The sequence below is a fragment of the Phragmites australis genome, chromosome 18 (assembly GCF_958298935.1).
Source record: "Phragmites australis chromosome 18, lpPhrAust1.1, whole genome shotgun sequence".
In the NCBI taxonomy this organism is placed as follows: Eukaryota; Viridiplantae; Streptophyta; class Magnoliopsida; order Poales; family Poaceae; genus Phragmites; species Phragmites australis.
The window spans coordinates 8,384,639-8,528,817 of NC_084938.1; the positions used below are offsets into that span (position 1 = coordinate 8,384,639).

General features: G+C 45.5%; 4 protein-coding genes, 1 long non-coding RNA gene and 1 pseudogene across 8 annotated transcripts; 4 read left to right on the top strand and 2 right to left on the bottom strand.

Moving 5' to 3' along the window:
* Window positions 1-31,694: 31,694 nt before the first annotated feature.
* LOC133898339 (CMP-sialic acid transporter 2-like) lies at window positions 31,695-38,338 on the bottom strand. 2 transcript variants are annotated; one of them, XM_062339005.1, is made up of 15 exons: window positions 38,154-38,338; window positions 36,374-36,443; window positions 36,230-36,290; window positions 36,031-36,142; window positions 35,790-35,869; window positions 35,255-35,330; window positions 35,065-35,165; window positions 34,657-34,728; window positions 34,479-34,527; window positions 34,346-34,387; window positions 34,126-34,247; window positions 33,977-34,036; window positions 33,846-33,894; window positions 33,010-33,104; window positions 31,695-32,921 (listed from the first exon to the last, which is right to left on the bottom strand). In XM_062339005.1, the coding sequence occupies exons 1-15, from the start codon at window positions 38,178-38,180 to the stop codon at window positions 32,864-32,866; spliced, it is 1,074 nt and encodes a 357-aa protein (XP_062194989.1). In that variant the 5' UTR covers window positions 38,181-38,338; the 3' UTR covers window positions 31,695-32,863. The 2 variants fall into 2 exon arrangements, with proteins under 2 accessions (XP_062194989.1, XP_062194988.1); XM_062339004.1 differs by having other exon boundaries at window positions 36,230-36,296; window positions 38,154-38,336.
* Window positions 38,339-39,874: 1,536 nt separating this feature from the next.
* LOC133899381 (uncharacterized) lies at window positions 39,875-41,194 on the top strand. Its single transcript, XR_009906358.1, has 3 exons — window positions 39,875-40,104; window positions 40,229-40,663; window positions 40,978-41,194. It is a non-coding gene; the product is annotated as an uncharacterized LOC133899381 (long non-coding RNA).
* Window positions 41,195-41,938: 744 nt separating this feature from the next.
* LOC133898414 (sister chromatid cohesion 1 protein 3-like) lies at window positions 41,939-47,598 on the top strand. Of its 2 annotated transcripts, none has more exons than XM_062339100.1 (11): window positions 41,939-42,226; window positions 43,614-43,875; window positions 43,959-44,005; window positions 44,150-44,184; window positions 44,270-44,337; window positions 44,404-44,768; window positions 44,921-45,053; window positions 45,909-46,051; window positions 46,175-46,766; window positions 46,846-46,978; window positions 47,105-47,598. In XM_062339100.1, exons 1-11 carry the CDS (start codon window positions 42,103-42,105, stop codon window positions 47,201-47,203), a joined length of 2,001 nt encoding a protein of 666 aa, XP_062195084.1. In that variant the 5' UTR covers window positions 41,939-42,102; the 3' UTR covers window positions 47,204-47,598. The 2 variants fall into 2 exon arrangements, with proteins under 2 accessions (XP_062195084.1, XP_062195085.1); XM_062339101.1 differs by lacking the exon at window positions 41,939-42,226 and adding an exon at window positions 42,484-42,517.
* A 15,415-nt stretch (window positions 47,599-63,013) lies between these two features.
* On the bottom strand, window positions 63,014-66,150 carry LOC133898328 (aspartyl protease family protein At5g10770-like). 2 transcript variants are annotated; one of them, XM_062338986.1, is made up of 2 exons: window positions 65,544-66,150; window positions 63,014-64,663 (listed from the first exon to the last, which is right to left on the bottom strand). In XM_062338986.1, exons 1-2 carry the CDS (start codon window positions 65,755-65,757, stop codon window positions 63,327-63,329), a joined length of 1,551 nt encoding a protein of 516 aa, XP_062194970.1. In that variant the 5' UTR covers window positions 65,758-66,150; the 3' UTR covers window positions 63,014-63,326. The 2 variants fall into 2 exon arrangements, with proteins under 2 accessions (XP_062194970.1, XP_062194971.1); XM_062338987.1 differs by having other exon boundaries at window positions 63,015-64,663; window positions 65,565-66,150.
* A 5,086-nt stretch (window positions 66,151-71,236) lies between these two features.
* LOC133898378 (uncharacterized) lies at window positions 71,237-73,124 on the top strand. The gene is made up of 2 exons (XM_062339055.1): window positions 71,237-72,146; window positions 72,238-73,124. Exons 1-2 carry the CDS (start codon window positions 72,114-72,116, stop codon window positions 73,030-73,032), a joined length of 828 nt encoding a protein of 275 aa, XP_062195039.1. The 5' UTR covers window positions 71,237-72,113; the 3' UTR covers window positions 73,033-73,124.
* A 69,694-nt stretch (window positions 73,125-142,818) lies between these two features.
* LOC133898523 (uncharacterized) overlaps window positions 142,819-144,179 on the top strand; it is a 4,428-nt pseudogene continuing 3,067 nt past the window's right edge.

Sequence of the window (144,179 nt, forward strand, 5' to 3'; positions counted from 1 at the left end):
TTATTTCTATAACCGGGAAGAAGGCAAAGTGTTTGTCGCCCGGAATGGTGTCTTTCTTGAGAAAGAGTTTCTCGCGAAGAGAGTTAGTGGGTTTAGTGGGAGCACGGTGCAACTCGAAGAAATTCGGGAACCACTTGAAAGTGTTTCAGCTCCTATTGAACCCCAACTCGGTATGCAAGATGTTGCAGAACCTATTGTCGAGACACCAGCCCCACGTCGGTCGGAAAGGTTCAGTTGTGCACCCGAGCGATTTATGTTCCTAACCACGGGGCAGCGCGACATATTATTGTTGGACAATGATGAACCTAAGACTTACTCGGAAGCAATGGTGGGACCAGACTCCGAAAAATGGCTTGGAGCCATGAGATCCGAGTTAGAATCCATGCGAGAAAACCAAGTTTGGAACTTGGTCGATCCACCTGATGGTGTGAAAACTGTCGAGTGTAAATGGGTTTTTAAGAAAAAGATAGACGTTGATGGAAATGTTCACATCTATAAGGCACGATTGGTGACGAAAGGTTTCAGGCAAATTCAAGGTGTTGATTATGATGAAACGTTTTCGCCCGTCGCAATGCTAAAGTCTATTCGGATTCTCCTAGCAATTGCTGCATATTTCGACTACGAGATATGGCAAATGGATGTCAAAACGGCTTTCCTTAATGGAAACCTAAGTGAGGATGTGTACATGACACAGCCTGAAGGTTTTGTCAATCCGAAAAATGCTGGGAAGATTTGCAAGCTGCAAAAGTCCATCTATGGACTAAAGCAAGCTTCTCGGAGTTGGAATCTTCGTTTTGATGAAGTGATCAAAGGGTTTGGTTTCATCAAGAATGAAGAAGAGCCTTGTGTTTACAAAAGGACTAGTGGGAGCGCACTTGTGTTTCTGGTCTTATATGTGGATGACATATTATTGATCGGAAATAATATTCCAATGCTCGATGCTGTCAAATCTTCATTGCAAAAGAGTTTTTCAATGAAAGATTTAGGAGAGGCAGCATACATATTGGGCATAAAGATCTATAGAGATAGATCGAAAAGACTAATCGGATTAAGCCAGAGCACATACATTGACAAGGTATTGAATCGATTCAATATGCAGGATTCCAAAAAAGGTTTCTTGCCAATGTCACATGGCATCACTCTCAGCAAGAATCAATGTGCTAAGACATCTGATGAGCTCGAGAGGATGAGTGCGATCCCGTATGCTTCTGCTATCGGGTCCATCATGTATGCTATGTTTTGTACACGCCCAAATATCTCCTATGCTCTAAGTGTTACGAACAGATATCAATCGAACCCAGGTGAATGTCACTGGGCTATAGTAAAGAGTATCCTCAAGTACATGAGAAGAACTAAGGATATGTTCCTAGTCTATGGAGGTGAGGAGGAGCTCGTTGTAAATGGTTGCACCAATGCTAGCTTCCAAACCGACAAGGACGACTTGAGATCGCAGTCTGGTTTTGTGTTTTGCCTTAATGGAGGTGCGGTGAGTTGGAAGAGTTCCAAGCAAGAAACGGTTGCTGATTCCACGATGGAGGCCGAGTATATCGCAGCTTCGGAAGCTGCAAAAGAGGCTGTTTGGATCAAAAAATTTGTTTCTGAGTTGGGTGTGGTCCCTAGTGCGTCCAGTCCAATGGACCTCTATTGTGACAATAGTGGTGCCATTGCACAAGCCAAGGAGCCTAGGTCGCACCAGAAGTCCAAGCACATACTTCGGCGCTATCACCTCATTCGAGAGATTATTGATAGAGGTGATGTAAAAATATGCAAGGTGCACACGGATTCGAATATTGCTGATCCGTTGACGAAGCCTCTCTCACAGCCCAAGCATGAGGCACACTTGAGCTCTATGGGTATTAGATACTTGCGGGATAGACTCTAGTGCATGTGAGAGAATGTGTTCTGTCTATGCTAATGTACTTTTGGATAATTGTTATCTGGTTCCATGAATAATTATCATTTACATTGATCAGCAAGTATGTGACTTGTTTGTGAAACTCTTTGTTTTTATGATGTTATTCTAAATAGTCCCTAATCTCATATCATTGTGTGGGACAATAATGATTTATAGATTAGCACATTTGACTGAATGATGATCATGTTTCACGGATCATAGATATGGAGATATCAAATCAGTAATGTGGACACATGTTAGAGAATATGATGTTGGATAGACCCACCCTGAGATACTGCTGGGATTGTTATTTTTAATGTGCCATCAGTTGTTATCTCAAATGGTGTACCTACAGAATCCTTTTGACCTGAGATCATCATTGATTCCAGAATGTGTAGTAACACACTTATGGGCTTCCAAACGCTATTCCGTAACTGGGTAGTTATAAAGGTTGCTTTCGGGTATGTTATGAAACATGTCGTGGGATGTGAGTGATCAGGATGGAATTTACCCCTCCTAAATAATGGGAGAGATATCTCTGGGCCCCTCGAGGTAGTTGGATTGGAAAGTGCATGGCCATGCCAATGTGATTAAAGAGTTAATCATGGTGAATCCACTACTTGATCGAGTGAATGGTCGAGCTATCACAAGGGTGGCACGAATCTCGCCTTGAGCTTGACTGGTATCGTGTGGTAAAGGGATTGGTGCATGAGTATATCAAGGTTCAGCCGATATGATCTTTGTGTGCATTCGGGAGTCAATATGTCCTGCTAGGTACCGCTATTGACTTGCAATTCGGAAAAGGGTTTCCGGATAGCGGCCGTTTACACATGAACCTAACGGGTCACACACTTAAGGGGATGGAATATAAAACTTGTGCTAACTCTAGTGCAAGTGGGAGATTGTTGGTAATATGCCCTAGAGGCGATCGAGTTTGCGGATTGGATCTGCTAATGGGCTTTAATGTTGATTAAAGGACCATTAGGGTTTAGAGTCATAATGGGCTTTAATGTTGATTAAAGGCCCATTAGCGTGCTCTATATAAGAATAGGCAGGGGCCAAGGCGCATTGAGTTTTTTTCAGAAACCCTGGCCGCCTCCTATTCCCGAACTCCCTTCGAAACCCTAGCCGGGCGCGCGGTGCTAGCACACCGGCGCACGGCGATTCCATCCTTGTACGTGTGGATACCGTAGAGGCGCTGCTACTATTGCGGTACTGATCTGCTCGGGAGTACTCGGGACGTACCCGCGAGCACTCGGAAGGTGCTCGGGACGTGCTCGGGATGAGGTTGACGATCGACTACTTGACGCGCACGACGTTGGATTGGTCTGCTCCAACTCTTCTTCCGCTGCACTGCTCGTCAAGTGGTAACAATTCATGATCCCCTACTCGCATGGCTTCCTGGTTGAATGCGGTAGAGAAAATTTATTTTGTGCTAGCGTAGCCTACCTGCAACCCTTCAGCTGAAGCCCTAAGACTTGTCGTGCGGGGCTGTCACTCTTCTGGTCTTCGACGAGCCGTCCGAGACCGCCCTTCTCCACGGCCCGCCGCATCCGCCGGAGTATATCCTCCAACATGTGCTGCAGATTGACCCGCGAGACGAACGCGGTCTCGAGCTTCTCCTTGGCAGCCCGCAGCTGCGCCTCAAGTCCCTGGTCCCCGGCCAGGCCAGAAGAACCGCCGACGGTTGCGGAGCTGGCAGCTTGCTTCGCCTGCGCCACCAGCTCGGACAAGGAGCGCTCACGGGCGGTTAATTCCACCTCGTGCTTTGCGTTCTCCTCCGCCCTGGTGGCGGCGGCCGCTGCCGCCGCGGCAGCCTCGCCCTCTCGATGACTCAGCTCGCCCTCCCGACGGGCCAGCACGTCCTCCTGTTGGGACACCGAGTCCTCCCGGGCACCTAGATCCGCCGCTGTGATCTCATTGTCCACCTCCTGAAGGGAGATGTCCTCCTCCCAACGACGGATGTCTTCTCTGATCTTCCGGAGGTCGTCTTCCCAGTGTTGGAGGTCGGCGCGCATCTGCTCGGCCTCGCCCTCCCGACGGGTCAGCTCAGCCCGCAGCTCCTCCGCCGCCTTCTCGCGGACTGCGACCGCTGCCTCCTTCTCCTGCGCCTGCCCCATCCTGGCAAGGGCCTCGGCAGCCTGCTGCCTCGACGCCTCAGCCAGGCGGGCGGCGTCTTCTCGCTCCCGCGCGGCTTCCGCCCGCGCGGCCTTCAAAATTTCTTGTTCCCGCGCGACCTCCGCGCGGGTATCTTCCAGGAGTTTCTGCTCCCGTGCGGCCGCCGCGCGGGCCTCCTCCTGGGCGCTCACGAGCTGCGCCCTCTCCGAAGCCAGGCGGGCGCGCTCAGCTTCGAGCTGCTCCTCCTTTGCGCCCACTGCCGCGCCCAGCCGCCCGACCGCCACCTGGACGCCTTCGATCGCGGCCAGGAGGGGGTCGGCGGGCTGGCCGGGCGCCGGTGGAGCGTCGGCCTCCCCGCAGATCGCCTCGGGGGGGTCCGAGGTCTCCATGGGATACCACACCACCATCCGCCCCGGGCTCTGCCTGCCCGGGGTAGGTTCCGCCGGTGCCGAAGACTCGGAGGCGGCCGCATTCCCGCATCGACCGCCGCGTCCGCTGGCCCCGGCAAGGCCACTGCCTCCACCATCATCCGCCCCGGGCTCTGCATACCCGGGGCAGGTTCCGCCGGTGCCGAGGGCTCGGACAATTCCTCCGTCCTCCTCTCGGCCGCCGCTTCCGCCGTCCTCCCGGTGGCTGCCACGACTGTTGGCGCCCCCGCCGTCGCTGCGTCCGCCTGCGTCGACGCAGTCGGCGGGCTCGGCTCTGGCCTCGGCGCCCGGGCCCCTTCAATCGCGGTGGCGCCCGCGGTCGGCCTGCGGGAGATAGGCGGAGATCAAAATTGAAGCTCAGTTCGGGCAAGGAGCGTCCAAGAAAGAGCAAAGAAGGAAACTTACCCGGTCGTCGTCCCCCGATACTGCCATTTGGCCGCCGGAAGCCTGAAGTCCGGGTCCGGTGGCGCCGGCCCGGAGTCCTCCCGTCGCCTCTTCCGCTGGGGGCTCGGCGGGGCCGCCGCGCGGCTCTCAGGCGCCGGCCCAGGCCCCATCCGCAAGAGTCGCGGCTCCAGGACCGGGAATGCCGCCGCTGCCGACGGCGACGGCGGAGAATCTGGCACCGAGATGAGGACTCGGGGACGCTTCCCCCGATCCCCCGGCACCACCACCACTGCAGTGTCGGAGGTGCCCTCCTTTCTAGCGCTGCGGCTGCTGCCCGCAGCGGCCCCGTCGCCAGCCCGCGCCGAGCTGTTCGTAGCCTCCTCGCTGAGCAGCTCGTCCAACCCAACGAGCTCGGAGGCCTCGGGGCTCCGGCTCCTCGGCCGGTCCACGAGCCCCTGGGCATCGAACTCCGGCAGCTGCGCCATGATTGCCACCCGATCAGGATTGGCGCAGAGCGCCATCTCCGGCCACGGGAGTTCCGCCCAGCTCATGTCTTCTACTCCGGTGATCACCCGAGTCATGCCCCTCAGCTCCGGCGGGCCCAAGTCCCAGCTTGCGCCGATTTGGGTCCGGGTGATTTCCTCCGGCCCGGTGTAGAACCAACACGGCCGGGCCCGCTCCCGCAGGGGCGCCAGACGACGGCGCAGGAAGTCCACCACCACCATGACTGAGGTCAGCCCGGAGTCGCGCAGGAGCCGGATGCGCTCAAACACCGGCTCCAACCTCGCGTCCTCTGGTGGCGGCACCTCCCACGTCGACCTCCGAGGTACCACCGCCGCTTCTGGTAGATCGAGACGCTCGTGGGGGTCAACGTCGACGAAGAACCAGTCCCGTTGCCATTCCTCCCACTTGCTGCGCAGTACCTGGGGGATGTAGTGTTCCCCCAGGCCGTCTCGTAGCCGAAGGTTGCAGCACCCCGCGACATCCGCTGTGGAGTGCCCTCTCTTCTTCCCCACCGGTCGCAAGACGAAGAAGTGTCGTAGCAGCGTCGCCGAAGGCGCCACCCCCACTAACATCTCGCAGAGGTGCGCGAAGACCGCCAACACCACGACGGAGTTGGGGCTCAGGTGCACCGGTTGGATGCCGTAGGTCTCGAGCACTTGAAGGAAGAAAGTGGAGAATGGCGGCGCCAACCCCGCCGCCACGAAAGAAGTGAAGAGAACGATCCGCCCGGGAACGGTCATCGCCGGCGTCAGGCTCGCCGGCGTCACCACCACAGCTCCCTCTTGCCCCTCGGGCACCAACAACTTCCTGATCTTAGCCACCGCCTCTTCGTTCCTCAGACGAGACTCCGGCAGAATGCTATCCGGAGCATTGTCCCGACGGCCTCCTCCGACCCTCGGCATCTCGGCAAGAGTGGAGGTGCTTTGGTGATGGAGAAAGGGAAGGAGAAGTGCTCCGGTCGCCTGAAAATTTCCTAAGGGCTTCGGAGCACGAAGAAGGCAAGAGCAGGAGTGCAAGAAGGCGTAAAGAGGGGGATGGACCGATCCCCTCCCCCTTTTATATCTCAAAGTTCAAATGTTGCCGCCCAACGGTTCGCTCGGTGAAACGCCCCCTCGATCGGCGCAACCGCCAGGCGAATCTCCCGCCGATCGTGCGGCGTCAGTGGCTGCCAGGCGTATTTTCCTCGATCTGTGCGGCGGCCGCGCGTGCCTCCCGTACGGTCGTCATACCCTTCGGGAGTTGTGTGGACACGCGTCTACCCGTCTCCCCGACGGGTCGTACCTGAGGCCCGGGTCTAGAAAGGCCACCTCTCGAAAGCCTGCCATGTGGCGTCCACACCAGCCTCGGCCTCGGCCGCGACGAAGGGCCCATCCGCAGTCTCCGTGCCATCGCCTACCAATGGGCCCAGGGGCTATTATCGGTGTATCAGGAACCGGGGGTCCCTGAGTCCCGAGACTAGGCCGGCCGTCCACCACGTGTCACCATCCCACGAGGTCTCCCCTGCAGGATGAGGAAAATCTAAGTTCCGGGAGAAGGTGCTCGGGGCCACAGCCTCTGGTTCCCGAGCACCCCAGTTCCCCGATGACCCGCAGAGTCCAAGTACCGGGAAGAAAGTGCTCGGAAGGGTGCCCGCTCGCCCCCGAGTACCATAGTCCCCCGATGGGCCAAACAGCCAAGTGCTCGGGAGAGAGTGCTCGGGGCTGCACGTGGCGGCCCCCGAGCGCTCGGTTCCCCGAAGGATCTACTCAAGTGCTCGGGAGAGAGTGCTCGGGGCTGCACATGGTAGCCCCTGAGGACTCGATTCCCCGAAGGATCTGCTCAAGTGCTCGGGAGAGAGTGCTCGGGGCTGCACGTGGCAGCCCCCGAGCACTCGGTTCCCTGAAGGTTCGCGCAAGATCACCCGACGCCCCGACGACCCGAAGGGACCCGTTGGCGAGGTGTCAGCGAGTCAAAGGTCCAATGCCGCATTTAATGGGCATGCGCGGCCTGACATCCTGACATTCTCAACTTCCCACATCGTAGTGTCAGTCCCTGCCATGCTTTGGCAGGGGGGCATGGGTCCATTAATTGCACGGGTCCCGTCCCGTATCATCCGGGGTACCTCGGGATAACGTTGCCAGTATCAAAGCGTTCCACCTGCCACCCTGCCCTGACAGAAGAAGAAGACAGGGTGGGCACGCCGGGTGCCTCTGTGGCCGCCCGGTGGGCCCTCTCAATGGCGCCGGGACGTCCACAGTGGCGGGTGGTCGGATGCGCGCCGCATTTTTCCACCGCCCCAGTCACCTCGCCCGGACGGAATGATGACGCCTTTCTCCGTGGCGTCTTGGCACTCGCGCCCCCTCTTTCCCATTCGGGGTAAGTCGAGGTCGGCGTGTATATAAAAGGAAGGGATGGATAACACAGGAAAGCAGACCTAGTTTTTTGATCCAAGATCAAGTAACCTGAGACGAAGAACACCACAAGCAAACTTGAGTAGAGCTAGAGCAAGAGAGCCTCAAGCTCTCTGTTAGACAATACACCCTTGTAACCAGACACATCCTTGAAGAATTCCCTTCAAGGAAGGATATTGCATCCACACAGGAGTAGGGTATTACGCCCCCGTGTGGCCCGAACCTGTCTAAACCTCGGTGCATTTATTTCTTTTTTGACTAGGTCGATCATCCCCCACCACCGGCCGTTGCATTTATATTCGTTTCCATTTATTTCCCCGACGAACTCGTTCAGGATCATCCCCCTGGCCGAATCTTTAAAAAGGGGTCTCTCGGGATCCCTGCGACAGGAGTTCATCCTCCAACACACCGCGACTCATGAACGTTTTCTGCCTCGCGACCTCTCAAACAAATAGACCGGAGATGCGCACAAACAGAAATGCAACCAAGAGTCCCCATGGTTCGGTGGTGTTCGGGCCGGGACTAACAAGGCCGAGCACCGACAGCCCACCCCCGGGGACTAGGCGGTCCCGATCACTCATGCTCGAGCGGTAGAACCACCCGAGAACCCCAGAGGCTCGGTAGTGCTCGGGGTATTGTCACAGCAGCCGGGCACCACAGCCTACCATAAGGACTTAGGTCAGCGATCGTCGCCAGTGCTGTACATCGACTATCATTTGTTTTTATCGTTCCAGAAAAGCAAATACGAGAGCGGGGTTTTTCACGCGAGGAGATCGCTTCACCGAGCAGATTAGCACAAGAGGGTCCCAAGAATAACTCGAGAACAGCGCGACCTCCTTCGTGGGGATGGAGGCGTCAGCGATGAGTCAGGATTTGGATGAAGAGGAGCCCGGACCCCACGGGTGTCCTTCGACCTCGGCGCGGGCGGAGGCCAAAGCCGAGTGCAGCTGCTCAGCGTAGGAGACGATGCTGTCGGTTTTGGCGGGAACGGAGATGGGACCAGCCGGGCCCAGCATCTTCACGGTGAGGTAGGCATAATGTGTCATCGCCATAAACCTGGTGAGAGCCAGGCGCCCAAGGATTGCATTGTAGGGGAGAGGGACCTCCGCAACGTTGAAGACCACGTTCTCTGTCCGGAAGTTGTACCGGCTCGCGAAGGTGACGGGCAACTCGACCTGCCCGAGGGGGAGAGTGTGCCTCGGAGTCACCCCACAGAAAGGGAGGGATGGCTTGAAGCGCTTCGGAGACACCTGTAGCTTCTTGAACGCCCCTTGGGACAGGAGGTTCAAGCATGCACCCCCGTCGATCAGCACTCGGCTGACCTTCACATTGCGGATGGTAGGGGATACCACCAGAGGTAGTCGCCCCACCCCCGTAGTGCTCGGGGGGGTGGTCTACCTGACTAAAGGTGATCGGGGTCTCCGACCACTTGAGGGGCCTTGTGGCCGCTGCGCTCGGGGTTGCCAAGCACACCTCACGCCGCATTGTTTTGGCACAACGGTGAGAGGAGGGCTTGTACGTGCCCCCGTCGATGAAGGTAACGGTGTGCTCGGGCTCTTGAAACCCGAGGTCTTCGTTTTCGGGGGCGCCTTTGTCGTTGTCACTCTTGCAGCACTCCTCACGCTCCTTCTAGCACCGCTCTGTGAGACCCTTCACCGACCGACACTCGGTGAGGTCGTGCCAGTCGGTTTGGTGGATTTCGCACCACTTCCCTACCACTGGCGCCACCCGAAGATGCTCCGACTTTAGTTGTACCGTGGAGGGAGGTGGTACGGGAACTCTTGGCAAGTACTTGCCGATGAGCCATGCCCACCAAGTCGGCTACCTCCCGTAGCCAACGGCCCTCTGGCGTTTCTCCCGCTGCCTAGACAGGCGGGTGCCTAAGGAGTGATTGCGCCGCAAGCAAGGCACTCCCAGGGCTGGCGTCACAAAAGTTGAGTTTGCGCCATATCGGTGCTCGCGTTGTCGGGTTCGGCGGTCGCGGCCCTAATGGGCCCAGCGCCATTGTCCCTGACGCGAGGAGGAGCCGTATGAGCTGACTGTTTACGCCGCTGAGGACGAGGCGGAGCTGGGGCCCCTCCTTCGGCCCCGTTTTCCATTTCCTCGTTCAAGTCCGAATCAGGGCGCTGAAGACGATGTCCACCAGCCATTTTTTCTGCAAAAAATGAGATGGATTCAGGGATATGACTCCCCTACCTGGTGCGCCAGCTGTCGGTGGATGAACACCGCGAGCAGGGATCCTGAGGGATCCCCTTCGAGATTTGGCCGGGGGCTGTGCCTGGAACTACCTCGTACGTGGGGTTAATTCATGTAGGACTTAGGCAGGATGGATCGTCGTCAGCTGGTAGAAATAAATGCACCAAGGGTTTAGACAGATTCAGGCCGCACGGAGGTCTAATACCCTACTCCTGTGTGTCTAGTATGTTATCAATGCTCTTCTAATGTCTTTCTCTGGATCTCTATCGATCTCCGGATCCTTTTTTCTATCTCTAGCTTCAGTTGTTCTATCGGCTGTCATTTACAAGGTGCTCCCTCTCCCCTTTTTATCTATCGGGGGGGAGGCCCTTCAGGAAGTGCCGAGAACGAGGGCACAAGTTCCCGTAAAAAATAAATGGAAAGTGACCATCATTGGTCTACAGTTGATGCTACAGAGGTTTGAAAAAATATCCCTCGGACGGTTCCATTGGTCTTCGCGTTCCAGCTTTAGCAGGCGCAAGGGCACCCACCGGCCAGCCTCTGAGTACTCTCTCATGCCTGTTTGGGTAGAGAAGGTCTGCTGCGGTCTGATGTGACAGGGTGATAAGCCTCGTGCCCATCAAAGATATCTTCAAACCAACTTCCTTCATGGGCCCCGTGAGGGGATATGCGATGGGACCCACCGCATTAATTGTGCCCACGCCTTCCTGCCAGGCGGCAGCAAGGACTTGCGTATTTAGTACGGCAGGCGTGGGGGGAAAGCGGCTGCATGTGACCGTCCACGCTCCCCATTAAATGCGGCATCGGGCCTCCCACTGGCCAACACCTCATCGTGGAGTCCCTGCAGGGTCCACTGTCATGGGGCTTGACGGGTGCTCGGGGCACTCTGGGTGCTCGGGGACCAACTGTTCTTGGCCCCGAGCGCCCACTCCCGGACCTGGCTTCCCTTGGGTCCCCGGGGCACTCTGGGTACTCGGGGACCAACTGTTCTTGGCCCCGAGCGCCCGCTACCGGACCTGGCTTCCCTCGGGTCCTCGGGGCACCCTGGGTACTCGGAGACCTAATGTTCTTGGGCCTGAGCGCCCGCTCCCAGACCAGGCTTCCCTCGGGTCCTCAGGGCACTCTGGGTACTCGGGGACCAACTGTTGTTGGCCCCGAGCGTCCGCTCCCGGACCTTGCTTCCCTCGGGTCCTCGGGGCACTCTGGGTACTCGAGGAACAATTGTTCTTGGCCCCGAGCACCCGCTCCCGGACTTGGCTTTCCTCGGGCCCTCGGGGAGATGGTCCCCGACGGAAGGCGCCATGTGGCACTGTGCTGTCCTGGCCTCGGGACTCGGGAACCCCTGGATCCCATATCACCGACAGATGTGAAGAGTGCATTCTTAAATGGCTTAATCAATGAACTTGTTTATGTTGAATAACCCCCCCCCCCCCCCGGTTTGAAGATCCTAAATATCCTAATCATATCTATAGGTTGCACAAGGTTCTTTATGAACTCAAGCAAGCCCTAAGAGCACGGTACGAATGCTTACGTGACATCCTCATCAACCAAGGATTCAAGATCGGAAGGGTGAACACCACATTTTTTACAAAGATTATCGATAATGAGCTTTTCTTGTGTCAAATTTATATTGATGATATAATATTTGGTTCAATTAACAAAGAGTTTTGCAAGTAATTTGGTGACATGGTGTGTCGGTGACACAGGAACCAGGGGTACCCGAGTCCCGAGGCCAGAACAGTAGAGTGCCACGTGGCACCCTCCCTCGGGGATTACCTCCTCGAGGTTCGAGAAGACCAAGTCCCGGGAGAGGGTGCTTGGGGCCATAAATAGTGGAACCCGAGTAACCGATTTCCCCGATGACCCGAGAAGACCAAGTGACAGGAAAAGAGTGCTCGGGGCTGCGAACAGTGGCCCCTGAGCACTCAAGTCCCCCGACAATAAGAAAAGCCAAGTACCGGGAAGAGGGTGCTCGGGGCTGCGAACAGTGGCCCCTGAGCACCCAAGGGAAGTCAGTTCTGGGAGAGAGTGCTCGGGGCCATAAACAGTGGCCCCCGAGCACTCGGTTCCCCGAGGACCCAAACAGTCAGTTCCAGGAGAGAGTGCTCGGGGCCGTGAACAGTGGCCCCCGAGCACTCGGTTTCCCGAGGACCAGGAAAAGGCGTATCCGGGAGAGAGTGCTCGGGGCTGTGAACAGTGGCCCCCGAGCACTCGGTTCCTCGAGGGCCTGAGAAGTCCTTCGCCGGTGGTCCCCACAGAGGTCTAGCGGTGAGGTGTCAGCTGGTGAGAGGCCCGATGTTGCATTTAAGAGGGTGCGTGGCCTGTCACTTCCAACTACTCCCCCCATGCTTGCTGCCAGTCCCTGCCACGGCCTGGCAAGGAGGCGTGGGGACATTTAATGCATGGGTCCCATCGCGCGTCATCCGGCGCGCCTTGGGATAATGTCGCAGAGCACGAGGCACCCTGCCTACCTCCCAACTGTGTCAGGCCTGCTCTGACCGGGAGGGCACACCAGGCTGCTCGGTGGCTGCCCAGTGGGCCCTCCCCGCGGCGCCTGTTTAAGAACGGCATGATGGAGAACAAGATCGGACGGGGGCGCATTTTCAACCCTCCCTGTCACCTCGCGCAGCAGCCCATGATGGTTGCTTTCCATTTATGGCACCTTGGAACTCGCGCCATCTTTTCTGGGCACGCTACCGCCCCGGCGGGTATTTAAGCTGGGCGGGCTCCCCGGAGAAAGACAGGCAAGACTGAGTCAGGTTCAGACAACGAAGGTTCAGTTCGGTTCAAGTCTTGAAGCCGGACGAGCACCGAAGAACAAGAAGCACGAAGCTCTAGACTTAGACAAATATCCTTGTAACTCAGCAGATACTCAGGGAGACATTCTCAGAGCATTTATAGCATACACACAGGAGTAGGGTGTTAGGCTCAGTGCGGCCCGAACCTGTCTAAAAATCCTCTGAGCATTTACTAGTTCCTGCATCCGATCATTCCATTCCACCTGCATCTCATTTACGCCCATTTATTTCACCTACAAAGCGGATTCAGAATCATCCCCCCGGCCGAATCTCAAAGGGGGTCCCTCCGGATCCTCGCTTGAGGAGTTCACCCTCCGACAGCTAGCACGCCAGGTAGGGAGGTTGCATCCCTGAATTTGTTTTGTTCTCTGCAGAAAAAAATGGCAGGTGGACATCGTCTCCGACGCTCCGGCTCCAGCAACAGTGAATAAATGGATCCCCTAGCTCAGGACACCCGCATAGATCAAATTGTAGATGCCACTACGGGGTGCGATCTTTTTTGTTTTGTAGATGCAAATTCTGGTTATCACCAAATTCGCATGGCCAGAATAGACGAGAAAAAAACTTCTTTTACCACTCCGGTGGGGACTTATTGTTATGTGTCAATGCGGGGTGTGGGATGTCCTTCGGCAGGTGCGGGGCTCCGTGGAGGCGGCCGGGCTCGAGTCCGTGTCTGTGGTTCCCCAGGGCTGGATACGCTAGGCCATCTTGCCCTTGGGTTCTCAGAGATCGCCCAGCGCCTCGAGGCTCTCCCCTCCGCTGTCCAGGAACTGGCGACCCGAGAGGGGCGTGCGCTAGCCCATGGTGTGGCCGAGCACATTCTCGCCTGCTATCGCAGCCGAGACCCCGCCTTCCCGCTTGAGCCAGCCCGGCAGGGCGTGGTTGAGGCGAAGGAAGCCGCCGCTCGGGCAACCATCTGCGATGTCGCCACCAAGGTGGCAAAATTTTTTGTGCGGGAGTCGGGCCTAGGCAGTGATAGCAGCGACAATGCGTTACCTCCTCCTTAGCCTGTAATAAGTTAAGGGTTTTCTCTCTTCTTTTTTAAAGTTGTAATTATGGGAGTGATTCCCTGCTAATTGGATCCTTTCAGTATATTAGAAGCCGTCCTTGGAATGGAACTCCGTTTTGTACTTCTTCTTCCTTGAGTTTGTTTCTACTGATGTCCCGAGAGGCATTGACCAAGTCGAGCACCGGCAGTTTACCCCCGAGAACAAGGTTGCCCCAGCCACTCGTGCTCGAGCAGTAGGACCAACCGAGATCCTTGGGTTTCGGTAGTGCTCGGGGCACTCGGCTCCCGAGCATCCAGCCCCCGAGCCCGCGCGTAGGATCCCGTGCTCGGGGCGCGCAGCCCCCGGGCGCTTGCGAGTACGCGGCTGCTGAGTCAAATAGACACAGATAGACAAAAATTCTTTTGCTCAGGAAGTGAAACCACCTAGCACTGTACCCACCGCGACTCATGAACGTTTTCTGCCTCGCGACCTCTCAAACAAATAGACCGGAGATGCGCACAAACAGAAATGCAACCAAGAGTCCCCATGGTTCGGTGGTGTTCAGGCCGGGACTAACAAGGCCGAGCACCGACAGCCCACCCCCGGGGACTAGGCGGTCCCGATCACTCATGCTCGAGTGGTAGAACCACCCGAGAACCCCAGAGGCTCGGTAGTGCTCGGGGTATTGCCACAGCAGCCGGGCACCACAGCCTACCATAAGGACTTAGGTCAGCGATCGTCGCCAGTGCTGTACATCGACTATCGTTTGTTTTTGTCATTCCAGAAAAGCAAATACGAGAGCGGGGTTTTTCCACAGCAGCTGGGCACCACAACATACCACAACGGACTTAGGTCGGTGATCGCCGTCTGTGCCCATACCGACTGGCATCCGTTTTTGTCAGCGGGAAAATGGGAGAGAACAAATTTTTCGCGCACGAGTCGAGCATCTCACCAAGCAGATTAACACATGGGTTCCAGAGGAAAAACTCGGAACAAGAGCAATATTGGCGTATATTAACAATTTATACTGATGTGATGAATTCTAAATAGCAAGTGATAAGCACAGACATGCTTACCTATGGATAAAATTTACGAAGATGCTCGATGTTCCACGCATTCGGGAGAGGCTGCCCGTCCTTTGTGGCCAATCGAAATGAGCCTTGTCGTGGGGTACTGGTCACGATGAAGGGGCCTTCCCACATGGGGGAGAGCTTCTTACATCCTTCGCGCGTCTAAGCGCGTTAGAGAACCAAATCCCCAACCTCGAGTGACCGAGCCTGGACACGGCACTGATGGTAGCGCCTCAGGCTTTGCTGATATCTAGCGGCTCAGACGGCAGCTCGTCGCTGACGCTTTCCAAGTACTCGACATCGTCGCGCCTTCGCTGTTCTTGCTCACCCTCCGAGTATGCATTCACCCGAGGCGAGCTCCCCGGTGGCTCGGCTTGGCGTGGTCCGGTTAGCCCATAACACAGCGGGTAGCTCATCGATCCAGCCTTTCCCATGCTTTGCGAGCACGTCGTAGGTCCGGGTCTTGAGCCACTTCAGAATCTCGTCATTCGCGCGCTCCACTTGTCTGTTGCTATGGGGATGAGCAACAGAGGCAAAGCAAAGCTTGATGCCGAGGTCCTCGCAGTATCCCCTGAACAAGGCACTTGTGAACTGGGTGCCATTGTCAGTGATGATCCTTTTTGGGACGCCGAAGCGACTTGTGATGGCGCGAATGAATTGGACTGCCGTGTTCTTGGTGACCTTGATTACTGGGACCATCTCCGGCCACTTGGTGAACTTATCGATGGCGACGTACAGGTACTCATAGCCCCCGACTGCTCGGGGGAATGGACCCAAGATGTCCAACCCCCAGACCGCGAAGGGCCAAGACAGGGGGATGGAATGAAGAGCTTGAGCTGGCTGGTGAATCTGCTTTGAGTGGAACTGGCACAACCTGCAGCGCCGAACCAACTTGGAAGCGTCCAGGAGGGCTGTTGGCCAGTAGAAACCTTGTCGAAAGGCCTTCCCGACCAGCGTACGGAACGATGCATGGCCACCACACTCGCCCTTATGGATCTCACTGAGGAGCTCACCGCCTTCTTCCCGGGTGATGCATTTCAGGAGGACATCGTCCGTGCTGCGCCGGTAGAGATCCCTGTCTACTAAGGCATAGCGTTTGGACTATCGTGCAATCCTCACTGCAGAGGCATCATCCTCGGGAAGCATGTTTTCTTTCAAGTACCCTCGAATCTCGTCGATCCACGAGGGTTCTTGAATACCGGTCAGTGCAGCTCACTCGCCAGCGGGACCTCCCACTGAAGGTGCGGCCTGGGTCCCCTCGACTGAGCTAGAGGGTTCCCCTTCATCCTGGTCAGCAAACAGGACAGATGGCCATGTGAGCCTTTCTTCAAAGGTTCCGGCTGGGATGAGCACTCGGGCGGAAGCCAGGCGGGAGAGGTCATCGGCCATGATGTTGTCATGGCGGGGTATGTGCCGCAGCTCCAGGCCATCGAAGTGTCGCTCTAGCCTCCTGACTTTTGCCACGTACGCCGCCATCTGCGGGTCCGAGCACTGGTATTCTTTTGATACTTGGTTGACCACCAGTTAGGAGTCACCTTTGACGAACAGCCGCCGGATCCCGAGATGCACCGCTGCTCGGAGTCCAGCGATGAGGCCTTCGTATTCCGCCATATTGTTTGTTGCTCAGTAATGCAGCTCCACGACATACTGGAGTACTTCACCCGTCGGGGAGGTGAGCACCACTCTAGCCCCCGCGCCTTTCAGCGTGAGCGAGCCGTCAAAGTGCATGACCCAATACTCAGGTCCGTCTTGCCCGGGGTACGCGAACAATTCTTCGTTGTCGACCTTAGGGACCCGCGTCCACTCCGCCACAAAGTCGGACAGGGCCTGGCTTTTGATCGCGTGGCTGCATATGAAGTGCCGGTCAAATTCCGCGAGCTCGACCGCCCACTTGACGATATGCCCGGTACCTTCTCGGTTTCGCAGGATCGGTCCTAGTGGGTATGTGGTCACCACTGAGACCTTGTGCTCCTGGAAGTAGTGTCGCAGCTTCCGGGGAGCGATAATCGCTGCATAGAGCATCTTCTGTGCTTGAGGGTATCTCGTCTTGGCATCCCGGAGGACTTCACTAACGAAGTACATCGGTCACTGTACCCGACGGCCCATGACCGTGGCCTCGCCTGAGGCCTTGCCACAGCCCTCGAGCTCAAGGCAGAGTTCAGAGCCTGCCGAGGTCTCGAGCTCGACTCCCTGGTCGGGACCGGTCCCGCTTCCTGAAGGCTGCTCGGGGCGGCCGGGAGCTCGGACCCAGCACCTTGCCCCAAGCACTCATCACGCTCCACCACCAGCACCATGCTCATGACCTTAGGAGTGGCCGATACGTAGAGCAATAGAGGTTCGGCCTCGCCAGGGGCCACCAGTACGAGCGGCGAGGTCAGATACTTATTTAAGTCTTGGAAGGCTTGCTCGACCTCCAATGGCCAGTCGAAACGACCGGTGTTCTTCAGCAATTTGAAGAGTGGGAGGCCCCACTCCCCGAGCTTGGAGATGAAGCGCCCCAAGGTTGCCATGCAACCAACGAGATGCTGTACTTCTTTGAGCCAAGCTAGGGGACACATCTACTCGATGGCCTAGATTTTCTCGGGATTGGCCTCGATTCCACGACTAGAGACCAGGAAGCCGAGGAGCTTGCCCGCTGGTACCCTGAATACGCACTTCTCGAGGTTGAGCTTCAGGCACATGCTGCGGAGACTGTTGAACGTCTCGGCCAAGTCTTCCAGTAGGGTGGCCCGTTCTCGGGACTTCACCACGATGTCGTCGACATAAGCTTCGATGTTGCGACCAACCTGCGTGTTAAGGGTAATGTCTACGGCCCGCTGGAACTAAGATCCAGCGTTGCGCAAGCCAAAAGGCATGGACACATAGCAATAAGTTCCCACCGGGGAAATAAAAGATATTTTTTCTTCATCTAGCTTGGCCATGCGGATTTGGTGGTAGCCCGAATTTGCATTAAGAAAGCTCAAAAGATCGCACCCCGTAGTTGACTCGACAATCTGGTCTATGCGAGGTAGAGGGAAAGGATCTTCTGGGCATGCCTTATTTAGGTCGGTGTAGTCGATGCACATCCTCAGCTTGCCGTTGGCCTTTGGGACGACGACGGGGTTTGCCAGCCACTCCGAGTGGAGGACTTTTGGGATGAAGCCGACATCAAGGAGCTTGTTGACTTGCTCCTGAATGAACTCCTGGCGCTCAGGTGCCTGTTGGCAAACCTTCTGCCTCACGGGCCATGCGTTTGGGTGCACGGCAAGGTGGTGCTCGATCACCTCCCTAGGGATCCTGGGCATATCCGACAGCTACCATGCAAACACGTCAGCGTTAGCCCAGAGGAAGGCGACGAGCGTGCTTTCCTATTTGGCGTCCAGGTCACCACTGATTTTGGTGACCTTAGACGGGTCTTCGCCCAGCGTGACCTCCTTTGTGGGGATGGAGGCGTCGACGGTGAGTCAGGATTTGGATGAAGAGGAGCCCGGACCCCCCGGGTGTCCTTCGACCTCGGCGCAGGCGGAGGCCAAGGCCGAGTGCAGCTGCTCGACGCAGGAGACAGCGCTGTCGATTTTGGCGGGCACGAAGATGGGGCCGGCCGGGCCCGGCATCTTCACGGTGAGGTAGACGTAGTGTGTCATCGCCATAAACCTGGCGAGAGCCGGGCGCCCGAGGATTGCATTGTAGGGGAGAGGGACCTCCGCAACGTCGAAGACCACGTTCTCCGTTCGAAAGTTGTCCCAACTCGCGAAGGTGACGGGCAACTCGACCTGCCCGAGGGGGAGAGTGTGCCCCGGAGTCACCCCACAAAAATGGAGGGACGGCTTCAAGCGCTTCGGAGACACCTGTAGCTTCTTGAATGCCCCTTGGGACAGGAGGTTCAAGCCTGCACCCGCGTCGATCAGCACTCGACTGACCTTCACATTGCAGATGGTGGGGGATACCACCAGTGGCAGTCGCCCACCCTCGCAGTGCTCGGGGGGTGGTCTGCCTGACTAAAGGTGATTCGGGTCTCCAACCACTTGAGGGGCCTTGTGGCCGCTGCGCTCAGGGTTGCCGAGCACACCTCACGCCACATTGTTTTGACACAACGGTGAGAGGAGGGCGTGTACGCGCCCCCATCGATGAAGGCAACGGTGTGCTCGGGCTCTTGAAACCCAAGCTCTTCGTTTTCAGGGGTGCCTTTGTCGTCATCACTCTTGCGGCGCTCCTCACGCTCCTTCTAGCGCCGCTCTGTGAGACCCTTCACCGACCGACACTCGGTGAGGTCGTGCCAGTCGGTATGGTGGATTTCGCACAACTTCCCTACCACTGGCTTCATGGGAGCGGACTTTTTCTCGACGGCCGCTCGGCATGCCGGCCTACGTGCAGCGCCTTCCGTCGGCAGGACAGGGGCGGCGTCGCACTTTTTCCTCTTTTTCTTTTCCCACTTATCAGAGCGGGAAGGACATGTTTTGTTGGCTGCGGGTTTTTCAGGGCATGGACCGTGCCATGCCCGAGCTTCCGCCGCCTTGGCGCACTTGTCGGCCAGCGCGAAAAGCTTCACGGTGGTCTCGACCTCGTGCGTGCCTAGCTTCTCGAGCATCCGCTCATCGCGGACGCCCTGCCGGAAGGCGATGATGATAGCGTGGGGGGGTGATGCGCGGGATGGTATTGTGGATCTGGCTGAAGCGCTATATGAAATGCCTCAGCATCTCTCCCTCCCGCTGCTTGACGGCATGGAGGTCGCACTCCAAGCCGGGGCGCACAAAGGTGCCCTGAAAGTTTGCCACAAATTGGTGGCACAGATCATCCCAGGAGCAAATAGAGCCTGGGGGTAAATTCATGAGCCAAGAGCGGGCAGAGCCCCTCAGGGCCACGTCAAAATAATTTGCCATCACCTTTTTGTTCCCGCCCGCCGCTTGGACAGCGGTGGTGTAGATCTGGAGGAACTCGACGGGGTCGATGGAACCATCGTACTTCTCTGGTAGTTCAGTCCGGAACTTTGTGGGCCAGTTGACCTGGCGGAGCTCACCGGTAAACGCTCAGTAGCCCGTGCTGTATACCTCGGTGACGGCCGTGCCCCTAGGGGGTGAATGTCGGTGCGCCGAGGAACCCTGGCGGTCGCGGGCTGGCATAGAGGAAGCTTGGTCTTCCATCGCCTTAGCCTCGTGACGGGACTCCCAGCGGCGCTCGAGGGTGACACGCGCATCCTCGATGGCCCTTCGCTCATTGATGTGCAAGCGGAGGTCTTGAGCTCCCGTCGTGATCAGGGGGCAGAACTTCGTTTGGAGCCCCCCCCCCCCCCCCGGCCGACTCTGCCGCCACCCGAAGATGCTTCGGCATTAGTTGTACCGTGGAGGGAGGTGGTACGGGAACTCTGGGCAAGTACTTGCCGATGAGCCATGGCCACCAAGTCGGCTACCTCCCGTAGCCAACGGCCCTCTGGCGTTTCTCCCGCTGCCTAGACAGGCAGGTGCCTAAGGAGTGCTTGCGCTGCAAGCAAGGCACTCCCAGGGCTAGCGTCACCAAAGTTGAGTTTGCGCCGTATCGGTGCTCGGCGCTGTCGGGTTCAACTAACAAAGAGTTTTGCAAGGAATTTGGTGACATGGTGTCTAGGGAGTTCAAGATGTCGATGATTGGCGATCTCAACTACTTCTTTGGATTTCAAATTACGCAATTGAAGGAAGGGACATTCATCTATCAAGAAAAGTACATGAGGGACATCCTCAAGAAGTTTAAGATGGATGATTGCAAGCCAATCAAGACTCCAATGCCTACAAATGGACATCTCGATTTGGATGAAACGGGTAAACTGGTTGACCAAAAGCTTTATCGTTACATAATGGGTCACTTCTTTACCTTTCCACATCTAGGCCTGATATTATGTTTAGTGTATGCATGTGCGCTCGCTTTCAAGCTAATCCTAAGGAATCACATCTTAGCATGGTTAAGAGAAACCTAGAATATCTAAAGCATACACCTAGCATAGGCTTGTGGTACCTGAAAGGTGCTAGTTTCCTAGTCTTGGGTTACTTGGATTCATACTTTGTCGGATGTTGTGTGGATCGTAAGAGTACTTCGGGTGGGTGCCACCTGCTAGGGCGATCCCTAGTTTCTTGGTTGTCTAAAAAGCAAAACTCGGTAGTCTTGTCCATCGTAGAAGCCGAATACATTGTTGTCGGTGCATGTTGCGCTCAAATCCTTTATATGAAGGAAACCTTGTTAGACTTTGGTGTTCGTCTAAAGAAGGTTCCACTCCTTTGTGACAACAAAAGTGCTATAAAAATTGCAAACAATCCTATTCAATATTCTCGCACAAAGCACATTGATATCCATCATCACTTCCTTAGAGATCATGTGACTAAAAATGATATTTCTCTTGATAGTGTAAGGTCGGAAGATCAATTAGTAGATATCTTCATAAAACCTCTAGATGAAACCATATTTTGAAGGTTACACAATGAGTTGAACATAATAGATGCTTCAAACGTCATGTGATGCCTTGTCATATAGACGCATTCATGATAGGTGCTTGTTTAACCTTCTCAATATAGTGGTGAATATGAGTTTTGCTTGAGATGGTAGTCCCCTAGTTTCTCTCAAGGTATGTTGACGGGTTCACCATGACAAATCTTGAGAAAGGAAGTAATATGACAAGATAGATTTATTTTATGCTATGCATTCACATGTCATATAGCTTGCACTCATATTTTCTTTGATGCACTTATTATGTATTGCATGTGCATTGGCGGTAGAGAGATCACAAAGGAGAATATCACTCTTTCAGATTGTTGTTTGCTCTTGATGTGAACATACACCTCTAAAAGTGTGATTAAATAGACGTAAGTGCTTAATACCTATTGAGTCATATCCTAGCAAATTTAAAGTTTTAAGCTTTAAATTCATCAGCAATATAGCTCATACAATCCTTTGGAATTTTTTCCATTCTTTTTATTTGGTTCTTATTGCCTATTGAAAAATTATGTATGCTACAGCTGCTTTAGCACATATTTGCATATGACTGTTTGAGAGCGTAAGGTCTTCACACAAACTAGTCCAAATATGTGTTTATGCTATTTGTTTGTTCGAATTTTGGATTTGTTAGAGATTTTAGTTCTGCATAATATTTCTCTTCTCACCCGATTGTCCGGTGTTCCTTTCTTTGTTCCCACCGGATCATCCGGTGTTCTATTATCCCGCCAGTCAGCTCAGTTCATCCCTAGAAAAGGTCTGGTGCATGTGTCCGGTGATCAGTTTAGAATCAGCGGTTAATCCGGTGTTCAGATTTGAAAATTCTCTAAGAGGTTGTCTGGTGGGTTTGTCTGGTGTTCAATATATTATCACCGGAGCATCCAGTGCATAAGTTTGGTTTCAGCTTAAGGATGTCATGCTTTACGCAAATATTTGTCTGGTGCCTTGTCCGATGCTATACCTAAGCTTCACCGGACCTTCCGATGTTCAAAATTTTAGCGGGACCCACCTATCATATAAGCATTCATTCTCGGCTGACTCTCTCTGTTTCGATCCGCGTCACCGTCTGTACCCCTCTCGCCTCTGCCTGCCTCGCGCCATTGATGAGCTCTGCCGCCTAGCTCCACCGGTCGCTTCCCTGCTCCACCGCTCCACCGCAGGAGCCGTGCTGCCCTGAGCCACTGCAGACTCACCCTGCACCATCGTTGCTGCGCCTGGAGCCGTCTCTATCGCTATCCAGCGCTGCCGGCCATTGAGCTCCTCCCTCACTGCCATATTCTCTCTTTATTTTCGCAATGGTGAGCACAAATTCGGCTGGTTCCTCAATTTTTGCAAACCCTAGAACAATTCTCTAGCAAATTTGCTTCAAATTTCATCAATTTTTTGCTTAGTTCAGTGCAAATTTGCTACAATGTGTTGCAATTCCTTCCTATTGTCATAAATTGAGTGTATGATCATCAATTTTGTGCTTCAATTGCTAAATTTGTTAATTTCACTTAAATTTTGCCTCAAATTCATGTGAAATTTGATCAATTCATTCAAATTCAAGTCAATTCTCTGAAATTGATCAATGCCTTCTGTCACAAACTTGAATATGTAGCATGTTAATCCTTTTTTTCATATCAACTCATGCTTAGGGTTCAATCTGGGTCTTTTTCTTGTCAATATCTGAAACTCAATGCTCTAGCTCATCCATATGTTATATGTCTATCTGTCAGATGTGTCGTGATCACAGTGACAAGGGGAAGGACAATGCAGTTGAGCAGCTGAAGAAGACGAAGTCAAAGGCTTAGAAAGAGATGGATCGTGCTATTGGCACCACAGATGCAGCAGAGTCTCAGAGGGGTTTTGAGATCAGAGACATCACTACTCCAGCGCGTCGGTCCACCCGCACTCGACGCTTTCTGGCCAGTCAAGTAGGCAAAAGAGGGCTCGTCAGGAGCCAGTGACAGAGGAGGAGGAGGAGCAGCTGCAGTCAGAGTAGCCTTAGCCTTAGGGAGAGATTCGATTGCATGACTTGACCTCTTACAAGTCACCAAAGATCAAGAAAATGAGGTTTGTGATGATGTATGAGTGGTTTCCCCCAGTCAGAGATGAGGGGGTAGATCACAGGTTCTACACCATTCTGCAGGAGAGCTTCTTGCACTCTTATCTCAGGAAGAGGGTCAAGTTGAGCCAGCATAGGATGCTCAACTGGCAGTATATGTAGTTGGCTGCAGGGGGAGTGAACGTAAGGCAGCACTTTGATACCATCCTGGGTCTTACAGCTCTGCTCACAGGTGTAGACAGATATGTTGTGGAGTGGGTCAGAGTCTTCTACGCCATAGTATGGATTGCACCAGAGAGGAACTTCATCGAGTTCATGTTCCAGGGAGAGTAGATCAGATTATACAGGAATAGGATACTTTAGGCTCTGGGGGTTCGGGCGAGTTCCAGGTTTCTTCATGAGGTCATCCATCCGAACGATGAGCCCCCTCGATGTCCTTTAGCTGGTGGTGTCTTTCCCACTGATGAGGAGATCAGACCACTGTTTAGGCAGCCGTTTGCTCCAGGATTGCCGAGAGTTCCTGAGGCGAAGGCCATCCACTTGGACCTGAGACACAGTTTGCTGCCAAGGATCTTCGATGAAGAGGCTATCACCAATTTGCAGTAGTGGTTGATCCTCTCCATCCTCACTTACTAGCGTTTTGATATCATGGACCTTATTCTTTGTGAGATTGAGGATGCCATAGCAGAAGGGATGTCTCTGGCTAGACAGCAGCCAAATACTCACTTTATTTCATATTTTCTTGCTCACGTGACCAGGTATCCCGAGTTTCTTGAGACCTACGAGGACTCCCTTACTCAGTTCCAGGAGTATATCCCTAGTGCTCCCACAGACAGACATCATGGTCAGCATGCCATGGTTCACGCTCAAGAGCAGATCCTAGTTGGGGAAAGGGAGAGAGCAACAGCTGAGGACCAGACCCTAGCAGAGGCCAAGGTAGAACTAGCACAGTACATCTTTGATGTGGAAAGCGACAACGACAATGACTCAGAGGACGTCGAGTACTTCCCTCTGGTCGGTAGGTCTCACAACGCCAAGGCAGGAGGTTCTTCTCAGGCTGCAGCACATACTACAGTTCCACTCTCTTCAGCACCTGAGATGACTCCTTCAGTGACTCCTGCTGCACCACCGTCAGAGATGACACTCCTTTTTCAGCAGATGTAGCAGCAGCAAATGGTAGCCTAGGCAAAGATGTAGGCGAAGCTTCAGGCTGATATGCTTCACCAACAGGAGAAGTAGATTGTGCTCATGCAGTCACTCTAGCAGAAGCAGCAGGCCATGTTGCAACATTGCAGACAGACAGGGAGAACAACACTCGGATGTTCTCATTCCTACTTCAACATAAGGTCTTCAGTTGCCAGCTGCACCTCCAGCACCAGTTCCAGCCCTGAGTCCTCTCCCAGGCAGCATTGGTGGTCTCTTGAGTACTCTGGTGTAAGTCTTTCCTCTTTCAGCACTTTTCACCACCGAAATCTGCTCTCTACCTGCCAGAACTTCTCAGAGGCCAGTGCTTCCTTTATTCTTGTCACCTTTTGACCACTAGACCTCTCAGCTTGGAGGACTCTCCATAGCCGATCGTCCCTGATCTGCACCACTCAGTTGAGCCATCTTCTATTGTATAATCAGCTTTTGATGAGCTTGAGGCTACTCTTCAGCAGACAGCAGCTCAGGGTGTTCATACTTCCAGCTCCGACCCTCATCCCGACGCAGTGTCGATAGAGATTCTTGCTCCTTCTGCATCTGTTCAGCCTTCAGCAGGATCCCTCTCACCTGTCATTGATGACATTTTAGCTGTTCATGGTGTGACCTTCTTCGACAGCGTCAGCTCCTTCGTCTCCTCAGGCCCCAGATGCTTAGTAGGGTTCTCTTTTTGGTGCTTAGATGCCAAATGGGGAGAGGGAGTCTAGTGATAGGGGGAGTTGGGAGAAAGAGTCTTAGCATGAGTGTCTAAAGAGCTTTTGTTTCAGGGAGAGTTTGGGTAGTTAGGTTCGGCTTATTAGATCTTATGGTTTTTGATGTAATAATAGGCCATTTGGTTCTCTCTCTTGCTATGTTTCGCTTGTCATCACATTGTGTTTATTTTTCATGCTTGTTTAATTCTTATTCTTCTAGCATGACATATTGTTATAGTGTTAGGTTTTATCTTGCTCAATTGATATATGTTGTCAATTGTCTAGTATGATAGGGTGTACTTCGACTCTTATCTCTTTGTTATCTTTTGTGTTGCCATCAATCACTAAAAAGGGAAGATTGTAGCATCTAGGCCCCTAGGTAAGTGGTTAATGATAACAGTATCATTGTGACTAACAAGTGTGTTTTGAAGGGTATCAAAAAATTTAGTTCACAATTATGATTGGGTATTCTTGGTTCCTAAGTTGATTATATGGACAACCAAAGGATTTGTGCATCAAGATTAAGGATCTTCTAGTTCTAAGTGTCACAAAGGAGATGAAGGACACTTAGAGTAGTATAGGTCTTCTTTCTTAGTCATTTTATCGTACTATAAAGAGAGGCTAAGAGTAGTAGCTTGATCTAGTAAGTCTAGACTTGGTTTGATGCACACTTATGAATTTCTAGCACTAAGTAGCTCATAGAAGTCCTTGGTTGAGTCGTCAAGAAGTTAGAGCTCAAAGAGGGTTGAATTGTACGAGCTCAGCAACAAATATACCTTGCCGGATAGTCCGGTGACTTGAAAAGAATTCTCACCAGAGTTTTTCTTCTGGTTCAGAACAGAAGAGAACTTAGTGCATCAGATGATTCAGTGCCTAACTAGTGAAATCAATGGAAGCTTTTTTTTCAGTGACACGTGTTCAATAGTTTTTGAAGTGTTTCACCAGATGGTCCGGTGTTGGAGTGGTGAGTGAATCAGACTATTTTCAGCAGAAGCAAAATTTCCAAGAGAAACTAAATTTTAGCTCACCAGATTATTCGGTGATGGAAAGAGAGGATCACTAGAATATTTCTTGCAGAGGCAAATTCCAAGTGCAGAAAAATGAAACTCTACTCACCAGATAGTCTGATGTTTATGTTGTGCTCACCGGACAACTCCACTGGAGCAATGTTGTAGAGAGGTTTCACTCACCGGATGGTCCGGTGTAGGCAAAGATGATATCACTAGACTAATTCTTGTAGAGAGGTTTTCTACGAGTGTTTTGGCCTGGTTCTTCTGATCGAATTGACGGGTATTACTTTAGTGGTCACCGAATGATTACACCGGAGGATCAACGGCTAATGACACCTATCACATGTATCTCTGGAGTTTCTAAGCACTGGATTGTCCAGTGTGCGTGAGATGGTACTCACCAGATCATCCGGTGATAATAGAAAAAGTGGGTTGTTAGGCAATGGCTAATTTTTGGATCTCTAGCTGATAAATACCCCCTCACTTGGTTTCATTTCTCTCTCTGATGACCCAGAAAAGTTCATACACCGTGTGTGTTATCAAGAAGCAAGAGAGAGCACTTGAATTTATTACCAAGTCCCTAATTGAAGATTAAGGACATCATTAGTGTTTGGATAGTAGCAAGTGTGCATCTAGCTATAGTCTATGGTCGATTTTGGTCAAGTGAAGTTATTGGCTTGTTACTCTTGGTGGTTGGCAACACCTAGCTGGTCTTTGGTGATTGAAGGTGTCTCAGTGAGCTCTTGGAGTTCTTGTGGGTGCCCCGAGATGAGCTATGTACTTGGTTTGATGCTTGCAAATCCGGAGATGGAGAAGTAGCAATTATGAGGGAGCACTTGAGTCTTGGTGACTCAAGGGGGAGTGATATCCTTGGTGGATGCTCCAATGAGGACTAGGGGAGTGCCAACTCCTCGATACCTCGGCAAAAAAATTTGATGTTCTCTTGTCCATCTCTTTACTATTTTGCAATTTAATTTGAGCATCTACATTCTTGCTAACTTACAATTTTGCATTTTTTTTTATTGTCTTTGCTTGCTTGTTTTGTGACCTTCTCCTAGCTTGATCGTGTAATCGCATTTCCTTTCTTCTAGGCTATGATTGCTATTTGTTCTAGATTACGGTAGAAGTTTTAATTGCCCAATTCACCCACCCTGCCCCCCTCTTGGGCCATTCGATCCTTTTACCATTTACAATAATTTACATCAAAAGGGAGCTAGGAGGATAAAGAACATATCACCTCCTAACCATCCTAGAAACTACATAGTGGAATATTATCACCTATCAACACCAAAGCTATGTGAAGCAATATACCCTTAGGCTCCATCTAAAAGTATGCCACACGAGTAGTTTGCACTACTCATTCCCACCACCTACATCGGTGGGCGTGAAATAACCAAACATGAGTTCCTTCTCACCGGTAGTACCTGAAAGAGCAGTGTGAGTATGAACGTACTCGCAAGACTTAATCCATAATGGGTACATATAATAACCCAACTCTAAGGATTATGCAATTGAGTCATTAGGAAGGAGCAGCTAGGCTTGGTCTGACCGCGGATTGGAACTGGCAGTTAGACCAAGGAAATGACGGTTAGACCAAAATCTATACATAGAGTTTTGGGCTCTATCGGTCGGATAGACGTTATGCCAGCAGTCAGACCATCGACCAACGGTCAGACAGCGAGTCTTGGGTGGTCAAACCACCCAGGAACAGAGAGTTTTGGGTTCCAAACTCCTCTGGCGATTAGACTAGCAGATCAACAGCGGTCAGACCGCTAGGAGTATGTTCTCCCAGTTTGAAAGGTTTCAAAGTGTAATCCTTTGGGATCAAACTTTCCATTTAACATGGTGATGTTTATAGACATGTGAGACGCTCCAATTATGCAAAATTACAATGACATTTATACGTTCTAAAAAAGTTTGGGATATTCGGAGTAGATTTTATCCTCACGCTCCCAAGTTGTTTCATCCTCGGTGTGGTTGCTCCATTGGACTTTGATGAACTTAATAGAGTGCTATCGAGTCTTGCGTTCCGCTTCATCTAAGATTCAAATTGGTCACTCGCAATATGAGAGATCTGGTTGCAATTCTTGATTTGCAACTTCAATGACTTCGGTTGGAACTCGAAGGCATTTCTTCAGTTGCGAGATGTGGAACACATTGTGAATAGTGGAGAGGGATGGAGGTAGGTTCAATTGATAGGACACCTCTCCACGCTGAGCAATGATTTTGAAAGGCCCTACATAACGAGGTGCCAACTTCCCTCGGACTTGAAAGCGTCGAACCCCTTTGACAGGGAATACCTTGAGATATACAAAGTCTCCAATATCAAACACAAGTTCTTGTCAGCAGTGATCCGCATAGTTCTTCTATCAAGACTGAGCTGCGAGGAGACACTTGCGAATAGCCAGAACATGTTCTTCTACCTTTTTGACCAAATCCGGGCCTAGAAAAGCCCTTTCGCCGGATTCGGACCAATTCAACGGTGTTTGGCATCTTTGGCCATAGAGAGCTTCAAACGATGACATTTCAATGCTCAACTGATAACTGTTGTTGTAGGAGAACTCGATGAATGGCAAGCAAATTTCCCTCTTCTTCCTATATGTGAGAGCACAAGCTTGCAACATATTTTCTAGAACCTAATTCACCCTCTCGGTTTGACCATCGGTTTGTTGGTGGTAAGCGGTACTATGAAAGAGCTCGGTTCCCATAGCTTCATGAATGATCCTCCAGAAATGTGAGATAAACTGAGTGCCTCAACTGGAGATGATCTTCTTCAGAATCCCATGTGGGCAAACAATCTGAGTGAGGAACCACTCCGCATATTGCTTAACTGAATACGTGGTCTTGATAGGAAAGAAATGAGTGGACTTTGTCAATCGGTCCACAATGACCCAAATTGAGTCATATCCATGAGAGGTCTTCAGAATCCGGTAATGACGTCAATTCCAATCTCCTCCCACTTCCAGGAGGGAATAGGAAATGGTTGGAGTATACCGTCTGGTTTGAGGTGCTCGCCCTTTACTCTCTAGCATACGTCACACTCGGCAACATATCGAGCGGTTTCTCGCTTCATGCGAGTCCACCAGAATCATGGCTTGAGGTCTTGGTACATCTTGGTACTTATAGGATGAATAGACAACTAAGAATCATGGGCTTCATCCAGAATTTTCCTTCTCAATGCCTTAACCTTTAGAACCACTAATCTCCTCTCAAACCATAGAATACCTTAATCATTCTCAGAAAAAACAGGTAGCCTTGCCTTCCTTCATTTTCTCTCAAATTTGGGCCATGTCCTTGTCATCCTTTTAAGTTTTTTTTATTTGAACTAGGAGGGTGGATTTGATCTCCAAGTTTGCAAGAAATGCCTCTGGGACCATTTCGAGTCCAAGCCTTCAGAATTCATCAAAAAGTGTGGCATTTCCGGGCTTGACCATAAGACGATTGCATCGAGCCTTTCGACTCAGTGCATCGGCGATCACATTCGCCTTATCGGGATGATAATGCACTTCTAGCTCATAGTCTTTGATTAACTCGAGCCATCTTCTCTGTCTCGTATTCAGATCGGCTTGAGTAAAAATGTATTTGAGACTTTTGTGATTTGTATAGATACGGCACAGATTTTCTAGCAAATAGTGGCGCTAAATCTTCATAGCGTGCACAACTGTCGCAAGCTCTAAGTCATGGTTTGGGTAGTTAGCCTCATAGTGCTTCAACTGGCATGAGACATAAGTAACAATCTGACCTTCTTGCATGAGGACACATCTGAGGCCTATGCGGGAAGCATCGCAATAGACATCAAAACCCTTGTCCACTTCGGGTTGAGCAAGAATGGAAATAGTCACGAGTAGTTTCTACGAAGTTTGGAAAGCTGATTCACATTCACTCGACCACTCGAATACACTTCCTTGCTTCAATAGCCCAGTCATTGGCTTGGCAATCTTGGAGAAGTTCTCGATGAACTGGCGGTAATAACACGCGAGCGTGGGTTTCTAGATGTCGATGACATTCTTGGGTTAAACCCAATTAAGGACTTCTTGCACTTTGCTCGGATCAATGACAGCACTATTATTGGATAAAACATGCCCCAAAAAAGCAACTTTTTTGAGTCAGAACTCGCACTTGCTGAACTTGGCATATAATTTTCCAATTTATCATCAGGATGATCATTTGCTTAATCACGACCACGATGATTAACCAGAATACCATCCTGATAGTCCTGGCACATGTTTTGTGCTCAAGATCGGAACACATGCCTTTCCAATATATAGCATCACAACACAGCTTAAGAAATAGTGAGTAATTAAATTATATTAAAAGTTCTTAAGTATTTAACCATTTACAACAATTTACATCAAAAGGGAGCTAGGAGGATAAAAAACAGATCACCTCCTAATCAAACTAAAAACTACACAACGGAAGATTATCACCTATCAACACCAAAGCTATGTGAAGCCATTTGCCCTTAGGCTCGACCCAAAAGCATGCAACACGGGTAGTTTGCACTACCCATTTCCGCCACCTACATCAGCGGGCGTGAAGTAGCCAAACACGAGCTCCTCCTCGCGGTAAAACCTAAAAGAGCAGCGTGAGTACAAAGGTACTCGCAAGACTTAATTCATAATAGATACATATAATAACCCAACTCCAAGGATTATGCAATTGAGTCATTAGCAAGGCATAGGCCACAAGGTTAGTAAATTCATATGCGTAAGCAACCTGACACTTATGTGTGAGCACCTATACTTAATCATATATATTTTTCTACCTTGTAATCACCAACTTGCATATAAATGTAAATGCAACCATCACATGAACATAACTGTAAGTTGAACCATCTCAAACCCATACCAACATACCACACCATATCATCCCACATTTGTAACTCTACAACCGATGTAAATGGATAGAAGCATGCTCATGACCGAGAGCGCGATAATTCAAATTATTTTTACACCCTGCAGGGGGTACTCCTTTACCTACACAACTCAAGGACCATTCGGCTCACGTGTCCACACAGGCCCACGTAAGGGGGTACTTGTGTCAACCTTTCCTAATAAACCCCAACCATTTGATCATACGCCGATAGGTGCTGGGGTCATCCAAAACTACTCCCAGAGCAAATTGGATACCCTTACAAGCTTATTATGCCCACGACACTCGACTCGCACGCCAAAAGGCCACAGCTACAAATGTATTCGGCTTATAATTCTCATATGCGACATGTAGTAAGTGTAAAAAGTGCTAAAGCCAACTACACTGATGAGTGGTGCTTAAACGATACAAGTGGTCTATGACATCTGAGTTCCTCTCCCGAACTTCGTGATATATTTAGAGCATTGCGTAACATCCTACAAGAAACATTTTCTAGATTATTATCCTTTGCAAAAAACTGAAACATAACAGTCGCTGATTTCCTAAAGAGGCAATGGGATACAGGAACAGTTTCATATACCCTAGAACAAGGTCATCAGGAATTCCTTCAATTGCAAAATCTGATTCAAGGAGTTACATTACAAGAAGGGAGTGCAGATAAGTGGCATTACATATGGGGTACAGAGGCTTATTCATACAAGAAATTCTACAATCTGCCCTACAAAAATTGGAAGATCTTCTGTTGGCTTCTCCTAATGGATAAACTAAATACAAGAAACATACTCAGAAGGAAGAAATCTAAAGCTACAAATAATGTCTTTGTGTGCTGTGCTCCGAAACAGCCAGAGGAAACCGCTTTCCATCTCTTCTTTGGATATCAATTTAGCAAAAACTGATGGCAGCTCTTGAATATTCATTAGAACCAAAGTCTGTCTTTCTACACTATGATGGAGTATGCCAAGGCCAGCTTTCAATACCCTCTTCATGAAGGTTTTCATCATAGCTGCTGGGCAATTATGGAAACAAAGAAATGGTCTTATTTTTGAAAGAAGAAATCGTAGTACTGCTTATTGGAAGCAGGAATTCATCAATGAAGCAAGACTCCAATCTCATAGACTTAATAAGGGAAAAAGACTTCTCTTCCTTAACAGGCTAGATTCCTTTTCTTAGCTCTCTTCTTTTCTTTTCCCTCTGGGGATTTTTTTAATAGTGCTCTTTGTTGCTGTTTTCTCTTTGGGCTAAGGCCCTTGTACAGCTTTCCCCTTTTTTTTCTTAATAAAGCAGGCAGTGGGGGCCTCCCCCACTGTATTTCCTTCAACAACAAAAACTCGAAGGAATATTTAGCCCTGACAAGCAATCCCTTGTCTGGCGTCCAACACTACGCAAGAAACAATCGATGGCCCATATGCTCGGTGGCTGAACGACAGCTATATAGATTAAACTGAAATAGCAATCTGTTCATTACAGTATATTTGCTACCTGCTATTTCAAAACACTATGCATGATATGGTTAGCAAACTAGATAGAAGGAAACAACACTATGACCGGTAATACTAGAACCGCTCCACAAAAACATGGATCCGCCATCGAGATTGTGTTAGTGTGATGCTCTTTTCAAATCTACCTTTTACCCAAGGATGTAGTTGTCTACGCATAAAGAGTAATAAGGTCTACTTGCTTCTGCGTGAACACTATATGATTGGTTAGCTATGCAATCAAATCCCATCTCCACTGAGCCATTGCTACAAGGCAGCCAGATTCCACGTGCAGCAATCCTTTCCCTGACTGACAGTGTAAAATTGTCCACTGAAGAGCCATCAGATGACCAAATAAAGCTTATTTCTGTGGTTGAGGTTTTCCAACAGAGTGCAGGTACACCGAAACGGACACAACCCTGAAAGTTGAGCAGATTGCATTACTCTATCATAAGTTTGAAGGTTCTGATTAACAGGAGCTGCAATTACATTTTTGTTAACACTTACGTCGATCCAAGGAAGAATGCGAGGGATAAATGGAAGCGAAACAAAAAGACAGATACAACTGCTGTCAGAAGCATTGCAACTGAAGTTGAATAAACCTGTGAATCCACATTGTCACAGAAAACTGCTGTAAGGTATATCATTAACTAAGTCAATGAGTGCTACAGTAGATTAACTTTGTTACACAAGAGCACACTAGGAAGACCAAAATGAAGTTACATCCATCTAAAAGTTAATGAACAGAAACTTGCATGTTTGAGACAACAGAAAAGCAGTAAATATATGCATCAACAATTTACCTATTGACTACTGTGCCATTAAGGATAATGCATATAAAGGAGTTCACTGTTACTAGTTACTTCCTTGAAACGCCCTTATCCACCCCTCGACCTGTAACGACCCTCAGACAATAACGGGGTAAACACAACATAGAGGACCAGACAGACAGCGACGGCTGAAGTGGAGGATTGTTAGCACTATAGCAGAGTGATGAAACCATAGACTGGAGAGTGGAGACTTCTTTTCATCTTTCTACTTGCTTAATAAAAATAATGACAGTGGCCTCACATAGAGGTGCTAGGGGCTAGGGCCTAACTCAGAAACTATCTAAAACGAAACCTAAATGATAGATACTAACCAAAACAAAAGATCTAATATGGAAAGTAATCAGCTATCCTAGCTAATGTTGCTACCATACTCGCTACAAAATAGCCATGTGGGTACCATTCAAGTTACAATACCACATATGAACAGTACCATGTGAGGCCCTAAGGGACTGCACATGAATACATGATACAACCTAATCAACTTCTGTGGAATTAAAACCTGGCAGCACATACCTTGACTATGTTATCAGCATATTTCATCACCATTGAAACAGCAATTCCACTACACAGTAAATGAAACCATTGTAAGCTGCTTGATTAGGTGACAACAAAGTAAAAACTGTTAGTAGCTGGTACTGTGGTACCTCAGTGCATGGTTAAGAATCATCAGAACTGTGATGAATGAATACCCATGGAAAAAGCCTCTGCGTCAGATAACATAAAGTCAAACTGTTAAAACCATGAATTATGCTATAAAGAACATAAGAGTCTTGTAGTTTCCATGTGCACTAACTTATTCATGACTGCATCATAATCCTGAACACAAATTGCAACTAGATTGAATATCACTCCAAAAATATAAAGCCAAAAGTTCTGCACGTTGATGTTTCTCGATGGGCGTTTTTTTATGATAGCCTGCAATGTCCAAAGATAAATAAAAACCTCTCCAAATGTTTTACACCAAATGAATTCACTTACAGTAAGATATTTAAGAAAAGAGGAACAAGACATACTTCAGTATATACCCCAGCAAAACCACTTAAAAGAGCCATCACCTGCAAGAGAATGACCAATTTAGCAAGATGACTGAAAATACTTCCTACAGTAATCTAAATGAAACTGAATATATCTTCTATTAAAACTCACAATTGCCATCATCCAACCTTCAATAGGAGTTTGAAGAACATGGTCAGACCTGAAAAAGGACAAAGAACGTTTGAACTTAGTCAAAACTCATGTTTCATTAAATAACCAGATGATGACTAGATAATGCAGAAAAAAAAAGGAGAGAAAATTCATAAGTGGTATACTGTCTAGTCCTTACGAAGGATTAAGTTGAGCTGTTGTGCAGCCAGCACACAGAAGAACAAATGCTGCCCACTGAATTTCACTTAACCTGAAAGGACAGGGGAGACACTGAGCATATATGTGCGAAAGACTACAAACAGGGAACAAGTACTGGTGAAGCAAAGACAGTGACAAGTTCCAGCGAGAAGGGGATGAAGAAAACAAAAACTTGTGATCAGCTAGAAGAGCAATCACACAGAGCTGTAGCTCTTTTCTGTCAGCTCTGGTATCTGTTATAGACCTAAGATTTTAAATTCTAATTCAGTTTCTATTCCAAACCGTAAAGAAATGAGTAAAATAAACGGCAATCATGCTCCTTATAGTTCCTGTTCCTAGGGTAAAGCATGACTGTAACAAAACTCCCAATTGCTCAGAGGATACTAACTTTTTCTTCAAAATGATGCGGTACAAGACACCTGTGCTGATGATATTCAGGTTCTTTAAGATTTGGTAAGCTGGTGCGTCAACATAAGCGAAGATATAGTACTGGCAGATAGCAGCAAATGGAAGGGTATGTTAACATGCATAAACATCATGAAATTAAATTGGCTGTATCACAGAAGTACTACACATACCTGCAACAAGTTCTTTACCATGTAAAGAACAGCGGGAATCGGATAAACACTAACTTCATCAACAGATGTGGTTAACCTGAAAATAATAAAATCAAATGGCAGCTGAACAGAGAGAGTTAAACAGAAGCAACAGATTGCAGACTGCAACTACAAGTCTCAGGTGAGGTTTGTGTTTCCCATATTTGGAGTGAAAGTTCGCCAGACCTTGTAAATTTCTTTGGAACATAAGGAAATGTCATGTTAATCAACTTCAATTTGGTAACATACTAATAATAATCTATTCTAGCCTAATGTAGAAATGTATATATGTCCAAGAAATTTGATTTTGCAACGAAAGAGCAATATATACATAAATTTCAGGGCCATCTTTTATTGTACATGATACAGCAGCTCTGTTCATTAAAAAAAATGGAAGGAAGTGTGTGTCTTGGGGGGAGGGTAGACTCACACTTCAAGAACCATGGTAATTATACACCCATGTTAGAGGTGTAGGAACTGAATATGGGTAGCACAGTTGCCAAAATGCAGTCCTCACCTATTATCATCTGTAACACCATGGCGGTTCCATGTCCTAAAAAGGGTAGCTAGTGATAGAAGGCATTTTAAAGCCTCCACCTAGACATATACAAACAAAAAAAATATGAATATAAGATTGTATTAAAAGAACAAAAGGGAAAATCTGACATTACAGTATACACACTAGTTCATGTTCATGCAAACTGTTGGGCAATCTAAAATATAACTAGAATGTATGTCTGGCATCATAATTTTCTCACCGAAAAATTGGCTGTTGTGACACTATATTCATACTTTCCGGCTCTTTTTGACCACACAATTAATATTGCCTGAGAACTTGTTAGCAGCGTCAATGCAAGAGTAACAACAGACCTGTCACAAGATAAAGAAAAGAGGTCAGATAATTTTCAAGAAATTATGTAATTGTAGAAGGAAGGCTGAGAGGGAATTAACACTTACTTTAGCTTCCAACTATAATTGCCTTTTGCACCTACTGCAGAGCTGAGACCACCAGCTGTTGCTGCAGCTGTAGCTGACAAATCAATAATGACTCCACACTGTTAAATAATAAAAGAGCATTTCCATAATGTATCAATAGCTTACCGTTGGCGCTAGACAGTGACCTCCCACTGAGGTTTTCTATATCCTTCTGAGATAAATCGTCACAACTCTCCTTTAGGTGCAAAAATTACATTAGAGATGAAATACAGGGTCGGCGTAGTGAATAAAAACAAAACAAAAAAAGCACCGCTGGACTAGTTACTGCTAGTTTTTTTTTTTTTTCATGTGGGCAGCTAGGAACTGGATCAAAAGTGGTCAAATCTAGTTAAAACCCTACAAATGGTGATTGGTACATGCTGGTCCAGTCTATTTCAACCTGTAAGTAACAGATACCACCAGTTTGTGAACCATCAGTTCAGTCTTCAGCTTATGTATTAAGTAGCTCACTGACACGCTCTCGTAGACCAACACACAAAAGAACAGATACCAGTGCAAAATGGAAAAACATTATTTGGGGTATGCTATATTTACACATACACGGAAAAAGTGTAGCAAATATTCCGAGCACAAATAGCAGGCTAGAATTCCAGGTTCGACCAATCATTGACATCCTCAGGTAGTCGAGCCTAGATCAAAAAATGAGCTGAATCACATGGTTTTAGGTTTGGATTGAGGTGGACAGTTTTGACTTTGCAAGCAACAAGCCAATTATCAGGTAGCGAATTATGTTATACTCCATACAACGTCTGGGTGGGGAACACAAAGCTGAACTTGGTTGCACCGGAAAGAACTAAGAAAAAGCAAACCCTAGGCCTGATACATTACTCTAGCAAGCTATTTAACAGCGCACGCACAATCGCAATTCTCTGTAATTCAATCCTGTCACCCAAATTAACCAATACCGCAGAATGGGCTCACTGCAAATATAAATCTTGTGTTCTCGAGTTAATCCATATCAGAGCTAATCTTGTTGAGTGCATGGCCAATTTGTGAGAACAATGCAATCTTGAACTCCAAAGGCATTGCTGATAACAAATAGCCAGCACATAGGACACGTCCAAACTTCACAAACAAACACATGGTTTTAGGTTTGGATTGAGTCTGGACAGTTTTGATTTTGCAAGAAACAGGCCAATTATCAGGTAGCAAATTATGTTTTACTCCCTACAACGTCTGGGTGGGAAACACAAAGCTGAACTTCGCTGCATCGGAAAGAACTAAGAAAAAGCACACCCTAGGCCCGATACATTACCCTAGCAAGCTATTTAACAGCGCACGCACAATCGCATTTCTCTGTAATTCAATCCTGTCACCCAAAGTAATCTATACCGCAGGCTGGGCTCACTGCAAATATAAATCTTGTGTTCTCAAGTTAACTCATATCAGAGCTGATGTTGTTGAGTGCATGGCCAATTTGTGAGAACAATACAATCTTGAAAGGCATCGCTGATAACAAATAGCCAGCACATAGGACACGTCCATACTTCACAAAAAAAATTTGCAAGCATGCCAATCTCATGCACATTCCCCGAATACACCACACACCTACCTCATTACGACCAATGGATTAGTAACCCTAGTCACTTAACAGCTACAAGAACAACCGGAGCAGGAACCCAACGTACCACAACCAATTCCCAAATCGCACACACTAATCAAGAACCACTGGATCGCCACCCTAGTCAAGACAATTCCCTGAGAACCCCTGAAAGAAAAAGCGAACCTAAAAAGGAAGAAATTACGGCTACTAGATCGAAGCGGCAGCAGACGAAACCTAATCGGAGGACGGCGGAGGGGCGCATTGAATCTGATGAGGAAATTCCTCTCTTTTTCCGTAAGTGTCGAGGGATTCTGCGGTTGTTAATCTAGACAAGCGATTTACCTGATCCTTCACTCTCCTGTACTCCATTGCCGCCCCTCCTCTCCGCTCCGCTTCGGAATCGCTGGACCGCGTGGGGTTGAGCTGCAGTCGTGAAGTCTGGAGCAGCGCGTCACGGCGGTGAGCGGTGGCCGATGGGAGTGTCGAGTATTACTGTGGGGAGTGGCAAAACTGCAATTTCCAGGCTTTAATGATCCTTTTCCTTGTTGCCAACTATAAAATGTAACGATGTGATATAAAAAAGGGAAGTGGCATGCTATTTCTGATGATGATCTTCTCCGATGGTTTACTTAGTATTTAGAGAAAAAAATTTAATTTTTTAGTTCTATCATCGCACCATTTAGAGAGATACTTAGGGGCAGGTTGGTTGATAGTGGTAACATGACGATGAGGAGGCAAGAGGTGCCATCAGTTTTTGTGGCGGAGGACTGCCGATGGGTAGTGGTGGTGGCGGAAGAGGCAAATGCCGTGGGGTGATGGTAACAGCTAGCGAAGCTGCTAGTGGGGAGCCACTAGAGATGGAGCAGGCAAGTGGTGCGAGAGAGCTTGTTGCACTGGTATGCGTTGAAGAGAGAAGAGAGCATTGGTTCGGAGGTTGAAGAAAAATAATGGATACATGGCTTTGAATCTAACAGTTACAAACATCGATTAAGATCACTTCTAAATTCAATCATCAGACTAATAGCACCTCCCTATAAATAGAAGCAAGAGTGAAAAATACTATCCAGATTTATATCCAGGTCTATCTAAAATTCATAGAAAACAAAAAAAAATCTTTGTTATTAATTCAACCTACCGTTACTCTAACTCTCACCAAGTGGTCATGTTACGGTCTTTCTCGTTGTCATCGAGTCATCTCCCTATCTTACCTCTGACTCCCTCAAATTCACCAGCAACCACCCCTCTCCGCACAACACTCTCACATGCAAACTGCAAACTTGAGCAAATTTAGCCAGACATGACGCTAAAAAAGCCTACCTGAGAGGCTCCATAATGCTTACTGGGCAAGCTTGGACATAGAGTGGAGAAGGTCTAAAACTCTTTGAGCCTAGGTAGAGCTTAATATGAATTCTTTACATGTATAAATGATCAGTGGTCCGATCCAGTTCAAGATCAGCCTAACAAATTGGCACGATAACTACCCCATGACGGGCATGAGTGCATATTTTTAGCTTAGAAAAACCAAGCTTGTTGCCAGCCTGGCTAGACGCATAGTTTGCTCGGATCTAGTATCTAGAACTTCAATGTCTCTCTTAACCTCACCTGTTCACTTTTCAATGAACCCTCTTCCAGAGCAACACTCAATGATCTTTTGGTTTAGCATTTTAGCGCGCCTTTCAAAAATTAAAGTGCCACACACATAATGCCACTGCTTGGCTGTTGACAAACTCGCTCATCACCCATGCTCCCGTGCCCTGCGTTAGTTTATTTTCTCACCAATTTGAAAGCAAAATATTGATATAAAAATCCTTGGTCAAAAAGTTGGTTTACCGAGTTTTAGCAAAGCTAAGACCCTATTTAATTAGACTTATTTTTAACTTTTACCTGAAACCGAAAGTCTAACTAAACATGATATTTTTCAAAACAACTTCTTACATGCTAGACTCTTTAAAACCATTCTGAGCTAGACCGAGAAACACGGTTCGACAGGCTTCTGTAGCTTTTGCGGGAGAAGGTTACTAGAGTCCCCTTAAACGTTAAGAGTATTTACCCGTCTATGCCATTCTATTAATAGTGACTCGCCTCTCATTTTCCAGCTCGAACCGATCCTCGCCTGCGACTCCTGGGAGGCGACCTCGCGAGGGCGATTAGGGTTTTCGCCGCTACCGACCTGCCGCCGCTGCCCGTCGTCATGCGGAGAATACGATGCGAAGCTCCGAGATCCTTCTCTCTCTCAAGATCGAGTCTAGGTAGCCACGATGAGCTGATCGAGGCAGCCTCCGGACCTCAAGAAGTAAGTATCCGTATCCATGTGTCTTTGCTCTTCATTAGATCTTGCTTTGTTGCGTTCTCCACTCGCGATTTTCCAGATTTTTGGATGCTGATTTGGGCTCTCTCTGATTTTTCTTTGTGCGCAGCAGGTACATGGACAAGAAGCTTCAGAGTAAAGTCAAAATTTCTGAGGAAATCTTTGTAGTTGTAGCTCCAGGATGACTATGCCTACACTGTCAATAAGCAATCGATATTATTCGATCTTACTCCTATTTTGAGGTCTGTAAAAATAAGATATTAGAAACAGAAAAAGATAAGCAATCGATATTATTCCTACGATAGTAAGTTTAGCTTAAACAATTTATCCCGAGTGATCAAATTTTTTGGGGCTGCAATGCCGGAGTATATTGATCTTGCGACATAAAAACCTTTTGATTGGTCATTGCTTACATTATGCACAAAGATGTATTAGCTTGTTGGGATCTTGCCAATGATCATAATTTTGGTGGATTTCGAGTCATTTGCAGAGGGACGTGAGCATGGCGATCTCCGGTTTTTGTTCTGTTGTTAGACTTCACAAGGTGCATTGTTGATTTAGATGATTCATATGCTGCATTGTCTATTAATTTCTGTTTTCCTCTTGCATTCTGTTTGACTGCGTGAGTGGTGTGGTTGCAGTTACTTTGTGTCTAGAGTTTTCATTTACAGACTGCATGTCATGGATATACAACTTGATTAGTAAATATTAGTGCATGATTTAGGCATGTCTGTGTTAGTGACTAATATAACTATGAAAGTGCCTGTGATATCTGTGATATTTGTTAAGCTCTGAATATTTGTTGCCTCCTTCCCTGCTTATGACTCTTTTTGTGTGTGCCTGTGATATTTGTTGCAGATCTTGGTGATTGTTCTTGAAAGCACTTCACTGGAAGCTCTCCAGAGTTCGACAGTCATACACTGTGTCCAAGTTCAGAAAAACTGCAACTTGAAGGATAGCTGCAAGTTGAATTATTTGCTCTACGAATCTGCTGTATTGTGACGAATGTCCATTTCAAACATTGAATTGTAGTTGTTATGACCGGATGAACAGCTAAAAAAGTTTATGCGCACATCTTTTCTGTGGTATTTTGGCATAAATTGAGTTACTTGGCTACTGCATTTGTTGTTTTGATGAGATGGTTGAAAGTTGTTGCAGCTTCGATGATTTCAGAGTACTGTCTTGTCTATTCTATGCTATCTGGACCCCTTAAGCCAGCATGAAAGAATTTATGTGCATGTACAAAATCACAAGAAAGAATACACGTGGTGAAGCAATCAAATACACATGATTATGGATGGCCAACTATTTATATTTCTAATAATATTAGTTACATGTATATACACCATATATATATATTAGTTTTTCTCCCTAATATCAGTCAGTAAAACAGTTTATAGAAATAAATATGTTCACTTCAAACAGTCAGAAGCATTATAGACATTGAACAATCTATTCAGCTCAAAAGCTATCAACTAAATAAAATTACCAAACGAGCTATCAACTTCTCTAGAACCATAAGCCATAAGAAACTTTTCAAGATTATCACAGAAACAGCTTTAAAAGAAAAAACTCAGTCCACCGTACCGACTCTAACCCCGGCTAATCCAGACGTGCCCTCAGTCCTCAACAGCACTTCAGTGTCTCTACTCGCTACCAATCCAATCCCCCTCCCCTCGCACGGAAATCACCTCACCATCTCACGTAACCGCACTCTCCTGGCCCACCTGTCAGTGACCCCTCCCCTCCCGCCCACGGCGCCCCTGAAAACCGCGCGCCAAAAGCCGTCTTTAATGACGCGCCCTCGCGCCTCGGCCTCCCATCCGAAAGCTTCCCCCCAAAACTGTTTCCAATCTCAACCCGTCTCCTCCCCAATCCCCATATCCCTCTCCCTCCCGTGCGCCGCCGCCGCGGCAGACAAAGCCCTACCTGAAACCCCGAAGACAGCCTCTGCCGCCGGTGAGCAACGGACGAGCGGCGAGAATGTTCTACTCGCACACGATCCTCGCGCGGAAGAGCCCGCTGGGCACGGTGTGGATCGCCGCCCACCTCGAGCGCAAGATCAAGAAGCCGCAGATCGACGGCATCGACATCCCCTCCTACGCAGGTCGGTCCGGCCCGCCCCTCGCCCGCTCAAAGACACGGGCTTTCTTCCCCGTCTGTCGCCCGCCGGTAGAAAGACGGGATTTTTTTCTCCTTATCCTCTTCGTTCTTTGGTTTCCCCGGAGAGAGGGACGGGCGCGCCTCTGGTAGAGGTGAATGACATAGTACCCTTTGTGTTCATCTGGGAAAATGGTGGACCATTGCGGTGTAAGCAGTAAATTCTTAGTTTTGTGGTCGAATCATCTGCGTGGATGCATTGTGCGAAGATTTTGTCCCCAGCCGGCATTATGCAAATGTAAGGGAAACGAAGACTTTGGTTCGGTTTTAGGAAAGTGCTCTTGTGTAGATTCTTTTCTCCCATTAGTTTTGTTACCGACATTTCGGTAACTGGTTGAAATTGTGCGTAAAGATTTTTTCTTGTCGTATGGTTTATGCAGAAAAGGAAAATAAAATATTCGGTACTTTACTAAGGAGCGATATTGGTTATATGCTCCAGAAATTGGGGGCATACCTTGTTGCAATTCTACAGTGTAGGCTGTTTACACAGTTGTTGGGGCCAAGATACGAACTTTCGAAGCAAGTATGTACTTGTGGTATTATTGAGTAAACTTAGTGTGTCTGTTGGCTCTTCTATTAAACCTGGAAAACATCAAGTGAAATAATTTAGTATTTCAAGTAGTTCATGTTTGTTCGGAAGTGCCCTTTGTTCCACGCAGTTGGCCCAAATACTAACAGAACATACCCATCAATTGACTTAAAACAAAGCTTAGAGAGAGCCCTCAGGCGGCGATCGGACAGGCGATGGGCGGTGCCAGCGGCGGGGAGGCAACGAAACGGCTGGCAGCGCTGGGTTAGCGCTCGGCGGGAAGCGGGAGAGCTGCCAGAGACGGAGGAGGCTGGCTGGGTGGGGGAGTGAGACGACGGCGGTGCAAGGAGGAAGAGGAATAGCGCAGGCGGACGGAGGTACAAGAAAGGAGGAGAGCGATCGGATGGGGATCGTAGGGCTCACGGCTGTCGACTGTAACGCGACGGAATTTCATTCGCCTGCGCTGTAGTAGGTCCCTAACAAAAATCCTTGAGATTTGGTTGCACAACGATTGTGGCTGGGCATGGGGAAGAATGGAAGATGACTGAGTTATTTGTTTCTTGTGGTCACTCGCAAGTTAGCAACCCCCATTACCTTTTGGGTTTATGTTGTAATGACCATCTCCAGATATCGTAACAAACCAGTTGTTATTATCATTTTGTTGGAAAAATACTTTTCTTTAAAGGTTTTATATTGATCGGTACTTGATTCTATCCCACATTCAAGAATTTTTGCTGTTATTTCCCTGTAATTTATTCTGTAAATCTTTGCCTAGTCTTCTAATGCACGCATTTTACCTTTCCAGAGAGTATAATGTTCCCTGAGGTTCCAATTGCTCTAAGATTATCAGGGCATCTTCTTCTAGGCCTAGTTCGCATTTATTCGTGGAAGGTAAACTACCTGTTTCAAGATTGCAATCGAATGGTAACTACAATCAGAACTGCATTCTCTTCTGTGCAAGTCGATCTTCCATTTGAGTCAGACCATGTCCGGTCTGAGGCCATCACATTGCCACCTACGTTTAATCTTGACGACTTAAACCTGGACGATGCAATTTGTCAGATAAAGTAATCATTTTCTGTTCTTTACATCATTGATTCGTGTCATGCAACCTCAATGTAATACTCATATTTTGTTGAAATTTCCGCAGTACACCAGATAATCATCGGAAGACTCCTGATGAGATTACTTTGGCCGGTAAGGGACGTTCAATATGGTCAATACCTATTGACATTGCATTTTTTTTTGAAGCAATCGGGAGGGGAGACCCCGACATATGTTTTGAATAAAAAAACAGACCTGAATTGCAATCAAGTTTTAACTATCTCATTGGTGTTTCAGATGAAGGAGAATATGTGATGATAGACCTTGATGAGGTATTCATTGCTATCCTGCCCCTTTTTAATCATACGTTCCTTTTCAGTTCTCAAACCAATACCTTTTTACTTCACAAATGTACAGGATGTTAGAATAGAGCCATCAGCACCTGGTCTATCATCACTCATGGCGCCTAAGCCTATTGAGGACGAGTATGTTTCTTGAATATTTTCTCTTTCTTACTCGTGAATTAATGCCTCCTTTTCAATCATGTGCAGGACGTTCCCTCCGTTTGGTGATGGTTTCGGTGATGGGTTTGGAGAAAATGACAATCCCAATGATGAAATTCCTCCCCCAGGCAATTTGGCAGCGAACTCCAACACTGAAGGTCAGGCAGATGGAGCACAAGATTCACCGGAGAAAATGCGTGAAGCTGCACAGGAGGGACCTGGCCTGAACTTAACAGAGTCAATAATTGGAAATGATGACCCCATGGAGGTGAACAATGATTCTTCACCGTTTGTGCAAAACAAGGTTATCACCCCTCCAATTATTGGCGAAATTTCCTCCACTGGTCGACAAATACCTGGGGGATCCATACCCAATATACGAACACCATCCACATATGGTGATTTTGATCATGGTACACCACTAAATTTTAGCTAGTATTTGTCTACTGACACATACCAGAAGTATTTGTTTTTCTGTCTTATGTTTTAATATAATTGAAATTACCTTAGTGATAAAACATTTCCTGATCCAACTTTCCTTTTTTTTTTCCTTTTCTGAATTTAGACAACCAGTTACCTGAATGGAGGATGAACCCATCTCCACCTCAAGCTAGAAATAGAAGACCAAAAGCACAAGATAACAAGAGAAAGAGAAAGAGAAGGGTGAAATTTGATGGTGCAATAGTGCTCTCCAATGAGTAAGTTTCAATTGACCCTCAACTTTGGCATGAAGCATTCTTACCCGTTTACTTGAGCAATATTATAGTGTGGGATAACTTGGAACAATGATTTGCTTTTCTTATCTGAATTTTGAAAGAAATAAACCGCTTCTCAGAAGTTGATGTTTTTTAATAGATTAATATGTTGGTTCAAAAAATGTTGTGTACCAAAAGATGTACCACTAGTCTCGGAAGTCTGAAGTCTGCATACTAATTTCCAATGCGTATCGTATACCTGATACTTCATGATACACGGCGATACCTTCGTGGCATTTTCCTATTTTTTATATTATGTCATTTCTATGAATTTAAGGAACAAAGTTCTATTTTTATGTTGTTTTATGATCTATAGAACATGTACTCTAGCGTTATTCGACACCTGCGTGTAGGATATTTGACATGGTCTAGCAGCTCGTCTCTATTTAGGAGACCCGGCTTCTAAGGTATTTTGGGACGCACAAAGTAATATTCTACACCTATGTGTAGGTGTAGGGTAGTATATCTAATCATGTAGTTACACATTTTGCTATATTGGTTCTGCTTGGTTCTTTAGTATATATGGAGCTGTATCGCCGTATCTATGTTTTTTGGGAAAATTCTGTTTAGGTGCTACACTGCCTCCTTGAGCATTTGCTTGCTAAACAGCTTATTCAAAATAACTCGATACCCATCGTTGTTATTTGGTTGCAAAGTCAAAAGTTCCTCTAGAACTTGGGATAGACGCTGTACCATCCTTTTACCAAAATGCAGTCGCCCGTATAGTTTTACCATCCCAACGCTGCATTGCTTGGAGGTACTATTCTGTACCAGTGACAATTTCATCTTCTCGCGTAGCTATATGAAGAATCAAATTAATGGCGCTGAACTAGATGAGTTTATCCGCAAGAGGAGAAGGCTACCCCAAACGGCCCTGAATATGTGGAGATTCAGCAGGACTAACAGAAACGACAGCTTCTTCCTTGAACATTTGCTGCATGGTAAGCAAATAAGCTCTTTGATTTCTCAGAGGTGTATTAGTTTCTTCCCTCTTCTTAAGAAAACCGTGTTTCAGGGATTTCTCAAACGTTGCATTGGTTAACCCCAAAACTTCTCCCTTTCAGGGATGTGCACTAACCTACATGCAACTTATGGGAGAAACTTCCCCCGCATGAGTGATCCTGAGTCTGCCGCTGGCGAACCCACGGCTGGTGAAGCAAATGGTGGTAGTCAGGATCCACCGCCTGAAAGACAGCTCACCCCAAAGTCTCATGGAAATGAGGACGCACTGCCTGAACGTCAGATCACTTCAAGCCCAAAGCCTCCAGGAAATTCGTATGCACACCCTGAACCTCTGCCCACCCAAAAGTCACCAGGAGAAGCAGATGCAGCACCATATGAAGATATGTTGCCCGAGTTCCCTCGATTCTCCCCAGTAGATATGCCATCTCCAGCAGATGATACTCCTTTCAAAACTCCCAGTAGAACTCCACAGTCTGGACTGGGAGGAACTGGTGTTACTGAAATACCACCATCTGACCGGAGTTATTTATTACGTGGACAAAATACTCATGACTCTGATATGGCATCCCTGTTTCCGATCAGTGAAGATGGAGATGATCAGCCAGAGATTCCTGGGCTCATAAGTACTCCTGGAGTTATATCTAGTGCAGGTACTGGCGTCACAGGATTAGGAAGCATGTCTGCTAGAACAAGGTAATGAGATATGTTTGGACCACATATAGCATTTAGTATTTGAGAGCATGTTGTGACTTTTTATGTCATTGCATTGTAGGGCTGTTGCACAGTTCTTCAAAGATCATATGCCTTCGACCTCATCAGATGAGCAACCTGGAAAATTCGGTTTGAACCGAATCTTGGAAGGGAAAACAAGAAAGCAAGCTGCACGGATGTTCTTCGAAACAACGGTAATATTCAGAATTACAGCCAGTGTTCTTTTTAACATACACTTGCAATATTTACTTTGTGCAGCTGTAGGCAATTTCCTTCTGGTGCTTATTGGATTTTATTTTCATTTTATTTTTTTCCAATAGGTTCTGAAGAGTTATGACTATATTGATGTCCAACAAGACGAACCATATGGTGATATTGAAATCTCAGTTAAACCCTCACTCTCAGCAGCCAAACTTTGACGAAGTTAATTCGAATCATGGATGAATGGATCCCTCATTCCCTCGTTTCATCTGCGAGAAATACTACAGTAGGATTCTGCAGTGGTTCCCTCAACAATGGATGCCTTGAAGTGATGTGCTGGAAACATAATACAGTTACTGCCATCTGTTTTTGCGTAGCCACATGGTCCCGTATAGAATTGAGATTGTTTTCTCAGCCCAAGCTGTCAACATCAAGCAAAGTGATGAAGGGGGTCAAATGGACTTCAGTTTTAACCTATAAATGATATGGTAGCTATCTGTTAACCCCATCCAAAATGTTCAGTGGCTGGGGACTAAGTTAGCTTAGAGAATCAGTGTGTAGATAGTGCGATATCATATATATTTCTCTCTTAATACAATGTTTATTGTGTTTACTTGCGGTCTATTAAGAGTTTTTATAATACACTATATTTTATACTCCATTATCGTCAATTCTGTTTAGAGTCATCTGAATGTGAGTCAAAACTGTGGAGTTAATGGGACTCAAACCATGGCAGTTAGCCACAAGACACATGTAACAACCTGGATTTCAACAAATCCTGATGCTACTAACTCCGGTCTAAGCACCAAATCAGGTTGGAAAATATTACAAATTTTGGTAGAATTTTTTTAAAATTGCTGTCAGAGAAGAGATCGTCTTGCCTCACCAAGTACGGCGAGAGTTTCTTTTAAGAAGGAGATTTAAGTTTAGAAACGAAGTTTGAGAGTAAGTAACACCATAAATGTATTGATAGTAGAAAAAATGTATCAGTCGAGGGGAGTATCACAGCGTGACTTTGTGTTTGTGCACCTCTGTGTCCTGTGTGTTGCTCTCTTCTCTCACAGATCCTATTTATATGGTTGTACGTAGCTTAGCGTACAAGTTGTCGCTATGTGCAAAATATTCAGGACCCGAACGAGTTACATGGTTTTATCCCGGATAACTATTTTTTTTACCTTACATAGAAGATAAATATTTATCATGATAACTATTGTGGTGCATGTTCTCTGAGGGGTGAGCCGATCGCTAATTGCGACCTGTCGCCACGCTGCTAGGGGTGTCAGGATAACCTCCATTGTACTGGGATGTCAGGACGGTATCCACTAGCCTAGATACTTAATACCAGTCACTTCCTTGCGAGCAAAGGATGACCGACGTTTCCCTTCTGGCAGATTTTTCTTGAGGCTTGATAACTCACCCTGTAGACTTTGAGAAACCTGCCTGAGCTCTGGAGACGGGGGCTCCACAGGGGCATGGCTCCGGGAGGTGGAGACTTCAGGAGGCATGGCTCCGGGAGATGGAGGATTCGGGAGGTATGGCTCCGGGAGATGGAGGCTTCGGGAGACATGACTCCGCGAGATAGTTACTTTGAAGCCCGGAAGTCCGAAAGCGGCCTTCGGGAGGTGTGAGTCCATGGGCATGGGTTAGCTGAGCCAAGGGGTAAGGATGTCAACGGGGCCCCGATCCCCATTCCCCGACGGGGAATTCCCCTATTAGGGGACGGGTATGGGAGCATTTTTTTTCCCCACGGGGAGTGTAACGGGGAAAAAATCTCCCCCGTCGGGTATGGCGGGGCGGGGATGGTTACCCAGCCCCCGTCCCTGTTTCCCCGCGGGCCCCTGTATTTATCTGGGCTGTAGCTGATCTTTAGGCCTACTGATCCTCCACTCCTGTCAACCGGCCCACTCCAGTCTCCACTCGGGCCACTGGCCGCATGTTCAAGCCACCGCGACGGACCAAGCCTCTGGGCTTCCAGCTTCTGGCCACTGACCGGGCACCGGCTGCCTCACGGCCTCACGCCACGGGCTCACCAAACAGCACAGCAGACACGAGACACCAGCAGGGCAGCACCGCAGCAGTCCAGTCCAGCACGGGCTCACGGCAGCACAGTCAGACAGTCTGCAGTTCTCTGTTCTCTCCTCAATCGGTCACCTTATCCTCTCACCCACTCCCACTCTCGGACTCTCCCAGGCTCCCAGCGACCCAGCCGCCAGGTGCCAGGCCAGCCGCCGCCAGCCCCCAGCCGCCCAGCGGCACGCCTGCCGGCCTGCGCCTGACAACCCGAGCCCTGAGCGCCCGGCGCCCCACTGCCCCAGCACTCCAACAGACAGCGGCTGACTGGCTGAGCGGCACCAGCGCCTGGCGACCCAGCCCTGCGCGGGCAGCGCGGCTGCGCCCCAGCGGGCAGCGGCACGCCACGCACGGCATGCGCCCCACGGCCCCAGCCGGCCAGCCCCCAGCGTCGCGCTCGCTGCTAGCCGTCCTGCCGTCAAGCTCGCGCACGGCAGCAAGCAGATCGAGGCACAGGTGGCCGCCGTCCGATCCGTCCCGCCGTCAAGCTCCCGCACGGCACACGCACGGCAGCAAGCAGATCGAGGCACACCTGGCCGCTGTCCGACCCGTTCCGCTGCAGATGGAGCAGATCGACTCCGTCATGGCTTCGCCCTCCTCGCCGTTGAGCTCCGACGGCGACGACGCAAGGTGAGAAGCGAGCTCCCCTTCCCAATCCTCCTCCTACCTTTGTATTCGAGTTCGAGTCGTGTCGCTGCGCCGTTGTGTAACTAACCAACGTCGGGCGGTCCACGCGAAGGAACGCTAGCAAGGACTGGCCACCACCTGCTCCAACCGACACAGCACTCGACGAGGCGACCGCTGTTGTACCCCTCGATGCGCAAGGTGCTGCACCTGCACGTGTCATCATGCGCAAGGTGCTTCGAAATCCGGCTGGGAAATGTGCCGCCGTGAGGAAGAAAAGCCGCCTTGCGATTGCAGGAGCCCCAAGTTCCCCAGAAGCTACCTCCTCCGACGTGCATTTGTTGAAATCCATGGGGTTCGATTTCGAAGCTCGCTAACCCTCTTTTCAGTAACAAATTAGCATATGGTTGTTATTGATTCTTGAATTCTATGGTCGATCTGTATTGCAATTTGTATTGATGTTTTGTAGCTTATTTCTGTATTGCAATATGTATGTATGGTTAATCTGAATGGATGCTATGTCGATCTGTATTGCAATTTGATTCCTGATGCTTATTTCTTTTATTGATGTATGGTCAATCTGAATGGATGCTATGTCGATCTGTATTGCAATTTGATTCCTGATGCTTATTTCTTTTATTTGTCAGATTCACCATGTCAAGTCCATGTACTGAGAGTAGCAGCCAACAAGAATCACATTCTGTTAATGACTCAGAGCCAATACAAATTGATGATGATGATAATGAGAATGTGGCTGAAGATGTGAACTTTGGCACAAAGAGAAAGCTTACTTCTGTTGTTTGGAAGGAGTTCAAGAAGGTGAAAGTCTTGGGTGAAATTAAAGCTCAATGCCTTCATTGCCACAAGCAGCTTGGAGGAAAAAGCAGGAATGGAACGAAGCATCTTCATGATCATTTGAAGATATGTACATTGAGAAGAATCAAACTGAAGGGAGAGAACAAGACACTAGCACAATCAGCTTTGAGGTTTAATTCTCAAGAGGGAGGGAAAATATCTGTGGAAAATTACACATTTAATCCAGAACTAGCTAGAAAAGAGCTTGCTGCCATGATTATACTACATGAGTATCCTTTATGTATTGTTGACCATACCGGCTTTCGGAGGTTTGTGAGTGCACTTCAGCCATTATTCAAGATGGTGACTAGGAACACTATTAGGTAAGAGTAGTACTTTTATGTATCTATGACAACATATAAGGATATTGTCTAAGTTTCTATGATGTAATTTTAGGAAGGACATTATCGATGCATATAACGAAGAAAAGAAAAAGGCCCTACAGTACATGGCAGGAGCTAAGTCAAGAGTGTCTATTACTACAGACATGTGGACCTCTGAAAACCAAAGAAGAGGGTACATGGCTATTACAGCTCATTTTATTGATGACTCTTGGACGCTTAGAAACATTATCATGAGGTAATTTCTTATTGCCATTACCTTCATTGAATTGTAATTTAGATTCTTGATTGAATTCTTTGCTACCATCAACTTTAATTCATAAATTTGATTGCATTTCTTGCTGTCATCATGTAGGTTCATATATGTTCCTGCTCCACATACAGCTGAAGTTATTTGTGAGGAGTTGTATGAAGCTTTGGTTGAATGGAATATTGATGAGAAGATCTCGACGGTGACTCTTGATAATTGCACCACAAATGATGCGATAATTCCTGAACTTGTCAAGAAGATTGGTAAAACAAAACTCATGTTGGAGGGGAAACTATTACATATGCGTTGTGCTGCCCACATTCTTAACTTGATTGTGAAGGATGGTTTAGAGGTGATACAACCTGCAATTGCAAAAGTTCGTGAAAGTGTAGCCTTTTGGACAGCCACACCTAAAAGAGTAGAAAAATTTGAAGAAATTGCTAAGTATGTCAAAGTCCCAATTGAACACAAGTTAGGTCTTGATTGCAAAACTCGGTGGAATTCTACATACAAGATGCTTAGTATTGCTTTACCTTATGTGGCGGTTTTTAACCGTGCAACACGTGTTGAGAAACTATATGATTGTGCTCCAAGTAAAGAAGAATGGACTTTTGCTAGAGAGGTGGTTGAGAGGCTCAAGATGTTCAATGACATAACTGCTGTGTTTTCTGGAACTAATTATGTCACTGCCAATATTCAGCTCCTTAAAATTTGTGAGGCCAAAATGCAAATTAGGCAATGGGCTGCTTGTGCAAATCCTATTATAGAAAAAATGTCAAGTAAGATGATTGACAAATTTGATAAATATTGGAAGGACATTAAAGGACCAATGGGAATAGCCACTATTCTTGATCCTCGATTTAAGACCGACTATCTCCTTGGGTTTTTTGAGACCCTATTAGTTCAGACCAATGAAGTGTGTATTGAGAAAGTTAATGAAGTTAGAGACTCTCTATGTAATTTGATGAAGGAGTACCAAGTGGAAGAGGATGAGGATAACACAGAATCATCAGCTCCTCCACTTGACAATTCGGGTTTATTATCTACAATCAGTGCACGTGTTGCAAGTAGAAGACCAACAATCACAAGAGTCAAATCTGAACTAGATAGGTACTTGGAGGATGAGTTGGTTCCAATTGCAACAGAGAACTTTCAGATTCTAGATTGGTGGAAGGTGGCTGGGACACGTTATCCTACATTGAGGAAGATAGCACGTGACATATTTGCTATTCCAGTCAGCACTGTTGCATCTGAATCTGCATTTAGCACTAGTGGGAGGGTTCTTAGTGAGCACCGTAGCCGCCTCACTCTAGAGATCTTGGAGGCGCTAATGTGTTCACAAGATTGGATACGCAACAAGTACAAAGGTATATATGTTGTACAATTCCTATTCATTCAATTTTCAATGTCATGGTTGCAATGTAATTGTTGTCATCTTGTGATTGTGTTTTGTAGATGATGATAATAATGATAAGCCTGAAACCTTTTGGAGTTGCCTTCAAGAGATCCCAGAAAAGATGGAGGTGATGTTCATGTTTTGTTATAGTAGCAAAATGTATGTTTACTCATTTCCTTGTTATATATTTAACTACTTTGCTGCATGTAGGGACTTGCACTTTGTTGAGAGCCTCAGGAGGATAAGAAGTCAAGAATGCATGTGCTTTTGTGCTTTTGTTGCCTTGTTGCTTCCTAGCTGTTATGAGGACAAGAAGTCAAGACTCAAGAATGCATGTGCTTTTGTGCTTTTGTTGCCTTGTTGCTTCCTAGCTGTTCTGAGGACAAGAAGTCACGACTCAAGAATGCATGTGCTTTTGTTGCCTTGTTGCTTCCTACATGAACAATTGCCTTGTTGCTTTGTTGGTGTAGCTCTCTCAATCTCTCTAGAACTATATGTGTGAATTGTGATGTTATTATGATGTTATGAACTTATGATGAACTGATGCTCTTGTTAATTGTTATCTTGTTTTTTTTCTTGTGTGAATTTTGGATGTTGAGGTCTTGTTTTGATCACCTACTTGCAAGATCAATTGATGATATCTATTTCTGGGTAGCGGGGACGGGGACCCCATCGGGTACCCATTCCCCACGCGGGGGCGGGGATGGGACAATTTTCCCCCCCTGTGGGCGGGGACGGGGACGGGGACGGGGACGGGGACGGGGAAATTTCTCTCAAACGGGGACGGGGATGGTTACCCATTCCCCGCGGGAATTTTCCCCATTGACATGCCTACCAAGGGGTCGTCGTGGGTCCTTAACAACGACCCACAACAGTAGCCCCTCGCGAGGGCGGCCAGCGGAGCGGTCGGGCCCACGGTTCTTTCTGAGTAAGGCCTCCGGCGGTCCCTAGCTTTGCTGTTTGATGGCTTATGGTCTCTAGTATCGCTTGGCTTGCCTTGGAAGATTCGATCCACTTGATCTGAACTGTCCGTTCGATGACGTTGGTGACAAGGGGCATTGAATGCACCCTGTGAAAAGGCACGATCACGCCTTGTCAGACGGACGTGGGACGTGTGGCATCTTGTGGTTGGGGGGTCGTGGGGGGTGGTTCTGCTCCCCTATGATCGTGGTCTGGCAGGTGAAGGGACAAGGCATGTGCCCGTTTTTCTAGAGGAGGTAATCTCTCTCTTATTTTTACGAGGAGAGGGATTACCTTGAGCAGCCTTCTCGCTTGCATTTCGTTCTCATCTGCCCTTCGCCTCTAGTTGTTCTTGCTTTGCGCATGCGTCCATCGATTGCTACTCTTCTTTCTTTCTTTCTTGCCGTCTAGCGCCTTCCGTCATCCTCCTACGATCTGTATGGCCAGCTCGAGTGCCCCGGGTGGAGCTGTAACTTAGGCGGCCGTGGCAGGGGGCCCTCTGGTGGCGCCGATTCATCCGTTGTTGATGGGGCCGCTACCAGGGTGGAGCTCCATCGCGCTAGCAGAAGTCATCCTCAGCAGACCACCGTGCTAGGAGTGTCTGCCATCGATGACGCGGAGCTTGACCGGATGTTTAGGGAGGGGAAGCTTCCCTCTAGAGCCGTTGCTTGGTCATCGCTGGATGAGGAGGTCCCGGAGCCTCTAGCCCATGAGGTCATGATGTTCGAGGCTTTCTTCGAAGCGGGCCTGGGCTTTCCATCGGTGCTGTTGCTTGAGGAGGTGCTCCACCACTACTATATGGAGCTTCCGCATCTCCATGCCATTGCTCGCTTGGCCACCTTCGAGTGGGCCATGCGGACGGAGGGGTGTGAAGGGAGGGCGGATTTCTTCGCGGCCCTCCACTTTGCCAGCTTCCAGCCGAAGATGATCAAGGGCGATAGGACAAAGAGGCCCCTCAGTTTTGGCAGTGTTAACTTCTAGATACGGCTGCAGTACTGCGATGCCTTCCCAGCGAAGGCTATTAACGGTCAGTGATATACGGGCTGGTTGCAGCGATGGTTTTACTACAACGTCGGCCTTGCATCCCCCCTTCGCTGCACAAACCGGGATATCGCGTATGTCCTGGAGCCGGAGACGGGGGTCACGGACGATTAGTTTGCCTCGCGGCTGGCCCTTCTTCGGAGGGTGGCTGAAAAGATGAGCATGTGTGACCTCTTGGAGGAGTTCACCATGTTGCGTATTCAGCCCATTCAGATGGGCTGGGACTGGGCCTTCGAGCAAGGTGTGGAAGAGTGGCCGAAGGTGTACTCCGGTCCCCCCATTAGCTCTGGTGAGTCCTCTTTGTTGTCTGGTTTTTGATCCGCAGATGTGAGCCACCTTTTTCTTTTAGAGAGCTGCCTTCCGCTGGAGCGTGCGGTGGAGATCGCGGAGGTGATCCTGGGCCCACCTACTCACGCGGAGTGGGAGCGGCGGATGGCTCTAACACAGAGCTGGGAGTGTTACAACCGCATCTACTTTCACCTCGGAATGGGGGCTTCGGCATGGCGGGATCCGCCAGAGCCTAAGTTTGTCTGGAAACGAGCATGCGCCGCTCCCGCGATCCACGTGAAGCCACTCCGAGCCTGCGGCCTTCTATCTCTAAAGATTCACATACCGGCTCGACGACCGAGTCGTCCGAGGTGCCGCTGGTTCGTAGGAAGCGTTAGAGGTGGGTCAGGAGTGCAAGCTACCCGTCCGGAGGTGAGGGTCAGCTTGGTAGTGGTGACTGGGGGAAGGGCCTAGCCTCTTTGTATATTGTCGGCTACGACCAAAGCTGGAGAGGAGGCGTGGCCTCCGTGGAATATGATTTTGAGTACGCCGGTTTGGACATCGATGACGTTACAGGCTCTTCTATGAGAGGGTTTGAGGGACTTAGTGAGGTGTTGTTGCTTCGTTAGCTATATCATGTTTTGGTCGTGCACCAGGATCTTGATTCGTGTTTCTTGGTATTTTGCAGCGACCATTGAGGTGGATGCGTCTTCGACTCCTCTCCCAGAGGCTTCGGAGCCCTGGCAGGGGTCGAGGACTCCTCTGGAGGTGTCCCTGAATGCCCTCGTGGCCGGTGTTGGGGGCACTGTGCCCTCCACCAGGGCTCCCTTCGCAACGGTCGAGGGGAGCCCTGGCCTTGGGGCCTTGACTCTGGACGACTTCGCCCTGTGCTTGGAGGCGTCAAGGGCCTTCATCGCAGCCTCCTCTCTTCTCCGGAGTGGAGAGGTCCAGGGATTGTTGGCCCAGCGTCCTTTGGAGGAAGTGGAGACATGTAGGGTAGTGGCGGCCCTGCAGGTTAGTAGTTTAGTCGCGATTTGCTGGGTTCGGTGTCTAGTTCTGAGTAGCTCATTTTGTCCTTTTTCATCTTCTGCTGTGCCACGTAGCAAGTAATTTTGACGAGGGCACTGGGAGAAGGGGGTGCCATGCCTTTGTTGCGGCCCGTGACGAGGTTGAAGGCCTTCGTCAGGCCATGGAGGAGGCCCGAAAGTAGGTGGAGTCTTCGGAGGGTCGTCTTCAGGAGGATGCCCCAGAGGTGTAGCTCTGTCGCAGGCTGTCTGTTTTTTGCTTTATTTTTTTTTGAAGGGGGTCAAAGTCTTAATATTTGACTACCCCTTCTGCTTCATGTATTTGGGCTTTTTTCTTATCTAATAGAGATGTGTCTGTCTTCTTGTGGTTCGCCTGTATTGTTCTAGAATGTAGCTAGGGTTAGGGTTAGGGTTTTGGTGGCTCGTGTCGGTCGGTCAAGGGCTCAGTCCCTTTTTATGTGGTGGCTGGCCGACTGACCGAGTCGGTCGGTCAAGATATTTTTTCCTTTTATCCAATGATATAAATTTATTAGGCTCTCTATGGATCCACAAGGTGTCCAAATGGCACGTTTGAATAGTTAAACAGATTCATTTTGATAAGATCTATGTATTCGCGGTCTCCAATCGTTCATCCGAGCTACAAATCAAAAACCAAAATTTTGCCCATTTGGAATAACACACGGTCAACACCCTTTCTGTCATAATTTTTGTACTACACTATTCTCATTACATTTCCCAAAACTCGGGGTGTTACATCCTCTGCCCCTTCAACAGAATTCGTCCTTGAATTCATTATTCACATTACTCAAGGAGGGGGAACAACTAGATATGAACAAGAACATTGCTACAAGCTAGATGTGAACAACTCCAGAAATTTCTCTCTCATTTGAGACTCGAGTTCCCAGGTCACTTCATGTTTCGTCTGATTTGCCCAGAGAACCTCGACAAACTTGAGCGTCTTACGCCTTAACACTCTTTCAGACTCTTCCAAAATCCTCACAGGTCGGGTCTCAATTGCCAGATCATGTTCAATAGTCACATGCCCCAACGTTATATGATGTTCGTGATCTCTTAAGTATTTTCGCAACATGGAAACATGGAATACGCCATGCACGCCTCTCATCGACTCGGGTAGCTCCAGTCGATATGCTAGCTTCCTAATTCGTGCAATTATCGAAAATGGGCCGATGTACCTTGGACTAAGCTTTCCTTTGGTACCAAATCTAACAACACCCTTGGTGGGAGATACTTTGAGAAGAACCTCATCACCCACCTGAAACTCCAAATCCTATCTCCTAACTACCGCAAAACTCTTCTACCTACTTCAGGTGGCTAGCATGTCTTGTCGGATCTCAGCCACGCGTTGCGTCATTTGCTAAATCCAATTTGGTCCAAAACTATTTCCTCACCCACTTCACCCCAACAAAGTGGCGATCTTCTCTTCTGTCCATAAAGAGCTTAAGGAGATGCGAAACGAATGTTAGCATTATGTCTATTATTGTAGGCAAACTCCGTTAGAACATTGGAGCGAGGTAGAAAGCACTGCTAAACTGCAATTCGGTACCCATGACACTTTGCAATATACCCCATCACTTAATACAATTTTAGCTTCTTTATCAGAACATTGGAGTGAGGTACTCCATGTAGTCGCACTATCTTGCGCGTGTAGACCAGTACAAAATTGCCAGCTAAATTTGTGGAACGGATAGAAATAAGATACGCTACTTTACTTAGATGATCAACCTAACCCAAATAGAATCTCCTCCTTGTGGGGAGCAGGGTAAACCAATCACAAAACCAATGGTAATGTCACCCCAAGACCACAAAGAGAACCTTTAATGTTCGCAATTTCTCGGCGGGATGCATATACTCAGCCTTAACTTGCTCGCAAACCCCCACCTGAAGCCACATGTTTCACCATGTCTGTACAACTTTCCCTTCTCCAATGCGCATTTTAACATCTTGAAATAGCCGACCATGTTCCCATACTTGAACTCGTGCTCAGGTATAGGGGACTCAAGAATAACTTTTGTTTCTCTTTCTGACACTCGTGCATAACTATATGAAATATCCATCCGTTCAAAATCAGCTATCAAACATCTCAACGTAGGGGGACAACCTTGTGACCCCAAGCATCTACAACTATTTTTGGCTTTAACTAGTACGTAATTGATGTTAAGGTCGTAATCCTATATCGACTCTAACCATCTGCTCTGTCTCAATTCCAGATCTTTCTGGTGAAAATTTACTTAAGATTCTTATGAATATGTCACAAGTTGCTCCGTGCAGATAATGCCTCCAAACCTTAAGAGCAGAGACCATGGTAGCAAGATATAAATCACAAGAGGGATAATTATGCTCATGATTCCTTAAATGCCTCGACACAAGTGCAATTGCCTTGCTATCTTGCATAAAGCCACATCCCAGATCACTCAGGAAGAATTGAGGCAAGCGGTGAAATGCTCATCGACTCAAGAAGTGTGAGGAAAGGTAGTCACTAACCTATACACTAACATATGAAGGTTATGTCCACAACCATCAATCCATTGGTATTTCACACCCTTATGTATCATCATGGACATTGACATGATAATATTAGGGAAATCTTTCACGACTCGACAGAAATAACCTGATAAACCCGATAGCTCCACACCTCCTCTAGATTAGTCGGTCTCTCTCATTCCACCACCATGGAGACTTTATATGGACCAACTAGGATTCAATGCTCATTAGTCACATGTCATATAAAACCAACCTCTAAAAACCAAAACTTGCACCCTATTTTTTCTTTTTCTTTGACCAAACCTGATTCTTCCATGAAATCCCTATCACGACATTCGGTGCTACTCATGCTCTTTGATCTTAGAATATATCAGTATATAATCAATGAACACCACCACAAACTTATACAGATGCTCATGTACCATGTTATTCATCATCTCGATGAAATAAGCAGGTGTGCTCATGAGTCCAAAAGACATACCCTTAACCTCATGATGACCATTCCGAGTGGAAAAATGCAGTCTTCTCTATCCATACTTAGATTGCAAACCGATCTATGATAACACCTTGGCTCCATTCAGCTGATCGAATAAATCCTCCACCAGTGGGCAATGGGTATTTATTCTTGATAGTCACTATGTTCAGAGCATGATAATCGACACATATACACCTACTTCCATCTTTCTTCTTAGTGAATAGAACTGGATTTCCACATGGCAACACTTCACCTAATCAGCTTCCTAGATAATAGATCATCCAATTGTTTCTTCAACTCTTCTTCAAAAGGGCGAGCCAAATGGTAAGGTGCTATAGTAATAGGTAGAGTATTGGAACAAGATCAATATGGAACTCCACATCACGTTCTGGTGGCATCCCTAGCACTACATGGAGTTCCTCAACCATCAATGTCTTGATTAGTTTCACAGCCAAAATTCCAAGAAATCTGATCTTCATGGAATGTTGTATAGGGCACAATCTTAGCGCACAAATGATTACCACGGAGGCACAGTCCCTTGAAAGACTAACCTCTCACCTGACAAGGTTCTTGAGTCACAATTTCCAATAAGCATATATCACATCTTGATCTAAAATTTTGTCCCCGTGAGACCAACTCTAAGGAATAGGTACTATGAACCATGGTGTACTTTCCCCTTCGAGGCACCCAAAATTTATTCACACAATCTCATAATCACTTGCACGCAAATTTTGTTGTGCTAGCCGACAAGAATGGAAAGCTTTAAACTCCACTAAGAGATAACCCCAGTGGTGCTATACACGAACCAGCACCACTCATATTCTTTCTCTAGTTGACGTAGTGAACATCTACTCAGAAGAGACCTACAAAGGATTGTAGGGATCCATTACACTGCTGTAGTCACGATGAATAAAATGGTCAAGCGGTATGGTTGATCAGGCCATCCATTTGCACATTTTATTCAAACACCATGTTGGGTAGATAGATCAAACCTAATCCCACTCATCCCATAGTCACGATATCTAACTACAAATCAAAACTATCAGAAAACTCCACTAATCAAGGGCAATAAGCCATTGACTGGACCATTCAGCTTCGAATAGCCCAAGAGGATTCCAAGCAGTCACTGCGATACTTCAACTATCTAGGAAGCAACCTTCTTGTTGCTCTTTCTAATATTCTTAGAGGAAATCCTTCAAAAGATATAGGCGAGGGAACATATCAAATACCAGGAGAGACAAAATCACTACCAAACTTGATGTCATGGGTTGCCACTCACAAGGATAGAACTAGGTAACAACACCACGGAAACTAATCACTATGCAACGATGCTAGGCCTCGCTACTAAAGCCATACTGAACCCAAACTTCACGAAGCAAGGATTATTAAGGCGAACCCCCAGGAGACTAGCTTCATACTAGACAAGCTAGACAAGACAGACAAGACCACCGGATGCACATCAGGGATCCATGACTCGATAGTAGGGTTCTCAGCTATGATCTAGGAAAACAAGATTCTATCTCCCCTCTATAGTCCATGAGGATGAGTTGAAGCGGAGAGGCAGTTCATCACCCTCTACAACATCATGATGTTCCTCAACCGTAAAATTCCGAATCATACTCTTGACTAGCACAACATCCATGGCTGATGTCCAAATTTAATCTATTTCCTTACCTTCTCATGAACTTGAAGGAGAAGCATCAATATCCGAATCCAACAACTTATTTCTCTTTTTCCTCTATACTCATATGCTTATGGGAACAACATCAACATCTTCTTTCAAAACTGTCTCTTCCAATTTTCAAGAGAACCTTAGTCCAAGGCTATAACAAAATAAAGAGTCAAATATGTACAACTTACTCATACTATATATAGTGCCTTTATAAGCCTCACACGACAACGGTCTGCCAACATGCACAAGAATACAAGGCAACATAAATATAACAAATAAAACATATCAAGAACATGATGCAATGAATGACAAACCCATCCTATGGTGCACCAATGTGTCAAATTTTAACTTAGTTAAGCCTATGTAAAATTTTAATGATCGTTTGCCTAAGTTAACAAGTAACTACCCTAAGTAACTACTATCTAGCTCTGATACCAACTATAACATCCTAAATATCTACAAACCCGGATGCAAAAAACTCCAGTCTAAGCACACCTAATCAGTTCAGAAAATATTAGAAATTTTGACAGAATTTCCCCTAAAACCGCCATTTCCTTGTGGAAGAAAAAACACACATACACCACATGCATAATATTCACAAATGGAAAGTAAACATAACAGTTTCAAACTAGGACCCGATATAACTTCTTAGATCGGATACACTTTACAAAACAACCACAAGCTGTTTAACTAACCAAACAGCCAGTTACAGCGCTACGGTATTATGGAGACAACTAGGTAATGATTTGAGTGTGATCACTTGCCACCATGTGATGCTAATTTCCCTTTCGAACATGTCGTGACCAATGGTACCTAAAAACCAAATGAAACATAAAAATGAGTAAAAACACTGAGCAAGTACAGTGTGAAACTAGAAGAACAGACACATCAACAATGTAAATGAAGAATGATAAATAGTGAGTTTTTTCTTTGTCCTAGAATATAACAATGAACCACTAGTTTCTGTTTGAAACGGGCAATCTAGAATATATCCTTAGTGTTTACTGGTAAAGTCGAGCAAGTGAGGCCATCACTTACTCACAAGAACATGAATATAAGAACCAAATTACACATCTGATTTGCTCGGAACATGAATGGAATTTAAAGGAAATAATTGAAACTTGATCACACGACATGATCACAATCATGAACTTGAACCATATGAACACATTAAATATGAATATTGAACAAACGTAATTGAGAGTCAGTGAAACATCCATCAAGCACACTCATGCCATAAAACAGGTTCGTCATGCACTTTCCTTAACCGTGATGAGGAACCGACTTCACGCCGTTGGCACTGTCACTCCCAAAACCTGAGGAACAAGATTGTACTCAAAATCTATCCCGAAACATCCACATAACTAAACATTGTCTATCTGAACTACTCTATCCTGCCAAAACCCCCAAATCCCCGATTTAGTCATTTTTTGCGAACTCAACCAATGTTCTGAGTTGCTCATTGATTGAGCCATAACTTTTATTCTGCTTAACCTAGGACAACAAATAAATACCTCTAGAGCATCTACGGGAAATACACTATGACTTACGCTTTAATCACATAGCCGAAATATGGCTCCAATCATTTCTAGTTTTCGAGTGTTCTCTCGCTGCTAGACGATCAAGCTTCCAATCATGCGTCCAACGACAAAGTCGACCACCAAATTATCTATAAGCATCTAGGGATTACGAGAATGTTACCCTTAATGCGTAGACCACGAACCGATGATTAATCTGATGAAATCCCCGAGAACTCCCCTTCTTCCTATTTTCCCTTTTTCTCCTCTCTTTTTCATTTCTTTTCTTATTCTTTTTTCCTTTTCTTTTTCCTCTTTCTTCCTTCTCTGATGCTTGCTATTCAGGTTGGAGCACCGCCAACAGAAGCCGAGCACCATCACCAGCAGGAGCCGAGTACCACCACTAGTAACCAAGCACAACAGCAGGTGACCAGCGGCGATGGTGGCGTGGTGCAGGCGGCTGAACAACAACAGCATGAGCTGGGCGACGATGTGGCATGGCCGAGTAACATGACAGGGTGGTGACCTGTGCAGGATCGAGGGGCGGCGACCGGTAGGCGACGACGATGGTGGCTGGAGGCAGGACGACGGTCAACAGCTGGCGGTTGGCTAAATGGCGGTGGCCAACATGCACGACGGGAGGCGGTGCGGTGTGGGCGGAGCAGAGCCACAATGGGAACGACGATGCTCACCGGCGACAGCGGTGGTATTGAGAAGACGACAATGATGACTGACACGTCGACAGAGGATGACGACAGCGCAATAGCTAGGGTTAGGGTTTGGGTTCTGGTTGCTCGGCATTGGTCAGTGAAGGGCCCGGTCCCTTTTTATATGACGACCAGCCGACTGACTGAGTGGGTCGGTTGGGATATTTTTTTCCTTTTATCCAACGGTCGGAGTTTCTTGTGCTCGCTACAGATTCATCGGGTGTCCAAATGGGACGTTTGAATAGTCAAACGGATTCGTTTTGACAAGATCTACGTATCCGCGGTCTCTAATCATTCATCCGAGCTACGGATCAAAACCCACTTTTCGCCCATTTGTAATAACGCACGGTCAACGTCCTTCCTGTCATAATTTTTGTACTACACTGTTCTTATTACATTTTCCAAAACTCATGGTATTACAACACGGGTGCCATACTTAGATGGGGTAGCCACAGGTATATATTCCAAAGTGTCATCCTTAAATCTACCGAAATTGCATGGAATAACTACTTGAATAGCATAAAGATTTGCCAAGAACAGAGTTTACAACATCAGATGGAGATAATGAGAAACAGAACATTCACTCATCTCGTAAGTTTGCAGCTTCCTTTTCTCTGAATATTTTATCCTCCTCAAGTTCTATACATAGCTGCAGTCCTCGTCAGCAAAGCCTAGCCTTGACCCCGCCGTGTCATACACCACCCTCTTGTTCTTCTGCTGGTAGTTGCCGATGATGGGCGTCTGGTCCTCGTAAGAGAGGCTCGCCATGGCAAGGCACACCTGGGACCCATCCTTCCTCACCACGAACAGCATCCCGGCGGCGTCCACGGTCACGTCGGCGCCGCCCTCCAGCCGCAGTGTCAGCAGTGGCACCTTCACTTCGTCGTGCCCCGTCAGGTCGTAGCACGTGTCGAGGATGGAGAACCCCGGTGCGGCAGGGTAGCCCGCGGCACCGAACTGGCGCGTGAACTCGGCGCGCACGGCGCGGTACACGGATGGCGCCAGGCGCGTGATCACCGTGCCGGAGTCGATGAGCACGTTGCTGGCGCCCAGCCCCTGCGCCGCCACGGGGGTCCCGCCGACGGCCGCGCCGGTGACGTTCAGGAAGTAGAACGGCGGCTGCGCCGGGTCCGCGATCATGCGGGTGTAGGCCACGGACGTCGTGTTACGGTAGGACGTCGTGTCGCCGCCGAGCGAGAGGGAGCCTGAAGCGTTGCCGGACGTGGTGGCCGGCAGGCAGTAGGAGAAGACGCCGCCGTACCGGGACGCCGTCTGGGAGACCAGCGACAGCTCGGTGCGACCGAGGCCCATGAGTCCCGCCGTGCCGCCGAACAGGCCGCGGTTGCTGAGCCCGCACCCGAACACGAAGCCGTGGAGGCTAGCGCCGCCGAGGCCGATCGTGTCCGTGGCGAGCACGCCGCGGCTGAACGACCCGTCGCCGTAGGCCAGCGCGTAGTAGCACTTCTCGCTGTTCCCGCCGCTGCTAGCACAGGATCCAGGCGTGCCGGTGGCCGCCTTTAGGGAGGCAGCGCAGGCGGAGGCGTTGCACGGGACGGCGGCGTAGGTGGCGGAGCCGGCCGGGTCGAAGAGCGGGTCGCGCTGCGCGTAGCACGCGGAGCAGGGCTTGCACTGCACCCAGGTGAGGTCGCTGCCGGTGTCCACGATGACGGTGAGGTTCGAGGCGGCACCGGAGCTGCCGCCGAGCGAGATGGTGGTGACGTAGTTGAGCGTCTGGAAGCGGATGCCGGAGGTCAGCGGAACCTGGGCCGCCACCGCCTGGCCGGAGCTGGACTGCGTGGACGCTGCCGCCCTATTCCGCAGCTGCAGCGAGCTCGCACGCGCTTCGTCGGCAGCGAGGAGACGACTGAGGTAGCGGTCGCGGGCCGTGGGGTCGTCGGGGTTTGCCATGACGGAGTGGTGCTTCAGCTCCAGCACGGTGGCCGCTGTTCTCGGTGCCCCTGCTTTCTTGTGCTCACCTGAAGAACATGACAAACATGGAGAAGTGAGCAAGTGACAACTGCATGTAAAATCCAGTACTGTGGGTTTGGAGCAATGCACTCCAAGCAAAAGTAGCTTCTGAACTTACATCAAAATCTGAATTTTGAATTTGTGATTTTAGAAACTGGAAGTACGATTTTGGATGTACGATATGCATGATGAGCAGTGCACATTCTTTACTTTCCACTGCTGGTAAGGACTAAGGTACAAATGGGAAATTAACCATGAGAACCAAATTGTACAACCCCAGCCAGATTGGTGTGCCAGATGGACCATATGCATAAGTGTAGCCCATGTTGACTGGAACCACCATCAGAAATATTTCAGGATATTTTCATGGAGGAACAAGAAGTGTCATTCTGATATTTATTGGCTTCTCCATTTTTGTCGAAAACTTTTGTTAGGGAGATTAATACATCGAATGCTTGTGGGTGATTATCATAAAAATAGCTACTGGAGGTCGTACCTCTTGTCCATCTCAGAACGAAATGCGCAAAGGCCCATTTGAACATGGATGACTGTTCCCGATTTTTTGGATTTTAGTTGACATTTGCACAAGACATTAAGGATCTGGACCCCCAAACCCCCTATCCGAATAAAACTTCACAGATAAGACTAGGGTCTAAGGTATACTCCTTCCACAGAAAATAGTTCAGGAACACATAAAAGAAAAATTAGCATTGAATCTGAATAGTGAAATTCACTTATTCATTAATACAAATTCCATGAAGACTGGATTTCTTTGTATCAATTAGAAATACGCATTGGAAAACATATAATAACATCATTGTTATAAGCAACCACGGCTCTTTTTGCACAAATTCAACTTCATTGCATGCATGCACATTTCTGTCTTACCTAGTGATAGTGCAGAATTACCTAGCGTTTCAGCACGCTTTGCGTCAGCGTCACGGCTGCTCCGGGTCCTCCTCGCGGCACCCCATTCCTCCAACTCCCGCAGAGAGAGCACGGCGCTCTTCCCGTGTTGGCCGCCGCTGCCGTCGACTAGAGCGCCGACGACCAGAAGCAAGAGAACACAAAGAAGGTGAGCCGGGGAAGAGGCGGCCGCCATTGTTGAGTGGATCTGACAAAGTCACAAGGCGGAAAGAAACGACCAATTAAGAAGGAAGCGGGGGGTGCAAGAGACAAGAGAATGTGAGTGTGTGTGTGTGTGTGTGTGTGTGAGAGAGAGAGAGAGAGAGAGAGAGAGAGAGAGAGAGAGAGAGAGAGAGAGAGAGAGAGAGAGAGAGAGAGAGAGAGATGGACGCTGCTGCCTGTCACCCTGCTTGGACTACGAGTGCGGGAGAACATGCACGCACGAGGGAACACGAGCGTACTGTAAGTCTGTAACCGGTGGATTATCTGCGATCACGGGCACACAGGGGGGGGGGGGGGAGAGAGGGTTGGCCTGTTGTTCGCTTGCGGAGAGGATGGTAGCAGGGCCATGCGGGATGCCGGCCGTGGCATGCGGCTGCACGCGCTCGCACCTGCTCTCGTGAACGAACCATATATAGTCGAACATGGCAGAGATCGACGAGGGCATGCAGTGTCCATTGTTAAATGTTGCTACCGTGCCGATTCCGGGTGGCATTTAGACTAGAGAGTACACAGCAGGAAGAGGACAGGATGCAGCAGATTTCTTGACGGTGGTGACCGAGGGTGACGAGAACATCCAAACTTATGCTACACATGCATGGTATGGCGCGCTGTCCAACGTGAAGGATTAAACTTATAACAGCACCAAGACAAGTAACAAGCTGCCTCAGTTTGCTACCTAATTCGAGTTCTATGATTGATTGCAGATTCACTACCGGAGACGGCTTCTTTGCCGAGTGTCCCAGATTTTACCGCGTGCTTTTTATCGGGCACTCGGCAAAGAGGCTATTTGCCGAGTGCCAGCGAGAAAGAACTCGGCAAACATCTGGCACTCGGCAAAGAGCCTATTTGCCGAGTGCCACAGAGAAAGAACTTGGCAAAGAGGCTATTTGCCGAGTGCCAGAGATAAAGAACTCGGCAAACATATGGCACTCGGCAAAGAGGCTCCTTTCCCGAGTGTCATTTTTTGACACTCGGCAAACCCTATTTTTTCACTTTTGAGCAAGTTCGTGGAGGCTATTTGCCGAGTGCCAGAGAGAAAGAACTCGACAAACACGTGGCACTCGGCAAAGAGGCTCCTTTCCCGAGTGTCATTTTTTGACACTCGGCAAACCCTAATTTTTTTTTCACTTTTGACCTCCAAACTTTTTCTGCAGTCCTCATACAATACCTGGTACTCCATGTTCCAATGTGGCACATTTCTCGGATTTTTTCTGTATTTCTTTAATTTATTTCAATTAATTGAATTTTCTTGGATAATTCAAATTATAACTGCTAGTCATTCGAATAATGAAAAAAAATGAATGGAAAAATGATATTCATGTTATTTAGTATAATGTGAGGCCGTATCCAGGAACAGACCACAAATTTCGAACATCTTGTTCACGAAACATGACCACGAACTTGCGGTCGAGTTGTTTTTAAATTGTATAAAAAGCAAACGAAGTCCGAAAATCATGAAACTTGTCAAGATGTCATGATATCATATGTGGAGGCTGTGATAAAAATTTGAGAAGGTTTTGCACAAGTTGTCACGTACGATACTTGCAAACCGAAGAATCTCCGAAGAAACCTGGGTAAACTTCTTCGGTTTGCAACGGTTACAAGCATCGTACATGACAACTTGCGCAAAACCTTCTCAAATTTTTATCACAGCCTCCACATATGATATCATTACATCTTGACAAGTTTCATGATTTTCGGACTTCGTTTGCTTTTTATACAATTTAAAAACAACTCGACCGCAAGTTCGTGGTCATGTTTCATGAACAAGATGTTCGCAATTTGTGGTCTGTTCCTGGATACGGCCTCACATTATACTAAATAACATGAATATCATTTTTTCATTCATTTTTTTCATTATTCGAATGACTAGCAGTTATAATTTGAATTATCCAAGAAAATTCAATTAATTGAAATAAATTAAAGAAATATAGAAAAAGTCCGAGAAATGTGCCACATTGGAACATGGAGTACCAGGTATTGTATGAGGACTGCAGAAAAAGTTTGGAGGTGAAAAGTGAAAAAAAAATTAGGGTTTGCCGAGTGTCAAAAAATGATACTCGGGAAAGGAGCCTATTTGCCGAGTGCCAGGACGTCTGGCACTCAGCAAAGAATTTCAAATTTTTTTTAAAAAATCCCTCTTTGCCGAGGGCCAGATCGGGGGCACTCGGCAAAGATTTTTAAATTTTTTTTAAGAAAACCCCTCTTTGCCGAGTGCCAGATCGGGGGCACTCGGCAAAGGGGGGATTTAACCCCCGGCCCACGCACCGCACACACGCACACACGCCCGCGCCAGCCGCCCCCGCGCCCGCGGCGCCCGCGCCCGCGGCGCCCGCGCCCGCGCCCGCCCGCGCCCTGGTGCGCCGTGCGCACCGTGCAGGTGCTCCGCCCGGGCCTCCCCTGCGCCGTCTTCACCGGCGACGCCGACGGATCGCCCGAAGGCCTTGCCGCTCGGGCCCTAGACCGGTTCGGCGTCCGCCTCCTCCGTCCGCCGCAGGTACGGCGATAGAGTCCTGCTGTCCTGGCTAAATATTGGACCTATGTAGTTTTAGTTGGTAATACTGCTTGAGAAATTAGCCAATTAGGTCGAACTAGCACACGTTTTGCGATCATAAAAGTTGGTCTGTCTTCGTTAGCTGCTATTGTTAGCTTTGTTTAGGATTGTTAGCTTTGTGCAGTAGGAATTATGCTGCACAGTAAACTTGCTTCCTAATGCATAATTTAAACCTTTGGTGCTGTATAAAAAAAAGACCTTGGTAGTCGGTAGTTTTGGTTGGAGACTGCTCATGGAAGAAGTGTGATTACCTTCCTAGTTTGCAATACATCGTGGATAAAGCTAGAACCATAGTTAGAGGGAAAAAGAATGATGACATTGTTATATATATGTGGTTGGATATAATCTTGTGCATGTCGGCCATCGTGCCGTTCATATATATGTGCATGTCGGCCATCGTGCCGTTGGTTTTCTTGCAGGTTTTGGAAACCTCACCGTGCAGGGGAGGTGCTGCCGAAATTTTGTATTGACAGTTTTATGTTTCTTTTTTTGCAGAGAAGAGCCAGTCGGAGCGGCGCCGGAGTACCTCGGCGACCCCGATCGCCTTCCTTGCCGCTGCGGGTCTACCTGCACCGCGTCGCCTCGCCACTGCACCGACCCGCCACGGCCCCGCTAGCCTGACTCCACCGCCACCCTAGGTATAACCCCTCTTTCCGTATCATGGTCATAGATCACGTAACCCAGTTAGGCGTCTCCCGTTCGAAAGAGATACGGTTGGAAATATGCAGATATTTCCATATCTAAAACCGTATCTGTTTCGAATTGTCCACGTTTTTTGGACAGCCCACGGATGCGTAGGTGGGGTTAGTTTCCATGGTCTGCTCCGATCCGAGACAGAGTTTCGGCATCATCTCCCTGTTGTTCTCCGGATACACACTCTCCCTAGCAGGACGTGTATTTGGAGAACAGCGGGGAGGTGCTGCCGAAATTCTGTCTCGAATAGGAGTAGAGCATGGAAACTAACCTCATCTACGGATCCTCGCGTGGGATTAGGACCTATCCTCACCTATTAGATAGTAGGAACGTCGTGTAGATGCAATTGATGTTTATATTACTCGCCGCTATATATGTTAGAGGATGGAGGACCGTGAGTGGATGTACACGGGCCGCGCAAGTCAGGGTCAGGTCACCAATGAATGGATCGACAAGACCGATGCTTTCTTGGAACGGGCATTTGGCGTGGCTGCTAAAGGAGCGAGTAAAATTTGCTGTCCCTGCAGCAAATGTGCAAACAGGAAAAGACAAACGAAGAAGGTCATGGGGGAACATCTTTGGAAGAATGGATTTACGGCAGACTATACCCGGTGGGTCTACCATGGTGAAGCCGATCGTATGAGAGAGGAGGTGGTGAGACCACGCGTCGAGGATTATGATGCTGATGCCGGGGTAGCAAACATGTTAAATGACTATCACGAGGCACAGTTCGCTGAAGGACGTACGGAGGAGGAGCCAGAGGCAACCGCAAAGGCGTTCTACGACATGTTTGCCGCGGCACAGAAACCCCTTCACGGCCAGACAAAGGTTTCTCAACTAGATGCCATTGGACGCATAATGGCTTTAAAGTCCCAGTATAGCCTGAGTCGAGACGCCTTCGATGGTATGTTGACAGTTATTGGCAGCCTGCTTCCGGAGGGTCACCTTCTGCCAAAGAGCATGCACGAGTCACAGAAACTCCTTCGTGCACTTAAGATGCCGTATGAGCAGATACATGCTTGCCCGAAGGGGTGCGTCCTATTTAGGAAAGAATACGTGGAAGCAAAGTACTGTCCAAAGTGTAAATCATCTAGGTTCCTGGAGGTAGATTCTGGTGATGGCCAGAAGAGGCAGCTTGACATTCCCGTGACAATCCGACGGCACCTTCCGTTCATACCGAGGATCCAACGGCTATACATGACCGAGGAATCCGCGAAACAGATGACATGGCACAAAAATGGCAAACGATACAATCCTGACAGGATGGTACATGCATCCGATGGTGAAGCACGGACCCACTTTGATGGCATTCATCATGAGAAAGCTAAAGAGGCTCGTAATGTACGTGTTGCGCTGGCAACAGATGGGTTCAATCCTTATGGAATGATGGCTGCCCCATACACATGTTGGCCCGTGTTCGTTATCCCCCTCAATCTCCCCCCCGGCATATGCTTTCAACGACAGAACGTATTCTTGTCATTGATAATTCCTGAACACCCGGGGAATAATATGGGTGTGTTCATGGAGCCTGTGATTGATGAATTGGTCCGTGCTTGGGAGGAAGGGGTATGGACATACGACCGAGCTACAAAGAAAAACTTCAAAATGCATGTTTGGTACCACTACGCCCTGCATGACTTCCTGGCGTATGGGATATTCTGCGCCTGGTGTGTTCACGGGAAGTTCCCATGCCCAGTATGCAAGGAAGGTCTGAGGTTCATTTGGTTGCAGAAGGGTGGCAAGTATTCATCGTTCGACAAACATCGGCAATTCCTCCCTCTTGACCATGCATTCAGACGAGACATCAAGAACTTTATGAAAGGTGTCGTAGTGACAGACCCTGCACCACCGATAATGACTGGTGCCACGGTTCGTGAACAGATAGATGGTCTCGAGGTCAATCCAGAAGGTGGTTTTGTGGGATATGGTGAGCAACATATGTGGACTCATAAGTCGGGCTTGACTCGGCTCCCCTATTTTGATGACCTTCTCCTTCCACACAACATTGATGTAATGCACACTGAAAAGAATGTTGCCGAGGCACTTTGGGCAACAATCATGGACATTCCTGACAAGTCAAAGGACAACGTTAAGGCTAGAGTGGATCTGGCAACGATATGCGATAGACCAAACCAACATATGAAGCCTCCTAGTCGTGGCAAGACATGGAGAAGGCCTAAGGTCGATTTTGTCTTGAGCAAGCCCCAAAGGAGGGAAGTACTAGAATGGATCCAGACGTTAATGTTCCCTGATGGGTATGCAGCTAATCTGAGGAGGGGAGTGAACTTATCTACTATGCGAGTCTTAGGGATGAAGAGTCATGACTACCACATATGGATTGAGCGGCTTCTTCCGGCGATGGTTCGAGGCTATGTCCCTGAGCATGTCTGGCTAGTGCTGGCAGAGTTGAGCTATTTCTTTCGCCAGCTTTGTGCCAAGGAGTTATCTCGGACCGTGATTGCTGACTTGGAAAGAATGGCACCTGTGTTACTCTGTAAGTTGGAGAAGATCTTTCCACCCGGCTTCTTCAATCCGATGCAGCATTTGATTTTGCACCTCCCGTACGAGGCACGAATGGGGGGGCCCGTGCAGGGCCGTTGGTGCTATCCAATCGAGAGATGTCTAAAGGTTCTTCGAAAGAAATGTAGAAATAAATGCAAAATCGAGGCTTCCATTGCAGAGGCATACATTCTGGAGGAGGTGGCGAACTTCACAACAACATACTATGGTGACAACCTCCCTAGCGTGCATAATCCACCCCCTCGTTACAATGCTGGCGAAAATGAATCGAACCTCAGCCTTTTCCGAGGCCAACTCGGAAGCGCAAGTGCATCGACCCCCAAGACCTTGAATCATGAAGAGTGGCGCCATATCATGCTATACGTGTTGACCAACCTTGACGAAGTGGCACCGTACATGCAGTAAGTTCTCAACGAACTTGTTAAATACGCCGTCACTATTCTGCATCCAACCCCCTTGTTTCTCGTTGGTACAGGGAATTTCTTCATGAATTCTGGCGTCAATCAAGGGATCCTACCCCGCAGCAGGTAGATACCCTTCTTAGACAGGGTGCGGGAAATGGAATGCCCGATTTCATTTCTTGGTTCAAACGGAAGGTACCGTCCAATTTAGCTCGTACGTAGTTTGACATTCCAAGTTACTCGTACGTGCGAATAATATAACGATGTATCCTGCTTGAGCTTGCAGGGCCAGAGGGATGCGTCTATGTGTGCCGAGTTGAGACAGGTTGCCGATGGCTTTGCCTATAGGGTCAGGTCATTTTCTGGTTATGACGTGAATGGATATCGCTTTCGCACAACAAGCTACGAGCAGAGTCGGCCCAATCGAAGAACCACAAGTTCCGGAGTTTTTACGCCCGGCGTTGATGAGGTCGAGTATTATGGAAGAATTGAAGAAATATACGAACTCAAGTTTCATGGTTCCAAACCTTTTAATCCCGTCATATTTAAATGCCATTGGTTTGATCCTGAAGTAACGAGACGGACATATTGTAATCTTGGGCTAGTCGAAATTCGACAGGATTCCGTCTTACCAGGAGACGATGTCTATATTGTGGCCCAACAGGCCACGCAAGTTTATTATCTCCCATATGCGTGTCAAACCATAAGGCATCTTAAGGGTTGGGATATTGTGCACAGGGTATCGCCACACGGTAAAGTGCCTGTCCCAAACGATGAAGATTACAACTTAGACCCAAACACATATGACGGAGAGTTCTTTCAAGAAGAGGGACTAGAAGGGAGGTTTGAGATAGACTTAACCGAAGCGATCGGAATGGAAGTAGACAATGAAACGGTTATTGAAGAGGACGTTGGAGATGAGGTGCAAAATGTGAAGGACTTACAAATGCTTGAGCGATTACATTTAGACAATGACAATGGCAACATTGCTCATTCGGATAGTGTTGATTATTTCGACATGATTGATAGTGATGATGAGACTTATGATCCAGCTAATCCCGATCATGAAGATTATTTCTAATACATGTAATACTATGTTATTTTGTAATTACGTTTTGTTTATTTTGCATCTCTTTCTAAGTACTTCTTGTTTATCTGTGCTTATTGGTTTACTCTTTTTAATTGCAGGTGATTGAACAAAGATGGTGGGCGGTGGGATGAGGAAGCTAACGTCCTTGTACCGAAGGACAATGACCGCTGCACCGGGGGAGAGTAGGAGGAGGAGCAGCTGCAGGAGGGAGTCGTCGCCTGCCGCCCCGTCGCGTGAGGAGGAGGAGGAGGAGCAGGTGCCCCAGGAGGACGCCGAGGAGGCGCAGGAGGACGCGCAGGAGGACGCGCAGGAGGACGCGCAGGAGGAGGCGCAGGAGGACGCGCAGGAGGAGGCGACAGCAGGGGGTTCCGCTTCCTCTAGTTCGTCGAGCGTCTACTTGCGAGGTCCCGCGAGCCTCCCTCAGCGACCGATACCTCGTGAGAGACGCCCGCTGATTCGACCCGAGGGGGAAAAGTAAGTAACTTTAGATGTTATCACTACTTTATATGATATGTTGAATATCAAAATAGAAATTGGACGATTGTTAATCACTTGGGCAGGAACTGGACGATTGTGGCGAGTGGAGGTGCTCACACACGCCAAGTCAATGGCATCCTCGGTCTTCTGTGCAAGGAGCACTTCCCTGGCCTGGTTGAGTACGCCGGAGTGACAGGGCCGGCCTACTCGTTTGACCACTACGCCGCCGCCCCCGATGCTGCAGATCGGGCCCGCAGGGTATTCAACAACAAGGCGGAGCGGGTGAAGCAAGAGCTGTGGGTAAGTCTTCCTCGCACTACATTGCTCAATACATCGTATTTATTGGACATTCTTAAAATAATGAATGGATACATCGTGTTTGTATGCAGGATTTCTTTAGATGCCAGGACGGACATGAGGCCAGGGCGGATGCGGTGGCTACCAAATGCTGCAAAAAACTCGTGGTGGACATGCATTACGAGGCGCGCATCCAGGCCGTCGTAACTTACCACGGGACCGTCGTTGGAACGAAGGTCACCAAAAGGGACGCAAGAACCATGACGCTGACCCGGGACCAGTACCTGCAGGTAAATACAGAACATTAATACTGATTCCTTTTGAGATTAAGTAGGCTTAATTTCATCTTCTGATATGTCATGTACTTGATGGCCTGTAGATGATTCCTTATTGGTGCGCCGCGCATCCCCAGTGCTGGGAACAGATGGTGGACAAGTGGTGCTCACGCGAGTGGGAGGAGACGCACAACTTGTGCCGGGAGCGGCGTTTGATGATGCCAGGTGTAGCACACCATCAAGGCAGCCGCAACCTCAGCGGATACGCACAAACATGGGTACGCGAATTCATTTATTTATTCTAACGCTCAATTCTGCATGATTTCTAATCATCTTGCTGTTTTTCTCGCAGTCGGCGTCACATGGTGGCCAGCCTTGCTCCATCTTCAAGGCATTTGCTATGGCCCACAAGGGCAAGGCGACGTCCGACGTCGACTACAACCCGGAGGACGGGCCCGAGGCGTACAGCAATGCGACCGTCCACAACCGCCTTAGTGAGTACACATCGATGGCAAGGGAGGTCCATGGGCCAGAGTACGATCCGAGCACCGAGGAGCTTGATGGAGAAGTCGTCATGAGGGTGGGAGGAGGCAAGAAGCATGGGCGATACTGGATTGGCGACGGCGCAATCGACTCGGCCGCTACTCCCAGTCTCTCCCAGATTCGAGCAAGCAGCACGAGCACGAGCCCGGCCATACGACCTCGGAAGGACACTTCACACCACCGGGTGGAGGCACTCGAGGTTATTCCTGGTTTATTCGTCGTTCATTGGTTTTTTCATACCTTTCCTTTGCATTATTGTAACATTAGGGTGAATATATTGTAGGCCCAGCTGGAACAAGAGAGGAGGATACGGGAGCAAATGCAGGCGACGATGGAGAGGGTGGAGGCCGAGCGGGAGGCCGAGCAGCGGAGGATGGTGGAGATTCTTCAGTACATGCAAAGTATTGGCGCCGCTACGGGTGTAGCTCCGCCACCTTCGCTATTCGCTCCACCTCCACCTCCTCACTATTCTACTCTTGTGAGTATAAATGTTTTAGTTTGTATGTTCATGCTTACGGTCAAACCTAGTGGAGTATGAAAGTTTTATTCATGTATGGTATATATTTATCTTGTCTCACACATGCAATCTCTTCTCCTTTGTGCAGAATCAATCGGCGGCATCGAACGATCCTCATGCTTCAGCGAATCCTTCACCAAATCAGTTTCATTGACCATCTTGGTGATGATACTTGTGGTTGTTAATGGTACTTCTATTTGCAATTATGGTTGTAGATGATGGAGCACTTGGATTACTTGTGAACTTATTTGTGATATATTGTGAGACATGTGATGTTTGTGATATATATGTGGTGTTGGTGATATATATGTGCTGTTGATGATATATATGTGATGTTGGTGATGTTTGTTATATATATATCTGTTTGTTTGGATGGGATGTCAAAAACAAATAAAAAGGCTGTTTTCAGTCACTTTGCCGAGTGCAATGGCCATGACACTCGGCAAAGTGACAACATGCTTTGCCGAGAGCCACGGTCCAGGCACTCGGCAAAGATGGCCTGTTTGCCGAGTGTCCTCCAGGTGGCACTCGGCACAGACACCACCTTTGCCGAGTGTTTGATTCACTGGCGCTCGGTAAAGCGGAGGCCTTTGCCGAGTGTCAGCTTAGCACTCGGCAAAGCCTTTGCCGAGTGCCCGATAAAGTGCACTCGGCAAAGAGGTCTTTGCCGACAAACTTTTTACCGAGCGCCCTTTGCCGAGTGTAGCACTCGGCAAAGCCTTTGCCGAGTGTATATCGTCCTTTGCCGAGTGCCTGAGGCACTCGGCAAAGAAGCTGTCTCCGGTAGTGATTGGAAGAGAAAAGAGAGCCTATGGAGCAGGTAGGGATCGGACTTGAGACCGGTGCCATCACCAACTTAGAAGAACGTGAGCTACTTCACCAGAGAGAAGCAAGTTTAACTGAAATTCTGTCCATGATGACGAATAGTGCATCACAATTGTTAAAGTCGTCCCAAATTTCAAGACATAAATATTTGGAAGGTATGCGAAGTATACTTCACAGCGGATCAAACTGTGCATCATTTGGATATTTCTAGAGAAAGTTATAGTATATGGGGTGCATATTTGCATGATTCACACTATATTACCACTACTATAGAAAAACTTATCACCGTCGGTTCCAAATATGACATCACCGACATCTGTCGGTTTTGGAACCGATAATTCGGTTCCTAAACCACTTTCTTGGTTGTGAAAAAATCTAACAATTTTTTTTCTCACTCGAACCACCCACCCATACTAACTGCACAGTCCCAAGTTACAAGTCATGCATTTTCTTACGCAAAATGCATGCACGTGCGGTTGCTTGGTGTCCAACCCGGAACCTCTTAACTTCGTGCGAACCCACAACCATCTCACCTCAACATGTTTTTATACCATCGAACCTATATTTTGTATCATTTCATGTTTCATCTTACTTGGAACTGAGTTGGCTCATACGAAAGTCAAATAAGAGCTTCGATGAGTACATTTCATAAATATAACATGTTAATCATATTTTGGTGCTTGAGTATTGCATATATTATTATTTGGCCATGTCATTACTGGTTTTATCCCTTTTTATGTAGTTTAGGAGTGCTAGGTACTCTCATTAGTGAACCGCGATGAAAGGAGTCAAGCATGATAAGTTATAGATGACAAATTTATTGTCAACAAGATTTGGGCACCTATATTACGTCAAATAAAAAGTTGCCAACTACAAAGGTATAGACCTCATCAAGCGGTACAATTATCATACAAAAATTATCTGCATCTAACTTTGTATAAAAAAGTTATGAATTTCTAAACATAAGTTGCAGACTTGGAACCTCCATTATTAGTGATAGTTTTTAATATGAACCTACAGTAATACTCAACCATTACTATCAGTTTTTTAATAAATTCGACAGTTATAATGCCACTATTATTGTTGGTTTTATAAAAAAACCAATGACATATTTTTATTATTGTTGTCAGTTTTTTCGAATGGATTATCATTGTCGGTTTCTTTTAACATAGACAATGTACTTTATCGTTGTCGCTTTTTAACTAACCGGTAGTGATAAACGGTCTGTCTATTGATGTTTCTACGGTTGTGTATTGTCCCATGGTGTTCATGAGTTTGGAATATTTCCTTTGACTTTTTAACACATATTTGAGGCAGGCCATGCAAGGAAACAAAAGACACGAAGCTTCAAAACAAAGTCCATTTAAAAAGTGACAATACTCGTTAATAAGCTCACTTCAAGGCCCATTTCTGATACTAACGGTTTGAGTACTAGACTCAATTTCTTTCTGGCCGCGCAGAATTTTGCCGTATCCCCGTTGGTAGAAAGTTAAGGTTTCATATTTTGAGTCATGCATGTTCAGGGTAAGTTTGTTTCCTGTTTTGAGTTAATGTATCTTTTAGAGTTTATTTCTTTTTGTCTTCGTGTCTTAAGAGGGCTCTAGAATCCTTATGACATCTATGAAAGGTCAGACCACAAATTTACACATATGTTTCCGTGTTGGGTCTCTTACCCAACTACTAACATTGGAGAAGTACTAAAGTGTTCTCGTCTTCTGTTGTTCTTGCAATTTCTTTTGAGATTATTAGGATTGATCTATCGAGGTCACTCAATTCGTACTCTCACCATTTACGAGGATTCTAGACCCCTCTCTGTCCTAATTAGGCAAAAAATAGGGGTGTGTGCAAGCGCACATAATCGTATTCAGCTACTTTCTCCCAGGAATATTGAGGTCAAGGAGTCAAAGGATAGCTGATTGCCTTAATAAATAGTCGTATCACCGCTATCTCCACTGTGATAGTACTTTGCAGCTCGTACGAGTGCACTTCAACCACTCACAAAGCTGGTGGTCGCTCTACAACTTGCTCGGAGGATCTCATAAGACACAAACACTACCAAGTCATCTACGTTTTGATAAACATCAAGCGTAACAAGTATGGATCACTCACTTGACCTAATTCTAGGCTAATCACCTAGGTAGATGCATACTAAGCCTAAACTATCACTAATCAATTCCTTAATCTTGTGCTAATTACCTTGGTCTTCAATGTGTTCAATTTTGATGGCAAGAACTCCTCTCAAGTGTATGTGTATGCTCCTGAGCTCTAGCACCCTCAAATGGCTGAGTGAGATGTCTATTTATAGAGTCAATCCCTAAAAGTTGTCATTTCTCCTCGGGCCTAGAAAACTGTGAACAATGGCTGGTCTGTTGACCACAAAATTCTAAGCATCGGAATATCTAGTGAGTGCAACTCCAACTATCCGTTGTGCCTCATGCCCTGTCATCGGATCATCTGGTGAACTTCAAACTTCATCGCTGGAACATCAAGCGAGTGTAGCCTCCATCTTCAAGCCGAACATACTTCTCCGCACAAATCACTATGATGTTATCCTTCTGTGCTCATCGGACCATCCAATGAATGTGTCTTATGAAATATGCTCTCTAAAACTTACTCAGTTGCAACCTTTCGATGATCACCAGATCAACCTTTCAATGCTATCTTACGTTGCGTAATAGGATACCCCGGTGTGTATAATTCATCCCCTGACTAGTGCCCCGATGAGCATATTGGATCATCTCATGTATATAATAAAATAGAGACTTGTCCAATTTAATCTCAATTTTGTCCTAGATTCAATAGCTTCTCTTCCTTGATGTTTTGGATCTTTCTCTGGTCTATTAGGACTAGATAAACCTATTGTGCATCACTACTAGGTAATTAACCTAAAGAATATAGATCAAGCTACTAAACCCAAATCACTCTTTGTAGTACGGCCAAAGAAAATAAACCTATCTATACAAATGATGCTCTCAAAACCATAATCACTTGTCTAAACAATAAATCCTTATATCTTGATGAAGGCCTTCTTTGAGCTTGATGTTGAATCCTTTGAGGTGTTTGATACCCAAGTACATCACATAGCATTCATAAAACTAAACCTTTGCACACAGGTGCACTATGTTTGACTATGTTGACATTAATCACTAAAACATACTAACTCTATGCTAGGGTCATTGATATTTCAATCTCTCACTTTTTGGTGATTAATGACAATACAACCAAAGCAAGAGATACAATATAATTAAATACAACTACTTGCTTGAATGCATGATAAGAGCAAGAATTAAAGATACCAATTGAAAGAATGCATTTAAAATATGAAACTTGCTCTTAGCTTGACTTCATCCCCATTTTATTGTCCAAATCATGCAAGTGCTCTTGATGTCAATTGAGAAGCACCTTACTTGCTTTGGTCTAAAAAAAAATCACCCCCCTTGGAATCAAACACCGAAAGGGAAAAATATTAAAAGCGCAAGAGAGAAAGAGCACTTCACAAATAATGATCATTTGGATGTGGAAGACATATGGATCAAAATTCATGAAGCCTCATGAATAGACTAAAATCTCCCTAAATTTGTGCATACATATAGTGGAAGACAAAGTATATACATAATTGAACATTTATGTCAAGTGAGGGAATTTAAGCTATACTATAAAAGGTAGATAGATAAATGATACAAAATAGAAGGATACCAATTATAAAGATGCAAGCATAGCATATGTAACAACCTAAAATTCCATAATGCAAAAATCCCCTAAAATAAATTAAATGATAAATAAATATTCCTCCTTTGATCGTTCCTCTAGTTTAAAGATCAACACAATAAATCATCTAATAAGATAACCTAGTACAGAGAAATAATTAAAGTGATTAAAGGAAAATTAGAAGAGAAAATAAAACAAATATAGAAAACGATAAGAAAATAGGAAAGTAAAAAAAATGAGAAGGTTTAAAACCTCTCCAGGCCGAAACCGTCTACCCCCAGCCTCTCCCCTTTTCCCTCCCCTCGGCCTAACTTTTCTTTCCCTCCCGCGTCCTGTCCTTTTTCCCTTCACTGGCCTAACTCTGCTACTTCGGCCAGCTTCTCTCCCCGCACGCCCTTGCTTCCCCGCCATTGGGCTGAACCGGCCATGACCCATGCGCTCGCTCCCCTCTCCCTCTTAGATGCACTCATGCCCATCATCTACCTCCTGATCCCCTTCCAAATACCGTACCGGTGCCCGTGTTAAAATCCCGTTGATCCTGCCCTATGTTTAAGGAATTAAACCGATGCTTGACACCATGGAAGCAAAATCACAAGCAATAAGGGGGAATGAAATTGATTGCACCAATCAATTGCGTGGAGGACCTGAGCTCAAGTTATGGAAACAACCTCACACCGCTCTAAACCCTAATACACTTTGGCCTCGCCCCTCCTTCCTATAAAAGGATGCCCCGAGATCCCCATGAGAATGCCCGCACCTTACCGAACAAATCCCAAACCTCCTTGCTGTGAAAGCACCGCCCAAAAGTCTCCACAGCGAGTCCGAGACACCGTTGAGGTCCGCCGCTGTCGTAACACTTCTGTGAGCCACCCCGACGCCCCGTGATGCTTCAATCGAGTTTGCCAACATCTCTACGAAGTATTCCACCACTCGCTATTTAAGCCCAAATGCTATAACACCATTTTGCCTAACTTTGACGAGCACACCGCCGTAGGATCTTGTCACTAACACCTTCAAGCTACTGGAGTCGAGGTAGGAACCCTCCCCGCTGTCCGATCCTCCTAGAACAAGTAGGATTAGAACGAAAATAACTCTTCGTGAAGTTACGTCTCAGCTGCTAGATTCAAATCGCTGTCCTGGATTTAATGTAGGCCTATCTAACTCAACGGTCCAGTCAGTGCCTCATTATCAATCACGTGTTGCCACCTCATCCCCTTGTCAACACTTCCATCCGACGTGGCAGTCCCATCATTGCCCAATCAGCACCTATGGGTCTTTTGACCCGCTGATGTCATAGTTGAGCAATACACATCTTTTTCTATAGAAAATTAAATCGGGTAATTTGGTAAATTTTGAAATAAAGGTTTTCTTAATTGGAATAACTTTGGAAATCCCTTAATAATTTTATGAATTCTTTAAATAGGTCTTTTCTTAGTAAAATAATTTAAGATAATCTATTTTAATTTATTTAAATGATGTTTTAATTTCTTTTTAATTCCAACCTCTTGCATAATCTCCTGTACTTTATCTTTTAGCCATGTCTTCATCTTTCATGAGCCATAACTTAACCGTTGTAGCTCCCATCTAATCATTTCCTTCACCATATTTCATTTTTGGTTCTTTCTTGGCTTTCGGTGTTTATTATTTTGCACTTAAGCGCCAACATCTCAGAGGAGAAGTTTGTAGGATTTCAGGACTGGGAGTTCGAGGAACTCACTGGGTACCAAGAGGAAGGCAAGTTGTCCTTGATGCATTTTGTTCCTATCTTATAAATGTTTTATTTCCAAAATTGCATGCTAATAATTTGTTGGGAATCCCAAAAATAGGATCTACCTTATAATTCTATATTCTCCTTGTCGCCTTTGTTTGATGGTTTTATGAGAAGGGTAGATATGGTTAGTCTTGCTTTGGGAATCTCAGTAAAACATAATTGTTCAAGGAAATGTGATAATTGTATTATGCAACATGGGATAAAACTTGTGATAATGTTTTTAGCAACATGGACAAGGAATTTGCACAAGAGGACTATGTGTGTGTTACATAATACAGGTTGGTGGCAGTCTTGCTCAAAATGGTTAAGAACCGATTCATGGTGCGATCAGACCAAGTTTTATAGTACAACCACAAGCCAAGTTATGTGTGCGACCTAGCCAGCTAATTAGTTGTCACGCACGGTTGTTCAAAAGAATCACCAGGTGCAATCCACATGTATGCCAGGAACAATTTCATCATACATGCGGTAACATTATAAGTGATATACAGTTCTATATCGAACAAAAATAACTTTATTGAAATGATTACTAGAGTTTTAAACAGCAACGGAAGAACAAGAGGGAACTCCAACGAAAGCTTCAGAGCACACCACAGGCAATCGACTGGGGGCAACGCGACGTAAGACGCTCCATCTTCATTATAGCCTTCAGCTTCCTCGATCTCCTTGTAGTCTTCTCCAACTGAGCATCATCGATTATTTGGAAACAGCAAGGGTGAGTATATATCATACTCCGCAAGTGTAGGAAAGTATGACATGGGGCTTAAGTTAAGAAAAGGTTAGACACTGGTTTACTGCACTAAGCAACCTTAACCAATAATTCCAAGAAATAGGCATCCTATTTACTAGGTGTGAAGACACAACTTAAACAAGAAGAACAGCTCATCGGATTCCACCCGACTACCAAACTCACCAGATATTTCATATCCGGCTACCAAAACTCACCACGTAATCTCATTACCTGGTAACCCAACCAACCAAACCAAAACCTTGATCCCAACAAGAAGAAGTCCAAGCCACTCTTGACCGTGAGTACGGCTGATCGATCAAATTTATACTCTGCAGAGTTGGCCCATCTTTCCCCACGGGTCATGATTTCATCACCCGCATTACCTGGTGATAGTCTCCATGTTGCCGTGCTGATCGGGCACTTACACACTCCCGAGGTATGCACCAAGAGATCACTACAAGGCCTTTACAAAGCTCCTGCTGACCTATAAGCACCCACTGAGGTTTTACTGCTAACAGATGATTACATCGCTGTAGAAGCCCCCTCTTGTGCCGCTCAACCATCCAAATGGTGCTCACAGAACCAGAGGGTAGCTAATTAATTGGCCAGGCCGTACCCATATAGGCCCCGTGGATGGTTGCGGTTTTAGCTTGGTTACATGTTCAAGAACCGGTCCTTAGGATCCCACACAGGAACAACACAAACCTGCTGTGCAGCATAACCTCAAACCAACCATCCTGTTTGGATCCCTATACCGTGTTGCTACAAATGATTACCACTCCCAATTTATGTTGCATAATCATTATTCAAGTTTAACATTTACCCCAACCATGACAGCAACTAGCGTATCTACCCTTCCATTTCCTATGACTCATCAACGACAACAAGGATAATCATACAAAATCTAGTCAACCGTAATCATAGGTTTCTAATTTAGATAAGCATGCATGAAGGATAAACAACTAATATAAATCCTAAAATAGGTGCAAAATGAGCAAGGACACTTGCCTGGCTACTACTCAGTTATCTTTGTAAACTCGGTTCTGGCATATCTTGAAGTCTCGACCTTGTAGCTCATTGAATCTCTAGAAACGCCATATTCTGGTCACAAGATGTACGGACAAAAGAGAAAGGACAAAATAACTAAGAAACAATACATCAAAACAGAGACAACACATCATACAAACACTATGGTTGGATAGGATATGATTTGGGCACAAGAACTACTCAAATCAGAGTTCAGACAGAGGAGAACAGGTTCTCGGAAGATTAAATTAGGGTTGAAGAAAAAGGAGCCCGAATATTCCCTAAAAATATTCTCGACCAATTACTTTTTGACGGAAAACCCTAACTAACAATTGGAACAGAGTGGAACAAGGCGATGGCCGATGGGGGGCTCTCGGTGTCGCCGACGATGGAGGACACGGACGACGGCGGTGGCGGTCACTGACATCGACGTCAGCAGTAGTGAGTTTCAACAAATTGAGGAGAGCATAGTGTAGAACGCGAGAAGGCAAGCTCAATTTTATGGTTGGTCTTGGCAGCGGTGTTCTGAGGTAGTGGCAAAATAACGACGAACGCTCCCAGGTTCGGTGGTGATCGCGCACAGACATAGCGAAGAAGATGTGCGCGTTCTCGGAGATTGGCAGTGATATTCAAGAAACGGTTTGAATAGAATTATTCATATTTTCTAGAACACGGTTTTGCAGAGATGGTTTGGATAGGGCTTCACCTGAGAAGGAGATCGATCGGTTGGAACTTTGGTGAGATTGTGCAACGATGTTGGAAGTTGGGATCACGCTCCTGGTGGCGTCACTGCAGACGCGGGGAACCCTCAATTTTCCACATAGAAGATGTGATGTAACACACCGTGATGTGGTTAGTGCATCCAAACGGCTCCTGGATTGACGGGGAACACGAATACATTCCGGTGCACGCGCAGAACACTCACAAACATGGGGGTAGCGGCATAGCGACCACAAAATCGTTGGCATCCATTCTCTTCTGGACGAACCACTTTTAAGGATTGTTGAGGACAACCAGGGGCACATATCAATGAAAGGGATCGGTGGTTGGAGCTCCAGTCCACCGGGGAACGCGGCTGACGTTCTAGGTACGCAGGACGTGTGCGGCACTAGGCAGCAGGATTATGACATTGAGAACGGGAGCTCTGTTGTAGCTATGGACAAACCGATTTTTGGAGGATATAGAGGAATAGCAGGGGCACGTCTCGGCCAAAGGACTCATGGATTGGAGTACTAGTTTACCGGGGAACACTATCTGAACCCCGCGCTGCACGTGCAGAACTCCAGACGGGGCAGCAGGGCTCTAATGGCCCAACTGGTTGGTGAGGGCGTGTGGGACATCCAGGAGCACGTGCTGGTCAAAGGCCATGGCCATCCGAGTTCTGATCGGCCAGGGAACACCGATACCATCCGCGACGGCGACAACCATGGTAACATAGATTGGGCCTTGTCCGGGGTTGTGGGTTCGGTTAGGGATCGCAAATGGTGACAACACAGGGGAAAGGGGGAGGGGAAGGGGCTGGTCCTCACCTTGCTGCAACGGTCGGGGAGGTGGTCGTCGAGGCGGTGACGGCAGCGGCGACGGCGTGCGGTGTTTGAAGTCCAACTTACGTTCCTATTGCGCCGATGAAGATCTGGCCAAGCCCTTCAGGGATACTGAGGTTCCGTCGATGTTCTACAAGGTGACATGGGTGGCTTGGCTAGATCTTCACTGGATCATCGGGAACGCTGAAGGATTCTTTGGTTCACGCTTTGGACGTGGCCAGACGTGGGGTAGTAGCACGGTGACGTAGATCCTAGTGACGTCGTTGCTCCTATGGACAAACGGTTTTGGATCATGGTGGGGGACGATCTGAGGCACATCTTGGTGAAAGATCAAGGTTTTTACCTGGACAGATCGCTGGGAATGCAGATGCCAATCGGGGTTCTCGTGGCTGAATGCAGTGGGCAGCGAGAATGGCGAGCCATGGCAGCAGCCTAGCGGCGTGGTAGGGCTTTGGAGGGGTAGGGGAGGACGTGCTGGACCTATGTGAAGGGCTGGGGACGGCTGGGTTATGAAAGGGGAGAGGAAAAGGCTGGAGATGGAAGACAAAATGAATGGCTCAGGAAGATGAAACGAAAAGCTCTGGTTCAAGGACAATAACTTCACTGTTACAACTCCAAATTAGACGTTTTCAGACTCTATCATGTAGTACTCAAAAATATCTACAACTTTGGTATTCATTGGAATTTCTGAAAGCACCATCTTGATTTCCAAATCTTCATCACAAGATAAACTAGTTGAATTCAGCCCAATCTGTGCAGCACTGATTTTGGAGGCTATAACTCCTAGCTCCGTTAGCCAAATTGGGACCTCTATAGTTGCAAATCGAAGCTCTCGATGAGACATACAACTTTGATATTGACAAGATTAGCATTTGAGGCTGTCATGAACTCCGAATCTGAGTGAGAAGACGAGGCTATCGACGAGGAGTAACTGGCAGCCGGCTTCAATTGCCATTATGGCCATTAGAGATATTTAGAGCAACAATTTTTGATCTTGGATTGAGGGAAATAAAGAGGGGATTGATGAAGAAATGATGGGGGAGAGAGGGGAGGGCAAGTGCCATGGAGATGGGTAGACGGGCGGCCGTGTGCGGCGAGGTTGGGCGATGGAAAATTGTCAGCAGTGGTGGCCCTCCGGTGTGGTGTGGTCGTCCCGCTAGTAATCCGATGTGATGCAAGATTGATGGCATGCTGCTGGTTTGGAGTCACGGGCTAGAGAGAAATACATTGAGGAAAGGCAGTGCATGTTGGTTTGGATCAAAAGGACGTGAGATGCGATTGTCCAAGGAGGATTTTTGGATGCTATGAAAAAAATGGAACAAGGATTTGTCTAACCTTGAAATTCCTTAACATATTCTAATATTTTATAAATAAATTTTTCATCACACAAACCAAATTCTTTTGAAACTCTAAACAAAATTTTGGAAAAGCTTTCAAATTCTAGGAAAAATAGTTATTTTATTGCTTTAAAATGCTCACAACCCAAAATCGAAATTTTGGGGTGTGACATTAGTTTTCTTCCAACATAGTGTAAACTAGTTGGTGGAATAGGGAACAAAACAGACTTTCCCTAGATCCGTATGGCGCAAGAGAGATTTCTGTTGTTGAGGTTATTTATGTGGCGGTGAAATCTTAGTGGGTAGACACGTGTTGGGGGGAACTTTGTAACGACCTTATTGTGATTCCTAGCCACACACCTTGAAAGTGTGTTAGTGTTTAGTTGACATTGGCAAAATGGGAAATCATGACTTGTGGGTAAAGTGTATAACCTTCGTAGAGTTTAAAACTGATTAATCATCCATGCTTGTGGTTATGAGCGGTAAAGAATGGCACACATGATTAGTATGGACACACTAAAGGTTTTGTTGGTCATTCATGGTTGTGGAATCATGTTTGAGGTGGTCAATTTTGGTAATGGCTACGATGGTTGAGGTGTGTCACACTCGGTTTTAACGGACAAAACCAGATGCGGTTTATGTATGCCTAGGATATTCAACATACATAAAGACGTCACAGGTGAAGTAACAAAATCAATACTTTTGTACAATAAATGTTAAAGTCTTACTACAATTGACATATATTATCTTCTATGTAGATATCTGCAGCAGAACAGAAGCACTGCTGCCCAGCAGCACTGCAGGCAACCGACCAGGAGACACGCGCCTAGAATGTCACAACCTCATCTTGATAACCTTCAACATTTTCACTCACTGAGCGGCACTACGCATGTCGCATAAGATAGAGAAAATAGCAAGCGTGAGCACATGACGCGCCCAACAAGTGTGAAAAGATAATGATATGTAGGCTTACAACAAGAATAGGCTAACACATGGTATATTTGCGTAAGTGGGAGTAAAGAAAATAATAATGTAATTCAAAAACATTAAGCAGTTATTAAGTGAATATAACCCAACAACCCAACATTACCCAAGGCTAACAACCTTACAAACCATAACCATCCAACCATCACCCGTATCATCAACTTATAGCCAAACCATTACCATGACCAATTAATCATGTGAGGATCTAAGTCTTTCATAACCGTGGGCACGGCTGTTATAACAGTTTTACACTCTGCAGACGTTGTCCAACTTTTATCCACAAGTCATGATTTCCATGCTACTATGTTCGCGAAACACTTAACACACACCAGTGGTGTGCTGCCAGGAGAATAACTATGAAGTATGGTCAATTAGGTCTTGGTACTCCAACGAATGCCAGTCAGGTGTCTAATTGATATGCTAAGTCTTACCCATATCAGCCTCGTGTTTGATACGGTATTTCTTGGGTTGTCGCTCCACAAACTGGTCCTTATATGTGTTACGTGGGCAAATATCATCCAACGGGAAAATAACCAACAAAACCTAATACCTTTTCTTGGAACGTATCCACAAGCTCACCACATGAACAACCATCAAACCAACTCCTTGCCCAAGTCCTAGGGTTCCTTGTTATTAAAACAAGTTCATCATCACCATTGCATATATCCACTAAACATGTATATGACACTTCCCAACATTCCAAAAGCACGGCTAAGCAAATCTACCTAAGAGACTTATATCAACTACTACTTAGACTTCAAGGAATGTAAAAAAAGAACTAGATAAACCCTAACATAGGTGACTACCTATCAAGTTGACAAACATTGCATGTAATTTTGTAAAACAAAATATTTAAAACATAGGTTCAAGATGATCAAGGACACCTACCTTTTACCCAATGCTGCTCAATGTTGACGAAACCTTGGTCTTGAGGTCCCTTGAACTATTTCGGAATGCTATCGACTAATCGTAGGAACTACCGACAAACAACACAAAGCAAACACTAAGAACAACATACCAAATATCATCAGAACACTTTAAAAACACTATAGTTGGATAGATATGAGTTTAGAAACATTTAGATGCAAGAATCGTCTAAATTGGAGTTAAGGTGAAAGAGAATGGGCTTTCAGAAGATGGATTAGGTTGAAAAGGAAAGACTAGCTTACTGGGGTTATCTTCCAATGGGAAAAGAGTTTATTGTGTAATAATTGTGCCAGGATTGACAATATCATTATGCATGGTTCAAGAAGTATAGGGCTGACTAGACTAAGGATGATGATGTGGTGTTGACTTGGCATGTTATGAAAGCATCGACTTGGATTAAAGAAGAGGTACATTGAGGTCCAGTCTCGACCACCCATGATCAAATGGCCGGAGTTTTGCTTCTAGGTTAAGGATACTACTGGTAATTCTGCATAGCAGCGGCGGCTTGGGTTTCGTCGAAGCTAGCAATCGGGTGCGTGGCCACTGACATTGACATTGGGTTTCAGTGGCATTTCAGCGAAATGAGGGATACATGGTGTAAAACGCAGAAAGGCTAATTCAAAGGTATGATTGGTTTTGGAAGGGGTCGTCCAAGGTCGCGGCACAACAAAGATGACTGCTACTAGGTTTGGTGGTGATAGCGAACAGATGCAGCAAAAAAGACGCTTGCGTGATTGGCTATGAGTTTTGAGGAACCATCTAAATAGTGACGTTCATATTTCCCAGAGACACAATACTATAGCACGGGTTTGGGCAGATCATCCCCTGAGAGAAAGAACGATCAACAGAGATGAGACGGGTGACGGCTGTGACATACTGCAGTGGGCAACCATGTTCTGGTCATATCGCTCCTCAAACGGTGAAGGAATCCTACGGTCAAGTACAAGACTCCATGGGACACATCGTGACGCTGCTGACACATCCATACAACTTCTTGATTGACAGGGAACGCAAATGCAAATCTGGTGCACGTGCAGAATACGTCCAGACTGGAGCAGAGAGCACGGTGATCGCGTTCCTGGGGGCGTGATGCGTGTTTGCCCGATCTTCTGAAGGCAATATGATAAGTCGATTAGTGGAGTTTCGACATTGATGATCCAAAGGCTTCGATCAGAACAGATCACGAACCCTCGCAACCACTACACCACTACTCCATGGTTATCAACCATACCAAGACACCGTTGACCTCGCCAAGAAGGCTTTTCCTGCAAGTGAATCGAGCATACAAGTAAGAACAAGTAGATGCAATCTGGATATTGCTAATTACCAATGAAGCACTTGAGTTTGGGGTTCAACAAACCAATAAACGACGAAACTGTATTAAACAGAATAATCTAAGCTAAACCCAAACCTAAACTACGATGACTACTGTATATATATAGGCTGGCATGAGGAGGTCGACCTAGGGTTGTGCAACCATGGAGAGAGGTGTGCACATCCTGAACTCCGACTCCGACACGATTACAAAACCCGGTAGGGTTCAAAACGGTGATGCAACATCTTATTCCTTTGACTCTGATTAAACTATAAGGAATATCTGGTTGAGCTCATATCCATTGGAAATGGCTCATCGTAAGCTTTCCAGAATATCCAAGATTGCCTAAAACGGACTTCGTATGAGAGAGTTATGCCCATTTTACTAACGTACTATCCTTAAACTCGACCACGACAACGACCACGACTTCGACCACGACCATGACTAGAGCTCAGCCTTTGAGGTCGAGTTGACTTGGCCTTCGAGGAGTTACGTCTGAGTAAGATTGTGGTGCTTTTCCCACGTTCCTATGCAATAAAACATCACAAGAATTTAGTAGTAATCCATCCAAGGAAACATGAATAGCAAGGAACGAGTTCACCTAGTGGTCTAATTGTCGTGCACGTGCTCTTGTAATTGGTCTTTGTATGATTTGAGGATTATTTATGGTATTGATCGTATTCGAAGGAGCCATGGGCTCATCGTCCTCCCTCTCTTGAATTGGAGTCGTCCTCGACTCAAGGTTGTTTTCTTCTCCTAAATATGGCTTAAAATCTGAAATATAAAACATGGGACTAACCCCAAAATTTGTAGGTAGGTCCAATTTTTATGCATTGTTATTGATTTTCTCAATTATCTTAAATGGTCCATCAGCTCTAGACATCAACTTTGATTTTCTTAGTTCTGGAAACCTATCCTTCCTTAAATGCAGCCAAACTAAATCACCCGGTTCAAATTTTATTTCCTTCCTACCTTTACTTCCAGCAATCTTATACTTTTCAGTCATGCTCTCTATATTCTTTTTAGTTGTGTCATACAACTTAAGAATAAACTCAACATGTTTCTTAGCATCTAAATTAAGTCTTTCAAAAGTAGGCAAAGGTAGTAAATCAATAGGAGCATGGGGATTAAATCCATACACTACTTGGAATGGACTTATCTTGGTGGTGGAGTGTACCGACCTATTGTAAGGAAATTCAATATATGGTAAACACTCTTCCCACTTCTTAAATTCTTCTTTAGAACTGCCCGCAACATGGTCAATAATATGCGGTTGACGACCTCTATTTGACCATCAGTTTGGGGATGACACGTAGTAGAAAACAGCAGCTTTGTCCCCAATTTAATCCAAAGTGATCTCTAAAAGTGACTCAAAAACTTTGGGTCACGATCCGAGATGATAGTATTAGGCACTCCATGTAGTCGAACGATTTTTCTTAAAAACAAATCAGCTATGTTTGTAGCATCATCGCTCTTGTGATAATGTATAAAATGGGCCATTGTAGAGAATCGATCCATAACTACAAATATGCTATCCCTCCCCCTCATTATCTTAGGCAATCCTAAAATAAAATCCATAGAAATATCCTCCCAAGATACAGTAGGAACAGGAAGAGGCATGTAAAGACCATGTGGATTTAAGCGAGACTTAGCTTTATTACAGGTGGTGCAATGTGACACGTAGCGCTCGACATCACGTCTCATCTTTGGCCAAAAGAAATGAGCGGCCAGCACATCTTTAGTCTTCTTTGCTCCAAAGTGTGCCATCAATCCTCCTCCATGCGCCTCCTGCAACAACAAAAGACGAAAGGAGCTAGCTGGAATGCATAGCTTGTTAGCACGATAGATCAATCCGTCATTCAGCACATATTTATTCCATGCTTTCCCTTTTGTACAATTTTCAAACACTTTTTAAAGTCTAAATTAGCAGTATATAATTCCTTAATGGTCTCTAAACCAAAAATCTTATGATCAAGTTGAGATAGCATGGTATAACGCCTAGAAAGCGCATCAACAATCACATTGTCTTTTCCTTTCTTATGTTTTATAACATATGGAGATGACTCAATAAATTCTATCCATTTAGCATGTCGTTTATTCAGTTTAGCTTGACTTGTAATATGTTTCAGCGATTCATGATCAGAATATATAACAAATTCTTTGGCCATAGATAATGTTGCCAAGTTTCAAGAACACGAACTAAAGCATACATTCTTTATCATAAGTGGAATAATTCAGACTTGGCCAACTTAATTTCTCGCTGAAATAAGCAACAGATTTACCTTCTTGAATTAGCACACCTCCAATTCCAATCCCACTAGCATCACATTCTAGTTCAAAGGTCTTACCAAAATCAGGGAGTTGGAGCAATAGAGCATGGCTAAGTTTCTCTTTCAACAACTTGAATGTTTTTTCTTGTGCAGGTCCCCATTTGAAAATTACTCATTTCTTTATCAACTCGTTTAATGGAGCATCAATGGTGCTGAAATCCCGCACAAATCGTCGATAGAAACCCGTAAGACTATGAAAGCTTATTACTTGAGTAACAGTCTCAGGGGTCGGCCAGCTCTTTATGGCTTCAATTTTTGCTTCATCCACTTCTATTCCGTGTGGAGTAACAACATAGCTAAGAAAACAAACTCGATCCGTGCAAAAGGTGCACTTTTTGAGGTTACCGAACAAACGTGCATCTCTCAAAGCATTAAAAACAACACGTAAATGATAAAAGTGTTGTTCTTATGACTTGCTGTAAATCAAGATATCATTAAAATAAACCACCATAAATCTTCCAATGAAAGCATATAAAACATCGTTCATCAATCGCATGAAAGTACTATATGCATTAGTTAACCCAAAAGACATTACTAACCATTCATACAAATCAAACTTAGTTTTAAATGCAGTCTTTCATTCATCTCCAAGTTTCATTCTAATCTGGTGGTATCCGCTTCAAGGGTCAATTTTAGTGAAAATTATAGAACCACTCAATTCATCAACCATGTCATCTAACCTAGGGATAGGGTGATAATATCTGATAGTAATATTATTGATGGCTTTACAATCAACACACATAAGCCACCTACCATCTTTCTTAGGAACCAAAAGAACAGGAACATCACAAGTGCTAAGACTTTCTCGTACATACCCGTGGTCTAAAAGGTCTTGGACTTATCGCTGAATTTCCTTAGTCTCTTCCGGATTCATCCTATATGCAGCACGGTTTGGCAAAGTTGCTCCCGGAATCAAATCAATTTGATGCTCAATCCCTCGAATAGGTGGTAATCCCTTGAATTTCCTTAGTTGGAAATGCATCCACAAACTCCTGCAAAAGGTTAGCAACAGCAGGAGGCAAAGAGGTAGATATATCCTCAAGTGAAACTAAACCATCTTTGCATATCAAAACATAGCATGGTAGCTCATTATCACAAATTTCAGCAATGTCAGATTTAGTGGCAAGCATAACACACCCTTTCAGTTTAATTCCATCGGAATTAGAAGGTGTTGTTGCTTTATCCTTTTTGGGTGGAAAAAACTTTTTCCGCTACTTGCTGATTTTCAGATTCGTTCTCAAGCTCTTGTCTCTTATTTTCAGCTATCTCTTGTTCACATTTCACAATTTCAGCAGGGGTTAAAGGTACAAAACTTATTTTCTTTCCTTTATGCATAAGAGTGTACTTATTACTTTTACCATGATGTGTTGCATCAGTATCAAACTCTCATAGTTGTCCTAGCAAAAGAGAGCACGCTTGCATAGGAACTACATCGAAATCAGCATAGTCATGGTATGAACCAATAGAAAAATACACCCTAGCTGTTTGCATTACCTTCACCTTACCGCTATTGTTGAACCACTGAATGTGGTGTGGATGAGGATGTGTTCTTGTCAGCAAGGAAAGTTCCTGATCAAATCTGAACTTACCAAATTGTTGCAGCTTTCTCCATCAATAATGACTCAAACACGAAGATCCTTGACTATGAGGAACGTCTGAAATAGATTGTGGCATTGTAACTGTTCCGCTTGCTCCATTTGAGTACTTATCACTCGCTGCACAATGAGTGTTCTATTCTCCGTAGCAGCTGCACTCAATTCTTCCTCATGGTCGATATCCATCTCGAGTTCGTCCTCTTTACCCGCAAGGTTAGCTGCAAGAGCATATTCATCCTCAACATCACTAGTACTTACATATCCACCGTCCTCTTTTTTGCAATGTATGCTTGCTGACTTGGGCAATCCTTCATGACGTGATCCATTCCCTTGCATCGGTGGCATACTATCCCGGTCAACCGGCCTATAGAGGAAACCGAAGAAGACCTCTTGGCTGGACCCTGCACACTTACGGATTTACTTACCTCAGGAGCGTGTGACGGTGTTGAGGGTATTGCTGAACGCGCCCTACTCGAGAAGGGGTAGCAGACCGTGAAGCTGAACATTGGGTTGTTTTGTCTTGACCCGGCGTTGATTTTGAAGAAGTCGAGCTTTCAAAATTGTTCCTTTGCCTCTGTTGTCATCCCTGCAATTCTTTTTCTGCCAAACATGCAAGTTGGAACAATCTAGGAACACTATCATATTCTTTGTAATCAACTATGTCCTAAATTTCACGCCTTAACCCTCCATGAAAGCGTGCCATTGCAGGCTCTTTATCCTTAAAAATATCACAACACAACATACTAATTTGTAGCTCCTGATAATATTCTTCTACGGATCTATCACCTTGGTTTAAGCGCTGCAATTTCTTATGCAAATCTTGTTTAAAAGAGAGTGGAACAAATCTGTTACGCGTAGCAACCTTTAAAGCATTCCATGTTGTAGGCGCTAATCCATCGATGCAAACTCTATTCCACCAGATGATTGCAAAATATTTAAATTCACTAGTGGCTTGCCTAACCCTATGCACTTCAGGAACCAAATGAGCGTTAAACTTCTGTTCGACTATCATCTCCCAATCTAAATACTTTTCACCATCATAAGCACCCACAAAAGATAGTATAGTAAACTTAACCTTAGCAAATGGATCATCATTAACACGTGGGTTATGTTGCTGAAAATCATTACCTCTCATACCTTAACGGTTGAAGTTCAATCGATTCCGTAGTCATGCATCAAAGGCGTCAAGTTTTTGCCTCAAAATTCCTTCATTCGCGATGGACTCCTCTTGTTCATGAGCTGCAACATGAGGATCCAGTCGACCATTGTTCGGTGGCAGATTAACCAATCGATCAAAGCATGTATTGAGTATTGCAATGCTTTCATTGAGTCGTTGCAATGCAGTATTGGTTCCCGCAAGCTTCTTATCAATGTCGTCACTAATAGTTTGCCGATGATCATCCAACAACATTGTGAATTCGTCTCTCAAAACACACTCTTTCGTATCCAATGTTTCACCTACCATGGTTAGTAGTAGACAGAAGATAACAAAAGATATTATCCCTATCGACTACTAGGTGGTGGAGGTGGAGTCACACACTCTCAAGCATCTTACCACGCTCTTGCAAGTGTTCTTACCATACACAACAGTTGGCACCTTATCGGGTGCGAGTGAGGTAGTTGCAAGGGGAGAAACCGTTCTGATCGAGAGAAGGTGTAGCTTGGATAGGCAATATTTAGCAACAAGGATTAAAAATAATTGAAATCAAATTAGCAAAGCTGAATAAAAGTCCATAGTACTCGTCACAGTTGCTGGCCCGAACACGTTCCTAGAACTAGCTCAAGCAAGCCGAAAACTATAACATACACCATCACAATGGAACAAAATTCGCAATGCAAACTGATTCCTTTTTTTGAATTCACTTTTTTTTGGCACTCTTTTCTTCTTCTCTTTTTTTTCTTTGCTTCTTGCTTTCTTTTCTTTTCTTTCTTTCTTTTTTTTTTGCGAATGTGACACAAACTCAAAACTCTTCTACTGCCTTTTCTAAGACCAGTGAGGTATGTGGGTCACAAACTTTTTTTGGAGAGTAGGTATATAAAGGTAATAAAAATATACTCTCTCTCTCTCTGAACTCTGGCTACTTCTGTTTCGACTATGGTGGTCGGATCCGAGAAGGTGGACGACTCCATCTAAGTGGTCAGATCCGAGAAGGTGGGTGGAATGACGGGTCGGACAATGAGTGGATGGTAGGAGTGACTGGTCAGACCTCGAGTGGTTGGTCGGTGGTCGGACCCCGAGTGGTTGGTTGGAGTGACTGGTGGGTGGTCGGAGTGACTGGTCGGAGTGAGTGGTTGGGACTCGAGGGGTGGTCAGAGTGAGTGGTTGGGACTAGAGGGGTGGTCGGAGTGAGTGGTCGGGACCCCGAGTGAGTGGTCGGAATGACTCTTTTTATTACCTTTATACCCCTGCTCTCCGGAAAAAGTTTGTGACCCACATACTTCACTGGTCTTAGAAAAGGCAGTAGAAGAGTTTTTGAATTTGTGTCACATTCGCAAAAAAGAAAGAAAGCAAAGAGTGCAAAAAAAAGAGGAGAGAGAATTCAAAAAAAGAGAGGAGAATCAGTTGCATTGCGAATTTTGTTCCATTATGCTTGTGTCTGTTATAGTGTTCGGTTTGCTTTAGCTAGTTCTAGGAACGTGTTCAGGCCAGCAACTGTGATGAGTACTATGGATTTTTATTCAGCTTTGCTAACTGATTTCAATTATTGCCATTCCTTGCTATTAAATATTGCCTGTCCAAGCTACACCTTCTCACAACCAGAACGGTTTCTCCGCTTGCAACTACCTCACTCGCACCCGATAAGGTATCACGAACCATCCATCGGTTGTGCCAACTGCGGTGATTTGTAAGAACACTTGCAAGAGTATGGTAAGATGCTTGAGAGTGTGTGACTCCACCTCCACCACCTAGTAGTCGATAGGGATAATTTATCTTTTGTTGTTTTCTATCTTTGACTAACCATGGCAGGAGAAGCATCAGATGCGAAATAGTGTGTTTGGAGGGGAGAACTCACAATGTTGTTGGATCATCATCGACAAACTATTAATGATGACATTGACAAGAAGCTTGTAGGAACCAATACCGTATTGCAACGACTTATTGAAAGCATTGCAATGCTCAATACACCCTTTGATCGATTGATTAATCCAACACCGAACAATGGTCGAGTGGATCCTCATGGTGTAGCCTATGAACAAGAGGAGTCCATCGCGGATGATGAAATTTTGAAACAAGAACGTGACGCCTTTGATGAATGACAAAGGAACTGATTGAACTTCAACCGTCAAGGTATGAGAGGTAATAATTTTCAGCAACATAATCCACGTATTAATGATGATTCATTTGCTAAGGTTAAGCTTACTATACCATCTTTTGAGGGTGCTTATGATGTTAAAATGTATTTAGATTGGGAGATAACGATAGAATAGAAGTTTAATGCCCATTTAGTTCCTGAAGTGCATAGAGTTAGGCAAGCCACTAGTGAATTTAAAATTTTTGCAATCATCTGGTGGAATAGGGTATGCATCGATGGATTAGCACCTAGTACTTGGAATGCTTTAATGGTTGCTATGCATAACAGATTTGTTCCACCCTCTTTTAAACGTGATTTGTGTAAGAAATTGTAGCGCTTAAACCAAGGTGATAGATCCATAGAAGAATATTATCAGGAGCTACAAATTAGTTTGTTGCATTGTGATATTATTGAGGATGAAGAGGCTGCAATGGTATGCTTTTATGAAGGGTTAAGGTGTAAAATTCAGGACATAGTTGATTACAAAAAGAAAACAATAGTGTTCCTAGATTGTTCCAACTTGCTGAGCGGGCGAGACCCTTTGAGTATTTAGGCTGGCCACGCCGGCCCGGCCAACGTCAGCACCTCATTTGACACATTCAGCCAAGAGAGGAGAGGAGAGGAAGGGAGGAGAGGGGAGGGGAGGGGAGGGGAGGGAGATTTGTGCGGCGAAGATCTGCTAAAAAAAGAGGTAATTTTTTTCCTTTTTTTACAAACTCGGTAGGATAGCAACTAGTACTATGTTTTCACATAGGTTAGATGTTAGATCTAGGTTTTGTTTTACATACCTGGTAATATATCCACTAGAATTAGGATAAATTGTAGATCTAGGTTTAGAATTAGGGTTAGATGTAGTTCAGCAGTTAGATCATGTTTATACATATATTTTAGCAATTAGAAGTAGTTTTTAGACATATTTTAAGTATTAGATGTAGGATTTAGATACAATGTAGTCGTAATTGATATGATAGATGTAGAATTCAGATGTGTTGATGTAGTGAATCAGGAATATGTTGTTGCAGTATAGATTACATGTTGGGCTATGCTTGTAATGAATTTTGCATTGTAAATATAGTTCAATATGATTCTTTCTGTTATGTCGCAATAATGTTATAGTTTTTGTCGATGGTTGCCAGGTGTGGTGGATGTGTAGCAGTTTAGGATTTTTTACAGGGACAATGAAATCTTATATGGTCCGGAAGGGGTAGTAATGTCTGTATTTAAGTCAATAGACAAGGGTATATCCAGATCAATGTAGAAAAGTGTCGGACACTTGTATGCCTGGTTGATACGGGGTTTCAAAATAGACCCTAAGGTTCAAGAGCTTGTCGGCAACCGTTACAGAGAAGGTGTATCGGGAGGTGTTCCCGCTCTGGGAAGATGAATTGTTGAAGAGGTACCTACATGATGTTGTGCATAGAGGTTGGCCTCTTATATTGCTTGTGCAATGGAAGAATAAGAAGGCAGTTGGGAAGATGCAGGGTCGAGCGTACGCGGAGGAGGAGGGTGATGAGGAAGAGTATGATGAAGATGTTGATCCAGATGGTGCACATTCATCGGATTATCCGACTGAACCGATCAGTGAGGCAGACGAGGGGGAATGAATCTCTTCTCTAATTGAACAGATGGAGCGGGATGATATTCAGTCTGATGAAACTCCTGAGTACGATAGCTTGGATGATGAGGACGATGTTCTGATTCCTGAGGATTGGAACAATTCAAACTTCAACAACCTTATGGTGAATGAGGGGAATCAAGTGGCTTGGGAGTATATACAGAATGAGGTGACCCAAGGTGCTAGGTATCCTACCAGTCAGGCTATGAAGGATGCTGTGACTCAATGGGCGACCTCGCTTCGACGACAGTTTTAAGTTGTCAAGTCAAGCAAGAAGGAATATGATGTCAAGTGCGCGAATGAGGGTTCACGTGGTGGGTGCACGGCTTTAAGGGGAAGTGGGTTGACTATTGGGAGGTGTCAATTGTGGTCGAACACACTTGCATGATGGACAAACTTGAGCGCAGCCACATGAACATCACCTCAGGCTTTATTGCCAATGTGATGTACGCCTAGATTGTGGATAACCTGAACTACGAACCAGGGTCCATAATCAGGCAAATTGAGGAGGAGTACAAGTACACTATTAGCTGCAACAAGGCATGAAGGGCAAAGACGAAGGATATTGAGATGAGGTTCGGGACCTATGAAGCGTCGTATGAGAATTTGTCATATTTGTTGCAGACTATAGCTCAAAGGAACCCGAGGATATATTACGACATTGATAAGTACTCATTGCTATCCAAACTGGAAAGTACATCCTGAAATGTTGTTTCTTCGCAATAGGGACATGTATTGAAGCTTTCAAGCATTGTCGTCCTATCCTGTGCATCGACGATACTTTCCTTACCGGTAAGTTAACGGGACAGATCCTGACTACTATTGGGGTTGACGGGAACAATCAAGTTCTACCGTTGGCCTTTGCATTTGTGGAGAGTGAGAACAACAAAAGTTGGTATTGGCTTCTATACTGTGTGAGGATGATAATTATTGGTGCTCGGCCGGACGTGTACATTATACATGACCGGCATGCTGGGATACTCAAGGTAATTCTGGATCTACAAAATGGAACGAACGATGGCTCGATTGGACCTGTGTGGCTAGGCCTGCAGAGTAGGTGGTGCATGAGAAATTTGGGTGCAAACTTCTTCTACCAATTCAAAAACAAGAACCTCATGAACATGTTCAAGAGGCTGTGCGGTCAGAACCAACAATGGAAGCTTGATGCTCTTTGGAAGATAGTAGACGAGATGACAAAGAAGCAAACCCAGGAGCGTGCAGGGAGGCCCATGATGGGAGCGGAGGATGTACCAGTACCTCTTGAGTCCCTGCCAAATGACAATGAAGCTGGTATCACGCGGAGGAGTGGGTCATCTACCAGGTCATTTCGCGAGTGGATCGAGAATGAGCCCAAGGAGAATGGGCTCTTCTCTATGACACAAACGGGGCTAGGTATGGCTTTATGACTACAAATTTAGCAGAGGTTTACAACTAGATGATGAAAGGTGTGAGGGGGTTGCAGCTGGTGAAGATTGTAGAGTTTATACTTCAAGGGACATACAAGTATTTCAGGGACCGCTATGCAGTAGCGCACATGGTACCGAATAATGCTAGTATGATTTATGGGACGAAGATGACTAAATACATGAAAGACAAGACAGAGAAGGCAAAGATGCACCAGGTGAAGACCATGGGAACTGCACAGCAGAGATACAAAATTCTATGCAGAGACAATGGAAAGAGAGGGGGCAAGCGTGAGAGAGTTATCCATGAGTGCACCATCTTCGATGACATGTGTGTTTGAACCTACTACAAGCCGATGCTATTGCATAAGCCACGCTCCCATGTGATTGCCGCGTGTGCTGTGACGGGGCTGAGGACTCGGAGGTTCGTCTACGACTACTTCAAGAAGGAAGCTCTGTTCAACACCTGGAACCATGATGTCTATGGTTTTGGGATTTATGGTTCTTTCACGAAGGAACTTGGGCCTGATGCTTTGTTCGTACCGGATCCTGAGATGATGAAGCATAAGAAGGTGTGGTGCAGAACTACGAGGCTCCGTAATGATATAGATGAAGCAAAAACTGGACGTCGTGTGAAATGGTGCAACAAGTGCAACGGAACAGGACACACTTACAAGAAACGCATCATTGGTGTCCCAAATGTGAACCCTACGGAAGCAGGTTCTTCCGAGTCTGCTGGAGATGGGAGACGTCCTCGTAGACATCGATCGTCTGCTTCGTCGGCTCATTGAGATTGATTAATGTTGTAATTTTGTGCGTGATGGACATTCATGTGCACACCATTGTACTTTACTAGGTTAGTACCAAGACGGTCACAATGTTCGAGGTGGTAACGTGTTATGTTATGATTTGTTCACATATTTATGTACCATTTGAACAATGTATTATATCATGTTATATGCTAGACGCTTACTCGTTCAGTTCCCACAAATAAAGACTGGTCGACACTTCTTAATCTTTGTTTTTTTACCTATAAAAATGTAACTAACTTGTGAACATGCTGGTATGGCGCAGCCAGAGCTACTCGACCCCTAGATTGATGCCAGGCACCATTCGTACCGCCTTGATGTGCAAGGTGAGGAACTCCCAGTACTTCGACCTTATGTGCCGGATGAGCTAATGAGGATTGACGAGTGCTGGATCCCGAGGTTTTTTAATTTTGAATTTACGGTTCCATATGGATTTAGACACGATATTGGTCACTAATTGTAGTATGCTTGCAGGTTGTGTGTTGCTGGCCTACTTCCACTGTGTCCGCTTGTGGAGGTGGACGTTGTTGGAGCAAGAGTTCGTCTTGCCCCAGCAAGTACAACGAGAGTTTCTTCTAAGGAGGAGACTCAAGCTTGGAGACAAAGTTTAAGAGGAAGGAACACCACGAATGTATTGATGGTAGAAAAAATGGATCGATCTGGGGGGAGTATCACGGTGTTACTCCTTGTTTTTTCACCTCTGCGTCTTTCTATCGTTCAGCCCGTGTGCTTTTCCTAGGCGACCATAGCCCCGTATTTATAGGGTCGTGCGTAGTTTAGTGTACAAGTTACCATAATGTACAAATATCTGGGACCTGACCGAATTACTAGGCCTTATCCCAGATAACTACTTTCTACCCTATTTGGGAAACAAATATCTACCGTGGTAACTATCGTGGTGCCTACCCCATGAAGTGCGGCGAGTCAGTCACCAATTGCGGCCCGGCGCCGCACTGTCAGGGGTGTCAGGATAGCCTCCATTACGCCAGAGTGTCAGAGCGGCGTCCACCAGCCTAGGCGTTTAATGCCGGTAACTTCCTTACAGGCAAAGCATGACCGGTGCTCCCCTTTCGGTAGATCTTTCCTAAGTCATACTGACTCACCTTGTATCCTCCGGGAAGCCAGCCCGAGAAGCTAGAGACAGGGGCCTCGGGAGGCATGGCTCCGGGAGGTGAAGATTTCGGGAGGCAGGAGTCCGAAAGGCCGGGGCTTCAGGAGGCCGAGGCTTCAGGAGACCGAGGCTTCGGGAGACCGAGGTCTCGGGGGTTCGGACTTCGGGAGGCCGGGTTTTGGGAGGCTGAGCCTTTGGGAGGCCGGGCCGGTTAAGTCAAGGGAAGGCTTCGTAGGTACGAAGATGTAATGCGAAGGAACCCGATGACTTCAGAAGTCGAGCCTTTAGCTGAGGGTCTGGAGATCAAGGCTCTGAAGGGACCTGGATAGTAATCTTCAACCAATATCCTCAGGCTGGTTTATATTCCCCCAACAGTACCCCCTCATTCTCGGGCCCCGATGCTTCGGAGGAGGGAGAGGATGTAGAGGAAAACCAACCCCAGCCTGGTATAGTATCAAGGATGCCCGATGGAAATTCCCTGTCCTTAAGAAATTTTTTCGTTGGGAACCATGGGTGTCGATGGCGAGGCCCAAGGCTGATAGCGTACTAGTGGTGGCGATCTGCTTCGGAGCTTGTTGGAGTTGGCATGCGTGGTGTCGGTACCCTGGGTCAGAGGGGCATTGATGGATGTGGTATACTCCGGGGTCCGTGCCGAGGCCAATACAGGTTATCTGGATTCCTTCGGTATGGTTTTTCCTGCCTTTTGAGGTCACCAGAGTAGAGGTTACGTGTAGGATTGGGGGACCCTACACGTTTGCCTAGCAAGATGAGACGTGCCATTGCCACGTTCTGACTGGACAATGCAGGGGGTCATTTAGGGTCTTGTGCCCACGCCCTTGTCACGCGCCGAAAGGATTCTGGGTTATTAATGCGACGGGACGTCCGTGCGAGAAAATAAGGCATTCATTGTGGAACGCTGCCATGTGCTGGCGGAACGATCGGGGCATGGCCACGGTCCCCTTAGGCATTCAATGGGGGACACCGCGGTGTTGGTTCCGCTTCATCTTCTGAGCTTACATGGCTGCTTGACCCGGGTATAAAGTTGGGGTCACCCGACTGGATTCTCCACAACCCTAGGAGTGAATAGTTAACCTTGTCTCGAGTATGGCATCGTCTTCCTCATTATCCTCTTCAGAGATGTCGATGATCTCGATGGCTTCTTTGGGAGTTGGACCATTTCGGTCATCGGTAGAGGCACCGGTGGCCACGTTGCTTCCATCTCTGCAGGGGAGGCGGCTGCATGCTGCTCCAGCCCGACCCTTGGCTTGGGAGGCCATGCCCATCGAGATCATCGATATCTCCGATGACGATGAGGAGATTGACTGGGATCTCCTGCGGAGGGAGAGCGAACAAGCGTTTGTGGAGATGAAGACGAAGGAGGAGGCCGTGAAGACGAGAGAGAAGGTCGTACCGGTGACCTCCTCGAACTCTTCTTCATCCTCCGACAGCTCGGGAGCCAGCTACTGTATCAGCTTCCGCAGCGGCAGGCCGCAGATGAGGTGCATACGTCGTCCCATGCATGACCCTTGTCGGGACCCGTAGGAGGTGAAGGCGGTCTCCTGGAGAGAGTTCTTGGTGAAGTTGTGAGGCATCCATGTCTCACGGTCGACCATGGCCTCGCTGTGGGCCCATGGCTTGACTTAATCACCTTATACTCTTTCTCACCCTATTTTGCTCTATCGAGGTCTACCTTCTTCGTAGCAATTTCTGTACTGTCACTTTTGTATGTGTCTTCTGGATGTACTAGTTGTTTAATAATATAATATGGACCTTTGGGGACGGGCGTGTCTCTTTCTGTATCGGAGTACAAGGGGATCTTTCGAACGGATGACCGTATGTGTGTGTGCCTTTGTGCCTTCGAGCCGCGCTTCTTCGTCCCCTTCGTAGGTGATGGCTAGTTTTTCGGATGACCAATGTACCGAGCCTTCGTATAGATCATTGCCGGTTTTGTTGCTTCTGGGGAAAAGGTGGCCTCGGGAATCTGGTGGTGGTAGATACGTAGGGCAACTAAGGAGGGCCGGGTGAAGTAGTGGCAACCTTGTCGTTCCTGGTTATTGCGTACTCCTCGGGCTCGGCACTGGTAGGGCCCTCTTCCAAATCTGTTCCAGATTTTCAACTCAGCGAGGTCCATCTGGAACCTTTGGAGACAAGCTCTAGAGGTGGTCCTTGACCCTTTGGGTTCCTTAGCCACTGCCTAGCTTCGGGTAACCTATAGGATTCTATGTCATCGTTAGTTTCAGGGTGTTATGTAGTAGTACTCCGTGTTACTGTTTTACGTGTACTCCATGCTAGTATTTATATTATCAGTCATATCATGTTGGATGTTAATGTCGGATCTTTATTATTAGCCATGTTTTTATTAACTGTGTTCTGTATCGATACCAAGGAAGACCATTGTGTGGTCATATCCCCTTTCAGATTGTTCACTTGCAACTTTCAAAATAAAAAGCCTTCGCATAAAGAAACCCTACTACTATAACACTTGCAAATACAATAAAATGTTACATGACGGGGTATATTGCCTTACGTACTATAGCAACAGATAGGCAATAAATGCTTACGATGACTCTTATAAGTGATGTACTTTACTTTCTTCAATAAAATGGCTGGGATTTATCATTTCTATCAATACGTTTTTTTCTAAGCCCAATGATTTCATTGGATTCCCTGCCTTACATGCAGAGGCAATAATATCTACTTGCTGAACATTTACAGAATGAAATAACCACACCAAGCAACAACTTTCTCAGGGAATCTCTACTAAGCATCAATGCCACAACTTTTCCAGCTTTCACAGAGAATTCTATGCTCCAGCCCATAGCCAAGGCCGTGCACTCAGTCCATGCACAAGCCCCCATCTATTATAAATAACCTCACCCTTATCTCCATCTATTATAAATAACCTCACCCTTATCTATGGATAGGCCACTCCTTCCTCAGCTCTCTCAACTACAATATCTTTCTCAGCTCCACCAAGCCCACCCAAGAAACATTGGAGGATTTTTATCCCCCAGGGGGTCAAACCATCGATGTGCTTCTGTGGCGACCCTTGTAGGCTTCGCGAGTCTCAGGACATATCCTACATATATGACCTACGCTTCTTCATGTGTACCAACTACCAGTACGACAAGCCTCGACATGGACCGTATGAGTACCCACTGGTATAGCGACATAGATCACTCATGTGGTACTTTCCATATAATTTCATGCACTCTCTTACTAATCTCCCCTCTTGTTTCTTTTGTTCAATCTTCTCCACCTATCTACGACTTCATGCAATGGCTCGACATGGAGCAAAATGAGGACCAGAAGCGGTGGGTGGACATGGAGATGCAGTGGAGGAGGGAAGCTTACCAACGCCGCGAGTACGAGCGACAACAGAAGGAACTACGGATGAAACGGTAGGACGGGGAGCGCATCAGGAACGCCATGAAGGAGCGTGTCATGGCTCAAACACGTGAAGTAGAGAGGGAAAGGAAGTGGGAGTGGGTCCATCGCACTAAGACGGGGGGCCGATGCTCTAAGAAAGGGCAAATATCCTAGGCGCACTCAGTAGAGAGCATCTATTGTACTATGACCTATTTCTATTACCTAAGGCATGTTAGGTTTAGTAGCGGCACGCTATTAGGTTAGTCTTTAGGCGTACTATAGATGCCAACGTTTGTTGTCATCTCTTTACGGTTATGGTTCATTCGCACAGCGATGAAAAACCTCATGTTCCATATAATGTTTATCAGCGTATGTAAACTTCGTGTCATGTTATATGATATTTGTGTTTCATAACTACTATTATTCGACAAATTAGATTTTGTATTCTCACAACGTCACTTCATACAAAAAATTCCACACACTTTACACTAACTAAATAAAAAAATTGAGAAAATTAATATGCAATATTTTTCAATTTACCGAATACAAATTCTATTAAAAAAAACTAATTATACGAAGGTATGGCCTGTTGAACGGGTGAGAGGAAGGTTCCGCCTGTTCAGCGAGCGAGAACAAGGTTTCTCCCGCTGAACGGACGAGACCTTCCTCTCCCCGATTTTTAATTGTGCTGCCAGGCAGGGCCCACAAGGTGTCGCCTGTTCAACGGATGAGACTATGTTGTCGCCCGTTGAACGGACGATGGTAGGATAGACTTCATTATTTTTGAAACGAGCATACTTCATTATTTTTGAAACGGATATGTAATCTTAAAAAATTTGGAAACAAAATATATAAAAAAATTTGGGGCCGTCCCTAGCTCGAGAGCAAAGGTAGGTCACTCCTGTGGAGTCCAAGCCTAGGCATAGAATTCATCCCCTCACCATTCCTGGTCGTCCCTGCCTCTCCCTCTCCCTCTGGATGCCATTCTCTGGCCATTTTCCTCGCTAGATACCCTCCCTGGCTGCCCTCTCCCTGCAGCAAACCCTACACGGCTATTCCCCAAGGATTGGATGGGAGGATCGGCACACGGGGATATGAGGATCAGTTTGGGTTGATGGAGGGGAGATGATCTTGGAGGGCCATGGACCCTGCTGGTAATTGAGATAGGTAAGGATCTCTATTGTGGTGTCTGTTGTCCCTAAGGTGACAGAACCTCTAGATCAATTACTGAAGGTTGTAATTGGGCATGTTTAGGGTTCGATCAGGTTTAGAACTATTTCTTGTGCTAGCGTTTTGAGGGATCTAGGTGTATTTCCCAGCCTCATGGTGAATACAAAAGTTGTAGGGTATTCTGTAAGCCTTCCACGAAGTTTTTGAACATGAGTTTCGGGTGAACGGTTTGGGAGACATGCTATCAGGAAGGGGCACTGTGCAGAATGTTCAAGCTTTTGATAGCAGTTATAGTATTATGAATTTTAGTGTCTACTAGTGGCCGAATTAAAATATTTCTATAACTAGTAGGTTGTAGGAAATTTTGTTTAGTGTTCATACTTGTTTTATTTGTAGATTTTGGATCTGCATAAAAATAGTTACGAAATTATGAACTCTGCTGTTCTGTTTGGGACAGAACGTCGTTCGCGTTTAGGACAGGGGCTTAACGATTGATTTTGGCCTGGTGGTAAAGGAAGAGAAGTTAAGAAATTTTGTTTAGATCCTGGTAGTGCAGGTTGTTTTGGTCCTATATTCATGTATGAACTCTTTACTTGTTTGTTGGGACAGCTGGGTAGTATAATAAGTGTGGTATGTGCCGTGTTTGAGTGTTTTTTTTTACTGTTAATCAGGAGGTGGTGTGAACCTGGGGGCTGAATCCTGTAGCCATTGTTCCACTTCACGTGGTTGAAAGGCAAGTATATGGTTAAGTGGTAAACATGGAGGCAGCCATGTTTAATGATTTAGTTTCAAACCTGCTATGTTTCGTATGAAAAGTGTTTCACTTGTTATTTCTGTGAAAAGATTACTCAATTATGTTTATTGATATTTCACTACATGAAAAATGGGCAAAAGTGATAGGTCATAACCGTCATGGGTCACACCCGTCACCTCGAACGCGTCACTGATGACATGTAATAAGTGACGGGTCACAATTATGATCCGTCACTTATGACTGATATACGATTTTCACGTTTTTTGACGCGAAAAAAAAATCAAAAAAAAATATTTTTCTCTCAAACCAATCCAACTCAGGTTTATCACCACTCACCACGTGTCTCTATCTATTTTTCAGTCTGTTTTTAGAATGTGCATTCCGTGGAAATCGAACTCGCGATGGCTCTTCGCGCGCGTAGCTGCCTAACCACCTCAACCTCGCGTGCATCCTGAAGGGACTCAGATAAAATATTATTTTAACTATTTTGTCGAGGGTCATAAGTGATGGGTCACAGTTATGACCCGTCACCAATGTTAATTTTACAATAGATATAAAAACCAGTTGACTCATAGTGTCTTCGGTTAAATAGTCATAATTTTTGCATATGAACTTCAATTTTGACGTTTTTTTTGACTCTAAGGACATTTACAGAAAAAGTTACATCCGTTTCTTCTTGACTTTGTCAGGTTCGGTGAGTTTTTCGAGGCCTAAAACCGCTTGGAAGATTGAGTTCTCGCCTCCGGAAGTTTCTGCACTATTTTCAGAACAAGCGTTTGTGTCCATAGCCGTTACCCCTTATATCAAACTTGAGAATATACAATGGTTCATATTCTAGTGCTCTGAAGTGAGAAAAATAAGAGAAAAATAAAATAAAAATAATTTTTTTTGCAATGTTTGGATCATTTTCTGTATTTCTGAATAACATCATTAGTGACGGATCATAACTTGATCCGTCACTTATGACAGGCATATGAGACCCGTCACTGATGAGTTAGTCATTGGTGACGGGTCAAAACTTGACCCTTCACCAATGACTGGCCTACAATGACCTGTGAATGATGAGTCGTCATTGGTGATGGGTCAAGTTTTCACCCGTCACTAATGACTGGTATTAGTGATGGGTCACAACTACGACCCGTCACTTTTATCATAAGTGACAGATCATATTACGACCCGTTACTTATATAGTGTCTCCTTTGTCTGTTTTCACGTAGTGTTTGACTAAACTGTTGCATCATGACTTGCATTGCATACATGGAAGTCCTGCCTTGTTTCGCATCTTCGGATGGCGGCAAGGTATAGGCACATCCAGGGTTAGGCCTAGAGGTATGACCTACCTCGGTATGGGCCCCCACGGAAGGGATGGTGGGCTTGAGGGTATACATTGATAGGTGTACCCTCTACTATACCAGTACAAGCTTGATAAAGGATGCATGCATACGCATTTGCATTTTCGTATTAAGAATTAGAGGAACATGTTTATGTTGTTATGCAAGTTATACATTGCTATCTCCTATACTTGCTGAGTCTTGGATTCACCGTTGTTTCTAATGCATAAGTACATGATGACACAACATAGGGGCAATGGGAATAACACCACACTATACATCACTTATTCTCTTAATAATATATACTTTACAACACCGAAGGATCGCCATTCACATAGTGTTCTGTTTCAATCTCCTATGTAATAGGTTTTGAAGTACATTCGTTTCCTTGTACTCACTAGTTACGTGACAAATTGGTTTGCGGGTTCCTTATGCTCTAGGATTCAAATATTTTAATTTCCTTGGTTATTGTCGTAGAAGATGCTATGTTGCCGATAGTCTTACAATATTGGTTTAAAGTTGGAGCGTTTTGATCAGTGGTAAGTCTCCGTATCCTTTTGTTGAGTTGGGATGTTACAAAGTCTCCAAATCCTCCTGAGTCCATCGGGCTCTAAGCCACCTTTGTAACCCAAATCTCCTTGGAGCTACTCATATTGGTAATAATGTCCTTAGACACTCAAATGGTTTGATTGCTTCCGCTATCTTGCATGCCAACCTTATAGGCCATCACCTTGTCATCTTTCTTCTTCTTGAGAAGATAATGGGGGCCATTTGCTTGTATTGATTGGACTTATGACCTTCTTTGTGGCAAAGACAGCAAGTCACATTTGCTTCCTCCATAAGCTTTTTCTCGATGGACCTTTTCCTTGTTTGAGCCAATTCCATAATCTGCTGGCTCAAGCTCATGCCCATATCCACCAATATCTTGAGGAGGTTTGACATTGCTTGCTTCATTTTTTATAAGTCATTTTTGGCCTTCTCTACTTCTTACTTAAGCCCATTGTTCTCACTTGCAAAGTTAGTCTCAACAACAATATTTTTATTGTAAGTAGATGAGAATGATATATCAATTAAATCATCATAAGAAGTAGAAGCATCTGTTTTAGATTTAACAATAAAAATAGAAATGGGTGGCTTCTTGGAGGTCTTAGATTGTTGCTCACAATCCTTAAATTTTGCACTAAGTTATTCACGCTCCTTGTTAAGCAAATTATATTTGCTAACTAATTCTTCATAATTAGCAACAAATGGAACATGAGTTTTGTTGGTTACGAAGTCACCAAACCAGGGGGAGCCTTTGGCCCAGGGAGAGAAATAGCTGAAGGCGGCGAGATGTAACACGTGTTTATGGGGAGATGAGTAAACTATTTTTTCTCTATCCCATCAGTTATAGTGTCACCCTATTTATAGCCCGTAATCAACAACTTCATGCCATAATTTACAGCGTTACCCCTCTAACTGTCACATTCTCGGTATATTCGGGGGTATTTTTGTACCACAGAGTATATTTGCACATTTACAATTATACCCTAGACCGCTACACGGGCTTCGACGGACGCGCGCCTTCACCCGAGTCCCCATAAGGCCAGCTGCACACGGGCCCTATGGGCACCTTCGACCATCCTCAACGCTACGTCCTGAGTCACCCTTCATCTCCACCCGAAGTCCCGCCAGAGGCTTCGCCTGCACTGATAATTGGCGCTGCGGGTCGACCTTCGGTCTCCATGCGAAGGTCCGCCAGAGGCTTCGCTTGCACTGATACTTGGCACCACGGGTCAACCTTCGGTCTCCATGCGAAGGCCCTCCAGATGCTTCGCCCGCGCTCCTTGAAACACAACTGTATTATTCATCATTAAACAGCCACCAGCGGACTTCACCTCAGGATCCGAAGGGGCACGTAAGTTCATTCCCCAACAGTAGCCTCCTACAAGTAAGGTTCATCTTCGATGGGCCGAACCTGTGAATAAATAATATAGCTGAACGCCATGCCCTTCGACCCGTCGAAGACCTCTAGGGGCTCATTTTACCTTTTAGTAGATAGCCGCCTCATGTTCATCATCCTTTTTCTTTTTTTAAATTTTTAACTAATTTTTTATATATGCGAGGATATGACCATTATGCCTCCAAACAATGATCAGGGCTCGATGATGCTAAGTGTCCTTATCTCAAGTCGAATCGTCTTTTATGGCAACAGTTCAATTTCCAATGTGCCTCATTTCAACCGCCGTTAACACTCTTTTTCACCACTATAAAAGTGCTCCACCAGTCGCTTCAATTTTCACTGCTTGAATCTGCTAAAGCTGCAGCTCCCGTACAAAGACCCTCGCAGTCACACTTCTTTCCAAAGCCTAGTGAGAATGGCTCTGAGAGGCAAGACAAGCCGCCCGAAGACCTATTGGATTGGGAAATCTAAGGTTGATGAAGAAGTCCTTGTTGGACTAGTGAAGGAGGGTTTGATAAGTGATGTTTTGAAGGTTAGGCTCCCGAATGGCCAAGAGACTCCGGAGCCTAAAGATAACGAAGCCATTGTCTTCGTCGACTACTTCCGAGCAGGGCTTCGCCTTCCTTGCGATGAGATGGTGCCCAAGGTTCTGAAGCTTTTTGAAATCTACCTCCACCAGCTGACGCCGAACACCATCATTCGGCTCGGCCTTTTCGCTTGGGCGGCGTGTTTCGAAGGAATGAAAGCATCGGCCAGGGCCTTCGCTGCAGCCCACAGGCTCCATCACCAACTGGAGCTGATTTTCGCGCGTAACATGCAAAGCGAAGCCCACTATGGCTGCCTAAACTTCACTTATCGTGTCGGCCTAGCCACACAAGTTGTGGCATACAAAAACAAATGGCCGAAGGACTGGACGCAGTGGTGGTTCTACCACAAGGTGGACCGAGAGGAGTTTCTCGTGTCCAAGTGCGAAGAGGTGAAGGGGAACCGCACCCCCGATGTACAGCTGAAGGCCTCTCAGAAGGCAGCATTTGAGGCCTTCACCAGGTGTGCGAAGCATCTGACTACGTGCGATCTCGTAGAAGAGTTCGTGGCGTCTGGGGTGTGGCCCCCTCAGTCGGGGCTGGACCATCCCAAAATTTTGTGACAAGGGCCCGAAGGGACTCTTCCGTCCCTAGCCGGACTTCCAAGGCTTCACAGGTATTCTCTTTTATCATGTTCTTAACTGCACTTTGGTTCTATTATTTCCTTACATTGTTTACTTCATGGCAAACTTGACGGTGGCTGAAGTGGAGACTAAGGCCACGCTTCTTCTTGGTAAATTTACTTAGGGTGAAGCCCAACTCTGCGCCGACGAGGGGCTCGGTCAACGACTTAACCGGATTTTCGAGTCACGAAGCCTTGCCTATATAGACAGGTCGAAGGTGATTATGCTCTCTTCAAGTCAAGGCAAAGGAGAAGGCTCCTTGAACCCTGAGGCCGGCGGAGAGTTTGCTGGTGGCAGCCAAAAAAAGCAAAAAATTGCCAACCCTTCACCGCAAGCGGGCAAAAAGAAGAAGGTGCTTGCCCTGAAGAAAAGACCTCGCGAAATGGCTCTCGATATCTTAGGCGAGGAATTGACCCCCGAAGGCTCAATGGCCATTCGAGTTGTGCCCCTTCGACAGGAGCCTCCGAAGAGTATGCAGGATATTCCCTCCTCCTCGCCAAAGCCCGCCTTTTCTGTACGCATGGACCTTGCCACCCTAATTCTTAGCGACGAGGAGGACGAACTTTCTGATCCGCGTGCTACCACCGAGATAGCGTGGGGGGGGGGGAGGGAAGATGAGGAGGCTGAAGGGGTAAAAATTGTCAAAGAAGCTGGAGCTGAATCAACCTCTTCCTCTTCATCTTCAAGCCCTTCGTCTAAGGACAATTCGTCCAAAGGCCACAGGGCCATAGAGACCAAAGAGGAAAATACCTCACCGCCCATGCCTCATCGTGGGGGAAAGGGGCTTATGAGTCACAGCGGCTTACTCGACGCGAAGGCTATTGACGCCGAAGCTTTCAAAATTTCTTCGTTTGAGCCAAGCTCGAGGGAAATCAATGACGCAAAGAAGATGTTTGGCAGCTTCATTCTCCCTGAGCTTGAGATTTCTCTGGCGTGAAAGCCTGCTGTTGAGCACATCGACGCCTCCGATGTGGCCATTGCAAAGGTATTTCGCATCACGACTTCAGTTTTTCTTTTCTTACTCGTTCTGACACCTATGAGCTATTGCAGGCTATGCTCATTTCGCGCACGCAGCTCAAGCAAGTAGAGCATTTTGAGGCCCGCATAAAGAATATGGAGGCACAAAGGGCCCTGTTTCAAGCCCAGATGGAGAAGGCCGAGGCTCAAAAAAGGGAGTTTGCCTGACGAGCGAGGGAGGCTGATCTGCGCTTGTAGCAGCTTGAAAAAGAAGTGTCCCTCCGCGCAGGCAAACAGAGCATATAAGAAGAGGTCACCTATCTTCGAAAGAATCTAATGGCATCCGAAGCTCAGGTTTCGGAGCTACAAGTCCTTTGCACCGCTGAAAAAGCTAAAGCACAGCGGCTGCACGAAGAGCTGGACGAGGCGAAGGCTCTATTTAGTGACGCCCTCACTGTGCTAGGAGAACTGGAGCCGAAGGCCGTTGCAGCCTACAAAGCAATTAGCAATACCTTCGATGGAATAGGTGCTTTGGCCACGCCTCCAACGCTTGACCTTGTTGGGTTGGGTGGACTTGTTGGATGGATCTACGAAACCAGCGGCAGTCTTTTGCCCGTGGCCTAGCTATACAGCGACTTCTGCGCCATGGTCTCGGCCAGGAGTTTGGTCCAGTCAATTGAGATGACTGGCTGCGACCATCATGCTGCACTCCAAAAAACAACCTTCTGCTATCCTTCGGATATGTTAATTTCGGTTGTGTTGAGGGCATCGAAGGCCACCGCGCGAGCGTTCACCACCAACTACTAGTCTAAACATGGCCACAAGCTCGCCATTTGGAAGACAGAAATCAACCGCCAACAAGTACATTTTTTTAAGCTATGCTTTCGAGATTTTGCCACCTGTGTATTCATGGACGCTTTGTTCTGTAGGCAAAATTGAAGGATGACCCTTCTGCCAAAGCGACGACCAAGGCGGTCGAAGAGGAAGAGAAGGTGTGAAGAATGCACGAAGCGTTGTTTTTGGGTTTTGAACATTTGGTTACCAATCAAAACATATTGTAATATATACGCTTTTATTTATTGTCAATTATTTTGACTGTCTTTGCTCCCTGCGCAGGTCCTCACTTCGGACATTGCGTAGGTAGCCAAGATGTTGTTCCCATCACTGTGACATGGGACAATATTTTTATGTCTTGGTCTTGCTGGGACTCCTTTCACCGCCACCACCTAGCTATTGATTTTGGGAGGTACTGGAGAGCGAAATGCATGTCCTATGATGTAAGGAATGCCGACTCCAAAGCATTTTGGAAGTCATTTAGCCCTTCGGTTTTAGAGACCCGAAGGGCTGAGCGTGAGGCCTGCAGGATTGTGCGTAGAGATTTTGAGCCTCCGCATATGTTAGTCGATCCGAAGCCAGAGCCGGAAGACAATAATCATGAATCTCTACCGTGTTAGTTTCAATTTTGCTACCACCAAGGGCCTTCGCAAATAGTGCAACATGACGAAGGTATGAGCGCCTTGGCTACATCTTCGTCTACCACTTCATCTAATTAATATCGGATCACCCTTAGATCCAACGATGCCTTTTCATGTCAGCCAAGGCATAGCCTTTCAATTTGACTTTAGCCAATGGTATAAAGATTTTGTAGATCCTGACATTGATGAATTTGCTGAATAAAGTTGTTATCGATGGTCTTTCATTGATTTGGATCTTCGGCTGTATCGCGTCGAAACGTGACCCGAAAAACAACGTCACCCTTGACTTTAAAGCCGTAAGGACCTTCGGCAGAACCGCGTGTGAAGAATCATTTGTAAAATGTCGTCCCCCCCCCCCCCCCCCCGAATTTGAAGCTGTAGGGACCTTCGGCAGAACCGCGCGTGAAGCTTCATATGTTGACGATTACTGACGTTGCCTCGACAAATCTTTTCGTTTAATCGCTAATTCATGCTTGAAGGCCTAGTATCAATGTATCTCCCTTCTTGGTTTCGCTTCGTAGTTCCTATCAATCGTAAATGTGATTGCACAATTTGCGGCGATGGTTATCCAAGTTTGACTTTTATTTCACCGAATTTTCGCGTTTTGCACGTTGTCCGTCGGGATTAACATTAGGTATCTTGTGCCTTCGGCGCAGGACAGGCTCTCTCAGCCCCCGACTTAGTCGAGGGGTGCGCAGCCTCCTTTTAAAGCCGAGCAGCACTTTGGCCTTTTTATTTATTTATTTATTTATTTATTATTTGAAGGTATGTTTTGCCTTTGGTACGGGAGGCATGCACTCTTAGCTCCCGACTTTTAGTCGAGAGGTGCGCTGCCTTCTTTTAGGTCGAGCAACACTTCGGTTTTTTCTTTTTTCTCCTGAAGGTACGTTTTGCCTTTGGTGTAGGGGTAGACACTCTTAGCCCCCGACTTTTAGTCGAGAGGTGCGTCGCCTTCTTTTAGGTCGAGTAGCACTTCATCTTTTTCTTTTTTCTCTCGAAGGTACGTTTTGCCTTTTGTGCAGAGGTAGACACTCTTAGCCCCCGACTTTTAGTCGAGAGGTGCGTCGCCTTCTTTTAGGTCGAGTAGCACTTCATCTTTTTCTTTTTGGTCGAGCAGCACTTCGACTCTTTTTTTTAGCATTACACAGATATTCATGTAACTAAATCATAATCACCTTGTCCTGTGGGTGGAGACGCTGCAGAAAGATAGATGCTTTAAAATATGGACAACTTCGAAGCGAGTAATAAGCTTCGAACTTTGCTGCGGGTTTCTGCCTGTCTAAAGTCGAAAGGTAAGATGTGTTTCTTTGACATTCCATACCTTGACTTGAGTTCTCGACTTGCTTTTTGCCAATTGGTGTGCTTCCTTGTTGCGAAGGCCTGCAGCACTTCGACGATGAATTATGCATAATTTTGATAAATCTACACATTTTTTTATGGGTGTGATTCCGTTTATATCAGAGTTTTTACAAAGGTTATTGCCTCGTTAAAAACCTCACGCCCTGAAGAAGGGTTCCCCTTGTGAGGAAAAGAGTACACACCCGTACATTGTTTTGATTGAGCCACATAAAAGAAAATTACATAAATGCTACACTGATTCGTGTACCTTGACCACCAATGCGAAGACATCTTCTATGGTTACTACACATAAAACTTGTGAAGGTTGTTGGCATTCCAAGTGTGGGAAGCTCTTCCCCTTCAAAAGTGGCCAGGTGATAAGACCCGAGCCTTAACAACCTCTTCACCAAAAAAGGTCCATCCTACTTACTTTGTAGTTTTCCCACGGCTGAAGTATTGGTGAGCCTCCGAAATACCAAGTCTCCTTGAGCGAACTCCTTTGGGGATACCTTCTTGGCTCTCCATTTCCTAGTTTCCTCCTGGTATCTGGTCAAGTTTTCGATGGCCTGTATTCTCACTTCCTCCAGTGCATCTTTTGATATTGATTCTTTGTTCTGAGCTAATTCAGTCGTGACTCTAAATGATTTATTTTTACATTCCTCCAAAGTCATCGCCTCTTTGCCGAAGAGCAAACGAAATGGTGTGAACCCTGTTGGTCTTGTTATCGTTGTTCTCACGGACCACAAGACCTTCGACAGCTCTTCCACCCACTTTCCTTTTAGCCGACCTTGCAGACACCTTGCGACACTAGTTAAGACGATGTCGTTTGCCCTCTCCACAACTCCATTTGATTGAGGGTGATATAATGATGCGAAATGGACTTGATTCCTAGGCCTTCGCAGAATTTTGTGAATCCTTCACTATCAAACTGTGTGTTGTTATCAACGGTCACCTCGCAAGGAACGCCGAAGCGGCAGACAATATTTTGCCACAAGAATTTTTGGACACTTTTTGATGTTACGTTCACCAGCGGTATCACCTCCTTCCATTTCAAGAAGTACTCGACTACGATAACGGCATAACGCAAGTTTCCCAAGGTGACTGGTAACTGTCCGATAATGTCAATTCCCCACCATGTTAGTGGCCAGACTAGTGGTATGAGTTGTATTTTTGTCGAAGTCCTGTTAGAACCCTTGGTCAAGTATTGGCACTTCACGCAGCTTCGGACTATGTACTCTGCATCAGAGACAGCCTTTGGCCAAAAGAATCCTTGCCTATATACATTCCCGACGAGTGCTCGAGTGCCAATGTGCGAGCCACACAGTCCTCCATGTATTTCTTGGAGCAAGTTTTGACCCTCTGCTTGGGATATGCATCAAAGCATTGGTACACAAACTCCCATCTTGTAAAAATTGGGTCCCATAATTTTGTAGTTTCTGAACCGTTGAGCCATGCACTTCACCTCAACATTATCTTCAGGCTCGTAGTAACCACGAAGGTATGCCTCAATGGCTAGCACCTTCACCTTCTGATAATACACATCTGGTGGTATCGGCGGATTTTGCACCACGGCCTTTGCGAGGTCATCGGCCTCGAAGTTGTCATTCCTTGATATGCTCTTGACTGTGAACCCCAGGAAATGCTTTTCCATGCTTCGCAATGCTGCCATGTACTTGACCAGTTCTAGCTCCTTCGCCTGGAACGTCTTTTCAATTTGGCTTGCGACCACCTTAGAGTCTGCATTAACTAGGACCCTTAGGTCGCCGAACACCCGTGCCTTATGAAGCTCGAGGAGAACTGCTTCGTACTTTGCAATGTTGTTTGTCGATCGAAACTCGAGCCTAGTGGTGTATCGCAACTTCACTCCTGAAGGCGAAGATACTACTGTTGCCGTGCCAACACCCGTAGCCCCCCAGGCTCCGTCACAATACACAATCCAAACTGGGTCTAACGGTGCTTCATCTGGAGCTTCGACCTGCGGCAATCTCTGCAACTCATTTTGCAATCCTCCCTATAGCTTCACAGTTTTCAAACATGTCGTGAAGGGGTAAAGAGGTGAGCACTGTTATCTAGTGAGCTGTAAAATAATGGCGAAGCTTTCGCGATGCCATTACTAGCGCATAGGTCATCTTCTCCATTTCGGAGTAAAACCTCTTCAGCCCTGCCAAAGCCTCCGATACATAGTGTACCGGAAATTGCTGCAATTTGTCACTTTCTTGCCTTTCTTGAACAAGTATGGCACTTACTGCTGAAGGGGATGCTGCTGTGTACAGCAACAACTCAACCTCAGGATCAGGGCTGGATAGGGCCATGAGCTTCATCAGACACTTCTTTAACTCGTCGAAGGCTTCCTGCTGCTCTGTGCCCCATTTGAAAGGGTCGGATCCTTTTAGCATTTTGAAGAAAGGTAGGCTTCGCTCGGCTGATTTTGTGATGAACTGGTTCAGAGCTGCAAATCTCCCTGCTACGCGTTGTGCTTGTTTCCTACTCTGGGGAGGTCTCATGTCAATTATTGCTTGAATTTTTTGAGGATCTACCTCGATGCCCCTACGCAAGACCAAGAAGTCCATTAACCTTCCTAATCGCATACCACACGCACATTTTTATGGGTTTAGCTTTAGACCTGCACTTCGTAGGTCTTCGGAAGTTTCTCGGAGGTCATCGAGGAGTGTGTCTTCTCTGATGCTTTTGACCACTATGTCATCGACGTACGCCGAGACATTTCGCCCCAGCTATGATTTCAGCACTATCTTACCAACCTGGCAAAGGTGGCACCAACATTCCTAAGACCGAAGACCATTCTTACGTAACAATATATACCGAAAGAGGTTCTAAATCTTGTTTTCTCCTCATCCTCCTTAGCCATCCAAACTTAGTGGTACACAGAATATGCATCCGGGGAACTCAATATTTCACAGCCAGTAGCGGATTCCACCAGCTGATCAATTCGTGGAAGCGGAAAGTCATCCTTCGGACAAGCTCTGTTTAGGTCTGTGAAATCTACAAATATCCTCCACTTGCTATCATTTTTCTTAACTAGCACTGGGTTGGCCAGTCACTCATAATGCAACACTTCACGCACCACTGCAGTGTCAAGCAACTTCTGCACCTCAGCCTTTGCCGCCCCTTCCTTCTCCTTTGAAGCCTTCCGAAGCTTCTGCTTCTTGGGCTTCGCATTGGGGTCTACATTTAGAGTATGTTGCATGATATCTCTACTGACTCCTTGCAAATCCTTCGGAGACCAGGCGAAGATATCTTCATTGTTGCAAAGGAACAATATAAATCTTTGCTTAGCTTCCTTTGTGATTTCTGCCCCGATGACAACTTTTTTGTCTAGCCTGTCTCGACACAGAAACACTTTCTTGGTCTAGCCTTGTGGTCTATCCTTCGTCATCATCTGTACATGCAGTTGCTCTTCGTGTTCTTCAGGATTTACCAAAGGTCCAACCACTACATGGACATTTCACCGGCCCGGAGTATTTCCCACTTCAATTCTACGAGCCACTTGTTGATCTCCAAGCACCGTTATGACACCTCCAGGACCAGGCATCTTCATGCACAAATATGCATGGTGCGGTATTGCTCCGAATGTATTTAGGACTCCTCGTCCGAAAATTGCATTATAGGGATAGTTGATGTTAACCACATCGAAGGTTATGTCCTCCGTTCGAAAGTTTGATCCTTCGCCAAATGACACCAGGATTGCTATCTTATCCAAGGAGTTGATTGCTTTTCCCCCGAAGCCTAGTAGTTGGGACCTAGCCTGCTGAAGGTTACTTCGTTGCAAGCTCATCCTGTCTAAAGCATTGGCGAAGGTGATATCTGCCGACCTTTCGCCATCTATAAGGATTCTGTGCACTTTATTTCCTGAAATGTTTGCAGTAGTGATGAAAGCATCTGTATGCAGATAATCTAGAACCCTCATGTCTTCCTGTGAGAAAGTAATGGGCACACGGGACCATTTTGATTGAACATACGTAGGCCCTACACCAACATGGTTAACCCTTCACACATATTCATTTCATTGCCTCTTTGATTCAGTTTCTTGATTAGATCCTCTAGTGATTGCCAACACAACATTGTACGCATGGTTTACTGTGCCCACCGATCTGCTGGTTTCTAGAGGGGCTTGGATTGCTGGTCTTGGCGGAGGTGGTGGGAGTTCTCCTTGGAAAGTTGTCAGCTGACCAAAAGTCTGGTCTCACGAAGCCGAAGGCACATGAATATATTGCTGTGTCGGTGCAGCCATTGGTCGCCATTGGTTAGCGAACGTTGTCCATGGGCCGCGGGTCTGATTGGATTCCCACGCTTCCCCCTTGCCTGGAACACGTGGCATGATGCACAATTCTTGCAGGGTTGAAGGGTTGTTTCTCTAAGCTTTCCTTAATGGCCATGACCAATGTACACTGCCTAGTCCTATTGCCGACACCTTCATAATGTGGTCGGGTCCCGCGGATCCCGTCCTCGACCCCCTCGGCCTCCACGGCCTCTACCACTCCAGCCTCCTCAAGCTCCCCTGCCTAGTGCTTCGGTGAACTCTTGAAAGACCTCGCTTGGTATGGAGTCTATCTGGTTGATTTCTTTTTGTTTCAATGTGTATTCAAATGCTTCGGCTTTTTTGACATGCTTCGATCTGTCTCTGGACTAGTCATCGTTTGTGTCTCTGGTTGATGCATTTGTCTTAAGCGTTTTTTATGCTGCCACCTCACTCTTCCTCCACAAGTGATCCAACTTGGACCTTGCGTACTCTTCCATCTTATTGAAGAGTTCTTGCACACTCTCCGGCCTCTTTCGTATAAGCTTTCTCGCAAAAAGCCCCCCTTTGATGCCCTGGATAACAATATCGATGATGGTGTCTTCGCTCAAGCCTTTCGCTTGGCAGCGAATATGAATGAAGCGACCCATATAGCTATAAAGTGTCTCCATTGGCTGTTTCTTTAGTGTGAAGAGGTCGCTAGCGGTAACCTTCTCTGCTCGATTTCCTTGGAAATTACTATATAGGAAATTGCGCAACTACTCCCATGAGTAAATGGATCCTAGAGGCAACGCGGAGTACCACGATCTTGCTATCCCTTTGACAGCTAACACAAAGGCCTTCGCTAGTGTCATGTCGTCTCCTCTAGCGGATTCAACTGTCATCTTGAAACACATAACGAACTCCTTCGGATACGACTCTTCGTCAAACATTACTACCCTAGACATCTTGAAGCCCGAAGGCCATGGTCGTTTCTGCAAGCCAACGGAGAGCGGTGATTCTGGATCACCCGCACATGACCTAAGCTGAAGGTCCTACGCAGGCCGCACTGCAACTGCTCACGGAAGAGTCATGTGGCGAGTCAATTCATCTGCACGCTGCAACATGTCAATCTCTGCTTGCATTTTCTCCAGTGTTCTTCTGGCTTCGTCGTCTCGCTGACAATACTCCGTGGCCTTCTGACTCGCTGTTAAGCTATCTAGTGTGCGCTTTTTCTGCGCAATCTTCCTCTCCAATTCTTCGGCTTCTAGCCTAGCTATTTTTTCCTCTTCTGTCTCATCGTCATCTTCATATTGTTTGAAGTTACCAAGGTTGTCCGACTCTTCGACAACATATACCTTTCCTCTTTCTCCTACCAAAGCCTCGAAGCGGGCACGAAGGTTAGCTTCTATCCTTCACATTGCTGCTATTGCATCTTCTTGGAGAGCTGCTTCGTGATGATCTTCGTCCTCCGTGGGCACCTCATTCACATCATCGTGTCCTTATTGGCTGCCGCCAGCTCCACTGGTCGAAGTGTTGACAGGCTCCGATAGTGCCGAAGGGAGTGTGTTGGCCGAAGCCCCTGCTAGGATCAGCTGCTCTGACAATGTTGCTGATATACAGAGTGGCTTTGTCTTCTTTTTAGGTGGTATGGCTTCGAATTGTTCGATCCCCACGGTCAACGCCAACTGTTGGTTACGAAGTCACCAAACCAGGGGAGCCTTCGGCCCAGGAGAGAAATAGCCTAAGGCGGCGAGACGTAACACGTGTTTATGGGGAGATTAATAAACTATTTTTTTTCTGTCCCATCAGTTACAGTATAGGCCTAGTAACATTAGTATTTTGTTCAGTACTGTCAGTAGTTTTAAGTTATAATAAAACTGTTCAGTAGTTTGTGTCAGTAGTTAATAGTAGTATCAGTAGTTTGTTTAGTAGTGTCAGTAGTTTTATTCAGTAGTGTCAGTAATTATTCAGTAGTTTAAAGTCATATTATTTTTTTCAAGTAGTTTAAATTCATAATATTTTTTCCAGTAGTTATTTAAGTAGCGTAAGTAGTTTTAAGTAAAACTGCTTAGTAATTTTTTTAAGTAGTTCAATAGTTATTAATAGTTACTATTGCAAATGGTTCATTAACTTGTGCAACTGCTTACTTGAAAGTTGAGACTAGTGCTTGCCACCGCGAGTGACATGAACCAAAACCACACAGATGACAGGGCATGGAACAGTTGGACGCACAGCTGACACAATAGGTGAAATGGAAGCGATGGACACATCTCGGCTAGTCTACGACGCTGTGGAGGAGGGTGCTCTTTTGTCATCAGTGGGTGGCGGGTGAATGACGACATATTTAACAGCTGGGCGTTGTGGAGGAGGGTGCTATTTTGTCGGAGTCGGTGGCGTGCAAATCCTTACGGCTGTCACTATCAGCTACCGTGGACTATGTTCGCCACTGAAGTCTACGCGGCGCGCGCGGCATGGTGCCACGCACCCCACTGCGACGCTAAACTGAGTGGCCATCCCCATCCCATCGCGCTGCGTCTCGCCTGACGGAGCCCGCGAGTCGTGTGTCGACCTGGCTCCGACTCGCTAGCGTAGGGAGTGCAAACGGGCCAAGAGCTGGGCCACGCGACCAAATTGGGATGGGCGGACGGCGCGCGAGGGAACTGATATGGAGTATGGGTTAGGCCGGGTGCGCTAGGTGTAGAATAGTGTTATGAAAGGGCTATTTTCTTTATACAAGAATATATAAGGATATATATATCTATCTATAAACAATTGTTTGTGCTTGATTGTTTGTGTGAGCTATATAAATGTATATGTATATGCTACATATGTATAAATATATACATGTATATATAAGAGAACACAAGAAATATAATAGAAAGAAAAAAGAACAAGGACACATAAAATATGAAACTCACTCGGGCCAAATCTGGTCAACGCCGCACTTCCCCTCTTCCCTCTCTTTCTAGTCCGATTGGCAGCTTGGCCCTGCCAATCCCTCTTCTCTCCCTTCCCTCCCTTTTCTCTATGGGCCACGCACCTCTTTTCTCTTTCGGCCCACACACATTTCCTTCCTCCTCTCTTCTTCCTCCTGCTTTCCCCTTCTCTGCTTCAGTCTGACATGCCAACGACATCAAAGACCGCATGAAGAAGACGACGTGCCCATGCCAGAATACACCAGACGACCACCAAAACCCATGCACCCGACCCATGCGGTACCTTTGGCTCCGCTGTTTTCCATCGAGCCTGAGAGAATCCCGAGATCACCCTTAAGCTCAACCTGCTGGCCAATTTGATTCGAGTCAAATTGAGCTCAATCCGTGTGAGATATTCTGTAGAAGCTTATCTATAGAGTCTATATGTTTCCCATGAGTCTTTACAATGCGGGATAAAGGCTAAGACCACTCACTTCTTTTGCATCAACAGAAAAAGGGCTGGCTGATAATAGTCCCTATGTGTTTGTCCCCTCGCGATACCCCCAAGCGAAACTTCCCTTTTATGTATCGTATGCATCTTCCGTCATTTCATTAGACGTTCTTGTTGGATTTGAACGCACATCGGATTACTTACCTTCTACAACCTTCTCTCTCTGAATTCATCTCTAAAAATAGAAAAGCTTCTTTCTTCTGGATTCAGTGTTCAGATTAGCTTCCTTCCGAAAGCAAGTATACTGAGCATTCATTGCCCAGTTTATCTTCAAGAGAGCGTGTTTGAATGAAGAGATCAACCCGGGATTGAAATCGTGAAGTTGCCAGACTCTGAAACCCTAATAGTATCGAATTAGGACTCACCGATGGCCCAGGATATAAATGGAGACCCCCTCGACCTTCTCTAAAGCATTGCGAAGCTTTTTCCCAAGTCGTTGAGGACGGATAGCCACTGTAGCCTCATCACCGATGATCTCTAAGAAGAGAAGCCATAGCCGCACTTCGCTAGAGCCACCAAAACCTCGATGACATTGACATGTTCCCTATGTGAGCTCATCATCCCTCCCTGATGTTTTTCCGCCACTCGTCGGAGCTTTTGGGCCATGGGAGCTCATCTCCGGTAAAGCTTTGGCTACATGCCGCTATTCCAGAGCCACCGTTGATGTCTGTTGTGTCGGATGCAAGTGTGAACGTGTGCGAGCCGTTAGATCTGCCACCGTTGGTCGCGATTAGACATAGACATACTGGTTCAATTAGTTAGATTAGAGCATTGGATCTAGAACAAACAACAAGTGTTTAATGGACTTAACGCCATTAGCTAGCTAAGTCAGCTGAGCCGTGTCAGCGTTCTTGCTTGCATGGCAGTGCCACATCAGCCAACCATGCCTACGTGGCATGCCTAGTCAGCAGAGCTTTTTTTATTGTTTTAATATCATGCTGACATCATAAATCATATATATTGCGCAATAAATATTTTTTCAATACAAAAGTAATTCTAAAATAGGAATAATTTGGAAAATAATTTTAATAAAGTTTAATAATGTTTAGTGGTTTTATTTAATTATGTTTAATAGTTTTATATAGTTTATAATTCAAATAAATGCTAGAAAATTATAGAAAAATCCTAGAAAATCTCATAAAATCATAGAAGACTCCAAAAAAATTTCTAGAATTTTTTTTACAAACATGCATGCTAATAATTAGTCAGGAATCTCAAGAGTTAGAGTTTGCCCTAGTTTTTTCGTATCATCCTTATAACCATGATTTGGTTTTAGTTATAGAAGGGTAGATGATGCTTAGCCTTGTTTTGGGATGGTGATCATGATAACTAGAATAATTGGTCGGGAATCTCAAGAGTTAGACTTTACCCTGGTTTTTCCGTATCATCCTTATAGCCATGGTTTGGTTTTAGTTATGGAAGGTTAGATGATGCTTAACCTTGTTTTAGGATGGCAATCATGATAACTGCTCCATGAAACTTGATAGTGGTCCTTAGCAACAATGATAAAAGATGATGATATAATTTTTGTAGCAATATGGTATAGGGATTTGAGCCATGGTTTGTTGTGACTAATATAGGTTGTACAATTGGGATGTGGTAATCGTGATCAAATCTAAGGATCACTTTATGGAGTGATATTTCTATGTAAACAATAGAACCATAAGCCCGGAACGGGACGGGCCTAACCAATTAATTTGCATACTCTTAGCATTGTGTAGACCATCCAATTGTGTGGAATGGAAGAGTGCACTTCTAGGAAGTTCCATTGGCATAAGAGGGGCTTCCATTGTTGAGGTGTATTCATGTGGCGGTGAAACCTTAGCGAGTATGCACATGCTGAGAGGGGGTATTTTAAAGACTTTGTAGTGGTCAACTCGGCGCACACCTTAGAAGTGTGTAAGGTACTAATGGGTACCAACAACAGAGTATGATCATGAATTATGGGTAAAGTGTACGATCTCTGTAGAGTGTAAAACTGGTTAATCAACCGTACTCACGGTTACGAGTGGCAAGAAAAATCTCACATAATTAGACCTTGATGGTTTGGTCAATCATAATCGTGGGAACTATGATTGAGGTGTTGGTCAATCTTAATGGTGGGAACCTTAGCTGAGGTGTTAGAGGGTTAGTTAAGTCAAGATGGTTGGAATGTTGAGGTGGTTGTTTATTTACAGTTATTTACTTATTAATTTACAACTTTTCAAATACTTTTATTTAAATGTTGTTTCATGCAAAAAGCCATATTGCTATATTATTGTCAAGCCTTCATATGCATATTATTTCCTCGCAATTTGCTGAGAACGACATGTGCTCACTCTTGCTATCATCAAACACTCAATTGGAGAATGAATCGAAGAGTTCACTTCTGATGGATCATTCTAAGATGCATTCTACGTCGATTATGCCTATGGAGATATCGTGAAGGATTAGATAATACTTAGCTAAGTTATATTTTATTTGGATCTTTGACATCGAAGTTCACTTTTGTAATACGTTTAATGATGATTAAGTGTGATATTATAACGATATTCATCTATAAAGTCACTATGCGTTGGGATTTATTCTTGAGCTCAGCAAATAGATAAGATTGGTTAGTTCCTTTGACCAGTCTCGACATCCTAGCCTCCTTCTTAGACTTGCTTGGACAATCAATGAAAAAATGCCTAACTTCTCTACACTCAAAGCAAGTGTTATTGTGTTTTCTTGCATTGAATACTCGACCATCAATTGAAATTGGATATCCCTAGAATTTGACCTTCTTCATGTACTTACCCAATTTCTCAATGATCTTGATGAGTTCTGAATCAACTTCATTTTCACCTGAGTCATATTGATCATCTTCATCTTCTTCACCATCTTCATCTTTATTATTTTCTTCTTCACTTGAGGATGAGTTTGACTATTCTTTCTTGTCATCTTGATCTTCTCTCGTTTGTTTGAAAGAGCAAGGCTCTTCTTATTGGATGACGAGGAAGCTTGATCACCCATCTTCATGAAAAGATCATGTGCGCTGAGTTTTCCAAGTACTTGTGTGGGTGTCATCTTGTTCAAGTAATCGCATTTGTGAAGAATGGTGATGATCTTGTTGTATTTCGGATGAAGAAGAGCTTAAAGCATCATCCTCAGCACATATTTATCCTCCACTTGTGTCAAAGTTAGCCCATTGTGCTCATTGATAATAAAAAATAGGCTTGAGTACATGTCATTTGTATTTTCATGGGGGAAACATGATAAAATTGCTCAATGTAGATTTGACAACATGATATATTTCTTCACGTGCATCTTCTGTATCATCATGAATTTCAATTAGTGTGGTCCAAATATCATGCTCATTGGTAGGACTATAAGTACAGTTAAAAACATCAATGCTAAGTGATGAAACTAAGATATTTCTAGCTATAGCATTGAATTTCAACTCATTCCTATCGGCTTTTGTAGGGTTGTTAGGCCTGCTTAAGGGATTTATGCTGATATTTGTTACCCTCCAAACATCTAAATCTCTGGACATAAGAACTTTTCAATGGGAGAAGTTTGTTCCATCAAAGTATGAAGCCCTTTTGATACCCATCATATCCTCGGACATCACTTACTCACTAGGTGGTAAAGCCTAAAAGTCCAAATATGAGTTGTAGTCTCTGATACTAAATGTAGGGATTGGTGATGCCCAAAGGGAGTAGGTGAATTAGGTTCACTTAAAACTAAGGCTCAATTTCGACAAGATAAACCTAAATCGATTTCTATTTAAATGTGTTGTAAGTTTATCTAGTGTTCCTACTCTACCGCTACAAAGTTTTGCATCATAAGAACTAATCTTACATAGTACATGGGACAAATCTAGGAAAGGTAAATACAAAATAGTAAGTTCAAGAAGTAAATATGGAATGTAAAGGGTAGAGAGAAGACAAACTTAACATGATAATATTTTTCATAGTATCAGTGAGTTGTCGCTTATCCTTAGACCACGTTGGAGCCCCTCGTAAGGGCCAAGCTCCCCGGTCGGCTAACTTCACGAATAGCTGTTAGAGCTTGTAACTGCCCAAAATTGGGATACAAAAAATTTTATTTTATGCAAAAGAAATACATGAAATACAAAAAATAAAACTTAAATAAGTGTACACACACACACATATATATATATATGTATATATATGTATGTATATATACATGTATATATACATACATATATATATACATATACATATATATATATGTATATGTATACATGTAGGGATCGGTGACGTCCTCAAAGGCGGGAGTGAATTAGGATACTTAAAACTAGTTGGCTCTAAAAACTTCACAAGATAAATCTATATCAATTTCTATCAAAATGTACTCTAGGTTTATCTAGTGTGTCTACTTTACTGTTCAAAAGAGATTGCAATCTATCTAGAAAGGTAAATTATAGGTTTGTAAATGCGAAAACGTAAATAAGGTAGAGAGAGTAAAATCGGCACAAGAGATTTTTATCCGGTGGTATCGATGGCATAAACGTCCCCCCTATTTCACGTTGGAGCTCCACCAAGGATATGCACCTGGACGGCACTCAATCATGACTCTTGAGCCACCAAGACCTCAAGTGGAATGAGCCACCAAGGCAAGACCTCACCACAAACCTCTCTTCTTATCACTTGCCACCGTCTTCACTTCGGAGCTTGAGCCACCAAGGCAATGGTCTCTGTTTCCCTATACAAGAGTCTTGCTGTCGCTCCACATCAAATTGGAGGGTCAACAAGTATGAGCCACCATGGTCAAGGTGTTGGCGAGTCACCAAGACTCCAAGGTGCGGATGTACCACTTGGTATACTCTAGGATCACTCCTTGTGTTGGTGATATGCCCTAGAGGCGATCGAGTTTGCGGATTGGATCTGCTAATAGGCTTTAATGTTGATTAAAGGACCATTAGGGTTTAGAGTCATAATGGGCTTTAATGTTGATTAAAGGCCCATTAGCGTGCTCTATATAAGAATAGGCAGGGGCCAAGGCGCATTGAGTTTTTCCGAAAAACAGATCTTGCCACCAAAAACCCTGGCCGCCTCCTATTCCCGAACTCCCTTCGAAACCCTAGCCGGGCGCGCAGTGCTAGAACACCGGCGCACGGCGATTCCATCCTTGTACATGTGGATACCGTAGAGGCGCTGCTACTATTGCGGTGCTCGGGGTACTCGGGACGTGCTCGGGGTACTCGGGACGTGCTCGGGAGTACTCGGGATGTGCTCGGGGTACTCGGGACGTGCTCGGGGGTGCTCAGGTAGTGCTCGGGGGTACTCGGGATGTGCTCGGAGGTACTCGGGTTGCGCTCGGGAGTACTCGGGACGTACTCGTGAGTACTCGGAAGGTGCTCGGGACGAGGTTGACGATCGACTACTTGACGCGCACGACGTTGGATTGGTCTGCTCCAACTCTTCTTCCGCTGCACTGCTCGTCAAGTGGTAACGATTCATGATCCCCTACTCGCATGGCTTCCTGGTTGAATGCGGTAGAGAAAATTTATTTTGTGCTAGCGTAGCCTACCCGTTCCCCTACACCTTGATCCACTCTCTAGGCAGCAATACTTAACAATAACTCGCTCTAGGTCTATTAGCACTAATGACTTTCTAATTTTGTGCTTAATTACCTTAGATGATCATTTTAAGCACTTTGGTGGCTTAGATGTTTTCTCAAGTGTATGTAAGCTTCTTTGGCCTCCAGCACCTTCAAATGACCGAGTGGAGGAGGTATTTATAGCTTCAACCCCACGGACTAGCCGTTGCCACAATGGTCACATTTTGTTGTACTCACTGGATGGTCCAGCGTGTGGAACATTACAAGCGTCAGAACATCCGGCGTGTACTCTCTATGAACTAGCTGTTGAACTCTACTTTATTTCTTGTGAATACTGGAAGGTACGACATAATGTCCTCTTTGAACGTCGGAACATCCGGCGTGCATACGATGCCAACAAAGCCATTTGCAATCTCTCCGAAAAAAATGGTCCGTCATGCTCATTTTGTGAACGCCAGAACATTCGGCGTGTATTAGACTTTGCTGCAAACTTTTTGTGAACGCCGGAGTATTTTTTGTAAGCCGAAGCATTTTCGTTGTGAGCGCCAGAATATCCGGCGTATACAATTTCAACAGAAACATGAATATGTATTTTGGGCATAACTTTTCGATCCGAACTTCGATTTTGATGAACTTAGACTCTATGGAAAGCTTGTGAAGAGCTCTACAAGATTGTACAGAAGTTCATCCCATTTGATCACATAAAAATTCATAAGACAAGTCTAATTCATTCATCTCATTATCCCAGCTTTGCTAACTTCTCTTTTGTGGCATCCATGAGACCTACTAAAGCATATACTTGATAAACATGTTAGTCCTATTAAATATGTTGTCATTAATCACCAAAATCACATACATACTCTAAGAGGGCCATGTCCTCTATAATACACAAAAGGTTTCCAAATTAAGTTGCAAATGTTTGGATTATGAATTGTTGAATATTTTTTATTTGATTTATAATGTGCATTAAATAATAGATTGTGTACATGTATGTACATACATACATTATGTATGTATGTGTATATATATGTGTGTGTTTGTATGTATATATGTATGTATATATATGTATATGTATGTATGTGTATATATATGTGTTTGTATGTATGTGTATATATATATGTCTTTGTATGTATATGTATATATGTGTATATATATGTTTGTGTGTGTGTATATATGTGTATGTATGTATGTATATGTTTGTGTGTATATATGTATGTATGTACATGTATGTATGTATATATATATATATATGTATATATATATGTATGTATGTATGTATGATAAGTTGGCCACGAAGGCGGCCAAGGCGGCATCTCGAGCTCTCATGGTGGCGCTCAGTGACGTCAACACTTCCTCAAGCTCGGAGGAGAGCTCGAAGGAGGAGAAGCCTCCCATGAAGAACAAGAAGAAGAATAAGTACTTCACTAGCCTTTACTTAATGGCGGATGGCAATGACAGTGACCCCAATCTTAATCCTTTTTAGGTGTCACCTTTCTACGACCAGCTTTTTGTTCAAGTCGATACCTTGAATGATGCGCTTGTTAGCCAAGATAGATTACTCAAGAAAGCGGTTCGTGAGGTTAAGGAGCTCAAGTCTAAGCTAGAATGTTCATCTTCTGAGCTTGAGTTGCTTATGTATAGGGTCAAGGACAAGGAATGTGATAGTTATCTTGTGGTCACTAGAGAGCTTGCTAAGCTTCATACCTTGCATGCTTAATTCGCCAGTCAGCTTGAGACTGCTGAGAAGAAGGTTTTTAGAAGGAGTCTAGACCTACTCTCTTAGAGACTTGCAATAATTGCCCTTTGCTCACAAAGGACGACTAGGATGATGCTTGATGAGCATATGACTTCTAAAAAGTTTTGGGCTAGGCTATTAGCACCGCTTGCTATATTCCAATCGGATTTTCTTGCGCTTGATGTTGAATGCGAGTTCTTATGAGTTATGGTTTGGAAGGAAGCCAAAAAGTTTCTCATTTGAGAGTGTTTGGATGTCGTTTTTCATCCTAAAGCGTGGCAGTATTGACAGATTTGAGTCGAGTTCTTCCGATGGGATTTTCTTGTGTTATTCGCCTCATGGTCATTCTTATAAAGTCTTTAATCTTGACACTAATACCATCATGGAATCCTATGATGTGACCTTTAATGAATCAACCCCTTATGCTAGCCCTGTTCTTGAGTGTGAAGGTGATCAAGAGATGAGCGAAAGCATTTTTTAGATAGCGAACTTCCAACTCTCAGTGATGATGAGGATGATCCACTACTTCTTGCCATCACACCTGCTCTCGAGCTGGCTGCTTCTTCTACACCAGTAGAGGGTCTTGTAGCTTCTACTTCCATTTCAGCTCAAGCCTGCACCGGCTACATTTAAGGGGGAGGTGGTCTCACAACCCGAGACTCCTCGGGACATTCAGTGGATATATCCCTCTCAACAAATGATTGGCAACCTTGGTGAGAGGGTAACAAGATTCAAATTTGCTCATCATGCTCATTTATTGATTCTATATTCATATTTCTTTTAAGCTCTATGATGTTAGACACGCTCTTTTTCTGATTTAAATTGGGTCAATACCATGCATGAAGAAGTAGAAAACTTCAAGAGAAACCAAGTTTAGGTCCTTGTAGAGCAACCCCTAAATGTTCACACCATTGGCACCAAATGAGTTTTTAAAAACAAGCAGGGGGAGGATGGATCTGTAGTGAAAAATAAAGCTAGACTTATGGCTTAAGGTTTCACTGAAATAAAGGGGATAGACTTTGGAGAGACCTTTGCACTGATACTTAGACTAGAAGCCATTAGGATCCTTCTTACATTTTTGACATATTAAGGTTTCAAAAAAAATACCAAATGAATGTTAAAAGTGCATTCCTAAATGAGTTTATAGAGGAAGAGTTCTATGTAAAGAAACCCTCTAGCTTTGAGCACCCTAAATAGCTACATAGAGTATATAAGCTTCAAAAAATTTTATATGGCTTAAGCAGGCGTCTAGGGCTTGGTATGATAGGCTTAAGTCATTTTTGTTAGAACATGGCAATGTGATGGGGTTAAATTTGTTCACCTTTAGGTATGGCAATAATTTTCTACTCGGTCAAATATACGTGGTTGATATCATTTTGGTGGCTCCTATCATGCTCTTGTGTCCAAGTTTGCAGAAACCACGAGTAGCGAATTTGAGATGTCAATAATGGGCGAGCTTAACTTCTTCCTTGGCTACAAATCAAGCAATGCAAGTAAGGTACATTCATACATCAGATAAAGTACACCAAGGACTTGGTGAAGAAGTTCGACATGAGTGATGCAAAGCCTCTAGTGACACCGATGGCTACCTCCACCGTGCTTGATCTAGATGAAGATGGCGAGGAGGTAGACCAGTGGGAGTACATGAGTATGATTGACTCCCTCCTGTACCTAACGACGACAAGACTTGACATCCACTTCGTCGTATGCTCGTGTGCCCGTTTCCAAGCGTTACCAAGGGAATCTTACCGCCAAGCGGTGAAGCGCATATTGAGTATCTCAAACACACACTTAAGTATGGTATTTGATTTTTTGCATCTTCTCTCTCTTCATGATTTTTTGATACGGATTGTGCTGGTTGTGGAATTGACAAGAAGAGTATATCCAGTACTTTTATTTCTTGGGTACGTTTCTTGTGTGTTGGTCTTCTCGCAAATAGTCTAGTATGGTGTAGTCAACTGCTGAAGCTAAATATGTTGCTATCGCTAGCTGTTGTTCTTAGATTTTTTGGATGGTTGCAACTTTGAGGGATTTTGGATTAGACTTCAAGAGTGTGAAACTTTTATGTGACAACACCAGTGCCACCAGCTTAGGCAATAACTTATTCCAACACTCTAGAACCAAATACATAGATGTAAGATTCCCCTTCTTGCGAGACCACAATGAGAAATGAGACATTAACTTGAGATACATAGATACATAACACTAGCTTGCCGACATCTTCACTGAGCCTCTAGATGCAACAAGATTTACCTATTTGAGGGGAGAGCTTGGAGTGTGTCATCCCTATGGTATTGTGTGAGGTGGAGTTACAGTTGTACATATACTTTTGTTGTATTTGCATTGCATCTCATCTTTTAAGATAATCATAGTAGTTGAGCTTTGACTTCTATGTCTTTAGTATTTTTAGTTGCTAGACTTGAATTTGGACTAAGTTGAGTAGTTATGCGGAACAATCTTTTAAACTTAGGCTCTTTTTGATGCCTTGACATGAATCATTTAAGCAAGCTAGCTTTCCTAAATATGAAACTTAGCAATTTTATGAATCATGTACACTATGAATGCTATATTCTTGATCACCATGTCCATAATTGATTTCGCTTAGACAATGATTGTGTTAAGGCTAGTTTGATAAATATCTTGTTCCAGGCTTCTTGGTTCAAGATAGTGGATTGAGGAATATTGCAATATATTTTGTCTTTGTCAAATGTTTAGCTAATGATAGAATCTTAGGGGAACATGTGTTCCTTGTGCTAAAATATGATCCAATACGGTTGTCTTGATGCTTCATGTGGTTTGCCAAAGACGTAAACTCATGGTTGCTAAAGTCAACTTGAGTATAACATTAATCACAAGAAATGTGCCTAAATGATCACTTTTGTTTTAATCACTCAATCTAACTAAATCTTTGTTTCATATGTGAGCGTTTGCAAAGTCTACTATCATGAATACTTGTTTGCCTAGTTTGAGATTGAAGTTTGCTAGTTCTTGATGCTTGTATTGCCTCGGCACGAGTGGATGCTTATGTTATGGTCATTTTTAATATAATTCGGCTACTTGAACTTAAATGTACCAAAAATTCTTTAGGACTAGCTTGTAAAGCTTAATGTTCTTATGTCACTATCTCTTTTAGCCTTTATGCAATTGTGAGCTTTATGTTCTACTCTCCATAGCTCTTTTATGTTTTTAGCTATTGCAAATGCTTTGTGGTATACTTGTGGAAGCTCATTAGGATTGCATGTTCATGCATTGCATAGTCTTTTGTTCTTGATGTTTGCATTGTCAAAGGGGAAGAAAAATAGGCACTAAGTCACAAAGAAGAATCTTGCAAGATGAAAGAGGGAGAAAATATGTGAAAAATGTGCTCATTAAGGAGGAGCATTTGTGCTTTTATTGAGCTTTTGCATTTGGGTTATCTTTACCTCTCTTCGATCTTTTGTGATCCTTCTTATTCTAAGTGACATCTTTTGTTTTTTCTTGAGGTTTTGGTCACTTGGATGAGCTACTCTTGTTAGAAGTTTTCAAACCAAAGTCTTTGTGCTTTAAGCGTTGTCAATACACTCATCAAGGGGGAGATTGAGAAACTAAGTTGAAATGTGCCTTGATTTATATATGATGAGTGATTGATAATGTTGTTGGTTTGGTTTGTTGATTTATGGATTGCACGAGCATTCATATTTAATGCAATTATGATCATGACTAACCAAAGTTGCTGAGAAATTGGAGTTGGTATTTTGTATTTAAGTCCAGGAAAATTGTATATGCCGGATGATCCGGCATTGAGGATTTTGTATATGCCGGATGATCCCACGCCTAGGAAGACTACACGCCGAAGATTTCAACTCAAAAGCAAAAATTGAAGTACACGCCGGATGGTCCGGCGATGGGCACAATGAACGTCGGAGCATTTCTTGCAGAGAGGTTGCAAATCGGCTCTGATGGACTTATATGCGCCAGATGGTCTGGTGATGGAAGATGTGAATGCCGGATAATACATCGGACCATTTGTGTAGAGAGATTGCAAAATGGTTTTCTGGTGGAGATGAACACACCGATGGTCCCGTGATGAGCAGTTCTGTACACCGGACTATTCCTTATAGAGAGGATTTCAGACGATCGGTCTAGTGAGTTGAACACGTCGATGGTCCAACGTCTAGGAGGTGTACGCGTCGGAACATCCAGTGTTCACGAATTTTCTAGGATATGTCTTAGGTTGAGGATTTGGATTTGGAACTAACTAGAGATGGTTTGGAGATATGTGTTTGATTGACTTGTATTGTGTAGGTGATGGATGTAACTTGATGACCAATGACGGGATGATCAGGGCCAAGCGGGGTGCTTGGTGACGGACGATCAAGGAGACAGGACGGAGTCAAGTGTGATCCTAGCTGTGCACATGAAGGTCAAGCAAAGTATGAAAGGAAGGATGAAAATAGCATGTTGATGACGTCAAGTGAAGGGGATGCCGGTGCAAGTGACAAGGCGGCTCCATGGATTGGGAGTGGGAGAGACTTGCCGGTGGTCAAGATCGCAAGACGAACTATACGCGTCAATATCAGATTGCTTGCTTAAAGTGTAAGCAAGTGGTGGTGAGTCACGCTTTGAGAAGTGTGCGAGGTGGTTTCGTGATTTAGCCTTAAAACTATAGAAGGATGAAGTGAACGTGGTGTCATTGCGAAGCTTGCATCAAGGTGAAGTTGAGTCATGAAGAAGTCACTGTCGTTTGATGGATGGAGTAAAAAATAGACCAAAATGCCTCAGTGGTAGGTAGAAGGCCATTGGAAGGGAGGAGTATTTTGGAAACAAAGAAACTTAAGGGCTAAGTTACCTCCCTAGGTCTAAATATAGGGTAGGGTTGTGTGGGAGGCTTGAACCAATCATTTGAGTTTGTATGCTAGGGTTTTAGAGGAAAAGAGAGAGAAGTGCTTAGCCTATGTATAGATGAGAGCTTTTGTGAGTGAAATAACTTTGTAACCTGCCTAAAAGAGGGTTGACCTTTGCAAAAATAAAGTGCTTATTTCCTCGTATGTTTGTATTAATCTTCTTCTATTTTCTCTCTATTGGCTCCCTTATTTTGTTGCAAGTTTTACCTTTTTATTGTGATTTTCATTTTCTGTTCAAGTCTGAAATGTTTCAACCTTGTGAAGTTGTTTTCCATGTTGCTAGAGATATAAAATTAACTCTTAGAATTGATCTTGAATTCTCTTGCCGCTAGACCATTAATTCGGAGAATTTCTTCTTATGATGATCTTTCTTTTGGAGCAAAGTGTTCTTCTTTCAAGTTGCAACCTTTTTGTTGCTGTGACCCGTGGAATGAGTTTCAAAGGAACCTACTGTTTATCTATATCCACGAGAGCCAAGCTTTCTTTGAGAATCTTTTGTGTAGCATGTCTTTCTTATGTTTTTGCGTCCGCTCTTGATTTTGAGGTGCGTTGGGTGACAAAATAGGAGAAGGTCATCCATTTTGAAAGAAATTGGTGAGGCGTTTATTCACCTTCCTCTAGTCACCGTTCTTGGTTCTATAATTGGTCTCAGAGCTAGTGTGATCACTTGTTGACCTTAACCGGCTTTGTAATCCGTAGGCGATATTGGAGAAATATGGGAAGATTCCGCTCTTTGAAGTTCGTGATTTTTCATACTAGAAGATGTGCATGGAGGCACCGGAAACCCCTTCCTGACAAGCTCCGATGCATAGATACACTGCCATCCATCGCTAGCTTCATCGAGACCTCATCGATGTCAACATGTAGGTTAGACGAGTTTGTCATGAGATTGTGGTTCTGTTCCACCTCTCGTCGGAGTAAGTGGAGCACGACAATGAGGTTCTGACCATCTCCAGAGAACGCGCCATTGCAGGAGCTCTTTGTGCCACTGTTCTTCACGTCAGAGAAGATGTCGAACAAGGTGAACCATCAAATCATCGTTGTGTTGTCAAGATTAGATCATCTACATATCGTGTCACGTCCCTAAATGTTAATTACATAATTAAGCATTCATAATCATCATAATGTTATGTTTATGCGTGTTCGTTTGATAATTTGAGTTTGAACATGTTCAAAATACATCGAGCTGGCCTAGAGCTCTTTAGGAAGACCCTAAATACTTTGGAGAGAAAGAGAAAAGAAAGAAGAATGAAAAGAGGGGAAAGTTAGAAAATTTCAGCAAAAGAACCCTTCTCGCGGTCTGACCGCAGTCTGACCGCTAGGGAGCAGCCACATGGGCTTGCCATGTGGGTATCCTATGGTTTGACCGATGCCCCTCGCGGTTTGACCACCAAAGCGCAGCAGAGGTGCCCCTTAAGTGGTCGACCGGTCTCTATCTCTCCCTCTCTCTCATTTCAGTCTCTCACTCTGTACCTCCCTAAACCCTAGAGAGAGAAGGTGAGATCCGCTCGATGCGTTCGACGACCGGAGATCGACGGTGGGAACTCTCATGAGCTCCCCGAAGGACTTCCTCAAGCTTCCTCCCCCTTCCCTCCCCACCGAAAGGGTTTCCTCATCGTTTCTTCCTCCACAAACTCATTCACCCTCCGGGAGTCTAATCGGTGGATCAAAGCTGCCTTGGAGGATTTTGATTCAATACAAAGTTCCTCTATACCGAGGTAAACATCCCCCAACCGTTTTCCCGTCGTTTCCTAGCCCTAGACGATCGCCGTCTTGATTTTCGGCAAAAAGCCCTAGGAAAGCTAAGTCTAGATCTCATTTTGGGGGTTTTACCTGTTCGGACCATGCATGTTGTCAGAATGGTCACGTAAAATGTTCCCTAGTCTTGTGGAGTATTTTGGTGCCCTTCGTCGTTGAAGGTTCCGTCGGAGTCCTCGCCGGTGAGCCCGTAAGGGTGCTGCCGATAGGTTTTGGCGATCTGACTGTCGACATACCGTCAGTCTAACCGCCATTGGCCAAAACCTTCTGCACGCGGGTAGTCTCACCGCAACTTCCACATTGGTCTGACCATCAGCCATTTAAGGTTGTGTGTACTTAGGTTACCTTGTCCGGGGTTTCAAACTTTGAAATCCTAATCTTTTAGCGATCTTTTGCAAATGTTTTTGAAACACGATGCTCTATTATTATCCAAGCATACATCATTTACACTTTTTTCCACCATTCATTTGTTTCTGCGTGCATTCTTGATTTGTTTAGATAATGTTGCGCTGACAGTCCAAGCTAGTGAAGGCGACGCCGAGCAACCTGAGTTTTGTGAGTGTTGTGCGGGTAGTGTTAGGCAATCGACAGAGCAGTAAGGCAAGCATCTAAGCATATTGCACCTTTTTTATTGAATTGAATGGAGTCTAAATTGACAAGTCATTGCTTAGTTATATTTGCATGTATAGCATGCTGTTGTCGAGCTTATATGAGTAGAACCTATGTTGATTGCATTACCTCTATCTTGAGTTATTGATCATCTATATCTTTGTAGCCTTGATAATATTGTTGATGTTTAACTTAAGAGTTGCTTGAAATGCTTAGTAATGCATAGGTTCTCGGTAGAAGTCGAGCGATGGTTTAACCATTGTTCACGAGCTTAGGGCTTACTTATTGTTCACAATTACAATGATAATGATGTGGGATCTATGAGATGTGAGAAAGAGGCGAGATGTGGTCGGTGCTAGGGATAGGTCGGGAGTGAAACCCGGATGCCATAGACCGCTTGCATCATTTAAGTACCATCCGTCAGTACCATTGATTTTAGCACTTTCCGTACAACCGCATATTCGGATAATGAATGAATGAGCTAAGTATCATACACTATGCTGACACTTGCCTTGCGGCTCTATGATGCATAAGAAAATAAATGAGAAGCAAGGTGGTGGGGAGCCGGAGAAGTCCGAGACACGCTCACGATAACCCCAATGCCATAGGGGCATGTGCAAGTAGGTAGTTTCAGGTATGAGAAATGTTGTCTCGGGGGCCAAGAAGATGAGCCCAAGTCGTGCGGGTAAAGTTTTACCCCCTCCAGGGTGTAAGAACAATTCGAATTGCCGCGCTCTTGGTCATGAATATGCTTCTGTCCATCCACATCAGTCATAGAGTTCCGAATTTGGGGATATGGCATGGTATGTCGGGTTTGGTTGTCGATGATTATTAATTACATGAGATGACTCATTTTATATTTATGTGCAGTTTGATGTTGCAGGGTAGCCTTGAGTTTTGTATAGATGCTCATACATAGATGTTAGGTTGGTTATGCATATGAAATTACTTAACCTTGTGGTCTACTCCTTGTTAATGACTTATATGCATAATCTTTGAAGTCGAGTTATTATATGTACCCATTATGGATTAAGTTTTGTGAGTATCTTCGTACTCATACTGCTCTTTTAGGCTCCACAGGTGAGGAGGAGCTCATGTTTAGCTACTTCACGCCTAACGATGTAGGTAACGAGAATGAGTAGTGTAAACTAATCGTGTGACGTGTTTTTAGGTGGAGTCTAAGGGCATATGGTTTTACCTAGCTTTTGTTCGATCATAGATGTTAATCTTCCGCTGCATAGTTTCTAATTTTGGTTATGAGGTGAATTGTTAGTTATCCTACTAACTTTCTTTGTTGTAAATTGTGTAAATGGTTAAATTTTTAAGAACTTGTAATATAATTTAATTACTCGCTCTTTCTTAAGCTTTATTGTGGTGTTATATATTGGAAAGACATGTGTTCTGATTTTGGGCACAAAATATGTGCTGGGACTACCGGAATGGTATTTCGGTTAATCATTGTGGTCGTGATTAAGCAAATGATCATCCTGATGATTAATTAGAATACTATTTAAACAGTTCCTCATATATCGATTCATCAGTTAGATCTCAGCCGATCGATCAAGAATCGATGGTATAAATTTAATGAGTCTAACGATGTCGTCTGTCGGCCCATTAACGCTGTCAATGCCACGTCAGCTATCCGAGTCAACACGCCACATCAGCAAAGTTATTAATATGTCAAGCCACGTCGGCATAGGATGTTGAATTGACAAGCCTAGTTAGCTTTTGTTTTTATTTTATTTTTATTATATGCTGACGTCATAAACCCTATATATTGCGCAATAATTAATTTTTCAATACAAAAATAATTATGAAAATAGGATTAATTTGAAAATAGTTTTAATAATGTTATTTAATTTAATTTAATGTTTATATAGTTTTCTAATTCAAATAAATGCTAATAAATTTTAAAAAAATCCTAGAAAATCATATATTACTCCGAAAAATTCTAGAAATTTTTTTAATCACATAATTTCATTTGTTAATCTTTTTGTTCTATTTTAATCTTTTAAAAGCCATAACTTGTCAACCTTATCTCCGATTTGACATGTTCTTTCACCAAAATTTCTAGAAAAATGTGATCTTGTGTGTGATGATGATTGTTGTGTGTTATTTGGTTGTTTTTGGGTCTTAGTTTTTATGTGTTGCCTTTTTGCTTCTATTTGCGAGTAGATGTCAACATTCCGAACTAGTTAAAAGGACTTAAGGACCAAGACTTTGAAGATCCAACTGAGTTTTGTGCATGCAAGTTGAGTTTTTGACCATATTGATCATAGTTTTTAAAATATTTTGTTTTACAAATATGCATGCTAATAATATTATCAAAAATACCAAGTGTTAGGTTTTACCCTAGTTTTCCTTTATTATCCTTCTCCCCATGGTATGTTTTTGGTTATGGAAGAGCAGATGATACTTAACCTTACTCTGGGATGGTAATCATAATAATGGCTCAACTTAATATGATAATGGTTCTATGCAACTATGATAAAAGATGATGATCTAATTTTTGTAGCAACATAGAATTAGGATTTGAGCAAGTGATTTGATTAAACCGGTACAAGTTGTACGATTAGGTTTGTGATAGTCTTGCTCAAATCTAAAGATCGGTTCGTGGAGTGATCTTTCTGAATTAATAGTACAACTACAAGTCTGGTATGGGATAGGTCTAGCCAATTAATTTGTTTTACTGTAAATATTGTGTAGGCTATTTTGTTGTATGGAATGGAAGAGTGTACTTTTAGGGTTTCTATTGGTGCAAGAGGGGGCTTTCGTTTTTTAGGTGTATTCACGCGATGGTGAAACCTTAGCGGGTATGCACGTGCTGAGAGTGGCTTTGTAATGAATTTCTAGCGTACACATCGGAAGTGTGTAAGAGTTATCCGTCGACTAATGGGTGCCCGACAAATATGGAAGACATGACTTATATGTAAAGTGTACAACCTCTGCGAAATGTAAAATTAGTTAACCAGTCGTACTCATAGTTACAAGTGACAAGAAAAATCTCATATAATTAGAATTTGATAGTTTGGTTGGTTTGGTCAGTCATAGTGGTGGAAACTATGATTGATGTGTAATTCAATCTTGGTAGTGAGAATTATAGTTGAGGTGTTGGAAGTTTGGTTAAGTTAAGATGGTTGGAATCTTTAGGTGGTTGGTTAGATGTTGTTATTCACTTAATTATTACTTCATTTTTAATTGTTTTAAAATAAATGAAGTTTCCGTAAAAGTGTTACATTGCTATATTAATGTTAGGCCTTCATATGCATAATATTTTCTCATAATTGCTGAGTATGACATGTGTTCACTCTTGCTATCATCAAACACTCAATTGGAGAAGATGTTAGAGAGTTCGCTGAAGATGGATCGTTCTAAGTTGCTTTCTACATTGATTTGCATGCGGAGCCCTCATGAAGGATTAGATTCTACGTTGCAGTTTTATTTGGATTTTAACCTTGTGAAGGTCATTTTTGTAACATGATTAATTATGATTAAGTAAGATATTGTAATGATATTCATCTACGAGGTCAATATGTATAATATCCCAAAATGAAAAAAAAAAGTTGCTGTTAGCTGGGTTTCATGGGCCAAGTGTGTGCCCAAATAGAATGGGTTAGGCCTAGTCCAAAGTCCATATCGTGGGAGAGGAGACCGTGTAAAACTCTAACTTCCCCCACGTCTTCGCCGTTCCCGATCCTTATGCCAGGCTTCATTCACTCGATCAGGCGCCGCCACACTTCACCTTTGTCGTCCGAGAGTTGCAGCAGCTGGGTACCATCTGGGAAAAAATTCCTGCCTTGCCCCATCTGCATGCACGTCCCTTTTGCCCTCACGCTGCTGCCTGGCTGTTGATCTCGGTGCGGCTGTGCCTACTGCGTAGGTGCGTTTGTCCTCCTTCCAAATCATAGCAAGAGAAAAGGAGGTGCTGATGGTCCCTGCGCATATTGTTGTTGGTTGCAGATTGCCGCTGCAGACCAGAGACAAGCAGGCAGGTGCACGCGGCAAGGGAGAGGAAGAACAGGCTTGCGATCTCATCCTTCGTGTTTGGTATGGAACCAAATATTTTTTTTCCCTGTGAGTTCTATCATTTAAGGTTGCTTTAGGCTGGTGTTTAGGGATAAATCCCATTTGAAAACGTGAAACGTGAGATGATCATTGGGCGGGGCAGGGGAGGGGGAAGGCTAACTCACGCGCGTGCCATGGGCAGAAGTAGCAACTTTTCAGACAGTCCCTCTCACCTTTCTGTTTTTGGAAAATTTTCCTTCTGTGCTATTTTATATTTGGAAAAGTTTTTCGAATAAGTTATTCGGACAAATTTTCTGAACAAGTTTGCCGAAAAAATTATAGAAAATTTTTGAGTAAAAGTTAACAAGAAAAATTTGCTAAGAAAAGTCTTTAAGAAAAAAGTTTTCAAATTTTTTTCTAAAAATCAGAAGTGGGCCCACTGGGGGAGGCACGAGTAACGCACCGCACGCATGCCAAACAGAATTTCTGGGGGCAAGGAGGAGAGCTGCCTTATTTTCAGAACAGGATATTGTCAATCTAATGGTCATTTGGAGACCTTTTAAATGATCGTTGGGGGCTTTTTAGGCCGAATATTAGAATATGATGTACTAGAGAGCAGTAGATGATTCCATTATCTTTCAATAGAGTACCCATACTCTAAATTTGGTTGTATATGTTGGGACATTTGAAATTTTGAACTTTGGATATTCGTAACACAGTAGGGGAAACTGGGTGGTTACTTTGAGACTCTGATTAGGCATAGAACACGCCAGAATTAAATTGTGTGGTAAATACCAAAGTTGTATGAAATTTTGCGTAGATAGTTTAGTGTTCTTATTTGTTGTATTTCTTGTTGTATAAAAATAGATATGAAAATAATAAGATAGCAGGACTACAGTGGATGTATTAATGTCGTGGCTGTTTTTGTAATACAAATTAGTCTAATATTCATAATATTTTCTAACTAGAAAATGTTGCATATTAAGTATGGTTCTGTATATAAGTTGTTATTTATGATTATATATGTTGGATGCAGTCTTATATTTTGATTACATGAGGATAGCAAGTCATTTAACGTGTGTGGCGGTGAAACAATACGTTTGAGCATAGCGACGCATGTTATTCTTTTGTTATGATATGCACATTATATAGAAAGGTTTTGATATTTGCTTTTAACAGGAAATACTGCTCTCAACCGTCCTTAAGCTTTGTCATCGAGGTGCATCGGTAAAAGGCAAGTGACGTAGGGGTGTGGCGTATGTTGTAGAGCTTTTATGTCTTGCATTGCTTTAAAGTTAAAATATGTTATATTACAACCAGCAACATTAACTTGATTGAGTGTACTCATGAACTATGTGATGTTTGTCTTTCAATCATATTACTAAGCAAAGTCATTGTCTTGATGAGCTTGATGGTGTATCTATCATGACTTATGGTGTGGTTTGTTATTAATGATGCATGATGTTTGCATCCATGTCATTGTATATGCATTCATCTGAACAAAAGGTCGGCTTGTTGCAATTAGCCACAACCTCGTATCTATACAATGGAGTTTGCATAAGAGCTTGGATGCTATCGAAAAAGCTCTTAGTTTTCGTGGCATTCATGCATCATTGCAACATTGTTGGAGTTGGTGATAATGGAGTGAAAGGTAAATTTTATTTGGCATTACGTCACTTGGCTTATTTGAAATATGATAATAAATATGATATCTATATGTGAGATATGAAGGTTTCATAATAGTTCTTTGCATATATTATATTTCACCCATCTCTTATCACTTTTAGGTGTGGTTTTGGTGGAAGATCGACGTGCATGACAGGCTATGGGAATTAGTTGGCACTTTCCACACCAACATCATTTTGAGATTTAGTTATTTCATCTAGCCTAATAATTAAGAACTTAGATTACGAGTTTAATCCCTTATAGTTAAATTTGAAATAATTTACCTTGGTTTGTGGGAGATTTAAATAAGTAGCACCTGCTGAATTGTTTGTTATTATATTTAATTGTGGTGTCATTCTTTTCGGTCGTGTGCAGGATTGAATATGCGCGAATCACCCAAACACAGAGGGGTGAATGATTGTGGAAGCTAAATTTAAAATTTAAATCACCCTAATCAAATATGTAATTAAATCGCAAAATTCATTTCAGGACATACATCTATCACGTCATTAAAAACAATGCCCAGAAAGATCCAACAGTTGTATTGCCTCAATTTTTCTATAGAAACTAGACAATCATGCAAAAACTATTCCCGATCTTTGGATATAAAGATATAAAATTCGCATGTCGACTGTGGCAGATTGTGATGAAAATAGATCAAACATAGATAGCACAAGAATTATGAAAATTTGGCCAACCAAAATTTCCACGGAGTTACGTTGATGCTTAATGATGATTTTGGATGAACCAAACCAACGCAAATCACAACTATTGAATTATCCACCGAAAATCACTATGAAACCACGAAAGCAATGAACACAGAGAGAAACTTACTAAATTTCAATCTTTATTGCATGGATGGGTTCACACAATGCATTACAAAGCATCCCTAAAAGGATTTCCTCGAAATCCCTAGATTAGTTCTCTTTTAATCTTCTATATCTAAACGCGGTCGTGTTCTAGCCTTCTTTTGAACTACCGGATTATGCAATCATCAGCTGTGGACCGTTCGATCATGCACATACGAGCCACACCGCCTTGTAGCCTTCGTGAGACTTTGACGAGTTGCTCGGATCGCCACCGCCTTCTTCTCCCCTGCACGCGTGCCCCCGGTGCATCTCCGTAGCTCCCCTCTCCCTGTGACATAGCAGCACCGCTACCTCTGCTCCACCACGCCGCAGCAGGGTTGCTACCTCCTCGCCCCCCATGCTGTTGCATTGCCTCCCTCCCTCTTCCTCACCGTGCTTCTTCTCACCATCGCTGCCTCCTCCCGATTCCATCCCCGGCCATGTCTATCTCCA

Bases quoted from the DNA above. Each gene is read 5' to 3' on its own strand.
- LOC133898339 (XM_062339004.1), bottom strand. From the start codon at position 38,180: ATGGAGTACAGGAGAGTGAAGGATCAG. The intron at 35,870-36,030 runs GTGAGAAAATTA...GTATATGTCTAG, and splicing joins TCACAACAGCCAATTTTTCG to GTGGAGGCTTTAAAATGCCT. The intron at 32,922-33,009 runs GTAAGTGTTAAC...CTCAACTTTCAG, and splicing joins GCATTCTTCCTTGGATCGAC to GGTTGTGTCCGTTTCGGTGT.
- LOC133898414 (XM_062339100.1), top strand. From the start codon at position 42,103: ATGTTCTACTCGCACACGATCCTCGCGCGGAAGAGCCCGCTGGGCACG. The intron at 45,054-45,908 runs GTAAGTTTCAAT...CTTCTCGCGTAG, and splicing joins GCAATAGTGCTCTCCAATGA to CTATATGAAGAATCAAATTA. The intron at 46,052-46,174 runs GTAAGCAAATAA...TCTCCCTTTCAG, and splicing joins CCTTGAACATTTGCTGCATG to GGATGTGCACTAACCTACAT.
- LOC133898328 (XM_062338986.1), bottom strand. From the start codon at position 65,757: ATGGCGGCCGCCTCTTCCCCGGCTCACCTTCTTTGTGTTCTCTTGCTT. The intron at 64,664-65,543 runs GTAAGACAGAAA...CATGTTCTTCAG, and splicing joins TAATTCTGCACTATCACTAG to GTGAGCACAAGAAAGCAGGG.
- LOC133898378 (XM_062339055.1), top strand. From the start codon at position 72,114: ATGCCCGATTTCATTTCTTGGTTCAAACGGAAG. The intron at 72,147-72,237 runs GTACCGTCCAAT...TTGAGCTTGCAG, and splicing joins TTTCTTGGTTCAAACGGAAG to GGCCAGAGGGATGCGTCTAT.